Genomic DNA, 144,179 nt, shown 5'->3' on the forward strand with positions numbered 1-144,179 from the left:
GGAATAGTCATTATGAACACAAGCGACTATAAATACGAAACATATCGCCAGCTGGGCGACACATCAGTCTATGAAGCACTGACTGCTGATCCAACCAAACAGTTTAAAAGTGAAGTGGACAACATTCTTGACTCAGCACACCACACCGGGTTAATAACCAGCAAATTATGCAAAGCGCTTAAACAAGACTTCCCCGTTGTCCCCTTGTTATTTTTGGTTCCCAAAATACATAAAAGTTTGGATCATCCCCCGGGCAGACCGATAATCTCCGCGCACAAAGCACTTTTCCAGCCGATTTCCATTTTTCTGGACAGTATATTGCAGCCACTCATTCTAGCACAACCAAACTACCTCAAGGACACTACCAGTTTTTTAAATCTACTCAAAACAGTCGGTAGGGTACCCGTGGAAATCATCATCTGCACGGTAGACATTTGCAGCCTGTACACCTGCATTCCGCACGATCAAGGGCTAGCGGCAATGAGATCATTTTTAATCAAATCTAACATGAAGAACTTTGATCACAGTTTGTTCTTGCAATTACTCGAACTAATATTAACCCGCAATTATTTCCTATTCGACGGAAAATACTACCGGCAATTAAGTGGCTGCTCTATGGGAAGCAATGTATCTCCCTCGTTCGCAAACGTCTTCATGTTAGAGGAAGAGCAGTCCATGTTTTTCAATAATGACGTTTACACACAATATATTCTACACTACTGTAGATATATAGATGATGTGTTTCTGCTGTGGACCGGTGGCAAAGAAAGGTTTGAAAGGTTCATCGAAGCCATTAACACTAGATCGTCCACCATTAGAGTCACTTCGCAGTGTGACCCCAGTAAATTAAATTATTTGGACGTTAACATCATCATCAAGGATGGCATGCTCCACACTGAAGTGTACCACAAGCCAACCGACAAAAATACTGTATTACGCTACAACAGCCACCATCCAACTGCCCTCAAAAAGGGGCTTCCTAAATCCCAATACATGAGGGCAGCCAGAATTACCAGCGATCCGACACAATTGGAATCTGCTTTAAATAACGTGACCGCAAGGTTTAAAGAGAGAGGCTACAACAGCAATTTATTACTTACTAACGAACAAAAAATCCTGACCACAAATAGAGACCAACTCTTAGCACCTACCATCAAGAAAAGTAATGACATTGTACCATTTGTGGCACAATATAACACATCCAGTGCAGTGATCCCACGGGCACTCAAAGCACTGTGGCCTATAGTCTCCACCGACAAGAACTTAATTGGGCTAAGGAGGAAAAGACCCATGATGTGCTACAAAAAAGGTAGAAGCATCAAAGACTTTGTGGTACACCCAGACATCACAGGATTCGATCTAGCACCTACCACTAATTTCCTAACCAAAGCAGCAGGCTGCTATAAATGTTTAGGCTGCGAAACCTGCAAAACAATGATCACTGGCTCAAAGTTTCAATCCACCTCTACTGGGTCTTCCTACAACATTAAACACGTACTCACCTGCACTACGACACACGTAGTCTACTTAATCACGTGCCCATGCAAACAGCAATATGTAGGCAAGACCATACGCAATGCCAGGGAACGCTTCGCCTTGCACAGGTCCGCATTAAAAGCAGCACTTTCAACCAAGAAATCGGAACAACCTGTAGCCAGACACTACGTCGACAAGCGACACACATTGAAAGACCTGCAGTTCCAAATTATTGATCATATTCCAACTAATCTGAGAGGTGGAGACAGAGCAGCTACCCTACTTAGACGAGAGGCAACGTGGATGTACAGATTGGACACTGTGAGGCCGAAAGGTCTTAATGACAGAATCCAATGGAGTGTTTTCTGAGCAACAGTCATCAGTCTTCATCACCTGTTTAAAAGGACGGTTGCACCTCCGATATCCCTAGCCGTGTACCAGACCCAGTAGCCTCCACTCTGTGTGACCTATGTATGCCACACAGTATTTATCTTGAATTTCGGTATATCACTGTATAAATTGGGGGTTTACTGTACCAGCAAACTGCTTGTGATATGTTTATTATGACAAATTAAGTGCCAGATAACCAGGAGACCATCCACCCAGGCCGGTATGCATTTTTAATCACTTGCTTTATGTTATGACAGCATATTGTAATAGTTCTTTCCCGGCCCGCAATCATCACTTGCACTATCAATCATCCCCAGTTTGAAGTCGCGCCTCCTCCGCGACTCCGGCACCCTCACTTGCCACAGACGTCCATGGCAACCATGGAGCGTCAGGATGTCATGGCAACGGGGCGGCCTGAGACGCGCTGGAGGGCACGTGACCGCAACACTGACACGTCACCACATCCGGGACGGAAGCTCCAGGCTCCCCCGGACGCTGCAGTCCTTCCCACACGTGGGTCCTCCTCACCACAAAGGTAAATTGTTTCTCACTGTTTTCACACTTTGTATTGTTTTTGGCTCACCTTGAAAAAGGGGCTTGCGCGCCCCGAAACGTTGGATTCACCAGCCATGAATTAAAAGCACCAGCACTTTATTCTCGCTGTGTCAGTCTCTGAGTGCCGCTGTTTGCTATACAGCCTGCTACCTGCATTAATTTCTCCAGAGGGCACCTGAGCAATATACTCGTCTTCAGGAGAGTGCCGATCCGACATTTGCAAGTATATATATATATATATATGTACATTTAAAATGAGTATGCTGAAGTAAGATTAGCCTATCACTCAGGCACACCTCAGCCTGTTTCATTGTAATGAATGACAGTGTATGTCTGGCCGCTCCCAGTGATGCTTCTTATTAAGCTTCTTACTCTCCTTTAAGAGCAGAAGGATACGTGACTTGTTTTGCTTGTATAATGAACCGAACAACATATACAAAGGTAAGATAAAATATCTGTGTAGTAATGCTAAATCAGAATAAGGTGCTTCATAAAACAGAAACTAAGGAACATGGATTTACCTTTAGTGTTTCATATTACAATGACAATAGTCACAACATCTTAGACAGGTGTGCAATGTATTTGTATAGGAAGTTAGAAGATTTATGTATGCAAATAGAAAAGCAAGTAAAGAGAAGATCACATCAATAAAGGCATGCACTATACATTAGAAATATGCATATTCTAGATCTCTGTTAGATGTTTTATGAAAGAGCAAAATATACTTGAAATAATTATGTACACCTGTGTTAATTGCTATTATATGTAAAGAAACTTTGCTAAAGATTTTGTATACCAATAGATCACCATTTTACAGTATATACACTGTATACAGTAGTGTGACATCTGCTCCTTGCTCTGAGGTTGCCAGTGCATCAGTGCATGCCTGACAGCCCAGACAGGAGACATGCAGGGGAAATGGTACCCGGCGACACCAATCATGTTATAGATACAATCAGTATCAGTGTCCATTCAATATCTTCTTCTGCTGGTCTCCTGGCTCTCTATTAAGTACAGTCATGTAGCATCTAGCTCTGATGTCTGGCCATCAACCAATCAAAATGGTGGGATGTCCCAAACACTAATTGGTGGATGGCTGGAATTATCCATCAGTGATATTGTATGAAGCTATAAGGATAGGCAGCAAGATCCCAAACTGAGTCAACTAAGTGGGTTGCTACTAGGGAAGGACTGGGTATCTAAAACAGCCCTGGAATATTACTTTGTGCATGCATGACAAAGGGGTGAGCTCATGGCTCATAGGAGCATGCCACTAGTCACCAGGGCACAGCTATCTCTCTGTATGGTGGGCGCCCATGCTGATCACCAGGAGGCGTCTGTCTCGATATTCCAGACAGCTGAACAGAGTGGAGGATGCTGCAATACTCATCCAGTTCCGATCTCTCTGTGTGGCCGCACCGGCCCATCAGGCCATCAACTCTTCTGATTTTTTTTTTTTTAAAGGAGTATGATTTTCAATGAAAGAGGAGGGTTAGTAGATTTGAGGTATGATTTAATAAGGGTGTGTGGGTCAGTTTTGGGGGTTTGATTTTTAATAAGAAAGTGGGGGCCAGATCTTGGCTATGATTTCTAATGAGGGAGAAAGGGATCAAATCTTGGTCTCATTTTGATGAGACAACTATTTTAGATCTAGGGATCAGTTTGTAATGAGAGAAGTGGAGACAAATCAGGTTCCAGATGATAGGTCAACAGTCAAGAGGTCAACATGCATTAGGTTGACAGGTACAAAAGGTCGACATGGTCAAAAGGTTGATATGTAAAAGGTCAACAGTGCTTAAGGTCAACAGGTTCAAAAGGTCGATAGGTTCAAAAGGTCGATAGGTTCAAATGGTTGACATGACAATGGTCAACACACATATGGTTGACACAAGTTTTTGTTTTGTTTTTTAACTTTTTCAACATACAGTATACCATCCATGTGGGCAATGATCAGGATATGTAACCTGTGTCAAATGCAGCGGTAGCATTGCCAGTCACTTGCCCAAAGTGTGGCAAATGAAGTGAGCCCACGAGGGTACACGTTTCCACTAATTTGGCTTACATGTGGTCAAACATATGGGCCTTTTTTGTGTCGACCATTAACATTTCAACCTTCTGACCATGTCGTCCTTTTGTACCTGTTGACCTTTCATGGAGTCAGTAGGGTCTAACTCACACATGATTTGAAGTACTTTTTCAAAAAAGTATGTAAAAATCATCTGTTAGTAAATCTGTTATTTAGAACCTGAAACACAAAATTGATCAAAAGCCAACCAAAAATCGATCAAGATGAAGCCAAATCAACCCACATCGAGATCTTCATTGGCGGGATGGTGCGGTTAGCCATGTGACCACCTGCATCCTGACCAGCGGTATTTCATTCCGAACCCCATTGGACAAAGCAGAGATGTGAAAATATGCAAATGCACCAAACGGCATCTTGTGTCAATAGACGCCTCCTGTCTGTTTCTGTGATTCACTGCCACCTGAGTGAACCTGAGTCTATACTGTGCCCCCAGTAGCTGTGCCCCCTGTAGTTATGCCCCCAGTAGTTGTGCCCCCTGTTGCTTTGCCCCAGTAGTTGTGCCCTCTGTTGCTGTGCCCCCTGTTGCTTTGACCCCAGTAGATTTGCCCCAGTAGTTATACTCCCTTTTGCTTTGCCCCCAGTAGTTGTGTCCCCTGTCGCTGTGCCACCAATAGTTGTGCCCTCTGATGCTGTGCCCCCTATTGTGGTCTCTGCTGCTGTGCCCCCTGTCGCTGTGCCCCCAATAGTTGTGCCCTCTGCTGCTGTGATCCCAATAGTTGTGCCCCCTGCTGCTGTGCCCCCTGTTGTGCCTTCTGCTGTTGTGCCATCTGCTGCTGTGCCCCCAATAGTTGTGCCCTCTGCTGCTGTGCCCCTGTTGTGCCCTCTGCTGCTGTGCCCCCTGTCGCTGTGCCCCCAATAGTTGTGCCTTCTGCTGCTGCGCCTCCTGTTGCTGTGCCCCCAGTCAAACACACACAAAAATAATAAAAAATACTTACCACTGCCCCGCTCCTGCTTCCCGACCGCTGCTGCTGCTCCGTCTGGCCGCCGCGGTTCCTCTCTATGGGAGAGACGACGTCATGACGTCCCTCCCATAGCAGCGCCGCACAGACATTAGAGGTCAATACTGACCTCTAGTGTCTGTCGCTGGAGCTGGCTGCAGCAGACGCCCACACAGCCAACGCCGTCTGCTGCAGCCGGGGGAGTGGTGTGCGGGCAGGCGGCGGTGCCTGCGGGGTGACTGCGGCCGCGTCCCCATGCCACAGCGCCTCGGGCGCAGGCACTGCTTGCCGCACCAAGAACCGCTCCTGGGTGTAATGGTTAGCATTACTGCCTCACAGCACTCAGGTCATGGGTTAAATTCCCACCATGGCCCTAACTGCGTGGAGATTGTATATTCTCCCCGTATTTGTGTTGGTTTCCTCCCACATCCATATACTGGTAGGTTATGTTACATTACTGTAGGTAACCATTTTATAAGCCACTGATAGTTCTGAGGCCATATAGAAACACAAGCCTGAAATGCTTTTATACAGAACATTAACTTTATATTTCATAGTAAGAAAAGCATTATTCCTTATAATACATACAGTATGAAACATTTTAGTGTTTCAATTACCATTGTATCAAATTGTTTCAAATCGTTTTTGTTTACTCTTTTTTTAATCTTAATAATGTATTTGATTTTTCAATGAAAGAGGATATCTATGTGTCTGCTGTACTACAACTGTCTCTGATGAGCTGATTCTGTATATAATGTATTACCGGGGCATGGATGGATCTTGAAACAGGAATTGTTCTGTGTCTGCTTTGATGCCTGACTGAGGAGAATTTTATTCAGGGATTATGAAATGCAACGAAAAAAGAAAACATTCTGTTTGATGTGATTTAGAGGCATGTCAAACTTGACAACTGCTCTAAAATAATGAGTGATCTCCAGGACTCCTTACAAAATCGGTAAATCTCCGTCAAGTCTCTTGGATTTTGTGGACTCGGATCGGGAACTGGAGGGTGTGTATAAGATTCTGCAAACCTCCCATCATGATCCACTCCAGGAGGGACAAAATGCTCTTTACATGGACGTCCCTCTTAATATATGATTGTAGTCACCTGTGTTGAACTATTTCATTAATAAGAAAGGTGTTTCAACATAGGTGATTGTAATCATACATTAAGAAGGAAGTCCAGATAGAGAGCATTTTGTCCCTCCTGGAATGGGTCATGATGGGAGGTTTGCAGAATCTTATACACAGCCCCCCTTCCCCCCCTTTCCACCGGGTCCCCCTGCGTAAAGTGCCCAGGGCACCCCCAAGGCTTAATCCAGCCCTGACAGTGGCCATTGTCAGGGCCGGATCGGGAACTGGAGGGCCCACTTTGGTGCTCAGGTCACTGAGTGGTGGGGGTGGTGGGTGGCAGGTACTAATTATCTGGACCAGGATTGTTGGAAGGGATGGGTCTGCTGTCGCCACCCCCCCCCCCCTTTCCTCACCTGTTAGCTTATCTCCTCAGCTCAGCAGATGCTACTTGTATGCTGGGCTGTATTGAGGCCAGGTAGGCTGATGCCCCTGCAGCAGTCCTGTCTGCATGTGCGGGGGTTGGGTGTGGGTGGAAAGTATGTGCCCCTCCTACAGGTTCACACACTGCTAAAACTCTTTTCTGTTTTTCCCAAAGGGGAGTTGTCATGACTCCCGAAATTGGGTCATGCGCTCCAAAAGCATTCGGGCCCAACCCAGCCGTCTACTGTCCTGTGGGTATTTGGAGAATATAGGAAGCTTGGAGGCCTGATGAGGCTCCCCCTTATGTGGAGAGAACTGGGTGGCTTATTCAGACCTGGACAAGCCGCGCGTTCGCACGAAATGGCCACATCCAGAGGGTCTGCGCACGCGTAGCAGCTATTGTGCATGTGCGCAACCCTTCACCACATGATCACATCCCAGAAGGCTGCCATTGACAGTGGCGGCCATCAGGGGGGCGTCGTCGATATGGCATTTTCAGGGAGTGGTCCGGCAAAAGCAGGCATGTCTAGAGCATTTTTCAGGGAGGCAGCATCAGGCCCGGACTGGCCCACAAAGGGTACAGGGGAAACCACCGGTGGGCCCCACTGCTTGGGGCCCCACCTCCTGCTCTAAGGATCAGGTTCTAGACTGTGCACTTGAATCATACATTATACATATGTTACCTTATACTGGACTATGGTGTATTTTCTAAAGTGCATTGCTGTTCTTAATCTGTTATTAATCTGGTACATTATCATGCATGCAGCAGCTGAATTTACTGTATATATTTATGAAGGGGCCCAGACGTTGCACTCTCAAATGGTTAGTCAAACCAATGAGGTGGCAGGCCACAACCCCTCAGCAGACTGGCCACACCCCTAAACATGGTGCCCTACTACTGCATTACCCCGGTGGGCCCTACATGCCCCAGTCTGACACTGGGCTGCATGATGTCACACTCAGCCACTGTGAAACAAAAGATGGTGCCGAACAGCCTGCCTGCGCAGCAAGGGGTCGTCCTCTATTCAAAGCGTTCACAATTTCATTGCGCAGTGGTGGCCCCCAGCAAATGAGTACATGGATGCAGATTTTGCTGTGGAAGCAAGATCTACGTCCATCTCTGAATAGCCCCCTGAGTACAAAGGGTAGTGCTGTATATACTGTATGTTGATATAGCAAAACTGTAACTGGCTGCGATCGCATGCTGGAGGCAAAATAGCACAGGGCAAAGCTGCCCAGCATGCAAATACCCAGCAGCTATGTGATCGCAATTTAATTGCGATCACATCACTGTTTTGTGGATGCCCCCCTGCCTCTGAAGCTAGGCTGTGAAAGGCAGGCACAGAGCCGCCATTTTTCGGGTCACAGCAGCCACGTGTGACATCATGTGGCCGCCCTACACCCGTTCCCGAAAACACACCTGTCTAACATCGCGTCTCCACCCCCGCAACGCCGCCCCGGATTGCCACGCATTCACATAAGTGGTGTTCACATAAGTGAGATGCGATCGCATTTCACTGTGTGCACACTCGCAGTACAACTGTTGCATGTGCGCACTGGGCATTAATAGTTCAGTATGTGATCGCATTGCTGATGTGATGGATGCGGTATTCTAAACCCTTTTTGATACTAAGATCTTTGGGTCTTATTCAGTATGGATACTGAATAAGGCCCAAAGATCTAAGGATCAAAAAGGGTTTAGATTAACTAAAGTATTGAAAAAAGGGGCAGACTAGATGTGCCAAGTGGTTCTTATCTGTCGTCAAATTCATTTTTTCTATATTGAAGTTTGCAAAGTGGAGTGCACTATGTCGAAATAATTGTTGTGATTGTATGTAGAGTAGACTATAGTGCACTGCATGGAATGAATGCCAATGCTTGCAGGCTGAAGTGCACTGAACTCAATGAATGGAAGTGATTGCAGCCTGATGTGTACTGTGTACAGTGAATACTGATGTTTGTAGTATGGAGTGCTCAGTGTATAATGAATGGAAGTGATTGCAGCCTGATGTGTACTGTGTACAGTGAATACTGATGTTTGTAGTATGGAGTGCTCAGTGTATAATGAATGGAGGTGATTGCAGCCTGATGTGTACTGTGTACAGTGAATACTGATGTTTGTAGAATGGAGTGCTCAGTGTATAATGAATGGAGGTGATTGCAGCCTGATGTGTACTGTGTACAGTGAATACTGATGTTTGTAGTATGGAGTGCTCAGTGTATAATGAATGGAAGTGATTGCAGCCTGATGTGTACTGTGTACAGTGAATACTGATGTTTGTAGTATGGAGTGCTCAGTGTATAATGAATGGAGGTGATTGCAGCCTGATGTGTACTGTGTACAGTGAATACTGATGTTTGTAGAATGGAGTGCTCAGTGTATAATGAATGGAAGTGATTGCAGCCTGATGTGTACTGTGTACAGTGAATACTGATGATTGTAGCATGGAGTGCTCAGTGTATAATGAATGGAGGTGATTGCAGCCTGATGTGTACTGTGTACAGTGAATACTGATGTTTGTAGTATGGAGTGCTCAGTGTATAATGAATGGAAGTGATTGCAGCCTGATGTGTACTGTGTACAGTGAATACTGATGTTTGTAGTATGGAGTGCTCAGTGTATAATGAATGGAGGTGATTGCAGCCTGATGTGTACTGTGTACAGTGAATACTGATGTTTGTAGTATGGAGTGCTCAGTGTATAATGAATGGAGGTGATTGCAGCCTGATGTGTACTGTGTACAGTGAATACTGATGATTGTAGTATGGAGTGCTCAGTGTATAATGAATGGAAGTGATTGCAGCCTGATGTGTACTGTGTACAGTGAATACTGATGTTTGTAGTATGGAGTGCTCAGTGTATAATGAATGGAGGTGATTGCAGCCTGATGTGTACTGTGTACAGTGAATACTGATGATTGTAGTATGGAGTGCTCAGTGTATAATGAATGGAAGTGATTGCAGCCTGATGTGTACTGTGTACAGTGAATACTGATGTTTGTAGTATGGAGTGCTCAGTGTATAATGAATGGAGGTGATTGCAGCCTGATGTGTACTGTGTACAGTGAATACTGATGATTGTAGCATGGAGTGCTCAGTGTATAATGAATGGAGGTGATTGCAGCCTGATGTGTACTGTGTACAGTGAATACTGATGTTTGTAGCATGGAGTGCTCAGTGTATAATGAATGGAGGTGATTGCAGCCTGATGTGTACTGTGTACAGTGAATACTGATGATTGTAGCATGGAGTGCTCAGTGTATAATGAATGGAGGTGATTGCAGCCTGATGTGTACTGTGTACAGTGAATACTGATGATTGTAGCATGGAGTGCTCAGTGTATAATGAATGGAAGTGATTGCAGCCTGATGTGTACTGTGTACAGTGAATACTGATGATTGTAGCATGGAGTGCTCAGTGTATAATGAATGGAAGTGATTGCAGCCTGATGTGTACTGTGTACAGTGAATACTGATGTTTGTAGCATGGAGTGCTCAGTGTATAATGAATGGAGGTGATTGCAGCCTGATGTGTACTGTGTACAGTGAATACTGATGTTTGTAGTATGGAGTGCTCAGTGTATAATGAATGGAGGTGATTGCAGACTGATGTGTACTGTGTACAGTGAATAAATACTGATGTTTGTAGTATGGAGTGCTCAGTGTATAATGAATGGAGGTGATTGCAGCCTGATGTGTACTGTGTACAGTGAATACTGATGTTTGTAGCATGGAGTGCTCAGTGTATAATGAATGGAGGTGATTGCAGCCTGATGTGTACTGTGTACAGTGAATACTGATGTTTGTAGTATGGAGTGCTCAGTGTATAATGAATGGAGGTGATTGCAGACTGATGTGTACTGTGTACAGTGAATAAATACTGATGTTTGTAGTATGGAGTGCTCAGTGTATAATGAATGGAGGTGATTGCAGCCTGATGTGTACTGTGTACAGTGAATACTGATGTTTGTAGTATGGAGTGCTCAGTGTATAATGAATGGTGGTGATTGCAGCCTGATGTGTACTGTGTACAGTGAATACTGATGTTTGTAGAATGGAATGCTCAGTGTATAATGAATGGAAGTGATTGCAGCCTGATGTGTACTGTGTACAGTGAATACTGATGTTTGTAGAATGGAGTGCTCAGTGTATAATGAATGGAAGTGATTGCAGCCTGATGTGTACTGTGTACAGTGAATACTGATGTTTGTAGTATGGAGTGCTCAGTGTATAATGAATGGAGGTGATTGCAGCCTGATGTGTACTGTGTACAGTGAATAAATACTGATGTTTGTAGTATGGAGTGTTCAGTGTATAATGAATGCAGGTGATTGCAGACTGAAGAGCACTGCGCAGATTATGAATGCTGGTGTTTGAAGTCTGGAGTGCACAGCATATACTGCTGGATACAGATTCTCGAAGGCTGGAGTCAGGAACAGCAAATAGTTTGCACTTTGCCCTGATACGCTGCTAGTCAACTGATTCCAGAGCTGCATGTGATTGGAGAGAGCGTCAGCTGACAGGTGGTCAATATGGCGGCACCCATGCACTAATGACATGAGAGTAGAACCAAAAGACAAGGTAACCTGGCTGACTGGCAACACGCTAGACTCAGGGATGTCTTTGGCAGCCTGCTGGAGGCTCCAAGGCCAGGAAAGGCAGCACCACATAAGGCAACAGGGCTTGGAAGCCCGATATGTGACACTTCCTGATGCCGGACTGCTCATAGGGGCATTATAATGCAATTTTCCTTATTATGGTGAATGGATCACGATGATGCAGATTACATCCTGCCCACCCCAACGTCACAAATCTTCTTTACACCTCTTCCAAAGGGAAAGTCATCATGTTTGAGTTGTTTATCAATCTGGCAAGATGACCATTGTATTGAACAACTCTATCTTTGTAACACTTATGATCACTACACCTATTTCGCTGGATGTTATGGTGACTGTTCAATTGTGATTAGCCTTTTTAGTTTGATTACATTGATTGGTCAGAGAGAAAAGTGTAATCATGGCCAAGTTCTGGTTCTTAAGCTGTCATAGGTCGGGTGACTCTAGGAGTAAAAAGACAGTATAAGCACAAATAACCTCACCTATCAAAACAGGGAACCCTGGGATCTTGGGTGTGTCATCATCATAGGAGCAGGCACCTCAGACACCTTTTTATTGCCTATGAGTTCTTGTGCTTATGTGTTTCTTTTCTCATGCAGGATGGTTGGTACCTTTTCCAGCTTTACACATATATCAGGAGGGGAAAAGCAAACTGTGCCTTGATTCCTTTGTTTGGAATTAACTACCCATCATACCATACCTGCCAGAAAACACATCAGCCCTCCCAAAATGTCTACTCTGCTGTACTGTTAATATCAATTTCAAGGAATACAGGTTTAATATGGATTACACCAACAGCCTACCCTTAATGAGGACCTGACTGGTGGGTGTTAATATCTGTGAATTTTCTGGCCTCGGAGATGGAAGCACCAAGCACACCAAGTGAATGTAGAGATGATCAAAGTGGGTGCCTCACTTGCATATGGTGCCTCAAAGTGGGTGCCTCACTGGCTGTACACCAGGGAAGGGCCTGTAGTAGCATTTGCATAAAGTTACAAACATGTGACCAGCAAAAGATGCAGACACAGATGCCAGATGCCACACAGATGTGTGATTCTGAATCATCCCCTATGTATGCTTATGCGCTTCTATAGCACAGGCATATAGGGGCTGATCCTGATATGGACGCAGCTGTGCATCCGCATGCATCGGCAGCGTCCATCTGGTGTGCTCACATGCGCTGGCTTCCGTGCGTGTGCGCAACCTTACACAATATGGCTGCATCCTGGAAGGATGCAGTGCAGTGTAATTGACAGCAGTGGGTGTTCGTCGGGTGGCAATGCAGCATTAGGGGGGGCGGCTGCATGACATCACACACAGCCGCGCCGATAAAAAAAAATTGCCGGCCGACTGCTTGACAGTGTTGCCAGGCTCAACCTTAGCTGATTGGTTGCCATAGCCAATTTCTCCACTGGCTCATTTCTTCACTCTTATCACTGCTTAGTACATGTCCCCCTAAAACACAGAACTCTCCCAAACTCTGGACAGCTTCCGGGTGAGGAGAGAACATAAAGCACATACACAGACAATACACTACAGAAGAAGTTAAACCAAAACAATGAAGAGACAGAGCCACTGGCAGAGAGTATTGAGGGTATGTAGGTGGGGTAGATAGCTAAGGAAACACAAGACAGTATAGCAAGAAGATGAGGAGTACTATAAGCAGAAATAACTAAAGCAACCAAGGCAGATGATGCGGCTGACACACAGTAAGATGCTGAAGATTATGTACTGACACTGGGCTGAACACAGGAATACAGAGTTGGATGCTGGTAATTATATTACTGACACAGAGCTAGACACAGGTATAGCTGAGTAGGATGCAGATGATTAAATAACTGACACTGAACAGAACACAGGAGTAACTGAGTTGAATGCTGATAATTACACAACAGATACAGAACTGGACACAGAAGTAATGTAAAAGACAGTAGAAAATAAATCCAGACAAAGGTATCAAAGGGGGTGTAGTAGGGTATGCCGGCGGCCGGGCTCCCGACGGCCAGCATACCGGCGCCGGCATACCAACTGCTGGGCGAGCGCAAATGAGCTGCGGGCATGGTGGCGCGCTATGTACACCATGCTATCTATTCTCCCTCCAGGGGGGTCGTGGACCCCCAAGAGGGAGAAAAAGTGCCGGTATACTGTGCGTTGGGATCCCGACAGCCTGCAACCTGAAGACCACCCATCCAAGGCTAGTTACTAAAACCTAGAGACAAAAGCTCCTGCAGCAACCAGGATCTATGACTAGCATGGAATGAGGGACAGGAAACACATATATACTGTAGGAGACAATTCCCAATCAGAGAGCCAGGGAGACGAGTCCCTCTGATGAGGAGACTCAATGTACCTGTTCAGCTACACACAGACCAAACTCCTCATTATACTGCAGCTGAAGCTGAATACACAGGAACATGCAGGAATCTGAAATGAAATGGGAATGCAGGAAAACATGGCAAGCTGATCCAATAGAAAAAGATCATAACACTGATCTGTGTCCATCTCTGCACATGCTGAGGGCCGCCCAGCATGTGTGTGGCCACCTCCCGATGTGTTCGCAATCTTATTGCGAACACATCGGATCTAGGGTTGACCCTGGCTGCCAGACGGTCAGTGGGCATTTTTTTTTTCAGAGTGGATGCGTATGATGTCACTTTAACTTTAAGAGGACAATACACACCTCCCAACATGACGCTCTCCAGGAGGAACAGAATGCTCTGCTTCTGGACTTTTTTTTTTAATTTGTGATTGCGAGCACCTGTTTTGAACAGGTTAATGAATAAGAAAGGTGTTTCAGCACAGGTGATGGCAATCAGAAATTAAGAGGGAAGTCCAGGAGCAAAGCATTCTGTCCCTCCTGGAGAGGGTCATGTTGGGAGGTATGACACTATACCATAGGTCTGCAAACTCGGTCCTCATTACCCCACATAGTGCATGTATTGCATTTCTACTCACAGAATCACAAGTGAAATAATTAACCCCACCTGTGGACCTTTTAAAATGTGTCTGTGAATAATGAATACACCTGTGCACCTGCTGGGTTACCTACAAAACATGCACTGTGTGAGGTAATGAGGACCGAGTTTGCAGACCTATGCACTATACAGTATTATTTTTACTTTAAATAGGGTACATTACACTTTTATTAAATAAAAAAAACACAATAACCCAAACCGTCGGCGATGTGTGGTTTGTAAACACATCACTGGTAGTTCTTATTGTGATCACATAGTTCTGGCTTTTTCCCTAATGCTTCTGGGAATTTCACCCGGTGATATGAAAGGCAAATTTATTAATTTTTTGACTTAGAAGATTTGTGGGATATTCATTTCCCTCCATTATCTAAAATATGTTTAGTCTCAAAAAGCTCCTATATAGTTAAGGATATATTTGTGAATGCTACTATTAATATAAATAAAATATTCATAAGGTTTAGTACACTTTTGTAAAGATTAAATTCTGCCATATATTATATGTTGAGGTCTTTATTAACAAATAATTAACTTTTTTAATTATGTATTACTTTTTATTTACAGTTCTAAGTATTGAAAATCATTAATGGATTAATTGCACTAATAGTGAGAATATTTCTTCCAACAGATGGTTCCCTCCTTAAAAAGCATCATAATCCTATTCATCACTTGTTTTCTCATCCAAGTTTGTGCCTATCCAAATGGCCAAGTTACAGGTTCTTGTGGAACAATGATGCCAGAGCATGGTGCCTCCGCTCAAACCTCCACATCACCTTATATTTTAACATTAGCTAAAAGCACCTATAGCCCTGGGGAAAACATTGCAGGTAAATACATATTACAGTCACATAGATAATGAATGTTAACCAATGTTATTACGTACAGTGTCAGTAATACAATGTTTTCAAAGAATTGTTAACTCATTTATTTCCTAGCTTACAGCTTATTATAATTGTCACTGAGTCTGATTTAAATGATTGGAGATTGCCTTTTACAGTCAAACTTCCGTAACTTTTACAACTTATAGTCATTGTTGACATGACATGATACAATTAGGTAATACTGTAAGGGAAGTTCAGTAAGGTTGTACTCACTGTAGCTACCCAGATCCAGTAGTAACAAGTGCCCGTGATTGGTGTTTTGGTGCCCCTATCTTCATTTCACTGTTACTCCTGTATTTCTCTTTTTTCCTAATCTAGAGCTGTCCACAATTTCTCTTTGATAGAAAATTTTATGTTTATCTATATACATCTGTATTTTATGAGTTTGTAGTTTTTGTTGGAAATGATGTGTGTGCAGGTGTTGAAATTGCAGCGTTATATAGGCACACACCAGCAAATGACTCAAACTATGAACAGCTCAGTTATTTAACCAATGGTGTTCCTTTACTGATAGATAGCAGGCACAGCCGTACTCACTATTACATGTACACTGGTGATGGAGTGGAGCTTGAGCAGTGGGGTTTCATTTCATATAGTATAGCTCACAAGCCACTGAGTGTATTATGAAAATGAATACTGTAGCAGTGCAGGGATGCTGGAACAGGTTTTTCTGGAGCTTAGTAGGAGACTTCTGTCTCTCACTATGATGGTCATTCCGAGTTAATTGCTCGCTAGCAGTTTTTAGCAGCTGTGCAAACGCTATGCCACCTCCCACTGGGATTGTATTTAAGCTTAGCAGAAGTGCGAACGAAAGGATCGCACAGCGGCGGAAACGTTTTTTTGTGCAGTTTCAGAGTAGCTCTAAACCTACTCAGCGCTTGCGATCACTTCAGACTGTTCAGTTCCGGTTTTGATGTCACAAACAAGCCCTACGTTCGCCCAGCCACGCCTGCATTTTTTCTGGCACGCCTGCGTTTTTCCAAACACTCCCTGAAAACGGTCAGTTGACACCCAGAAACGCCTATTTCATGTCAATCACTCTGCGGCAGCCAGTGTGACTGAAAAGCATCGCTAGACCCTGTATGAAACTACATTGTTCATTGTGATAGTACGACGCGCGTGCGCATTGTGCCGCATACGCATGTGCGGTGGCACACTCTTTCAACAGATTTACACCGTGGATAATGTCCAAAACTAGAAGAATATAAGGCAGGAACCTAGATTTTGACAGTTGGTGGCATGAAAGTTGCTAGAATTTTTTATCTCTAATAAAACCATCTTGGGGTCTATGTAGGCAGTGAAAACTTACATATTGCATTGGATGATATCAATGTGCTAAAATGTCTGTATTAAAGAACATACACCTCCTCTGTGAGAAGAGTCGTACAAGAGGGCCTTGCTGTTTCCCTTCCCAAAAGAGTCACAAAAACATTTGCAATTGGATGAAAGGATTGTGTAACTGAATGACGTATGCTTGGGTAAGCATACTGAAAAGCAACCTGCATGCTTTACACATACTTGCATAATCACCAGACAATCGGTACTAGTGGGTCCCATCATTTGAAAGAGGGAACCCTTCTCTTTCTAAAATTGGTATTGCTTATTGGTAGGCAGGTTGGGGGAGATCCTCCATAACACCTGGGCTACATTGTTTTTCTGTAGGACAGGGGTTAATGTCTGGTGATCAGTGTGATCACTAGACATTCATTAGCTCTAACCATTTTGCTGATGCATTTTTTTTTCACCAAAACTGTTCAGATATTGACATTTTTTGTTATTTAAAAAAATATATACCTAGGTTGTTTGCACCTGACTCCCACACACGTGTCTATAGGCCCCCATTGTAATTTTACTTCCCACCATCCACCAGAAATAGCCTCCCCAGTGGCATAAGATCCACTGTATTTTCAACCCTCACCTGTGCATGTGCAGTATGACGGACCCATACATGCACATGCACCGTTGTGATGGTGGATGCAGAACTACATTATACTGTCAGTGATTGATAGTCTGATGTTGTTTGGGGGTAGTGACGTCCTCCATTTCTCCAAATGGAGGCATATCTGTGCCGTTGCAGGGGAGGGAAGAGGGCAGGATTTCTGTCAGAGCACAGAGATTTTCTGGCCTCTCTTGGTAGGTATTGTGCTGGCCGGCTTGGGCAACCCCATGGGTGACGGGGAAAATCTGATACTGTTCGGATCAGTAATGCAGCCAGAGGTGTGATGCCTCCTGCTACATTACCATATTAGTGCTATAGCCGCAGCAGCGATAGCTACTCCATCCACATCTGAATGATGGCTTATCCCTGTATCCCAAATGTTGGTCTTTAGGGTCTAGTCTTTAGTTCCCCGGGCCCCACAAAACCTTAATCCAGCTCTGGACATGGCCAGCTGACTGAGGGGGTGTGGCCAGTATTGTGAAGTGGGAGATACAGTATCTCCCAATTGACCTTGCAGAGAGGACAACACCCTAACTGAGCAGTACAGTAACCCAAATCTGCTACCTGTTCTTGTAGTTTTTGCTGACTGTTGCTGATTGTCTGGATCCTGGAATACTTGGGCCTTGTTTTGAAAGAGGAAAATATACATGTAATTTGAAAAAGCACAGCAATGAGTGAACCCTCTAGGACCGTATCTTCCAAACAAGCACTGATGTTAAATAAACAACACCCCGTTTAATAAATAGGCCTCTCAAACTGCAGTCAGCCTCAACATAAAATTAATAGCATTGAAAAATGTACAAACAGCTTGAACCTCTACGCAAGTCCCTACTTGCTTCCATAAGCTTCTATACTGTCTATTACTGATTTAATAAATACAGTCACAGTGTAACCCTTCCCCCCTTCCTAGTGATGAGCGGGTTTGGTTCCTCAGAAACCGAACCCCCCCGAACTTCACCCATTTTACACGGGTCCGAGGCATACTCGGATTCTCCTGTATGGCTCGGTTAATCCGAGCGCGCCCGAACGTCATCATCCCGCCGTCAGATTCTCGCGAGATTCGGATTCTATATAAGCAGCCGCGCGTCGCCGCCATTTTCACTCGTGCATTGGAAATGTTAGGGAGAGGACGTGGCTGGCGTCCTCTCCGTTTATTAATCTTGAATTCTTGATGCAAAAATATTTGTGCTTATTGCTTAATTGTGGGGACTGGGGAGCAGCTGTATTATATAGGAGGAGTACAGTGCAGAGTTTGCTGACCAGTGACCACCAGTATACGTTGTCTGCCTGAAAAACACTCCATATCTGTGCTCAGTGTGCTGCATATATCTGTGCTCATACTGCTTAATTGTGGGGACTGGGGAGCAGCTGTATTATATAGGAGGAGTACAGTGCAGAGTTTTGCTGACAGTGACCACCAGTATACGTTGTCTGCCTGAAAAACACTCCATATCTGTGCTCAGTGTGCTGCATATATCTGTGCTCACACTGCTTTATTGTGGGGACTGGGGACCACCAGTATATTATATAGGACAGGGGTGGGCAATTATTTCAGCTGAGGGGCCACTTGACATTTCCTGTCAGTATCCGAGGGCCACATACAAAATAGCAGCTCGCCCCACTTGCCAAAAATATAGAGACGTGGCTTCATGTGGAAGGGGTGTTGGCAAAAAATAATCCAGATTCATATTAGGCTGCACAATAGTCTCCATTATTCAAATTGCGCCACACAGCGCCACTTACACAAATTACACCAGGTAGAGCCCCTTTTACACACATTACGGCAGGTAGAGAGCCTTTTTACACATTAACATTTTATTTAGGATTATTATTGTGCAGCAAGCAAATTATCCAGTGTCTTATGGCCCCCGGGGAAAGGTGTGACACGGTGACAGAACACGGTGGGGGTGACACAGTGACAGAACACGGTGGGGGTGACACGGTGACAGAACACGGTGGGGGTGACACGGTGACAGAACATGGGGGGTGTGACACGGTGACAGAACACGGGGAGGGGGGGTGACAGTGACAGAACACGGGTGTGTGACACAGTGACAGAACACGGTGGGGGTGACACGGTGACAGAACACGGGGAGGGGGGGTGACAGTGACAGAACACGGGGAGGGGGGGTGACAGTGACAGAACACGGATGTGTGACACGGTGACAGAACACGGGGGGTGTGACACAGTGAAAGAACACGGGGAGGGGGGGGTGACAGTGACAGAACATGGTGGGGGTGACACGGTGACAGAACACGGGGAGGGGGGGTGACAGTGACAGAACACGGGTGTGTGACACAGTGACAGAAAACGGTGGGGGTGACACAGTGACAGAACACGGGGAGGGGGGGTGACAGTGACAGAACACGGATGTGTGACACGGTGACAGAACACGGGGGGTGTGACACAGTGAAAGAACACGGGGAGGGGGCTGACAGTGACAGAACATGGTGGGGGTGACACGGTGACAGAACACGGGGAGGGGGGTGACAGTGACAGAACACGGGGGGGGTGACACAGTGACAGAACACGGTGTGGGTGACAGTGACAGAACACGGATGTGTGACACGGTGACAGAACACGGGGTGGGGGGGTGAAATAACACGGTGGGGGTGACATTGACAGAGCACGGGGGGGTGATACAGTGACAGAACACGGGGGGGTGACATAGTGACAGAACACGGGAGGGGTTGGTACAGCGAGAGCTAAAGATCTCTCCCCCAAACCTAAAAACAGTCTGACGCCACTGCCCGCACACACAAATACACACACACACACACACACATACACACACACACACACACACACACACACACACACACACACACACACACACACACTTTCTTTCACTTTTCCCATTAGCTTACTGATCTGGCTGGCAGTGGCAGGAAGGATGGATCTGTAGCAGTCTGGCTCTTGTCCCGTGTGGCTCCGCCCCCTGAGGTCCCGTGTAGCCCCGCCCCCTCCTCGGCACGTAACCCCGCCCTCTTTTCGGCTGAACACAGCCGTTGTCACTGGGGACTCTGGAGGAGGCTGCTACAACGCAGCAGCAGGAGCAGCAGGGGAGAGAGGCGCCGCTGGCAGCTTGGAGGTACTGCAGTGGAGAGCAATGACAAGCAGCTCAGCCGGTCGGGCCGCTTGTCATTGCTCGCTGGTGGGAGGCAGTGGGCCGGGCAGGATCGGTTTGCGGGCCGCACTCGGCCCGCGGGCCGTATTTTGCCCACCCCTAATTTAGGAGGAGTACAGTGCAGAGTTTTGCTGACCAGTGACCACCAGTATACGTTGTCTGCCTGAAAAACACTCCATATCTGTGCTCAGTGTGCTGCATATATCTGTGCTCACACTGCTTTATTGTGGGGACTGGGGACCACCAGTATATTATATAGGAGGAGTACAGTGCAGAGTTTTGCTGACAGTGACCACCAGTATAGCAGTACGGTACGGAAGGCCACTGCTCTACCTACCTCTGTGTCGTCAAGTATACTATCCATCTAGATTCTATACCTGTGGTGCATTTTAGTTTTGCAGTTTGCTGACAGTGACCACCAGTATATATAGCAGTACGGTACGGAAGGCCACTGCTCTACCTACCTCTGTGTCGTCAAGTATACTATCCATCTAGATTCTATACCTGTGGTGCATTTTAGTTTTGCAGTTTGCTGACAGTGACCACCAGTATATATAGCAGTACGGTACGGAAGGCCACTGCTCTACCTACCTCTGTGTCGTCAAGTATACTATCCATCCATACCTGTGATGCATTTCAGTTGTGCGCAGTATATATAGTAGTAGGCCATTGCTATTGATACTGGCATATAGGGGGTCATTCCGAGTTGTTCGCTCTGTATTTTTTTCTCGCAACGGAGCGATTAGTCGCTAATGCGCATGCGCAATGTCCGCAGTGCGACTGCGCCAAGTAAATTTGCTATGCAGTTAGGTATTTTACTCACGACATTACAAGGTTTTTTCTTCATTCTGGTGATCGTAATGTGATTGACAGGAAGTGGGTGTTTCTGGGCGGAAACAGGCCGTTTTATGGGTGTGTGCGAAAAAACGCTACCGTTTCTGGGAAAAACGCGGGAGTGGCTGGAGAAACGGAGGAGTGTCTGGGCGAACGCTGGGTGTGTTTGTGACGTCAAACCAGGAACGACACTGACTGAACTGATCGCAGATGCCGAGTAAGTCTGGAGCTACTCAGAAACTGCTAAGAAGTGTCTATTCGCAATTCTGCTAATCTTTCGTTCGCTATTTTGATAAGCTAAGATTCACTCCCAGTAGGCGGCGGCTTAGCGTGTGCAAAGCTGCTAAAAGCAGCTTGCGAGCGAACAACTCGGAATGACCCCCATAATTCCACACATTAAAAAATGGAGAGCAAAAACGTGGATGGTAAAATAGGGAAAGATCAAGATCCACTTCCACCTCGTGCTGAAGCTGCTGCCACTAGTCATGGCCGAGATGATGAAATGCCATCAACGTCGTCTGCCAAGGCCGATGCCCAATGTCATAGTAGAGAGCATGTAAAATCCAAAAAACAAAAGTTCAGTAAAATGACCCAAAAATCAAAATTAAAAGCGTCTGAGGAGAAGCGTAAACTTGCCAATATGCCATTTACGACACGGAGTGGCAAGGAACGGCTGAGGCCCTGGCCTATATTCATGGCTTGAGGTTCAGCTTCACATGAGGATGGAAGCACTCATCTCGCTAGAAAACTGCAGTGCCACTCCTAGATGGGCCAGGTGTTTGTGTCGGCCACTTGTGTCGCTTAGCTTAGTCACACAGCGACCTTGGTGCGCCTCTTTTTTTCTTTGCATCATGTGCTGTTTGGGGACTATTTTTTTGAAGTGCCATCCTGTCTGACACTGCAGTGCCACTCCTAGATGGGCCAGGTGTTTGTGTCGGCCACTTGTGTCGCTTAGCTTAGTCACACAGCGACCTTGGTGCGCCTCTTTTTTTCTTTGCATCATGTGCTGTTTGGGGACTATTTTTTTGAACTGCCATCCTGCCTGACACTGCAGTGCCACTCCTAGATGGGCCAGGTGTTTGTGTCGGCCACTTGTGTCGCTTAGCTTAGCCATCCAGCGACCTCGGTGCAAATTTTAGGACTAAAAATAATATTGTGAGGTGTGAGGTGTGAGGTGTTCAGAATAGACTGAAAATGAGTGGAAATTATGGTTATTGAGGTTAATAATACTATGGGATCAAAATGACCCCCAAATTCTATGATTTAAGCTGTTTTTGAGGGTTTTTTGTAAAAAAATACTCGAATCCAAAACACACCCGAATCCGACAAAAAATTTTCAGGGAGGTTTTGCCAAAACGCGTCCGAATCCAAAACACGGCCGCGGAACCGAATCCAAAACCAAAACACAAAACCCGAAAAATTTCCGGTGCACATCACTACCCCTTCCTGATTCTCTCCAATCTGACATGGGATATTGCCACCCCTCCATCTGTTTCAAGTCATTATCCTTATTGCTCCATGACGTCTAGACTATTGTAATATCTCCTCCATCCCAGCCAACTGTAGTATCCTTTCTACTTCACCCCATCCCACTGTAATATGCCCACCTCTCCACATCTCCCAGTCAAATGCATCATTCCTACTATTCCCAGTCTACTGTATTATCCCCACCATCCATCCCTGCCCTACTCACTATAATATCCCCACCCCTTCAAGCTTAGTATAATGCCAGCACCCGCAAGCCCCTCACTGCACCACCATAGTCAATGTGAATAATACAAATGAATATAGTCTCCTAGTAATTTAAATGATCATTGCTTTGTTTCAGGCGGGTGTACAGTGCAGGTAGGACAAAGTGATAAAGGGCCTGATTCAGAACTGAACAAATGTGCAGGAGTGGCTGCAACAAAAACGCAGCTGCTACTGCAAATTTATGCTAATGTCGCAGCTGATGGTCTTTCTACTGAGGCGTCCGCCAACTGCAGCTCTAATCCACTGCAGTGCTAACGAGCAGATGTCAGCAGCACCATTGGACAGTAGACCAACACTATGGGTGCATGTACGTTAGTACCAGTGGATTTGCACCTTTTGAGTCCATGACTCTGGCATTCTTCCAACATGCCCACCGATGGATCTCCATGCAATTCCTATATATGCATCTACCAGTGGTAACCATCAGGATGCATGCACAGTGCGTCTCAGATGCAAGTGCAGATTTAAAACATTGGGTGCTTGCGCCAATGTCTGATCACCTCTGAATAGTGCATACTGTAATAGGGAAACAGGGAAGCGGCTACTACAGCTGTGCTACCCCTTCCCCTGTGATCATAACCCCCCTTCCCCAATCTCACTCATAATTCTGCATAACTGCATACCGTAGGCTGCCAAAGAGCATAGACCAGAAAAATATGGAAATGTGACCTTAGGAGACCTACATTTGTTTACTTAGTGCTTTTTGGTTTATTTTTGCCATTTTTAAATGAATTTGTGGTACGGGTATGTGAATAGAATTTAGGACACAGTAGTTGGTTTGAGATTGGATGTGTTTTTTCGTGTAGGTTCTGGAACAGCTAAGTTCATACATGTGTTCCAGGGATGCAGTTATCGACCGCCAGTCACTATACCGGTACTGGGATCCTGACCCGTGAATAGCCCAATGGTCGGCATGCCGACCAACAGGGACTATTCCCACTCATGGGTGTCACACCCATAGAGTGGGAATAGAACCCCCCCTGCCCATCTGAAAATCGGGATCCCACTGCCAGTATGGTGACCGGCGGTTTCCCAACTGCCGGTCACAAAGCCCAACCCGTGTTCCACTATTTCTGTGATTCATTCCTGTACAGCTGCTTTATATAATGTTTATGGTCACATTTACCATTCTTTTAAACTTACTAGCTTAATTTCTTTTCTTTATGCCACCTCCTCTATCTGACACTGACAGTCAGCATCAAAGATAGCCAATGGTTCCTCCCTCTTACAGTCATAGATGTCTGGTGGCTCCTCACTCTGACTTAATGCGCCCTACACACTGGGCGATAACACTGCAAGAGATGAACGATCTCGTTCATTAATGAACGAGATACCGTTCATATCTTTGAGTGTGGAGGCACCAGCGATGAACGATGTGCTACCCCGCGCTCATTCATCGTTGGTGCCCCATCGCCTGTGCATGCAGGCCAACATGGATGAGATCGTCCATATTTGCCTGCACTGCTATGGAGCCGGGTGATGGGGGGAGTGAAGACTTCACTCCCCCGTCACTGCCTCCCCCGCCGCCGGGTCGCCCATCTGCCGTATCAGCGGTCGGGCAGCTCGGCGGTGTATCGCCATGTCTGTAGGGCCCAATAGTCAGAGATGTCCAGGGGTTCCTCATTCTGACATTGGGCCTAATTCTGAGTTGATCGCAGCAGCAATTTTGTTAGCAATTGGCAAAACCATGTGCACTGCAGGAGGGACAGATGTAACACGTGAAGAGAGAGTTAGATTTGGGTGGGGGGTGATCAAACCGAAATCTAAATTGCAGTGTAAAAATAAAGCAGCCAGTATTTACTCTGCACAGAAACAATATGACCCACCCAAATCTAACTCTCTCTGCAAATGTTATATCTGCCCCCCTGCAGTGCACATGGTTTTGCCCAATTGCTAACAAACTTGCTGCTACGATCAACTCAGAATTACCCCCATAGTCAGAGATGTCCAGTGGCTCCTCACTCTAACAGTCATAGATATCCGGTGGCTCCTCACTCTGACATAGTCAGAGATGTCCGGTGGCTCCACACTCTGATATAGTCAGAGATGACCGGTGGCTCCTCGCTCTGACATAGTCAGAGTTGTCTGGGGGTTCCTCACTCTAACATAGTCAGAGATGTCCAGTGGCTCCTCACTCTAACATAGTAGGAGATGTCCTGCAGCTCTTCATTCTAACAGATAACATGCCAGTTTAGGATCTGGTAGGGAGAGTAGTAATCAGAGGTGGTGCCATTGGCCTTGCCCTCTGACAATTGAGGGCAAGTATCTGAATCAGTGGGGCCCAACAGGAATTACCCAAGCTCCCACGGTGGGCCGTAACTGCAGCAACCTGCATAAACCTCATACTTTGTCTTATCCATTTTATACATGGCACCATGATGCCCATATGATTTATTTATGTTGCAACTACAGTTTCATGACAACATTTTTGCTATTTTGCAGTCACTCTCACCAGCAACAGTGGTGCCACTCAGTTCAAAGGTTTTCTGATCCAGGCTCGTTCAGGCAGTGATTCCACCCCTGTGGGCTCCTTCAAGACCAGTAGCACAAATGTACAAACCCTGACTTGTTCTTCTACTGCTGTAAGTATTGGGCTTGTTACCATGGAAGGGTCTTGAATGTGTTTATTCTGCTTTACAGTATCTACTATAATGAAATCAGAAGTTAATACTGATACAAGTACTTCTAAGGCATAAGGCCAATCACTTACATCAAATATATATAACATTCTTGAGGACACCATTTTTATTAAAAAATATGCTTCCATGAGCACAGTTGGTGGCTACTGCAAACGATGCTTTGAGTATCAGGTCAAATTATCACAATAATTATTTATCTTTATAGATACATTAGGGCCAACAACCTTATCACAAGCTCGTGCAATGCATGCCCACCTTAATCCATTTTGAGCATGAGTAATAATTCTAATGACACCAGTCTAACCTGTTGAGAATCATTTTATCTGTACGATTTGTAAATACAATCTCTGATGTCACACATATTTGTATATATGTATTGTTAGTTCGGGAAGGTTTGCTGGTCAGAATACCACATTGCGATGATGCGACTACATACAGTGCGGCTAATACAGAGTTGCATGCAAGCCTAGTTTTGCAGATGGAACTTTCAAGTTTTGTCACTATATATCTGAATGGGTGTAATACTGGATCCGGGCGGTTGGGATGCCAGCGGTCACATGGCCGACACCGGCATCCAGACAATTAGAAAGCCAACAGGAGTTGGGGAAATTATTGTACCCCTCCCCTGCAACCTACCCTAACCCGCCTGGGGTGGCTGCTAGGGCTAAGATAGTGGGGTTGGTGTCTAGCAGGGATGTGCGGTGAGCTAAATAGCTCATGAGGCACTGGCTAGCACCAGAGCCAGATTTACATGCAATATATGAGCCAAAGCGTACATCTGGACATTACACACAGGTGCAGCAGTATGTACTCCTGGAAATTTGGTGAGTTTTGATCAGAGATGTGCGGAAAAGATAAGCAGGTGAGGCACTGCAAAGGGAAAATACTTATCTTAGTTGTATGTATGTGAACGCTAGAAGCCTTACTGGTAAAAAGGGCGATCTAGAAATACTAGCAGCAAGCAAACAGTATGATGTTATAGGCATTACTGAAACTTGGTGGGACGAATATCATGACTGGACAGTCAATCTAGAAGGCTATACGCTGTTTAGGAGAGACAGACTAAATAAAAAGGGAGGGGGGGGTGTTTTTATGAAAAACCATTTTTAATACCTGATATCCGGGAGGATTTGCAGGAGGGGACTGTAGATACGGTCGAGACGCTATGGGTAGAAATTGCATGTAGCGAAAAGGGAATAAAATAGTTAGTATTGGCGGTATGCCTGGTATTAATGTATCTGATGAGGAATTGTTACTGAGGCAATTTGAAAGAGCAGCAGGAGTAGGTGACATAGTGGTGATGGGAGATTTTAACTATCCAGAGATAAACTAGAAAAACGATTCATGTGATACTGCTAGGGGTAATAAGTTTTTAAACACACTTAATGATAACTACTTAGTTCAACTAATTGAGGAACCAACTAGGTACAATGCAATCTTAGACCTGGTATTAACAAACAATGGGGAATTTGTATCAGATATTGAAGTGGGGGAGCCCATAGGAAACAGCACCACAATAAGGTCACTTTCAATATAAGTTTTCATAAAGAGTCCTATACTGGCTCAACTAGGACTTTAAACTTTAGTAAAGCCAACTTTGAAATGATGAGGGAAACTCTAAGGGATATTGATTGGGAAGGTTTGTTTTTAGGAAAAAATACTACAGAGAAATGGGATGTATTAAAATAACTGCTAGCTAAAAATACTCTCAAATTTATTCCTACGAGCAGCAAGAAAAGGATTCAAAATAATAAACCGATGTGGCTTAATAAAAAAATAAAGGAACCTATGGGTAAGAAAAGGCAAGTATTTAAAAAATACAAATCTGATGGGAATGCGGAATAATTTCAGCACTATAAGGACTGTAACAAAATATGCAAAAAAGAAATAAGAGCGGCTAAAGTAGAAACAGAAAAACTAGTAGCAAAAGAAAGCAAATCAAATCCCCAAAACTTCTTTAAATACATTAATAGCAAGAGATTAAAGAAGGAGAGTATAGGTCCTGTAAAAGACAAGTCAGGAGTCTTAATCAAAAATGATAATGACATAGCGGACATACTTAATGAATTTTTTTCAACATTATTTACTAGAAAGGACCCAATTATGGGACTAACACACAACCTCAATAATGAGAATATCCCACTGATAGGTACTTATTTAAGTGAGGAGGTAGTCTGTGACCGATTAAAACATTCAAAGATTAATAAGTCACCGGGCCCGATGGAATTCACCCAAGGGTTCTAATGGAGCTTCACTCTGAACTTGCAAAACCGCTATTTTTGATCTTTAAGGATTCAGTTATATCAGGTATGGTTCCCAAAGAGTGGCATATAGCGGAAGTAGTGCCTATATTCAAAAAGGGAAGTTAAGCTGAACCGGGTAACTATAGACCAGTTAGTCTTACATCTATAGTAGGGAAAGTACTGGAATGTATTCTAAGGGACAGTATTCAGAAGTTCCTTGAAGCCAATGAAATCATTAAAAGGAATCAACATGGATTCGTGAAGGACAGATCCTGTCAAACCAACTTACTTGGTTTTTATGAAACAGTAAGTGCAAACCTCGATCAGGGTAAAGAGGTGGATGTAATCTTTTTAGATTTTGCCAAAGCTTTCGACACAGTACCACACATGCAACTTATCTACAAGCTACAAGAAATAGGGCTAGGAAGCTTTATATGCACTTGGGTCAAGAATTGGTTAGTTAATAGAGAGCAGCGCGCTTGTGGTTAATGGATCTCTTTCAAATTGGACTGAAGTGTTAAGTGGTGTGCCACAAGGCTCGGTATTAGGACCGCTATTGTTCAACATTTTCATTAATGACCTAACAGAAGGTCTAGAGAGCATGGTGTCAATTTTTGCAGATGATACCAAATTGTGTAATGTTGGAGGAGGAGGATGTTGAGTCTCTTCAGAATGACTTAGTTAAATTAGAAGCATGGGCAGCCAAATGGAGAATGCGCTTCAATACAGACAAGTGTAAGGTAATGCACAGTGGTAGCAAGAACAAAAATAACACCTGCATACTGAATGGGGATACTATACTGGGGAAAATTAGGGTATACTGTACTGGAAAAAGACTTAGGTGTTCTCATAGATAACAAACTAAGCAGCAGTTCCCACAGTGGGTTCACTACGGGTGGCCGGCGGTCGGGCTCCCGGCGACCAGCATCCCGGCGCCGGGAGCCCGACCGCCGGCTTACCGACAGCTTGGCGAGCGCAAATGAGCCCCTTGCGGGCTCGCTGCGCTCGCCACGCTACGGGCACGGTGGCGCGCTACGCGCGCCACACTATTTTATTCTCCCTCTATGGGGGTCGTGGACCCCCACGAGGAAAAATAAGTGTCGGTAAGCCGGCGGTCGGGCTCCCGGCGCCGGTATACTGAGCGCCGGGAGCCCGACCGCCGGCAAACAGAAGACCACCCCCCACAGTAGGATGGAGGCAAAGAAGGCTAATAAGATACTAGCATGCATAAAAAGGGGAATTGATGCAAGGGACGAGGGTGTTATACTCCCGTTATATAAATCACTAGTGAGGCCACACCTTGAATACTGTGTACAATTCTGGGCACCGTACTACAAAAAGGATATCCTGGAGCTAGAAAAGGTTCAGAGGAGGGCGACCAAACTAATTAAGGGCATGGAGAGGATGGAATACAATGAAAGGCTTGAAAGACTACGAATGTTTACATTGGAAAAGAGAAGACTAAGAGGGGATATGATCAACATCTACAAATATATAAGGGGACAATGCACAGAGCTTGTGCGGGACCTGTTTTTGGCCAGATCAACACAAAGGACTCGTGGACACTCGCTCAGGTTAGAAGAGAGGAGATTCCGCACAATACGTTGTAAAGGCTTTTTCACGGTAAGGACAATACGTGTTTGGAATTCCCTGCCTGAGGGAGTTGTAATGGCAGACTCTGTCAACACCTTTAAGAATGGGTTGATAAATTCCTCATAAATAAGGATATCCAGGGTTATGGTGCATAGTCACGCACTATAGTTACTATAAAAAGGGATAAAATGCAACAACTGAAATCAGCATTAGTCATAATTTTAGACAAATCATCGTGCATAGGAGACCACAAATAGGTTGAACTTGATGGACAATTGTCTTTTTTCAACCTCAGATACTATGTTACTACTGTATGTTACTGTCATAGACTTTTTACTCCAGACTTTTGGCTATAAAAATGATTCTAATAATGCAAAGAAGATATTTCAAACATATTTGTTGTATATTTCATATACTTTATACAGTCAAAACTCTGGCACAAACGTTAGTATGACAGGAAAGGCTCTGCCTCACCTGCCTCACCCCACCGCATGTCACTGGCGTCTAGGCCTAAGTCACCGGGAGTGGCGGCTAGGGCTAAGACTTGAGGGGAGAGGCGGCTAAGGCTAACCCTATCTCTAGTGCCTTACCCTAACCCCCCACCCCCACCTGGGCCCTAACTCTAACCGTCACCCCGATACTTATCTTAGAGATGTCAGCGATCGGTGTACCGGCGCTGAGATTCAGAATGGTGTCAGGATTCCGGCATTGGTCACATGACTGCCGGCATCCTGACTGATGGACGTTTCAGAGGCATACGCATCTCAATTCAATCTCCACATTTTGCTATATGGAATTAAATGGTGTTCCAAAGTAGGTTTTTTTGTGTAGATGTGTCAAGAACATAGACGGTATTGCAGGCTTTGCTGAGTTGTGCTTAGGTGGAGATCTACCTGTTTTCAGAAGCATATCTTGCACCAAGGATAGGACTGTTGCAGGTGTGTTCTGATAACGATGATGGATATAAATCAAATGTATGGACAACTGCAGTCTGGTGGCATATCACTCAGCATAGAGTTAGCAATATATTTCCGCACACGTAAGTGATGGTCATTCAGTTCCCGAAGGATCTGCGACTTCATGCACAAAGTACTGATTTTCAGTACTTTGCGCATGCGCAGGACCCGCTATGTGTGTATGCTATGCTATGTAGGAAGCAGGGCGGCAGCAGACAGTCAGTGATTGACAGTCTGCTGCCATTTGGGGATGGGGAGAGGACAGCGCTGGCCTCTGCTTCCCAAAACTGATTCATGTCTTGCTGTTTAGGGGAAGGGAAGAGGCCAGGGATCTCCGTGCTGCACGGAGTGACCCCCTTTAAACGGCTTGTTGTAATGGCAACCATGAATATAAATGTACTGCTGCAATGCTAGCAGTGAAAGCTGCTCCTTATCATGGAGAAATATGCTACCAATATATAGACACCACTTCCTGCTCCCTGTTAGGAGTATTTATTTATTCATTGGGCCATTTTTGATGTATATGGTGATTAGATCACATAGTATGCCATGAAGGATGCCATGTGGTAATGGCAGTCCCAGTTGGAGGATTGTAACTATTTCCCCATCAGTAATTATGAGCAGCCTATTGCGATGGCACACAAACACATAGATGTATTCTTACGGTACTGACAGAGAGTTCTGCTCCTTGTTAAGGATTTACCTCCATCACTTACACAATAACTGTGCACTTTGTCCTACCTATATAGATTCTAACACATGAGCATAGAAATTACATTAACATAATAAATGTAGACACGTAGGACACTCAACTAGGTCCTACATATGTTTCGCATTTTTGCTTCAAACCTTCCTGCATTGTGATGTGAATTTTCATGCATTGGTCATGGGATAGCTCACTCTCTTAATGACTTCCTGTGTGTAGTCCCTTCTGGTTCAGATATATGCAGTTATCTTTTACTTTTATTGCAAGCATTGTTTTTTCAGTTTGGAGTTCCTGTGGCTGTTGACAAAATGAACAGTCCTTTCTCTTGCTTACAGTATAATTTCTCAGTATCAAGATCGATAGTTGTGAGTCTTGCCACCTTCCTCAGGATAAGGTGGACAGTTTACACGCTGCCATAGAAGAATGCATGACTGCGCGTAATATTACAATGCATTGGGCACACAGAGATTAAGCAGTAGTTGTCTTTTTGGGACTGGGGGGTGATTCCGAGTTGATCGCTCGCTAGCAATTTTTAGCAGCCGTGCAAACGCTATGCCGCCTCCCACTGGGAGTGTATTTTAGCTTAGCAGAAGTGCGAACAAAAGGATCGCACAGCGGCTACAAAATAATGCAGTTTCTGAGTAGCTTCAGACCTACTCAGCGCTTGTGATCACTTCAGACTGTTCAGTTCCTGTTTTGACATCACAAACACACCCTGCGTTCAGCCAGCCACGCCTGCGTTTTCCCTGGCACGCCTGCGTTTTTCCGCACACACCCTGAAAACGATCAGTTGATACCCAGAAAAGCCCACTTCATGTCAATCACTCTGCGGCCAGCAGTGCGACTGAAAGCTTTGCTAGACCCTGTGTGAAACTACATAGTTTGTTGTAATAGTACATCGTGTGTGCGCATTGCGCTGCATATGCATTTTCAGAAGTGCCTTTTTTTGCCTCATCGCTGCACAGCAAACGAATGCAGCTAGCGATCAACTCGGAATGACCCCCCTAGTTTTTTGAATACCTTAATAGCATCTGGTTGTCGGTGTCACCAGTCGCTGATAATTTCCATCTGCAGTTATTTATGGATTCAGTAGGTGCTACAGGGTTGGGGTGTTACCTCTATGGTGCCTGGTGTGTGTATAAATGGCCTGAGGATTGGGGAAAAGGGTTTGATGAAGGATTTGCTTCTTCTCAAACTCTTTACCATAATGGTTGCCATGGAAATTTGAGGCGGTAGGTTGTGCAATCGCAGCATAGTGCTCAGGTGTGACAACCTCAGTGGCAGCAGGCTGCATCCCTACTGGATTTGCATTTGCTGGCACAACTGGTTCTGTCATGTTTGCACTGAAACATGTTCAAAGCGCAGCATGTGACATGGTTGGAGAATGAGATAGATGATGTGTTGTCTCGATTTCATGGGCTAAGTATTGATCTTTGGCTCCTGATGCTGACAACATTGGTATGCTTCACCCCATAGGTTTAGCAATTGATTGAGCCAGCATGGAGGGCTTAGCAGAACAGTTTATAGCCCTCACCATGATGCAAGCTTATCATCAGGCATGGAAAGAGTGGGAAGTTTATTTCCATGGCACAGACAGGCAGGTAAGAGTCAGTTGAGAATCCTTCCTGCTAAAAGTTTTCTGATTTATGAAGGTTTTAAAGGGTTGGCATGGGTCTTTTATACACTATCAAACCACAGGAGACCTGTAGACACACTTATGCTCCCATCTGTCTTAGAGGCAGTGCAAAGTGTGGTGGTTTCTCGGTTTGAGATAGTCCTGTTACAAGTAGCATTTTCTGTGGCATTTCATGATGCCTTTGGTGCTATTAGCATCTTCCAAATGGGTGTATGCTACTATGTTCTTATCGGATGTCCTTGTGGGCAAGAGGTCTGATCTCTTTAGAATGCGGTTGTCTAAGACCAACCAAGCAGGTAGATGAAAGAGGTTTTCGTTGGGTCTGTCAAGGGACTAACGGATCTGCCCTGTTGCCCTGGCTATGCATTATGTGTCATTGTGCCTGGATGTTCCTGGCTTATGCATATGGATGGGACTAAGCTTACGAAGTCCCAGTTTGGGTGTCTTTTTAAGTGATGTGTGTCAAGTATAAAACTCTTTCTTTGGATTTTTCGAGCACACTCCTTCAGGATTGGTGTGGCTACTTCAGCAACAGAGGCAGGTTTCTTGGTTTAAGAGATTAAGGGGGACATGTACTAAGCAGTGATAAAAGTGTAGAAGAGAGCCAGTGGATAAGTTTCCCACGGCAACCAATCAGCTGCTCTGTATATGTTTATAGTATGCAAATTATAAATGTTATGTCAATGCTGATTGGTTGCCATGGGCAACTTCTCCACTGGCTCACTTCTACACTTTTATCACTGCTTAGTACATGTTCCCCTAAGGCCTTGAGCCATTGGAAATTGGCCAGTTACAAACGTTACAGGCCTTTTCATTAACTTTGTTTGTTACTATAGTCTGTGTATTGTACATGTCATTTTTGCACATTTTGCCCTGGAAAATGCGTCTTAGATGGAAATTGATGCTACTAGGACGCACAAGCAGCTCCTGCTGATTTAAATTATATGCAGCATGGCTATATTCTGTGTGTAATTGTGGCACTTCTGGCATACTAAATTATGTTACAGTGTTTGGCTGGAAACCACTGTAGCATAACATTTTGTATGCAGATACAGTTGCTATTACACACAGAATATATGCATGCTACATATCATTTTAATCAGCAAAAACTGCTTTTGTGTCCTAAGATGCATTCTCCAGGGCAAAATGTGCAAAAATGACATGTACAGTATGCGGACTATTTTGAGAGAGCAAAGGTTTGTTTTTGTTTTTTAAGGTTAGCAATAATTTTAAAATGTTTATTTGTTGTAAATGTGCTGTAAATGTGTGTGTGTGTAATTGATTTTCAACATTCACAAATACAACTCGCCCCCAAAAAACAGGTCTATGGGGTATATGCAATTAGCGGCGAATCGCGGCAATTTTTCGCCCGTTTTTTAATTCGACACAATTCGACCGTCGAATTCCTGCAAGTGGGTGCCGAAATTTACCATATTCAATAAAAAACGGATTCGACAGTCCCGCTGTCGAAAAACGGACGATTTGACGGATTTTGATCCGATTGTTTAAAAACGGGAAAAAACGGGAAAAAAAACGAAAAAAAAATTGCGTGGGGTCCCCCCTCCAAAGCATAACCAGCCTCGGGCTCTTCGAGCCGGTCCTGGTTCTAAAAATCCGGGGGGAAAAATGACAGGGGATCCCCCGTATTTTTAAAACCAGCATCGGGCTCTGCACCTGGTGCAGGTGCAAAAAATACGGGGGACAAAAAGAGTAGGGGTCCCCCATATTTTTTACACCAGCAACGGGCTCCACTAGCTGGACAGATAATGCCACAGCCAGGGGTCACTTTTATACAGCGCCCTGCGGCCGTGGCATTAAATATCCAACTAGTCACCCCTGGCCGGGGTACCCTGGGGGAGTGGGGACCCCTTCAATAAAGGGGTCCCCCCCCAGCCACCCAAGGGCCAGGGGTGAAGCCCGAGGCTGTCCCCCCCATCCAAGGGCCCTACTCTTTGTCTCCCGTATTTTTTGCACCAGCACCAGGCGCAGAGCCCGGTGCTGGTTTTAGAAATACGGGAGATCCCCTGTAATTTCCCCCCCCCGGATTTTTAGAACCAGGACCGGCTCGAAGAGCCCGAGGCTGGTTATGCTTTGGAGGGGGGACCCCACGCCATTTTTTTTCTGGATTTTACCATTCCATTTAAAAAAAAATAATAATAATATTTTTAAAAATATATAAATAATACTTGTGCCTCCAAAATAGACAAACCAATTACCTAATCCCTTCTAATATAAATAGATATGCTATTACCAATAAAAAAAACACCAAAAAAAACATGTTTTAATTTTTTTTTATTAGATTCCCCCACCAAAGTGTGGCGGATTGAAAATGACGAATTTACTGTCTAAAAGCACTGTTGTCGAATTTCCAAACTTCAATTGAATATACTTTTGGCGAATTGCCGCATTTGTACCATTGCAGAAATGTCGAATTTGACAAATGTCGAATTTCAAAATGTCGAATTTTGAAAGTCCGTTTTTTTGACGGAAAGTACTGAATTGCAATGTCGATTTTTTTTTTTGGCGAAAAAGTCCAGTTTTTCGACAATTTCGGGAATTCGACCGCAATTGCATATACCCCTATATATGTCTGACTCTATAGAGCTGTTTTGTGTCCGACTATCAAACTCGGACTCCATTACATCGGCCAAACAGTATGCTTAATATGGGCAAAACATCTGGATCTGAGTTTATCCTAGCCGCTCTACTTTAGAGCTGCAAGTGCCTGAGTTGTCACGTATTTGCCCGCTAATACATTGGCCGAGTTAGCTAAATGTCCGACTTTTGCGTCTATGGGGATCATTCCGAGTTGATCGCTCGCTGGCTAGTTTTAGCAGCCATGCAAACACTATGCTGCCGCCCACTGGGGAGTGTATTTTAGCTTAGCAGAAGTGCGTACGCATGTTCAGCCGAGCTCTGCAAAAACAATTTGTGCTGTTTCTGAGTAGCTCTGAACCTACTCAGTGCTTGCGATCACTTCAGCCTATTCGTGTACGGATTTGACATCATACATCCACCCAGCGAACGCCCAGCCATGCCTGCATTTTTGTAAACACTCCCTGAAAACGGTCAGTTGACACCCAGAAACGCCATCTTCCTGTCAATCTTCTTGTGGCCGTCAGTGCGACTGAAAACTTTGCTAGAACCTGTGCACAACCACAACGGGCTTTGCACCCGTACGTCACACGTGCGCATTGCGGGGCATACGCATGCGCAGAAATGCTGATATTTAGCCTGATCGCTGTGCTGCGAACAACTGCAGCTAGCGATCAACTCGGAATGACCCCCTATGTCATAAAAGATGCTCAATTCTTCAAACAAGGCCGCCATTACATCCCAGCCATAGGACCTCATTCAGCTTGGATCACTATTGAGACAAAAATGTGCGATTTTCTCAGAACTGCGTCTGCTAAAAAACACATGCGAAGAATGGGATGTTGTTATGTGACCTGTGGTCAGGAGACGACCGGTCACAATACCTCCCCCTGCATTCCGCCCCCTCACAATCCCGACGATCGGCATGCCGGCCAACAAGGACTATTTAAGCCTGCAAGGAGCTTCCTGCGCTCACCCCCCCCCCCATCCCCCAGCCGGCACTCCTTGCCTGGGTGTCAGTATGGGGACCGGCCAACCTGCGAAGAACCACTTAAAAAGGTGAAAGACACCCACTGATGCATTTGCAAATTTGTGTATGCATTCTCATAATTGCGATGCATATGCAAAAATCGAGTACCATCGACAAATCCGGTTGACCCATGCATATGCAGGATATATGAGGCTGCAGTCGCAGCGGTGCCATGTTTTTAATCACAGCAATCGTAGGTGACGCCAGATGCACGCCCTGAAAACAGCCATGACACACCTGTGTTTTCCCAACCCCTCCCCACAAACGCCATTTAACCTCCCACAAATTATCACTTCCCAGCAATCGATATGTAATCACACTTTGCTGGGCCTGCGACCGCATTGCAAATGCATTTTGGCCTTTCTGCATGCACGATGCTTTCACAGTGCATGTGCAGTCGTCCGATAATTATCCAATTTGCAATTTTGCAACTGAAGCTGAATAAAGCCCACAGTCTTTTAAACTGCCATGTGTTTGTGTCGATGCTCTGTTGCTTTGTTTAGTTAGCCAGCTTTTGGCCTATTTTGGTGAACAATATTTCAGCTGTGCGATTGTCAAAATTTACTGGAAATTAGTGATGTGCACCGGACATTTTTCGGGTTTTGTGTTTTGGTTTAGGGTTCGGTTCCGCTGCCGTGTTTTGGATTCGGACGCGTTTTGGCAAAACCTCCCTGAAAATGTTTTGTCGGATTCGGGTGTGTTTTGGATTCGGGTGTTTCTTACAAAAAACCCTCAAAAACAGCTTAAATCATAGAATTTGGGGGTCATTTTGATCCCATAGTATTATTAACCTCAATAACCATAATTTCCACTCATTTCCAGTCTATTCTGAACACCTCACACCTCACAATATTATTTTTAGTCCTAAAATTTGCACCGAGGTCGTTGGATGACTAAGCTAAGCGACCCAAGTGGCCGACACAAAAACCTGGCCCATCTAGGAGTGGCACTGCAGTATCAGACAGGATGGTCGATTTAAAAAATAGTCCCCAAACAGCACATGATGCAAAGAAAAAAAGAGGTGCACTGTGGTCGCTGGATGGCTAAGCTAAGCGACACAAGTGGCCGACACAAACACCTGGCCCATCTGTTGTAAAAACAGGACATGCACACTTTAACAAACCCATCATTTCAGCGACAGGGTCTGCCACACAACTGTGACTGAAATGACTGGTTGGTTTGGGCCCCCACCAAAAAAGAAGCAATCAATCTCTCACAAACTTCAATGGTGAGAGAATCATATGCAGTGACAGTAGACGACATGTCAGTAATCGTTGGCAGGTCCTTCAGTCCGGACCAGATGTCAGCACTCGCTCCAGACTGCCCTGCATCACCGCCAGTGGGTGGGCTCGGAATTCTTAGCCTTTTCCTCGCACCCCCAGTTGCGGGAGAATGTGAAGGAGCAGCTGTTGACGGGTCACGTTCCGCTTGACTTGACAATTTTCTCACCAGCAGGTCTTTGAACCTCTGTAGACTTGTGTCTGCCGGAAAGAGAGATACAACGTAGGTTTTAAATCTAGGATCGAGCACGGTGGCCAAAATGTAGTGCTCTGATTTCAACAGATTGACCACCCGTAAATCCTGGTTAAGCGAATTAAGGCTCCATCCACAAGTCCCACATGCCTAGCGGAATCGCTCTGTTTTAGCTCCTCCTTCAATGTCTCCAGCTTCTTCTGCAAAAGCCTGATGAGGGGAATGACCTGACTCAGGCTGGCAGTGTCTGAACTGACTTCACGTGTGGCAAGTTCAAAGGGTTGCAGAACCTTGCACAACGTTGAAATCATTCTCCACTGCGCATGAGTCAGGTGCATTCCCCCTCTTTTGCCTATATCGTAGGCAGATGTATAGGCTTGAATGGCCTTTTGCTGCTCCTCCATCCTCTGAAGCATATAGAGGGTTGAATTCCACCTCGTTACCACCTCTTGCTTCAGATGATGACAGGGCAGGTTCAGGACTGTTTGCTGGTGCTCCAGTCTTCGGCACGCGGTGGCTGAATGCCAAAAGTGTCCCGCAATTCTTCGGGCCACCGACAGCATCTCTTGCACGCCCCTGTCGGTTTTTAAATAATTCTGCACCACCAAATTCAATGTATGTGCAAAACATGGGACTTGCTGGAATTTGCCCAGATGTAATGCACGCACAATATTGCTGGCGTTGTCCGATGTCACAATACCCCAGGAGAGTCCATTTGGGGTAAGCCATTCTGCGATGATGTTCCTCAGTTTCTGTAAGAGGTTGTCAGCTGTGTGCCTCTTCTGGAAAGCGGTGATACAAAGCGTAGCCTGCCTAGGAACGAGATGGCGTTTGCGAGATGCTGCTACTGATGCCGCCGCTGCTGTTCTTGCTGCGGGAGGCAATACATCTACCCAGTGGGCTGTCACAGTCATATAGTCCTGAGTCTGCCCTGCTCCACTTGTCCACATGTCCGTGGTTAAGTGGACATTGGGTACAACTACATTTTTTAGGACACTGGTGACTCTTTTTCTGAGGTCTGTGTACATTTTCGGTATCGCCTGCCTAGAGAAATGGAACCTAGATGGTATTTGGTACCGGGGACACAGTACCTCAATCAAGTCGGTAGTTCCCTGTGAATTAACGGTGGATAACGGAAACACGTTTCTCACCGCCCAGGCTGCCAAGGCCTGAGTTATCCGCTTTGCAGCAGGATGACTGCTGTGATATTTCATCTTACTCGCAAAGGACTGTTGAACAGTCAATTGCTTACTGGAAGTAGTACAAGTGGTCTTCCGACTTCCCCTCTGGGATGACGATCGACTCCCAGCAGCAACAACAGCAACGCCAGCAGCAGTAGGCGTTACACTCAAGGATGCATCGGAGTAATCCCAGGCAGGAGAGGACTCGTCAGACTTGCCAGTGACATGGACTGCAGGACTATTTGCTTTCCTGTGTAAGGAGGAAATTGACACTGAGGGAGTTGGTGGTGTGGTTTGCAGGACCTTGGTTACAAGAGGAAGGGATTTAGTGGTCAGTGGACTGCTTCCGCTGTCATACAAAGTTTTTGAACTTGTCACGGACTTATGATGAATGCGCTGCAGGTGACGTATAAGGGAGGATGTTCCGAGGTGGTTAACGTCCTTACCCCTACTTATTACAGCTTGACAAAGGCAACACACGGCTTGACACCTGTTGTCCGCATTTGTGTTAAAATAATTCCACACCGAAGAGGTGATTTTTTTTGTAATTTGACCAGGCATGTCAATGGCCATATTCGTCCCACGGACAACAGGTGTCTCCCCGGGTGCCTGACTTAAACAAACCACCTCACCATCAGAATCCTCCTTGTCAATTTCCTCCTCAGCGCCAGCAACACCCATATCCTCATCCTGGTGTACTTCAACAGTGACATCTTCAATTTGACTATCAGGAACTGGACTGCGGGTGCTCCTTCCAGCACTTGCAGGGGGCGTGCAAATGGTGGAAGGCGCCACCTCTTCCCGTCCAGTGTTGGAAAGGTCAGGCATCGCAGCCGACACAATTGGACTCTCCTTGGGGATTTGTGATTTAGAAGAACGCACAGTTCTTTGCTGTCCTTTTGCCACCTTAAGTCTTTTCATTTTTCTAGCGAGAGGATGAGTGCTTCCATCCTCATGTGAAGCTGAACCACTAGCCATGAACATAGGCCAGGGCCTCAGCCGTTCCTTGCCACTCCGTGTCTTAAATGGCATATTAGCAGGTTTATGCTTCTCCTCAGACGCTTTTAATTGTGATTTTTGGGTCATTTTACTGAACTTTTTTGGGGGGGATTTTACATGCTCTCTACTATGACATTGGGCATCGGCCTTGGCAGACGACGTTGATGGCATTTCATCGTCTCGGCCATGACTAGTGGCAGCAGCTTCAGCACGAGGTGGAAGTGGATCTTGATCTTTCCCTATATTACCCTCCACATTTTTGTTCTCCATTTTTTAATGTGTGGAATTATATGCCAGTATCAATAGCAATGGCCTACTACTATATATACTGCGCACAACTGAAATACACCACAGGTATGGATGGATAGTATACTTGACGACACAGAGGTAGGTAGAGCAGTGGCCTACTGTACCGTACTGCTATATATTATATACTGGTGGTCAGCAAACTGTGCAAAACTGAAATGCACCACAGGTATGGATGGATAGTATACTTGACGACACAGAGGTAGGTAGAGCAGTGGCCTACTGTACCGTACTGCTATATATTATATACTGGTGGTCAGCAAACTGTGCAAAACTGAAATGCACCACAGGTATGGATGTATAGTATACTTGACGACACAGTGTAGGTAGAGCAGTGGCCTACTGTACCGTACTGCTATATATTATATACTGGTGGTCAGCAAACTGTGCAAAACTGAAATGCACCACAGGTATGGATGTATAGTATACTTGACGACACAGAGGTAGGTAGAGCAGTGGCCTACTGTACCGTACTGCTATATATTATATACTGGTGGTCAGCAAACTGTGCAAAACTGAAATGCACCACAGGTATGGATGGATAGTATACTTGACGACACAGAGGTAGGTAGAGCAGTGGCCTACTGTACCGTACTGCTATATATTATATACTGGTGGTCAGCAAACTGTGCAAAACTGAAATGCACGACAGGTATGGATGTATAGTATACTTGACGACACAGAGGTAGGTAGAGCAGTGGCCTACTGTACCGTACTGCTATATATTATATACTGGTGGTCAGCAAACTGTGCAAAACTGAAATGCACCACAGGTATGGATGTATAATATACTTGACGACACAGAGGTAGGTAGAGCAGTGGCCTACTGTACCGTACTGCTATATATTATATACTGGTGGTCAGCAAACTGTTCAAAACTGAAATGCACCACAGGTATGGATGGATAGTATACTTGACGACACAGAGGTAGGTAGAGCAGTGGCCTACTGTACCGTACTGCTATATATTATATACTGGTGGTCAGCAAACTGTGCAAAACTGAAATGCACCACAGGTATGGATGGATAGTATACTTGACGACACAGAGGTAGGTAGAGCAGTGGCCTTCTGTACCGTACTCCTTATATTATATACTGGTGGTCAGCAAAATTATGCACTGTACTCCTACTATATACTACAATGCAGCACAGATTAGAGATGAGCGCCTGAAATTTTTCGGGTTTTGTGTTTTGGTTTTGGGTTCGGTTCCGCGGCCGTGTTTTGGGTTCGAACGCGTTTTGGCAAAACCTCACCGAATTTTTTTTGTCGGATTCGGGTGTGTTTTGGATTCGGGTGTTTTTTTCAAAAAACACTAAAAAACAGCTTAAATCATAGAATTTGGGGGTCATTTTGATCCCAAAGTATTATTAACCTCAAAAACCATAATTTACACTCATTTTCAGTCTATTCTGAATACCTCACACCTCACAATATTATTTTTAGTCCTAAAATTTGCACCGAGGTCGCTGTGTGAGTAAGATAAGCGACCCTAGTGGCCGACACAAACACCGGGCCCATCTAGGAGTGGCACTGCAGTGTCACGCAGGATGTCCCTTCCAAAAAACCCTCCCCAAACAGCACATGACGCAAAGAAAAAAAGAGGCGCAATGAGGTAGCTGTGTGAGTAAGATTAGCGACCCTAGTGGCCGACACAAACACCGGGCCCATCTAGGAGTGGCACTGCAGTGTCACGCAGGATGGCCCTTCCAAAAAACCCTCCCCAAACAGCACATGACGCAAAGAAAAAAAGAGGCGCAATGAGGTAGCTGTGTGAGTAAGATTAGCGACCCTAGTGGCCGACACAAACACCGGGCCCATCTAGGAGTGGCACTGCAGTGTCACGCAGGATGTCCCTTCCAAAAAACCCTCCCCAAACAGCACATGACGCAAAGAAAAAAAGAGGCGCAATGAGGTAGCTGTGTGAGTAAGATTAGCGACCCTAGTGGCCGACACAAACACCGGGCCCATCTAGGAGTGGCACTGCAGTGTCACGCAGGATGTCCCTTCCAAAAAACCCTCCCCAAACAGCACATGACGCAAAGAAAAAAAGAGGCGCAATGAGGTAGCTGACTGTGTGAGTAAGATTAGCGACCCTAGTGGTCGACACAAACACCGGGCCCATTTAGGAGTGGCACTGCAGTGTCACGCAGGATGTCCCTTCCAAAAAACCCTCCCCAATCAGCACATGATGCAAAGAAAAAGAAAAGAAAAAAGAGGTGCAAGATGGAATTGTCCTTGGGCCCTCCCACCCACCCTTATGTTGTATAAACAAAACAGGACATGCACACTTTAACCAACCCATCATTTCAGTGACAGGGTCTGCCACACGACTGTGACTGATATGACGGGTTGGTTTGGACCCCCCCAAAAAAGAAGCAATTAATCTCTCCTTGCACAAACTGGCTCTACAGAGGCAAGATGTCCACCTCATCATCACCCTCCGATATATCACCGTGTACATCCCCCTCCTCACAGATTATCAATTCGTCCCCACTGGAATCCACCATCTCAGCTCCCTGTGTACTTTGTGGAGGCAATTGCTGCTGGTCAATGTCTCCGCGGAGGAATTGATTATAATTCATTTTAATGAACATCATCTTCTCCACATTTTCTGGATGTAACCTCGTACGCCGATTGCTGACAAGGTGAGCGGCGGCACTAAACACTCTTTCGGAGTACACACTTGTGGGAGGGCAACTTAGGTAGAATAAAGCCAGTTTGTGCAAGGGCCTCCAAATTGCCTCTTTTTCCTGCCAGTATAAGTACGGACTGTGTGACGTGCCTACTTGGATGCGGTCACTCATATAATCCTCCACCATTCTATCAATGTTGAGAGAATCATATGCAGTGACAGTAGACGACATGTCCGTAATCGTTGTCAGGTCCTTCAGTCCGGACCAGATGTCAGCATCAGCAGTCGCTCCAGACTGCCCTGCATCACCGCCAGCGGGTGGGCTCGGAATTCTGAGCCTTTTCCTCGCACCCCCAGTTGCGGGAGAATGTGAAGGAGGAGATGTTGACAGGTCGCGTTCCGCTTGACTTGACAATTTTGTCACCAGCAGGTCTTTCAACCCCAGCAGACTTGTGTCTGCCGGAAAGAGAGATCCAAGGTAGGCTTTAAATCTAGGATCGAGCACGGTGGCCAAAATGTAGTGCTCTGATTTCAACAGATTGACCACCCGTGAATCCTTGTTAAGCGAATTAAGGGCTCCATCCACAAGTCCCACATGCCTAGCGGAATCGCTCCATGTTAGCTCCTCCTTCAATGTCTCCAGCTTCTTCTGCAAAAGCCTGATGAGGGGAATGACCTGACTCAGGCTGGCAGTGTCTGAACTGACTTCACGTGTGGCAAGTTCAAAGGGCATCAGAACCTTGCACAACGTTGAAATCATTCTCCACTGCGCTTGAGACAGGTGCATTCCACCTACTATATCGTGCTCAATTGTATAGGCTTGAATGGCCTTTTGCTGCTCCTCCAACCTCTGAAGCATATAGAGGGTTGAATTCCACCTCGTTACCACTTCTTGCTTCAGATGATGGCAGGGCAGGTTCAGTAGTTTTTGGTGGTGCTCCAGTCTTCTGTATGTGGTGCCTGTACGCCGAAAGTGTCCCGCAATTCTTCTGGCCACCGACAGCATCTCTTGCACGCCCCTGTCGTTTTTTAAAAAAATTCTGCACCACCAAATTCAAGGTATGTGCAAAACATGGGACGTGCTGGAATTTGCCCATATTTAATGCACACACAATATTGCTGGCGTTGTCCGGTGCCACAAATCCACAAGAGAGTCCAATTGGGGTAAGCCATTCCGCGATGATCTTCCTCAGTTGCCGTAAGAGGTTTTCAGCTGTGTGCGTATTCTGGAAAGCGGTGATACAAAGCGTAGCCTGCCTAGGAAAGAGTTGGCGTTTGCGAGATGCTGCTACTGGTGCCGCCGCTGCTGTTCTTGCGGCGGGAGTCCATACATCTACCCAGTGGGCTGTCACAGTCATATAGTCCTGACCCTGCCCTGCTCCACTTGTCCACATGTCCGTGGTTAAGTGGACATTGGGTACAACTGCATTTTTTAGGACACTGGTGAGTCTTTTTCTGACGTCCGTGTACATTCTCGGTATCGCCTGCCTAGAGAAGTGGAACCTAGATGGTATTTGGTAACGGGGGCACACTGCCTCAATAAATTGTCTAGTTCCCTGTGAACTAACGGCGGATACCGGACGCACGTCTAACACCAACATAGTTGTCAAGGCCTCAGTTATCCGCTTTGCAGTAGGATAACTGCTGTGATATTTCATCTTCCTCGCAAAGGACTGTTGAACAGTCAATTGCTTACTGGAAGTAGTACAAGTGGGCTTACGACTTCCCCTCTGGGATGACCATCGACTCCCAGCGGCAACAACAGCAGCGCCAGCAGCAGTAGGCGTTACACGCAAGGATGCATCGGAGGAATCCCAGGCAGGAGAGGACTCGTCAGAATTGCCAGTGACATGGCCTGCAGGACTATTGGCATTCCTGGGGAAGGAGGAAATTGACACTGAGGGAGTTGGTGGGGTGGTTTGCGTGAGCTTGGTTACAAGAGGAAGGGATTTACTGGTCAGTGGACTGCTTCCGCTGTCACCCAAAGTTTTTGAACTTGTCACTGACTTATTATGAATGCGCTGCAGGTGACGTATAAGGGAGGATGTTCCGAGGTGGTTAACGTCCTTACCCCTACTTATTACAGCTTGACAAAGGGAACACACGGCTTGACACCTGTTGTCCGCATTTCTGGTGAAATACCTCCACACCGAAGAGCTGATTTTTTTGGTATTTTCACCAGGCATGTCAACGGCCATATTCCTCCCACGGACAACAGGTGTCTCCCCGGGTGCCTGACTTAAACAAACCACCTCACCATCAGAATCCTCCTGGTCAATTTCCTCCCCAGCGCCAGCAACACCCATATCCTCCTCATCCTGGTGTACTTCAACACTGACATCTTCAATCTGACTATCAGGAACTGGACTGCGGGTGCTCCTTCCAGCACTTGCAGGGGGCGTGCAAATGGTGGAAGGCGCATGCTCTTCACGTCCAGTGTTGGGAAGGTCAGGCATCGCAACCGACACAATTGGACTCTCCTTGTGGATTTGGGATTTCGAAGAATGCACAGTTCTTTGCTGTGCTGCTTTTGCCAGCTTGAGTCTTTTCATTTTTCTAGCGAGAGGCTGAGTGCTTCCATCCTCATGTGAAGCTGAACCACTAGCCATGAACATAGGCCAGGGCCTCAGCCGTTCCTTGCCACTCCGTGTCGTAAATGGCATATTGGCAAGTTTACGCTTCTCCTCCAACAATTTTATTTTAGGTTTTGGAGTCATTTTTTTTCTGATATTTGGTGTTTTGGATTTGACATGCTCTGTACTATGACATTGGGCATCGGCCTTGGCAGACGACGTTGCTGGCATTTCATCGTCTCGGCCATGACTAGTGGCAGCAGCTTCAGCACGAGGTGGAAGTGGATCTTGATCTTTCCCTAATTTTGGAACCTCAACATTTTTGTTCTCCATATTTTAATAGGCACAACTAAAAGGCACCTCAGGTAAACAATGGAGATGGATACTAGTATACAATTATGGACTGCCTGCCGAGTGCAGACACAGAGGTAGCCACAGCCGTGAACTACCGTACTGTACTGTGTCTGCTGCTAATATAGACTGGTTGATAAAGAGATAGTATACTCGTAACTAGTATGTATGTATAAAGAAAGAAAGAAAAACCACGGTTAGGTGGTATATACAATTATGGACGGGCTGCCGAGTGCCGACACAGAGGTAGCCACAGCCGTGAACTACCGCACTGTACTGTGTCTGCTGCTAATATATAGACTGGTTGATAAAGAGATAGTATACTCGTAACTAGTATGTATGTATAAAGAAAGAAAAAAAAAACCACGGTTAGGTGGTATATACAATTATGGACGGGCTGCCGAGTGCCGACACAGAGGTAGCCACAGCCGTGAACTACCGCACTGTACTGTGTCTGCTGCTAATATAGACTGGTTGATAAAGAGATAGTATACTCGTAACTAGTATGTATGTATAAAGAAAGAAAAAAAAACCACGGTTAGGTGGTATATACAATTATGGACGGGCTGCCGAGTGCCGACACAGAGGTAGCCACAGCCGTGAACTACCGCACTGTACTGTGTCTGCTGCTAATATATAGACTGGTTGATAAAGAGATAGTATACTCGTAACTAGTATGTATGTATAAAGAAAGAAAAAAAAACCACGGTTAGGTGGTATATACAATTATGGACGGGCTGCCGAGTGCCGACACAGAGGTAGCCACAGCCGTGAACTACCGCACTGTACTGTGTCTGCTGCTAATATATAGACTGGTTGATAAAGAGATAGTATACTCGTAACTAGTATGTATGTATAAAGAAAGAAAAAAAAACCACGGTTAGGTGGTATATACAATTATGGACGGGCTGCCGAGTGCCGACACAGAGGTAGCCACAGCCGTGAACTACCGCACTGTACTGTGTCTGCTGCTAATATAGACTGGTTGATAAAGAGATAGTATACTCGTAACTAGTATGTATGTATAAAGAAAGAAAAAAAAACCACGGTTAGGTGGTATATACAATTATGGACGGGCTGCCGAGTGCCGACACAGAGGTAGCCACAGCCGTGAACTACCGCACTGTACTGTGTCTGCTGCTAATATAGACTGGTTGATAAAGAGATAGTATACTCGTAACTAGTATGACTATAAAGAAAGAAAAAAAAACCACGGTTAGGTGGTATATACAATTATGGACGGGCTGCCGAGTGCCGACACAGAGGTAGCCACAGCCGTGAACTACCGCACTGTACTGTGTCTGCTGCTAATATATAGACTGGTTGATAAAGAGATAGTATACTCGTAACTAGTATGTATGTATAAAGAAAGAAAAAAAAACCACGGTTAGGTGGTATATACAATTATGGACGGGCTGCCGAGTGCCGACACAGAGGTAGCCACAGCCGTGAACTACCGCACTGTACTGTGTCTGCTGCTAATATATAGACTGGTTGATAAAGAGATAGTATACTCGTAACTAGTATGTATGTATAAAGAAAGAAAAAAAAACCACGGTTAGGTGGTATATACAATTATGGACGGGCTGCCGAGTGCCGACACAGAGGTAGCCACAGCCGTGAACTACCGCACTGTACTGTGTCTGCTGCTAATATATAGACTGGTTGATAAAGAGATAGTATACTCGTAACTAGTATGTATGTATAAAGAAAGAAAAAAAAACCACGGTTAGGTGGTATATACAATTATGGACGGGCTGCCGAGTGCCGACACAGAGGTAGCCACAGCCATGAACTACCGCACTGTACTGTGTCTGCTGCTAATATATAGACTGGTTGATAAAGAGATAGTATACTCGTAACTAGTATGTATGTATAAAGAAAGAAAGAAAAACCACGGTTAGGTGGTATATACAATTATGGACGGGCTGCCGAGTGCCGACACAGAGGTAGCCACAGCCGTGAACTACCGCACTGTACTGTGTCTGCTGCTAATATAGACTGGTTGATAAAGAGATAGTATACTCGTAACTAGTATGTATGTATAAAGAAAGAAAAAAAAACCACGGTTAGGTGATATATACAATTATGGACGGGCTGCCGAGTGCCGACACAGAGGTAGCCACAGCCGTGAACTACCGCACTGTACTGTGTCTGCTGCTAATATAGACTGGTTGATAAAGAGATAGTATACTCGTAACTAGTATGTATGTATAAAGAAAGAAAAAAAAACCACGGTTAGGTGGTATATACAATTATGGACGGGCTGCCGAGTGCCGACACAGAGGTAGCCACAGCCGTGAACTACCGCACTGTACTGTGTCTGCTGCTAATATAGACTGGTTGATAAAGAGATAGTATACTCGTAACTAGTATGACTATAAAGAAAGAAAAAAAAACCACGGTTAGGTGGTATATACAATTATGGACGGGCTGCCGAGTGCCGACACAGAGGTAGCCACAGCCGTGAACTACCGCACTGTACTGTGTCTGCTGCTAATATAGACTGGTTGATAAAGAGATAGTATACTACTAATATTATATATACTGGTGGTCAGGTCACTGGTCACTAGTCACACTGGCAGTGGCACTCCTGCAGCAAAAGTGTGCACTGTTTAATTTTAATATAATATTATGTACTCCTGGCTCCTGCTATAACCTATAACTGGCACTGCAGTGCTCCCCAGTCTCCCCCACAATTATAAGCTGTGTGAGCTGAGCACAGTCAGATATATATATACATTGATGCAGCACACTGGGCTGAGCAGTGCACACAGATATGGTATGTGACTGAGTCACTGTGTGTATCGTTTTTTTCACGCAGAGAACGGATATATTAAATAAAACAAACAACTGCACTGTCTGGTGGTCACTGTGGTCGTCAGTCACTAAACTCTGCACTCTCTTCTACAGTATCACAGCCTCAGGTCAATCTCTCTCTCTCTCTCTCAACCCTAATCTAAATGGAGAGGACGCCAGCCACGTCCTCTCCCTATCAATCTCAATGCACGTGTGAAAATGGCGGCGACGCGCGGCTCCTTATATAGAATCCGAGTCTCGCGAGAATCCGACAGCGTCATGATGACGTTCGGGCGCGCTCGGGTTAACCGAGCAAGGCGGGAGGATCCGAGTCTGCTCGGACCCGTGAAAAAAACATGAAGTTCGTGCTGGTTCGGATTCAGAGAAACCGAACCCGCTCATCTCTAGCACAGATATGGAGCGTTTTTCAGGCAGAGAACGTATAATACTGGTGGTCACTGGTCAGCAAAACTCTGCACTGTACTCCTCCTATATAATACTTCTGGTCCCCAGTCCCCACAATAAAGCAGTGTGAGCACAGATATATGCAGCACACTGAGCACAGATATGGAGCGTTTTTCAGGCAGAGAACGTATAATACTGGTGGTCACTGGTCAGCAAAACTCTGCACTGTACTCCTCCTATATAATACTGCTGCTCCCCAGTCCCCACAATAAAGCAGTGTGAGCACAGATATATGAGGCACACTGAGCACAGATATGGAGCGTTTCTCAGGCAGAGAACGTATAATACTGGTGGTCACTGGTCAGCAAAACTCTGCACTATACTCCTCCTATATAATACTGCTGGTCCCCAGTCCCCACAATAAAGCAGTGTGAGCACAGATATATGCAGCACACTGAGCACAGATATGGAGCGTTTTTCAGGCAGAGAACGTATAATACTGGTGGTCACTGGTCAGCAAAACTCTGCACTGTACTCCTCCTATATAATACTGCTGGTCCCCAGTCCCCACAATAAAGCAGTGTGAGCACAGATATATGCAGCACACTGAGCACAGATATGGAGCGTTTTTCAGGCAGAGAACGTATAATACTGGTGGTCACTGGTCAGCAAAACTCTGCACTGTACTCCTCCTATATAATACTGCTGCTCCCCAGTCCCCACAATAAAGCAGTGTGAGCACAGATATATGAGGCACACTGAGCACAGATATGCAGCGTTTTTCAGGCAGAGAACATATAATACTGGTGGTCACTGGTCAGCAAAACTCTGCACTGTACTCCTCCTATATAATACTGCTGGTCCCCAGTCCCCACAATAAAGCAGTGTGAGCACAGATATATGCAGCACACTGAGCACAGATATGGAGCGTTTTTCAGGCAGAGAACGTATAATACTGGTGGTCACTGGTCAGCAAAACTCTGCACTGTACTCCTCCTATAATACTGCTGGTCCCCAGAATAAAGATATTTGCAGCCCCCTGAAACAAAGTGAGAGGACGCCAGCCACGTCCTCTCACTATCATTTCCAATGCACAAGTGAAAAATGGCGGCGACGCGCGGCTCCTTATATAGAATCCGAATCTCGCGAGAATCCGACAGCGGGATGATGACGTTCGGGCGCGCTCGGGTTAACCGAGCCATACGGGAGAATCCGAGTCTGCCTCGGACCCGTGTAAAATGGGTGAAGTTCGGGGGGGTTCGGATTCCGAGGAACCGAACCCGCTCATCACTACTGGAAATGACTGGAAATGAATGTTATTGAAGTTAATAATATTGTAGGAAAAAAATAGGCCCATATGACATTATTTAAACTGTTTTTATCAATTTAAAAAATAATAATACTCAAAACCAAAACTAAAACATATTCAGGCGGTTTGGCAAATCCAAAAGCAAAACATGAAGATAAATACAGATCCAAAAGCAAAACAAGGGGGATCAGCGCACATCTCTAGTTTGAACTTTATTAGTCAATGTCACTATGCTTTCAGATCAAAACAAAGCAGCTGAATCTGTGGGCCTAATTCAGACCTCGTCGCTGGTGAGTGAAATCTGTGTGCATGCGCTTTCACAGGTATGCACATGTGCATGGTCCTAAACTGCATCCTCTGCAGAACGCAGTTTAAGACCTGGAGGGGGGTGGGAACGGGGTGATGATGCCTCATTTTGTCGGCGTCAAAGCTCTGTTTAAGGGGCTCGGTTTGGACAATGGAGGCATGTTCGGACCATTGCTGGAGCAGGTCGTGGTGGCTGAGGGAATGTCACATGCAGCCGCTGAGACCAAAAACATGGTAGGTAGCCATCTGCCTTTGCAGCTAAACTGTGTAGGCAAACGTCTACTCGTAACATGCGAAAGCATCGCCACCGTGTGATGGTTTCACATATCTGCGGGGGGAGGGGGGGCGTGGCAGCATGTGAAGCGGACTTGCCATGTGCTGGGCGCCACCGCACATCAAATAATTTGATCATAGATCATTTACGATCAGGTCTGAATTACCCCGTGTAACATAATTTCTCCTCAAATTTCAACCTAGATTCTGTGTTTTATTTAAAAATAGTTGTTGTCACTCCTATGTGTAAATTAGTAGGTTAAAATAGTATGACATTTGAAACCTGCCTTTACAACAATACATATATTATTCAATCTTTTGGTGCTAATAATCTGAATCGCCTATTTAAGTATCTCCTATTTCATTCATTTGTGTGGAGCAAAGTAATATGACATCCTCTCTTTACACAGATGCTGCCATTGTACAATGAAATAAGGAAAGATTCACTTGCAGTACTGCTCCTGGCACATTATTGCTGTGTCATGCTGTACTTGTCTGGCTGCTATGCATCTAGGGTGGTTTCTATTAATAATGCTTTCTAAACACCTGACACTCTGTCAATAGAGCGTGTTTTCATGGAAGGACTCGCTACTCATAGCTTGCTATTCATACCAGTTCTTTCCCACACTTAAAATACCTGCCTTTCTATTTGTAAGGAATGAAGTATGTGCAAGGATCTCTAGGTAGACGGGCAGTCTAACAGTAAATCTATATATATATATAGTAGACAGACTTGCTATTCGTAAGGTATTATTCACAATTTTACTATCTCTGTATGAATAGAATAACTATCCAATTCCCTTAATGACACATTTATGGTTCCGGTATGAATGGTCGACAATGTTAAGGTCGACAGTCCTTAGGTCGACCACTATTGGTGGACATTGACATGGTCGACATGGACAAATGGTCAACGCATGAAAATGGTCGACACATGAAAGGTTGAGCCATGAAAAGGTCGACATGGATTTTTGAACTGTTTTTGGTGTCATTTTTTGGGTAACATGACCAGGAACCCCAATTAGTGTACCGCGTCCCCTTGCATGGCTCGCAGCTGCGGGCAAGGTGCCTGATCCGCTACCGCTGCACTCGACACAGGTTACTATTCCCAATCGTAGTCCACGTGGATGATAAAGTATAAAAAAGTAAAAAATCTATTTATTTTTGTAAAAAGCCACATCGACCTTTTGCGTGTCGACCATTTTCACGTGTCGACCATTCGTCCACGTCGACCATGTCAATGTCGACCAATAGTGGTCGGCTTAATGAGTGTCAACCTTAATATTGTCGACCATCTGAACGGATACCCACATTTATTTATCCCCCTCCCCTCATTGATTTTTAAAATAATACTGTTGTTTGGCACACATCGAAAATGCTGATGCACATTTTATTGCTGCATTTTATCACTTTGCTACTCTGCTTTTCTGTAAAGGATTGGAGAGAGTGATTAACAATGGTCAAATAAAATAAATTGTGAAGTGTACTGTAGGTTAGAAGCACTGAAATTATAATTCTTCTTTAAAGTAGGACTGTAGCTATTACAGCCTATACACATAGACATATTGCACACTGGAACTGATATGACACAATGGTGAATATACAAATTGATTGAAACACTGCCAGAAAATATAACAACCTATCACCATGCTGCAGATGTCCAGCCTTGATAAGAAATTTGAGATAATGCTGTATAAAAATACAGAACAAATGATTGGTTCTTTGAGAGTGTAGCCCAACTGATTCATAAATTACCTAATAAGTAACACATTCTATAATACAAGAACAGGAGTGACCCACAGCAATAAAAAAAATTAGGGGCATATTTTTTACGCTCTTGTATTTTACCCGTGCAACTATATTTCTTATTGATGCAAATCACTGCAATTCCTACTTCATGGGAAATTGCTAAAAATGTCTATTAGAAGCCCAATCCAGCAAAGACAAAAGAGTAAAGTGATTGCTTAACTTATCACTTTACTTCCCAGTTTGGACCCGGCATCCTTCCTGCGCTTGCACAACGCTATGATTAGTACAGTTAACATTTTAGCAGCTACCATAGAAACCTATGGGAGCTGCTTTCGGAAAGGAAAATGTCATAACTGCAGCAGATCTCATATATTTTCCTTAAACATTATGGGCCTCATACTGATTTGAAGGTAAATTGGTCATATATGCTCCAGCTTCACATACACGGAAATATATACATCTTTGCGGTCTGCCCACCCCTATCTGTATGCTTGGTTTGCTAATTGTCACCATTATCAGCCCATTGAGTAGTTTGCTACATGTCACCATCATCGGCCCATAGAAGCTGAATTGGGCTGATGATCAGGAAAGGAGTGGCTTCCTACAGGAAGTAAGCTCTTTGTTAATCGCTGCCTGGACTGGCAGTCCCGGAGGGAGGAAACACCTCCCAATGGGACTGTCTGTCCTGCGGGTTACTAGCAGATAGGACTTCCCATAGGAAGTCACTGCCAGTCACAGTGAAACCACTGAGCCAGTGCAGTCACACAGACTGCATCTGGCTCAGCTGAGCTCACTGAAGTGGCAGATTTTAGTGGGGGGGCTGCAGTCCTGCAGCCTATAGGTAAAATCGACCACTGGACTGACACATACCACAAAGCACTGTTCGGTACTTTGCACATGCGTAGGCTCCGTACTGCGCATGTGCAGTACGGGTCTGCAACAGAGAATGCAGTACGGCATTAGACTGTCAGTGATTGACAGTCTGATGCCATTTGATGGGCTGGGAGGGGGCGGGGCCAGCCTCCATTCCCCAAAATGGAGGCATGTCGCTGCCATCGTGGGGAAAGAATGTGGCCAGGATCTCCATCGGAGGATGGAGATTTCCCTGACCCTCTGTAGTAGCTGCGGCAGCCGGCTTGTGCAACCCCATGGGTCATGCAGCTGGCTGATGGTGATCTGATGCTGTGTCCAAGTCACTAATGCAAGCAGAAGACATGACATCTCCTGTTGCATTTCCTTATTAGAGCTTCCATATAAGCAGAAGCGACAGCTAATCCGTCCACATCTGAATCAGGCTCAGCGTGATTCTACACACCCATTAGCGCAGCCAACAATTCATATTCATCATACTGTACCTGGGCCTGGGGCTGTATGACAATGATGTTGGCAGATGCTCCAATACAGCCATGTCCCATCACCAGCCAGCCCCCAGGAAGTTGGGGCAGTGAAGAGCAGAATTCGAAACATGTGCAGTGCAAAAACCACACAAGATACTGTGTGCCTAGCAAACAAGGGTACATTTTTCTTTGCATCAGTTTTTATCTAATGTTAATATTTAGCTTTTTAATAAATAAAAACAATAAAAATGAAAGTAAAACTTTAGAAAAGAAAACTTGATTCTAATATTCTACAATTTCCTGGAATTTCTACAATTTTAGAAAGGTTTATGTATACCAGGAGAACAAATTGGTATGCGTTAGGCCACACCCCTTATGCGTTCCATCACATCTGCCAGAAAGCATATTATTTGCATCAAGTATAGGCTGGCACACTGATGAATATGGGTAGTAGCGAACCAAGCATATATATCTGGGAAGTAGCAAGACAACATTGCATATGGGTCCATAAATTGGCATGTATATTTCTCTGACGTCCTAGTGGATGCTGGGTACTCCGTAAGGACCATGGGGAATAGACGGGCTCCGCAGGAGACTGGGCACTCTAAAAGAAAGATTAGGTACTATCTGGTGTGCACTGGCTCCTCCCTCTATGCCCCTCCTCCAGACCTCAGTTAGAATATGTGCCCGGCTCGAGCTGGTTGCACACTAGGGGCTCTCCTGAGCTTCTAGTAAAAGAAAGTATTTATTAGGTTTTTTATTTTCAGTGAGATCTGCTGGCAACAGACTCACTGCTACGAGGGACTTAGGGGAGAGAAGTGAACCTACCTGCTTGCAGCTAGCTTGGGCTTCTAGGCTACTGGACACCATTAGCTCCAGAGGGATCGAACACAGGCCCAGCCTCGGTCGTCCGGTCCCGGAGCCGCGCTGCCGTCCCCCTTGCAGAGCCAGAAGCAAGAAGAACGTCCTGGAAATCGGCGGCTGAAGACTCCGGTCTTCATTAAGGTAGCGCACAGCACTGCAGCTGTGCGCCATTGCTCCCTATGCACACCACATACTCCGGTCACTGATGGGTGCAGGGCGCTGGGGGGGGGGGGGGCGCCCTGGGCTGCAATTAGAGTACCTTAAATTGGCAAAAAGTACATAATATAGTCTAACAAACTATATATGTGCAAAAATCCCCTACCATAATATTAATAAAAGAGCGGGAGAAGCCCGCCGTGAAGGGGGCGGGGCTATCTCCCTCAGCACACTGGCGCCATTTCCTCTTCACAGCTCCGCTGGAAGACAGCTCCCCAGGCTCTCCCCTGCAGTTTCCAGGCTCAAAGGGTAAAAAAGAGAGGGGGGGCACTAAATTTAGGCGCAAAACTGTATTTATATAGCTGCTATAGGGAAAATCACTTTGTGTAGTGTAAATCCCTGTTTATATAGCGCTGTGGTGTGTGCTGGCATACTCTCTCTCTGTCTCCCCAAAGGACTTTGTGGGGTCCTGTCCTCAGTCAGAGCATTCCCTGTGTGTGTGTGCGGTGTGTCGGTACGGCTGTGTCGACATGTTTGATGAGGACGCTTACGTGGAGGCGGAGCAGGTGCCGATAAGTGTGATGTCGCCCCCTGCGGGGCGGACACCTGAGTGGATGGATATGTGGAAGGTATTAACCGACAGTGTCAACTCCTTACATAAAAGGTTCGATGACGCAGCTTTGGGACAGCTGGCATCTTAGCCCGCGCCTGCCCAGGCATCTCAGAGGCCGTCAGGGGCTCAAAAAAGCCCGCTACCTCAGATGGCAGACACAGATGTCGACACGGAGTCTGACTCCAGTGTCGACGAGGATGAGACAAATATACAATCCACTAGGGCCATCCGATGCATGATTACGGCAATGAAAAATGTGTTGCACATTTCTGACATTAACCCGGTTACCACAAAAAAAGGGTATTATGTTTGGGGAGAAAAAGCAGCCAGTGACTTTTCCCCCATCTAATGAGTTAAACGAATTGTGTGAAGAAGCGTGGGGTTCACCAGATAAGAAACTAGTAATTTCTAAGCGGTTACTACTGGCGTACCCTTTCCCGTCAACGGATAGGTTACGCTGGGAGACATCCCCTAAGGTGGACAAGGCGCTCACACGCTTATCAAAAAAGGTGGCACTGCCGTCTCAGGATACGGCCGCCTTAAAGGAGCCTGCAGATAGAAAGCAGGAGGCTATCCTGAAGTCTGTGTATACACACTCAGGTACTATACTGAGACCTGCTATTGCTTCAGCATGGATGTGCAGTGCTGCAGCAGCGTGGTCTGATTCCCTGTCTGATAACATTGATTCCCTTGACAGGGACACTATATTGCTAACCATAGAGCATATTAAAGACGTAGTCTTATATATGAGAGATGCACAGAGGGACATTTGCCGGCTGGCATCTAGAATTAATGCAATGTCCATTTCTGCCAGGAGAGTATTATGGACTCGGCAGTGGACGGGTGATGCTGATTCTAAAAGGCACATGGAAATTTTGCCTTACAAGGGTGAGGAATTGTTTGGGGACGGTCTTTCGGACCTCGTATCCACAGCAACAGCTGGGAAGTCGACTTTTTTACCTCAGGTTCCCTCACAGCCTAAGAAAGCACCGTATTATCAAGTACAGTCCTTTCGGCCTCAGAAAGGCAAGCGGGTTAGAGGCGCCTCCTTTCTGCCCAGAGGCAAGGGTAGAGGGAAAAAGCTGCACTATACAGCCAGTTCCCAAGAACAAAAATCCTCCCCTGCTTCCACTAAGTCCACCGCATGACGCTGGGGCTCCACATGTGGAGCCAGGTGCGGTGGGGGCCCGTCTCCGGAACTTCAGCGACCAGTGGGTTCGCTCACAGGTGGATCTCTGGGTTCTACAAGTGGTATCTCAGGGATACAAGCGGGAGTTCGAGACGTCTCCCCCTCGCCGTTACCTAAAATCAGCCTTGCCAGCTACTCCCCAGGACAGGGAGGTAGTACTGGCCGGCAATTCACAAGCTGTACCTCCAGCAGGTGATAATAAAAGTTCCCCTCCTTCAACAGGGATGGGGTTACTATTCCACAATGTTTGTGGTACCGAAACCAGACGGTTCGGTAAGACCCATTCTAAATTTGAAATCCTTGAACACTTATATAAGGAAGTTCAAGTTCAAAATGGAATCGCTCAGGGCGGTTATTGCAAGCCTGGAAGAGGGGGATTACATGGTATCACTGGACATCAAGGATGCTTACCTACATGTCCCCATTTACCTACCTCACCAGGAGTACCTCAAGGTTGTGGTACAGAACTGCCATTACCAATTCCAGACGTTGCCGTTTGGTCTGTCCACGGCACCGAGGGTGTGTTCCAAGGTAATGGCCAAAATGATGATACTCCTTCGAAAGAAGGGAGTTATAATTATCCCGTACTTGAACGATCTCCTTATAAAGGCGAGGTCCAAGGAGCAGTCGTTGATCGGAGTAGCACTATCTCAGGAAGTGCTACAACAGCACGGCTGGATTCTGAATATCCCAAAGTCGCAGCTGGTTCCTACGATGCGTCTGCTGATATTGGGCATGTTTCTGGACACAGAACAGAAGAAGGTGTTTCTCCCGGAGGAGAAGGCCAAGGAGTTGTCATCTCCGGTCAGAGACCTCCTGAAACCAAAACAGGTGTCGGTGCATCATTGCACGCGAGTCCTGGAAAAGATGGTAGCTTCTTACGAAGCAATTCCCTTCGGCAGGTTCCATGCAAGGAACTTTCAGTGGGACCTGTTAGACAAGTGAGGATCGCATCATCAGATGCATCGGCTGATCACCCTGTCCCCGAGGGCCAGGGTGTCTCTGCTGTGGTGGCTGCAGAGTGCTCATCTTCTCGAGGGCCGCAGATTCGGCATTCAGGACTGGGTCCTGGTGACCACGGATGCAAGCCTCCGAGGTTGGGGAGCAGTCACTCAGGGAAGAAACTTCCAAGGACAATGGTCGAGTCAGGAGACTTCCCTACACATAAATATTCTGGACCTAAGGGCCATTTACAATGCCCTAAGGCAAGCAGAACCCCTGCTTCAAAACCAGCCAGTGCTGATTCAGTCAGACAACATCACGGCTGTCGCCCATGTAAACCGACAAGGCGGCACAAGAAGCAGGATGGCGTTGGCAGAAGCCACAAGGATTCTCCGATGGGCGGAGTATCACGTGCTAACACTGTCAGCAGTGTTCATTCCGGGTGTGGAAAACTAGGAAGCAGACTTCCTCAGCAGGCACGACCTCCACCCGGGAGAGTGGGGACTTCATCCAGAAGTCTTCACGCAGATTGTGAACCGTTGGGAACGGCCACAGGTGGACATGATGGCGTCCCGCCTCAACAAAAAGCTAAAAAAGTATTGCGCCAGGTCAAGAGACACTCAGGCGATAGCTGTGGACGCACTAGTGACACCGTGGGTGTACCAGTCGGTTTATGTGTTCCCTCCTCTTCCTCTCATACCCAAGGTACTGAGGATAGTAAGTAAGAGAGGAGTAAGAACTATACTCGTAGTTCCGGATTGGCCAAGAAGAACTTGGTACCCAGAACTACAAGAAATGATCTCGGAGGACCCATGGCCTCTGTCTCTCAGACAGGACCTGTTACTGCAGGGGCCCTGTCTGTTCCAAGACTTACCGCGGCTGCGTTTGAAGGCTTGGCGGATGAACGCCGGATCCTAACGGAAAAGGGCGTTCCAGATGAAGTGATTCCTACGCTGTTAAAGGCTAGGAAAGACGCTGCCTGAAGTTCAGACGTTGTTAAGGGAGTGCTGCATATTTAGCCCCCTTTTGTGCCTCCAGTGGCACCTTGGGATCTCAACGTAGTGTTGGATTTCCTAAAATCACATTGTTTTGAGCCACTTCAGAACGTGGAGTTGAAGTATCTCACGTGGAAAGTGGTCATATATATTTGGCCTTGGCTTCGGCTAGGCGTGTGTCAGAATTGGCGGCTTTGTCATGTAAAAGCCCTTATCTGATCTTCCATAGGGACAGGGCAGAATTAAGGATTCGTCCCCAATTTCTCCCTAAGGTGGTATCAGCGTTTCATTTGAACCAACCTATTGTGGTGCCTGCGGCTACTCGGGACTTGGAGGCCTCCAAGTTGCTGGATGTAGTCCGGGCCCTGAAAATCTATGTTTCCAGGACGGCTAGAGTCAGAAATACTGACCCGCTGTTTATCCTGCATGCACCCAACAAGCTGGGTGCTCCTGCTTCTAAGCAGACTATTGCTCGCTGGATCTGTAGCACGATTCAACTTGCACATTCTGCGGCTGGACTGCCGCATCCTAAATCAGTGAAAGCCCATTCCACGAGGAAGGGGGCTCTTCTTGGGCGGCTGCCCAAGGGGTCTCGGCATTACAACTTTGCCGAGCTGCTACCTGGTCGGGGTCAAACACGTTTGAAAAATTCTACAAGTGTGATACCCTGGCTGAGGAGGACCTTGAGTTTGCTCATGCGGTGCTGCAGAGTCATCCGCACTCTCCCGCCCGTTTGGGAGCTTTGGTATAATCCCCATGGTCTTTACGGAGTACCCAGCATCCACTAGGACGTCAGAGAAAATAAGAATTTACTCACCGGTAATTCTATTTCTCGTAGTCCGTAGTGGATGCTGGGAGCCCGTCTCAAGTGCGGATTTTCTGCAATACTTGTATATAGTTATTGCTTAACTGAAGGGTTATTGTTATGAGCCATCTGTTCAGTGAGGCTCAGTTGTTATTCATACTGTTAACTGGGTATAGTTATCACAAGTTGTACGGTGTGATTGGTGTGGCTGGTATGAGTCTTACCCGGGATTCCAAATCCTTTCCTTGTAATGTCAGCTCTTCCGGGCACAGTTTCCCTAACTGAGGTCTGGAGGAGGGGCATAGAGGGAGGAGCCAGTGCACACCAGATAGTACCTAATCTTTCTTTTAGAGTGCCCAGTCTCCTGCGGAGCCCGTCTATTCCCCATGGTCCTTACGGAGTACCCAGCATCCACTAAGGACTACGAGAAATAGAATTACCGGTGAGTAAATTCTTATTTTAAATGCACATAATGCAGGAGCAACTACAGACAGTCTGCGTTCAGCTCTGCTTCAGGCTTATAGTGTATAACATGGTTTTATTAGATGCACAGTATATAACATGATAAAAGGGATTAACATTTCTAACCAAGGTAGATATAGGCTAATTTCATAGGTAAATGCGGCGGGGGGTGGGGGGTTCTGGTTGCCCGGAATCCCCCCTACTTTTGTCAAGTGGATCAAGTCATGACAACATTAGCAATGGTATATAAGAGCAGCCACCACATCATGCAGTTTAAGGGCTGCTGCACATGCCCAGTGTTGGCAACTTCTTCTACCAAGTTTGATGTGTGTTTGTGGATCTGAACCCTCAATCAGTGCACTGGACCACAGAGTAGCTACTAGGAAGAAGAGTCAGGAGCCTTACCACGAGGTGAGAGGATGTCTGCTAAGAAAGTGCAGTACTGGTTCTATTATGTTTGTGTATTTATTTATTTATTTATTAATTATGGTATGTTTAACCTTTTCATGACCACTTATTTACGATATTATTTAAATGTTTGATACAGCTCTTACCAGATACCATCTATAGTGTGAATATAAATACTGTATTCCATCCAGTATCCAACATATATAAAAGACCAATGTTTATATTAATGTCCAGGGTCATTACTAAGTTCATCTACCGCTCCCCAAGACTCCCGCACTTGCTCTAGTGTTCCGCAGAGTGGGAGATTGTGGACTTCATTTGGAAACCACCCTCTAAAAATCCTGCATTTGCCACTGAATTTCATAGGTAAACAGTACAGCTTTTGGGTTGTTGTTGTTTTTGTTGTTGTTTTGTTCCCTATTTCTTTTAACTACTTTAGGGTTGGTACACCAGTCAGTAGCTGAGGACAGAGGAGATTAAATTTTGTATGAAATGGCAGATGTGCAGTGTGACATCTAATGCCTCCCTAAGGGGCAAATTGAATGCCTACCTCCCTAAGGACCCTCTTACATAAGCAGAAATCACAAGATGTGTTTCCCTGGATGTGTTTCTTTGTACTTACATGTAACACGCAATATTGTAACTATAATAAACAAGCATTGAAGGCACAGATACTGCTTTACCCTTCTTTTTAAAGAAATATTTAATGCACATCTTTTCTTGTACCTTATGTATGTGTATGTATTTATATATATATATATATATATATATATATAAAATAAATATGTTATGCAAGCGGAAATACACTTTAAACTGTTTCATAAATAAAATAACTCTTGGAATGTTATATACTAGTGCTATATTCCTAAATGGGATTCACAGACACAACATTGTTGATGGATACCATATCATTACTTACTAGCTAAATTAATGCATTCAAATTTAAAGTATGCTCAATTATTCAGCCAGACCTGGTTACCATACCAACCCATTCAGCCAAGGTAATTGCAGCAGGTTAAGGAATGGGAAACAGCATCAAAATATTATAATTAAACAAAATAGATCATGATGGCAGGTCAGATTTTATAGTGGACTATGGATGTAAGTAACAGCATAACACTACAAGTTTTTTAATTCCAGAAAGGAGTTGGGTTTGTGTGGCTGGTGGTCGGGAACCCGACTGTAAGGTGGCCGGCGGGGGGGGGGGGGGGGGGGGGGATGAGCACAACAAAGCCCCTTGCAGACTCGCTGCGCTCGCCACAGGTTCCATTCCCACTCTCTTGGACAACCACGAGTGGGAATAGTTCCGGCAAGATATTCAGGGTTCGGGATACCGGTGTCGGTATTATGACTGGCTCTACCCGGCGTAATGTCTGATAGGGGCTCTACCTGGAGTAATGTGTAAAATGGGGCTCTACCTGACGTAATGTGTGACAGGGGCTATGCCTGGTATAATGTGTGACAGGGCTCTGCCTGCCGTAATGTGTAATAGGGGTCTCTACCTGCCGTAATGTGTAAAAGGGTCTCTACCTGGCATAATGTGTAAATGGGGGCTCTAGCTGGCGTAATGTGTGAAAGAGGCTCTACCTGGAGTAAAGTGTAAAATGGGACTTTACCAGGTGTAATTTGTGATAGGGGCTCTACCTGGCGTAATGTGTAAAAGGGGCTCTACTTGGTATAGGGCCTAATTCAGACCTGATCACTTGCTAGGGGTTTTTTGCACTGCTGCGAACAGATAGTCACCACCCATAGGGGAGTGTATTTTTGCTTTGCAAATGTGCGAATGCATGTGTAGCAGAGCTGTACAAACAGATCTTGTGCAGTCGCTGCAAACACTTCAGTGTCCAGGACCAGAATTGACGTCAGGAACCCTCCCTGCAAACGCTTCTCTTTGTACCTGTGCGATGCACCTGCACATTGCGGTGCATGCGCATGCACAGTTCTGACCTGATCGCAGTGCTGCAAAAAACGCTAGCGAGCGATCAGGTCTGAATTACCCCCAATGTGTGTTGGTGGCACTACTGTGCAGCGTAATTTGAATAATGGCGACTACTGTGCAGCAAAATATGATTAGGCATTATTTTGTGGCCACGCCCCTTCCCCATGAAGCCATGCCCCTATATTTTTTGGCACGCGCTTACGGCGTGCACTGGCCCTGTTTTACATATGAAGGAGGGGGCGCCGATGCTGTTTATTGCACACAGCACTAAAATGTCTAGTTACGGCACTGCCTATTGCATACTTGATGTAACCTGTTTTGATGCTGCCAATATTGTAGCCTTGATAAAGATTCAATTGAGAATCAAAATGTTGGCTCGATAAATATGCTCTATGGCATACAGCATTGATGTAAAAAATAGTCATATTTGGAAACTGTGGAGAGTCTAGAGAGTGCTCTTTTTGCCATATTGCATATACTGTAGATACACTATCTCCTATATAATAGCCCAGATCTGTGACTTTGTGCTTCATTTGCTAACGCTGGGCGGAGTCAAAACACTGGGCGGAGTTAGTCAAATGAGTCACAGATCTGGGCATATCTATAGGAGACTTGGAGCAGGAGCAGATGGTATGGGCATGGCACAGGCAGGGGTGCATACCTCCCAGCTTTCTTCAGGCAGGAGGGACACGTCACACACACAGCAAAAAGGGGGCGTCGCTAATGGGTTAGGGGGCGTGGCTTCGCGGGTGGACCCGCGATCGCGAGCCACGCCCCTGTTTTCGTCAGTGAGGGGGCATGCCCAGCGCTCTGTGAGCTGCTGGCAAGCCCCCAGCGGCGGATTATGAGTCCGGGGTGCCCAGGGCACTTGAGACAGGAACCCTATCTCATTGCTGTGCCTGCTGTGGGTTTGGGGGCGTGGCCTAATTGCGCCCTCGTGGCCACGCCCCCTTATGCAAATTCCGGGATTTTTTTTTTAAAATGGGATTTTGGCCCCTCAGCTAGGGGTAAATACAGAGGGGGTGGTCGCTCCCCCCTACACACCCGCACAGGCAGAAGACAGCAGGGAGGCTGCTGCCTCCCTGCAACACCACAGACCTGCCAACATGCAGTAGCACAATGCTGCCGCTGTTACTGGCAGGACGGGGGAGCTTCAGAGCTGGGACAGAGCTACTCCAGCCGGGGGGCCCCCTAAAACTGTGAGGCCCGGGGTACGTACCCCCTGGGCCCACCCTTAATCCGTACCCCCTGATGCCCCCTCTCCCTCTGTCTCCACTAAATAGACGCTGTGTGCATGCTAAGCAGAACAGCGAGTACAGGAGCTTCCCAACTGCCCCCCCCCCCCACCGCGGGACACTGCGGCCCGCGGGTGGGATAGTGGGACAGATCCGAAAAAATGGGACTGTCCCGCTAAAATCGGGACAGTTGGGAGGTATGGGGGTGTGTGAGGGGGTACGCCCAGAGAGGCCATAGGCATAGGCAAACTAGGCAATTGCCTAGGGCATTTGATATGCCTAGGGGCATCAGCAGCTTCTGCTGATTAAAATGATATGTGGCATGCCTATATTCTGTATGTAGCATTTCATATGCAGATACAGCCACAGTCTCACACAGTGTATAGGCATGCTGCATATCATTTTAATCAGCAGAACCTGCTTGTGCATCCTAGCCACATAGCAATGCAAATAAGATGCATTTTCATTAAAAAAAGGTTCCTGACGTTAGCATTGAAGCAAGATTTATAAGGACACATCTGTATCCAAGCAGAGGCAGAGGTCACAGTGTTAGTGGCAGTGTGAGTGCTGTGTGCATGTGAGTGGGTTGGTTGTGCAGTTTTCGGAATATGTGTAAGGAGCATTATGTGTGTCATGTAAAAATGCATTAATAATGTGCAACATATGTGTAAGGGGCACTATGTGTGTTATTATGTGTATAAGGGCATTAATAATGCACGACATATGTGTAACAGGGTACTACTGTATGTGTGTCATGTGTATAGGGGCACTAATAATGTGCAGCAAATGTGTAGGGGGCACTATGTGTGTCATTATGTGTATAAAGGCATTATTAATGTGCGGCATATGTGTAAGGGACATTATGTGTAAAAGGGCATTAATAAAGGTTGTCATAATGTGTAAGGCGCATTATGTTTATAAGGACATTAATAATGTGTCTCATATGTGCAAGGGGCATTACTGTGTGGGATTATGTGTATAAATGCATTACTAATGTGCGGCATTATGTGTATAAGGTGCTCTACTATGTGGCGTTGCGTATAGAAAGGGCACTACTGTGTCATCTAATGTGAATAAAGAGCAATAGGGTGTGGTGTAATGTGAATAAGGAGCAATTCAGTGTGATGTAATGTGAATAAGGGGCTCTACTGTGAGGAGTAACGTTTAAGGTAAAGTGATACTACTGTGGGATGTAATATTAATTATGGACACTATCGCATGATCAAATGTGAATAAAGTTGCAGTACTGTGTGGCGTATTTGGAATTGGGGTTACTATTGTGTGGCCATGCCCATTGCCAGCAAAAACACACCCCTTTTTGGGCTGTGCGCCAAATGTACGAACTGTTCCTATTTAAAGTATAGGGGGTACAAACACCAAAATAAGGACTGCTATGGACGAGGGGTGATGGTGCTGGGAAAGAGGTGCAAGGTCAGAGGTGGAAGCAGCGGTTGTGCTAGGGGGCACTAGCCAAAATCTTGCCTAGGGCATCATATTGGTTAGGGCCGGCTCTTGGTACGCCATACAGACAGACGGGCACCGGCTCACTGTGTGCTTGACCCCGCACATCAGCATACTCGGCAGGGTCTCTCTGACGCGGAGGAGCGTCACTTTCTGGCACACTCCACTCTTCTTAGCTGCAGTTTTGTGGGGCACCTGCCGCTGTGCAGGTTCCGTACTGCCTCTGTTATCTCCAGCCCCGGCAACCCCAACGCTAGCTGCAGCGCTGCCGCCCGCAGTGAGGTGCGCCCAGCTCCTTCACACACTTTAGCCGGCGGGCAGCGCTGCAGAAGTCCGCGCTGCTTGCAAGCTCCGACCCCCTCCTCCCTCCAGCCGCAGCGTCTCCTGGGGGCTAACCAGTCACTCCCAGTCTCCCCTTACCACAGTGCCAGGCAGCCGCGAGGTCCGCGCCGCGTGCATGCTATGACCCCCTCCTTCCTCCAGCCTCAGCGTCTCCTGGGGGCTAACCAGTCACTCCCAGTCTCCCCTTACCACAGTGCTCGGCAGCCGCGCGAGGTCCGCGGTGTGTGACTGAGGAGTGGGGGGGAGGGATGCGGACGGGCAGAGGAAGCAGGACTCCAGCCTGAGAGCGTCAGCCATGCCAAGTCTCCACCAGCAGCAGATCCCAACAGGTTGGAGTGGAACAGCAGCAGCCAGCAGCAGTGACTCCGGTAAGACACATCTGTCTGTCACCACTGTTTTGTCCCTAATACCAATCTCTCCCGTGCCCTGTGTTCTGTCATGTCCCTGTCACCCCTGGCCTTGCCCTGTCACCCTTATCCTGGCCCTTTCACCCTTATCCTGGCCCTTTCACCCTTATCCTGGCCCTGTCACCCTTATCCTGGCCCTGTCACCCCTATCCTGGCCCTGTCAACCAAATCCTGGTCCTGCCGCCCCTACCCTGGCCCTGTCACCCCTATCCTGTCCCTGTCATTTCTGTCCTGGCCCCGTCACCCCTGTCCTTGCCCTGTCACCCCTGTCCTGGCCCCGTCACCCCTGTCCTGGCCCCGTCACCCCTGTTCTGACCCTGTCACCCCTGTCCTGGCCCTGTTACTGCATACCCTCCAACTACCTTTTTGGCAGGTACAGTACCCGCAGCGCCTCCAGACCCCTCCCCAATGCACCACACCTCCGCACCTTCCCCTCCACCACATGCGACACTCCACCCCTCCCCCACACGCTGTGCCTCCAGACCCCCTACACCACCAGTGGCTCCCACTCCCCCACCACCCACAGCACCTCCAGACCCCCTCCACCATCCACCCCCCATATATGTCTCCACCCACACCTGCCCCCCTCCACCCATAGCATCTGCAGACACCCTCCTCCATTCGCGGTCCCCCCCTCACCCACCCACGGCACCTCCGCACCTGCCCCTCCACCACCTGCAGCGCCTCCGGACCCCCTTCCCCGTCCGCCGCACCACCCGCACCTGCCTCTCCCCCACCGCGGTGCCTCCGGACCCCCTACCCCACCCCCGGCACCCCCGCCCCTTCCCAACCCACAGCACCTCCGGAACCCTTCACCCATACGCAACATCCCTGCACCTGCCCCTCCCCAGTGGCACCCTTGCCCCTCCCCCACCTGCAGTGCCTCCGGACCCCTCCCCCATCTACAGCCCCCACTCTTCTGTCTCTCCCCCACCCGCAGCACGTCCCAACCCTTCCCTATCCGGCCCCCCCCCCCCCCCGCATCTGCCCCCCCTCCACCTGCAGCATCTACAGACACCCTTCCCCATCCGCAATCCCCCCCGCACCAGCTCATTCTGTACATCGTGCCCTGCAGGTGCTGTTCACGCCATCGCAAGGGGCTGCGCCTCCTTCACCATCGCACGCCCTTTCATTGTGCAATATTTAACCACTAACAAAGGAATGCAGGTAATACTCCATATAATACAAATATTGAACCCCATATAGGCATGCAAGGGTTAAAGGGGCGTAGCCCCTTGCGACGGAGTGAAGAGCGCCCGTAGGGCGCGATGAAGCACCTAGTATATATATATATATATATATATAGTAGTCAAAGAGGCAGCACTCTAGGTGTCTTTTAAATGAAGCAACGTACTCCCAATATACAAATCAACATTTCAACGCCTTATTGTGGCATTTTCATCAGGTTTCCTGACGAAAACGCTACAATAAACTGTTGAAACAATGATCTGAATATTGGGAGTACGTTGCTTCATTTACAAGATGCCTAAAGTGCCGCCTTTTTGACTACTACAATTTGAACCCAGCTGCGAGACAGTGGGCAGCCAGGAGAGCACCGAGGTACGATTGTTGAACACTAGAAAGTGAATGCCGGCTCCATCAAGTCTCAAGTCTATATATATATATATATATATATATATATATATATAATGTGCTCTGCTATAAAAATTCCACCAGTGATTGACTCCAGGTCCAGCCTTGTACAAAAACAACAAATGCCTTTATTCAGGTTGCTCAAGTACAAGGTAACACATATACCATAGATCACTGTCTTTAGCATAAACAGCTAGGGAGCTTAGGCCCTGCCTCATTCCCCTTCACTTAATAAGGAACCCTTCAGGTCCTGGCATCCTGATACTAGTGTCCTTGTTTTCCAGATCTCACTGTCCCTAGCAGGCCTATCACCTGGGCACTAACTGCCATCAGAAGCTCTGTATTATGGGAGAAACTCTGCTTTAAACCCAGCAGCCAGGTACTGGCTGATGAAGCAGCTTCCGGGGCTGAGAGGCCCACTAGACCTGGTCTGGGCCCAATGGATGGAAACCCGGTCCATCCACACTTCCTATCCACCCCCGGGGCCCTATAAGCAGCTTTCACCAACTCTATGAGCGGCACCAGCTACTGTTATTTCCCTAGGGTTGTTTCCATGTGGCAAGATACCTCTCCTGCAACAATATACAGATGGAGCCGCGTTCATCTGAGGTGGCTCCATTGCAAATGAGCACTCCCGGCGTGACTAGGCGATCTGTTTGCCTAGTCATGCCAGGAGTGCAAAGAGACGATCCCATTCAGAGCGTCTTGGTCCGGGCGTGTGAGTGGAGATGCTCTCCATTCAAGTGAATGAGGCGTCTCTCCATCATGGGTGTGCACGCCCAGGCGGACAAGGACGCTCTCGGCAATAGGCGTGCCCAGGCATGGCGCCCTGCCCTATTTTAAAATGGCAAAATGTGCCCTGCCCATATGGCGGTGCCCCATTGAGACAGTGTGCCCTCTTTTGTTCACACCCGCGGGCTGCAGTGTACCATGGCTGGGAAAAGTTGTGGTGTAGAGCTTACAACCAATGAATACATGCTGTGGGGGCAGCCCAGCATGTCTGTAAGTGGTAGCCACGCCCCCATGAGTGATGAGTAATTTTCTCATAAATTAAGAGGGAAGGGAGATTGAGGTGGATGAAGGTTGGTGCTAGCTACACCCCATGACATGCCCCTATGCAGTCCACACCCCCACAGCACTGATCACACCCTCCACATCATTAGTCACAATGCCGTGACTCTCATTTTCAGCTCCAGGTCCATGTGGACCTTAACATTGCTTTTTGTATTAGCTTTCATTGGTTTCCTTAGTAGAACTAGTGGAAAGATTAAAAAAGGACAAATAGCAACTTGAGTTAACCCAAAATTCAATTAAAATAATTCAATTAAAATAATTGCGGTTGTACTTCTTATTCATAAGATTCAAATTTAATCTAAAACTTGCACAAACAAAGTTAAAAATCACTTTTACTTATCAGACAAATAACTACTTTTTTCCCTTAGGGCATAGAAAGTGTCCCATTAACGTCTCATTAAGCCTGCTTCAGACTGTAGTAGAGTGTCATCCAACGCATTTCGTTGTCAACGACTTCTTCAAGGTGTTTAAATTAGAGATGTGCACCGGAAATTTTTCGGGTTTTGTGTTTTGGTTTTGGGTTCGGTTCCGTGGCCGTGTTTTGGGTTCGAACGCGTTTTGGCAAAACCTCACCGAATTTTTTTTGTCGGATTCGGGTGTGTTTTGGATTCGGGTGTTTTTTTCAAAAAACCCTAAAAAACAGCTTAAATCATAGAATTTGGGGGTCATTTTGATCCCAAAGTATTATTAACCTCAATAACCATAATTTCCACTCATTTTCAGTCTATTCTGAACACCTCACACCTCACAATATTATTTTTAGTCCTAAAATTTGCACCGAGGTCGCTGGATGACTAAGCTCAGCGACCCAAGTGGCCGACACAAACACCTGGCCCATCTAGGAGTGGCACTGCAGTGTCACGCAGGATGGCCCTTCCAAAAAACACCCCCCAAACAGCACATGACGCAAAGAAAAAAAGAGGCGCAATCAGGTAGCTGTGTGAGTAAGCTAAGCGACCCTAGTGGCCGACACAAACACCTGGCCCATCTAGGAGTGGCACTGCAGTGTCAGGCCGGATGGCCCTTCCAAAAAATACTCCCCAAACAGCACATGACGCAAAGAAGAAAAAAAAGAGGCGCAATGAGGTAGCTGTGTGACTAAGATAAGTGACCCTAGTGGCCGACACAAACACCTGGCCCATCTAGGAGTGGCACTGCAGTGTCACGCAGGATGGCCCTTCCAAAAAATACTCCCCAAACAGCACATGACGCAAAGAAGAAAAAAAAGAGGCGCAATGAGGTAGCTGTGTGACTAAGATAAGCGACCCTAGTGGCCGACACAAACACCTGGCCCATCTAGGAGTGTCACTGCAGTGTCACACAGGATGGCCCTTCCAAAAAACACTCCCCAAACAGCACATGACGCAAAGAAAAATGAAAGAAAAAAGAGGTGCAAGATGGAATTGTCCTTGGGCCCTCCCACCCACCCTTATGTTGTATAAACAGGACATGCACACTTTAACCAACCCATCGTTTCAGTGACAGGGTCTGCCACACGACTGAAATGACGGGTTGGTTTGGACCCCCACCAAAAAAGAAGCAATTAATCTCTCCTTGCACAAACTGGCTCTACAGAGGCAAGATGTCCACCTCATCATCATCCTCCGATTCATCACCGTGTACATCCCCCTCCTCACAGATTATCAATTCGTCCCCACTGGAATCCACCATCACAGCTCCCTGTGTACTTTGTGGAGGCAATTGCTGCTGGTGAATGTCTCCACGGAGGAATTGATTATAATTCATTTTAATGAACATCATCTTCTCCGCATTTTCTGGAAGTAACCTCGTACGCCGATTGCTGACAAGGTGAGCGGCGGCACTAAACACTCTTTCGGAGTACACACTTGTGGGAGGGCAACTTAGGTAGAATAAAGCCAGTTTGTGCAAGGGCCTCCAAATTGCCTCTTTTTCCTGCCAGTATACGTACGGACTGTCTGACGTGCCTACTTGGATGCGGTCACTCATATAATCCTCCACCATTCTTTCAATGGTGAGAGAATCATATGCAGTGACAGTAGACGACATGTCCGTAATCGTTGGCAGGTCCTTCAGTCCGGACCAGATGTCAGCATCAGCAGTCGCTCCAGACTGCCCTGCATCACCGCCAGCGGGTGGGCTCGGAATTCTGAGCCTTTTCCTCGCACCCCCAGTTGCGGGAGAATGTGAAGGAGGAGATGTTGACAGGTCGCGTTCCGCTTGACTTGACAATTTTCTCACCAGCAGTTCTTTGAACCCCTGCAGACTTGTGTCTGCCGGAAAGAGAGATACAACGTAGGTTTTAAATCTAGGATCGAGCACGGTGGCCAAAATGTAGTGCTCTGATTTCAACAGATTGACCACCCGTGAATCCTGGTTAAGCGAATTAAGGGCTCCATCCACAAGTCCCACATGCCTAGCGGAATCGCTCTGTGTTAGCTCCTCCTTCAATGTCTCCAGCTTCTTCTGCAAAAGCCTGATGAGGGGAATGACCTGACTCAGGCTGGCAGTGTCTGAACTGACTTCACGTGTGGCAAGTTCAAAAGGTTGCAGAACCTTGAACAACGTTGAAATCATTCTCCACTGCGCTTGAGACAGGTGCATTCCACCTCCTATATCGTGGTCAGTTGTATAGGCTTGAATGGCCTTTTGCTGCTCCTCCAACCTCTGAAGCATATAGAGGGTTGAATTCCACCTTGTTACCACTTCTTGCTTCAGATGATGGCAGGGCAGGTTCAGGCGTTTTTGGTGTTGCTCCAGTCTTCTGTACGTGGTGCCTGTACGCCGAAAGTGTCCCGCAATTCTTCTGGCCACCGACAGCATCTCTTGCACGCCCCTGTCGTTTTTTAAATAATTCTGCACCACCAAATTCAAGGTATGTGCAAAACATGGGACGTGCTGGAATTTGCCCAGATTTAATGCACACACAATATTGCTGGCGTTGTCCGATGCCACAAATCCACAGGAGAGTCCAATTGGGGTAAGCCATTCTGCGATGATCTTCCTCAGTTGCCGTAAGAGGTTTTCAGCTGTGTGCGTATTCTGGAAAGCGGTGATACAAAGCGTAGCCTGCCTAGGAAAGAGTTGGCGTTTGCGAGATGCTGCTACTGGTGCCGCCGCTGCTGTTCTTGCGGCGGGAGTCAATACATCTACCCAGTGGGCTGTCACAGTCATATAGTCCTGAGTCTGCCCTGCTCCACTTGTCCACATGTCCGTGGTTAAGTGGACATTGGGTACAACTGCATTTTTTAGGACACTGGTGAGTCTTTTTCTGAGGTCTGTGTACATTTTCGGTATCACCTGCCTAGAGAAATGGAACCTAGATGGTATTTGGTACCGGGGACACAGTACCTCAAACAAGTCTATAGTTGGCTCTGCAGTAATGATGGATACCGGAACCACGTTTCTCACCGCCCAGGATGCCAAGGCCTCAGTTATCCTCTTTGCAGCAGGATGACTGCTGTGATATTTCATCTTCCTCGCAAAGGACTGTTGGACAGTCAATTGCTTGGTGGAAGTAGTAAAAGTGATCTTACGACTTCCCCTCTGGGATGACCATCGACTCCCAGCAGCAACAACAGCAGCGCCAGCAGCAGTAGGCGTTACACTCAAGGATGCATTGGAGGAATCCCAGGCAGGAGAGGACTCGTCAGAATTGCCAGTGACATGGCCTTCAGGACTATTGGCATTCCTGGGGAAGGAGGAAATTGACACTGAGCGAGTTGGTGGGGTGGTTTGCGTGAGCTTGGTTACAAGAGGAAGGGATTTACTGGTCAGTGGACTGCTTCCGCTGTCGCCCAAAGTTTTTGAACTTGTCACTGACTTATGATGAATGCGCTGCAGGTGACGTATAAGGGAGGATGTTCCGAGGTGGTTAACGTCCTTACCCCTACTTATTACAGCTTGACAAAGGCAACACACGGCTTGACACCTGTTGTCCGCATTTCTGTTGAAATACTTCCACACCGAAGAGCTGATTTTTTTGGTATTTTCACCAGGCATGTCAATGGCCATATTCCTCCCACGGACAACAGGTGTCTCCCCGGGTGCCTGACTTAAACAAACCACCTCACCATCAGAATCCTCCTTGTCAATTTCCTCCTCAGCGCCAGCAACACCCATATCCTCCTCATCCTGGTGTACTTCAACACTGACATCTTCAATCTGACTATCAGGAACTGGACTGCGGGTGCTCCTTCCAGCACTTGCAGGGGGCGTGCAAATGGTGGAAGGCGCATGCTCTTCACGTCCAGTGTTGGGAAGGTCAGGCATCGCAAACGACACAATTGGACTCTCCTTGTGGATTTGTGATTTCGAAGAACGCACAGTTCTTTGCTGTGCTTTTGCCAGCTTAAGTCTTTTCATTTTTCTAGCGAGAGGCTGAGTGCTTCCATCCTCATGTGAAGCTGAACCACTAGCCATGAACATAGGCCAGGGCCTCAGCCATTCCTTGCCACTCCGTGTGGTAAATGGCATATTGGCAAGTTTACGCTTCTCCTCCGACGATTTTATTTTAGATTTTTGAGTCCTTTTTTTACTGATATTTTGTGTTTTGGATTTTACATGCTCTGTACTATGACATTGGGCATCGGCCTTGGCAGACGACGTTGATGGAATTTCATCGTCTCGGCCATGACTAGTGGCAGCAGCTTCAGCACGAGGTGGAAGTGGATCTTGATCTTTCCCTATTTTTGGAACTTCAACATTTTTGTTCTCCATATTTTAATAGGCACAACTAAAAGGCACCTCAGGTAAACAATGGAGATGGATGGATACTAGTATATTTATGGATGACGAGTGACTGACGACACAGAGGTAGCTACAGCCGTGGACTACCGTACTGCGTCTGCTAGTATAGAGATGATAATGATATAAAAAATATATATATATCACTACTGCAGGTATATATAATATAATGACGGACCTGCTGGACACTGTCAGCAGACTCCTACTACTAGTATGAAGAAGATAGAAAAAAAAAACCCACCACAGGTAGGTATACAATTATGGACGAGCACGGACGACACAGAGGTAGCTACAGCCGTGGACTATTGTACTGCGTCTGCTAGTATAGAGATGATAATGATATAAAAAATATATATATATCACTACTGCAGGTATATATAATATAATGACTGACCTGCTGGACACTGTCAGCAGACTCCTAAACTACTAGTATGAAGAAGATAGAAAAAAAAAACCCACCACAGGTAGGTATACAATTATGGACGAGCACTGACGACACAGAGGTAGCTACAGCCGTGGACTACCGTACTGCGTCTGCTAGTATAGAGATGATAATGATATAAAAAATATATATATATCACTACTGCAGGTATATATAATATAATTACGGACCTGCTGGACACTGTCAGCAGACTCCTACTACTAGTATGAAGAAGATAGAAAAAAAAAACCCACCACAGGTAGGTATACAATTATGGACGAGCACTGACGACACAGAGGTAGCTACAGCCGTGGACTACCGTACTGCGTCTGCTAGTATAGAGATGATAATGATATAAAATATATATATATATATATCACTACTGCAGGTATATATAATATAATGACGGACCTGCTGGACACTGTCAGCAGACTCCTAAACTACTAGTATGAAGAAGATAGAAAAAAAAAACCCACCACAGTTAGGTATACAATTATGGACGAGCACTGACGACACAGAGGTAGCTACAGCCGTGGACTGCCGTACTGCGTCTGCTAGTATAGAGATGATAATGATATAAAAATATATATATATATCACTACTGCAGGTATATAATATATAATATAATGACGGACCTGCTGGACACTGTCAGCAGACTCCTAAACTACTAGTATGAAGAAGATAGAAAAAAAAACCCCACCACAGGTAGGTATACAATTATGGACGAGCACTGACGACACAGAGGTAGCCACAGCCGTGGACTACCGTACTGCGTCTGCTAATATAGAGATGATAAAGATGATAGAGATGAACAAAAAAAATACAACACTACTGCAGGTAAATATTTATATAATATAATGAATGACGGACCTGCTGGACACTGTCAGCAGAATGCGTTTATAGAATTAAAAAAAAAAAACACCACAGGAGTGTTTAACTTTTTCAGGCAGACAATATACTGGTGGTCACTGGTCAGTCACACTGGCAGCAAAAGTGTGCACTGTACTCCTGCTATAACTGCACCCCAGTCTCCCACACAATTCAGCTGTGTGAGCAGTGAGCACTCAGCACAGTCAGATATACATAGATGATATTATCATGCAGCACACTGAGGCTGAGCACAGATATGGTATGTGACTGTGTATCGTTTTTTTTCAGGCAGAGAACGGATTATATTAAATAATAAATAAAACTGGTGGTGGTCACTAGTAACTATCAGCAAAACTCTGCACTCTGAGTACTCCTAATGCTCCCCAAAATTACTAAGTTAGTAGTAAATCAACTCAAGTGTCTCTATCTATTCTAACGGAGAGGACGCCAGCCACGTCCTCTCCCTATCAATCTCAATGCACGTGTGAAAATGGCGGCGACGCGCGGCTCATTATATAGAATCCGAGTCTCGCGATAGAATCCGAGCCTCGCGAGAATCCGACAGCGGGATGATGACGTTCGGGCGCGCTCGGGTTAACCGAGCAAGGCGGGAAGATCCGAGTCTGCCTCGGACCCGTGTAAAAAGGCTGAAGTTCGGGGGGGTTCGGATTCCGAGGAACCGAACCCGCTCATCTCTAGTTTAAATCTTTATGTGGACCCGAGATATTAGTCTCAACATGTGCTTAGATGTAAATGAATAGCTTGCATTTTCATAACAGGCACTTTTTAAAAGCTTTCACTAGATTGTTCTTGAAAGATTGGGACAATCCTAAAATATAAAGATTTTACTCATAATCCTTTTGGTAAGGTGTGAAGTGTCTCCGAAATGACTGCACTGCTCTCTGTCTGGAGTAGAAATTTCTATCTGGAGTAGAAATGTTCTGTTTTGGAATATGCATATCACATCTAACTAAATTCAACTTAAGTCATCTCTTGATAGTGGACATACAATGTGTTAGTTTTATTCTTCAGCAAAAGCCTTTCATTCTCATTATCACAAACTCTCTATGTAATCAGTGGTCTTAATATTATTGTAATAACTTTTCAATATCTAAGAGAGCTGAACCTTCAGTCCCTATTCTTAAATTGGTCTACATACCGTATTTTTCGGACCATAAGACACACTTTTTCTCCCCAAAAATGTGGGGGGAAAAGTATGTGCGTCTTATGGAGCGAATAAGACGTTTGCGGGTAGCGGCGGCCGGCGGGTAGCGGCGGGTCCTGGATGCTGCTGCGGCCACATCTCAGCAGCAGAGCCGGCGTCATGTAAACTCCCCCGCTCCCCCCCACCTCCTCAGGAGACGCTGGGAACCACTGGTACTGTCGGGTAGCGGCGGCCGGCGGGTAGCGGCGGCCGGCGGGTAGCGGCGGGTCCTGGATGCTGCTGCGCCGTCATCAGCAGAGCGCAGAGCGGCCACATCTCAGCAGCAGAGCAGGTGTCATGTGACTCCCCCGCTCTCCCCCACCTCCTCCCTCCTCAGGAGACGCAGGGAACCACTGGTACTGTCAGTGTGTGTGTGTGTATGCTGGCTCTGATGTGTGTGTGTGTCTGTGTATGCTGGCTCTGACAGAAGGCTGCACTGTATTCTTGAGTCTGAGAAATCACAGAAATATCTCTTAGAGGTCAGAATATTTTTTTTCCAGTTTTCCTACTCTAAAAACTAGGTGCGTCTTATGGTCAGGCGCGTCTTATGGTCCGAAAAATACGGGTAATTTAGGGTACAGGTTAAGTATCCCTTATCCAAAATGCTTGCGACCAGAGGAATTTTGGATATGGGATTTTTCCGTATTTTGGAATAATTGCATACCATAATGATATCATGGTGATGGGGCCTAAATCTAAGCACATAATGCATTTATGTTACATATACACCTTATATACACAGCCTGAAGGTCATTTTAGCCAATATTTTTTATAACTTTGTACATTAAACAAAGTGTGTGTACATTCACACAATTTATTTATGTTTCATATACACCTTATATACACAGCCTGAAGGTCATTTAATACAATATTTTTAATAACAAAGTTTGTATATATTGAGTCATCAAAAAACAAAGGTTTCACTATCTCACTCTCACTCAAAAAAGTCCGTATTTCAGAATATTCCGTATTTCGGAATATTTGGATATGGGATACTCAATCTGTATTAGAAAAAATGAAATCCATAAACTGTTTACATAGCAAGACTAGATCCTTGGACTTGCTTGAAGTAGTAGGAAGCTACATTTCTATAAGAGTGAGACTCGTAGAGCCCTCAAGAGGCTTTTCACCATTAGCAACCCCCCGCTGTTCCCTTAGTGCTTGTTGCGCACACTTGTACTTAGTGGGCCCCCTGGACTTAATTCCTCCAGCAGTAGGAGTTCACCCAATAAACTGCAGATCCTATATAATAAGGAATAAGACTGAAGAGTGAACATACAACTGTGTCCTGGCAGCTACGACACAATTTGATTAGATTTCGGTACCAATGGGTCCTATGTGATCCTCCCATACCAGAGGTTGCAGAAAGGCAGAGTAACACGTTGATAAATGCGGACAGACCAGGTGTATCAGGAACAGCTGCGGATCAGCTGTAGTAGCTTGACCTTGCAGGACAATAGCAGGCTGTTCAGGTATGCAGGACTAGCTGGAGCTAGGCCTTGCATGTTGTCAGCGGACAGGACAGATATGCAGGATTGGCTGTGGGCTTGCAGAATATTATTAGGTAGACTAGGAGTGCAGAATTGACCTAAGCTTGGCCTGGGTGTTAACATACTGACAAGGTGTGCAGGAGTGGCAGGAGCTTGGCCTTGCAGAATGTTATCCAACAGACCTGACGTGCAGGGTAGGTTAAAGCTTGACCTTATAGATGTTAGCTGACTGACCAGGCATGCAGGATTGTCCAAAATGTAGCCTAGCAGGTTATTAACTGACATGCCAGGTGTGCAGGGTTGACCAAAGCTTGAACTAAACCAAAAACCAAATATAAGCGCTAGACTGGAGTGTGTGTCAGCTGTCACAATTTTACCTCAATTAGTACTAATCTTCCCTATTGTGGACTGCTGCCCTCAAAAAATGGGTTGTTGAGTCCCACTAATTATAACACCAAACTAAAAAACAAATTGAAAGCGCTGTCCAGAATAGAGACTATTTATTAAAATAATTTGTAATTAGACATGAAAAATAATATACCCTTTTGCTACTATTCTTCAATTATTCAATAAAACATCAAGTTTATTAAAAAACACTTAGCTTAAAATTTACTACTAGCACAGCTGTGTACAATAGTTACACTTGTTAATAAATCAACACTGGCTACACCATCTGAAACAATTGTTCCATACCACAGTGAAACACTATTCATTTCAATACAGCCTACTGAAACCTATAAGTCCAGACTTATCTAGAGGATTAAAATACCGCATACAATAGTATTTATAATTACTTATATCCTCCCGCTGGTAGAAGGTAATTATTATTCACAGTGCTGTTGAAATAAAATCCATCAAATGAGGTGAAAAGCTGTCAGTTTTACTGATCTCGTTTGTATATGATTTTAATGGGCGTCCCCATTTACTGACACTTTCAAATGGCAATTGCGTTGTGGAGACTGTCAGATGTAATTCACAGTCAATTGTAGAGCCGCTATGGCTATCTGTAATTAGTGCTCACCCATGTCTTTTCAAATCTGGCCGCCTAGAGCTGCATCTCCTGTCGAGCGTTCGTCCCCACGTTAAGCTCGGCGGTTCCACCGCTGACCTCTGCGCCGGAGGTCTCACAGTGGAAGTCTCATAGTCCGCCTCCAATATAATTAGGTGCAGGCAGTTGGAACCGGGGCAATCTTTCAGCTGATACGGGGGCGGCTTTAGCGGCTGACCAGGATCACCTCACGATCTCCGGGAGTAAAACGAAATCTCACCGGCACTTGGAGATTAATCTCGTTTCAGATGGTTGTATCCATAAGTGTAGGGGTAACACTTAACGCGTTTCTCAGCCTCGTGTTAATGGCTGTTTCATCAGAAGTATCTCTCAACAGCACTGTGAATAATAATTACCTTCTACCAGCAGGAGGATATAAGCAATTATAAATACTATTGTATGCGGTATTTTAATCCTCTAGATAAGTCTGGACTTATAGGTTTCAGTAGGCTGTATTGAAATGAATAGTGTTTCACTGTGGTATGGAACAATTGTTTCAGATGGTGTAGCCAGTGTTGATTTATTAACAAGTGTAACTATTGTACACAGCTGTGCTAGTAGTAAATTTTAAGCTAAGTGTTTTTTAATAAACTTGATGTTTTATTGAATAATTGAAGAATAGTAGCAAAAGGGTATATTATTGACCAAAGCTTGGCCTTGCTGGATGTTAGCTGAATGGCCAGAGATGCAGGATTGAGTGAAGCTCGGTCTTGCAGGCAGTTACTGACAGGCCAGGTGTGCGGAGTAGATTGGAGCTTGGCCTTGCAGGATGTTAGCTAAATGACCGGATGTGCTGTATTAACAGTAGCTAAGCCTTGCAGAACGTCAACAGACATACTAGGTTTTCAGGAATAGCTGCAGCAGACAAAGGAAGACAGGAAGATCCAAAGTAAAGAACAGAGTGACAAGGGCTCCTGCAGTAACTAAGGACTATAACCGGCAAGGTCAGACAGGAGTGTCTGGAAGATAAAGAGGAGGAGAGCCAATCCAGAGGCCAGCTGTGACAATCCCCCTTTAATTACAAATGCTGTGCAGCTGGAGCACTGTACATCCCTATGGAGACCCAAAATCCCCCACGGCCACCCAGCGTCTCTGTTGCCTAGGCGACTGTCAGGCAACTGTGAGGGAATGCTGCTATGATGTCCCTATCGCCAATCAATGACTGGGATTAGCGATGAGCCGCCACAGCGGCTCGTAACTTAAACAAGCCTCATTTTTAGTTTTAGTTAGAGGTTTTTGTTTCATTAAACTTTTATAACTTAGGGATATTTCCTATTTTAATAGTCATTAGAGTGGTCTTATATAGTTAGATACTGATTCATGTTTGTTAGTAAAGTAAAAAAGCAAGCAACTGGGCAAAACCATTACACTGCAGGTGGGGCATATGCAGTGCTGAAAGTATGGTGGTACGGGGTGGTACGGAGTACCATTAAGAAATATGTTGGTGGTATCAGTATCACCAGCCCACCACTGGGGCATAATTTATAAGGGGCATTTCTCTGACGTCCTAAGTGGATGCTGGGACTCCGTAAGGACCATGGGGAATAGGGGCTCCGCAGGAGACTGGGCACAACTAAAGAAAGCTTTAGGACTACCTGGTGTGCACTGGTTCCTCCCCCTATGACCCTCCTCCAGACCTCAGTTAGAATCTTGTGCCCGGCTGAGCTGGATGCACACTAGGGGCTCTCCTGAGCTCCTAGAAAAAGAAAGTTTATTTTAGGTTTTTTATTTTCAGTGAGATCTGCTGGCAACAGACTCACTGCTACGAGGGACTAAGGGGAGAGAAGCGAACCTACCTGCTTGCAGCTAGCTTGGGCTTCTAGGCTACTGGACACCATTAGCTCCAGAGGGATCGAACACAGGGCCCGACCTCGATCGTCCGGTCCCGGAGCCGCGCCGCCGTCCCCCTTGCAGAGCCAGAAGCAAGAAGACAGTCCTGGAAATCGGCGGCAGAAGACTTCGGTCTTCATCAAGGTAGCGCACAGCACTGCAGCTGTGCGCCATTGCTTCCCATGCACACCTCACACTCCGGTCACTGATGGGTGCAGGGCGCTGGGGGGGGGGGGCGCCCTGGGCTGCAATATTAAGTACCTTGGCTGGCAAAACTACACATAATATAGTCATAGAGACTATATATGTGTAAAATCCCCTGCCAGATATACCTACAAAAAAGCGGGAGAAGTCCGCCGGAAAAGGGGCGGGGCTATCTCCCTCAGCACACTGGCGCCATTTTCCCTCACAGCTCCGCTGGAAGGATCGCTCCCAGGCTCTCCCCTGCAGTTTCCAGACTACATAGGGTAAAAAAGAGAGGGGGGGGGGCACTAAATTTAGGCGCAATATTGTGTATACAAGCAGCTATTGGGAAAATCACTCAGTTACAGTGTTAATCCCTGTGTTATATAGCGCTCTGGTGTGTGCTGGCATACTCTCTCTCTGTCTCCCCAAAGGGCTTTGTGGGGTCCTGTCCTCAGTCAGAGCATTCCCTGTGTGTGTGCGGTGTGTCGGTATGGCTGTGTCGACATGTTTGATGAGGAGGCTTATGTGGAGGCGGAGCAGTTGCCGATAAATGTGATGTCACCCCCTGCGGGGCCGACACTTGAGTGGATGGACTTGTGGAAGGACTTACGTGAAAGTGTCAACTCCTTACATAAAAGGTTTGACAACATAGCAGATGTGGGACAGCCGGCTTCTCAGCTCGTGCCTGCCCAACTGTCTCAAAAGCCATCAGGGGCTCTAAAACGCCCGCTACCTCAGATGGCAGACACAGATGTCGACACGGATACTGAATCCAGTGTCGACGACGATGAGACTAATGTAACTTCCAATAGGGCCACACGTTACATGATTGAGGCAATGAAAAATGTGTTGCACATTTCTGATGTTACCCCAGGTACCACAAAAAAGGGTATTATGTTTGGGGAGAAAAAACTACCAGTAGTTTTTCCCCCATCTGAGGAATTAAATGAAGTGTGTGAAGAAGCGTGGGCTTCCCCCGATAAGAAACTGGTAATTTCTAAAAGGTTACTAATGGCGTACCCTTTCCCGCCAGAGGATAGGTCACGTTGGGAAACATCCCCTAGGGTGGATAAAGCGCTCACACGCCTGTCAAAGAAGGTGGCACTACCGTCTCCGGATACGGCCGCCCTAAAGGAGCCTGCTGATAGGAAGCAGGAGGCTATCCTGAAGTCTGTGTATACACACTCAGGTATTATATTGAGACCGGCTATTGCTTCAGCATGGATGTGCAGTGCTGCAGCAGCGTGGTCAGATTCCCTGTCAGAAAATATTGATACCCTAGACAGGGACACTATATTGCTAACCGTAGAGCATATAAAAGACGCAGTCTTATACATGAGAGATGCACAGAGGGATATTTGCCGGCTGGCATCTAAAATAAGTGCAATGTCCATTTCTGCCAGGAGAGGATTATGGACTCGGCAGTGGACAGGTGATGCAGATTCTAAAAGGCACATGGAAGTTTTGCCTTATAAAGGTGAGGAGTTGTTTTGGGATGGTCTCTCGGACCTCGTTTCCACAGCCACAGCTGGGAAGTCAGCATTTTTACCCCATGTTCCCTCACAGCCAAAGAAAGCACCGTATTATCAGGTACAGTCCTTTCGGCCCCAGAAAGGCAAGCGGGTTAAAGGCGCGTCCTTTCTGCCCAGAGGTAGAGGGAAAAAGCTGCAGCATACAGCCAGTTCCCAGGAGCAAAAGTCCTCCCCCGCTTCCTCCAAGTCCACCGCATGACGCTGGGGCTCCACAGGCGGAGCCAGGTACGGTGGGGGCCCGTCTCAAAAACTTCAGCAATCAGTGGGCTTGCTCACGGGTGGATCCCTGGATCCTTCAAGTGGTATCTCAGGGGTACAAGCTGGAATTCGAGACGTCTCCCCCCCCGCCGTTTCCTCAAATCTTCCTTGCCAACAACTCCCTCAGCCAGGGAGGCAGTGCTAGAGGCAATTCACAAGCTGTATTCACAGCAGGTGATAGTCAAGGTGCCCCTCCTTCAACAAGGACGGGGTTACTATTCCACAATGTTTGTGGTACCGAAACCGGACGGTTCGGTGAGACCCATTCTAAATTTGAAATCCTTGAACACATATAAAAAAATTCAAGTTCAAGATGGAATCGCTCAGGGCGGTTATTTCAAGCCTGGACGAGGGGGATTACATGGTATCACTGGACATCAAGGATGCTTACCTGCATGTCCCCATTTACCATCCTCACCAGGAGTACCTCAGATTTGTGGTACAGGATTGTCATTACCAATTCCAGACGTTGCCGTTTGGTCTGTCCACGGCACCGAGGGTATTTACCAAGGTAATGGCCGAAATGATGATACTCCTTCGAAAAAAGGGAGTTTTAATTATCCCGTACTTGGACGATCTCCTGATAAAGGCGAGGTCCAGGGAGCAGTTGTTGGTCGGGGTAGCACTATCTCGGGAGGTGCTACAACAGCACGGTTGGATTCTAAATATTCCAAAGTCACAGCTGGTCCCTACGACACGTCTACTGTTCCTGGGGATGGTTCTGGACACAGAACAGAAAAAAGTGTTTCTCCCGGAGGAGAAAGCCAAGGAGCTGTCATCTCTAGTCAGAGGCCTCCTGAAACCAAAACAGGTGTCGGTGCATCACTGCACGCGAGTCCTGGGAAAAATGGTAGCTTCCTACGAAGCAATTCCATTCGGCAGGTTCCATGCAAGGACTTTTCAGTGGGACCTGTTGGACAAGTGGTCCGGATCGCATCTTCAGATGCATCGGCTGATAACCCTGTCTCCAAGGACCAGGGTGTCTCTGCTGTGGTGGCTGCAAAGTGCTCATCTTCAAGAGGGCCGCAGATTCGGCATACAGGACTGGGTCCTGGTGACCACGGATGCCAGCCTTCGAGGCTGGGGGGCAGTCACACAGGGAAGAAACTTCCAAGGACTATGGTCGAGTCAGGAGACTTCCCTACACATAAATATTCTGGAACTGAGGGCCATTTACAATGCCCTAAGTCAGGCAAAACCCCTGCTTCAAAACCAGCCGGTACTGATCCAGTCAGACAACATCACGGCAGTCGCCCATGTAAACCGACAGGGCGGCACAAGAAGCAGGACGGCGATGGCAGAAGCCACAAGGATTCTCCGATGGGCGGAAAATCACGTGTTAGCACTGTCAGCAGTGTTCATTCCGGGAGTGGACAACTGGGAAGCAGACTTCCTTAGCAGGCACGACCTCCACCCGGGAGAGTGGGGACTTCATCCAGAAGTCTTCCAACTGATTGTAAACCGTTGGGAAAGGCCACAGGTGGACATGATGGCGTCCCGCCTCAACAAAAAGCTAGAAAGATATTGCGCCAGGTCAAGAGACCCTCAGGCGATAGCTGTGGACGCTCTAGTGACACCGTGGGTTTACCAGTCGGTTTATGTGTTCCCTTCTCTTCCTCTCATACCCAAGGTACTGAGGATAATAAGGAGAAGAGGAGTAAGAACTATACTCATTGTTCTGGATTGGCCAAGAAGAGCTTGGTACCCGGAACTTCAAGAAATGATCTCAGAGGACCCATGGCCTCTGCCGCTCAGACAGGACCTGCTGCAGCAGGGGCCCTGTCTGTTCCAAGACTTACCGCGGCTGCATTTTGACGGCATGGCGGTTGAACACCGGATCCTGAAGGAAAAGGGCATTCCGGAGGAAGTCATTCCTACGCTGATTAAAGCTAGGAAAGAAGTGACCGCAAACCATTATCACCGCATTTGGCGAAAATATGTTGCGTGGTGTGAGGCCAGGAAGGCCCCAACGGAGGAATTTCAGCTGGGCCGTTTTCTGCACTTCCTACAGTCAGGGGTGACTATGGGCCTAAAATTGGGTTCCATTAAGGTCCAGATTTCGGCTCTATCGATTTTCTTCCAGAGAGAACTGGCTTCACTACCTGAAGTTCAGACTTTTGTTAAGGGAGTGCTGCATATTCAGCCCCCTTTTGTGCCTCCAGTGGCACCTTGGGATCTCAACGTGGTGTTGGATTTCCTATAGTCACATTGGTTTGAGCCTCTTAAAACCGTGGAATTAAAATATCTCACGTGGAAAGTGGTCATGCTGTTGGCCTTGGCTTCGGCCAGGCATGTGTCAGAATTGGCGGCTTTGTCATGTAAAAGCCCTTATCTGATTTTCCATATGGATAGGGCAGAATTGAGGACTCGTCCCCAGTTTCTCCCTAAGGTGGTATCAGCCTTTCATTTGAACCAACCTATCGTGGTGCCTGCGACTACTAAAGACTTGGAGGCTTCCAAGTTGTTGGACGTAGTCAGGGCCCTGAAAATTTATGTTTCCAGGACGGCTAGTGTCAGGAAAACTGACTCGCTATTTATCCTGTATGCACCCAACAAGCTGGGTGCTCCTGCTTCAAAGCAGACTATTGCTCGCTGGATCTGTAGTACGATTCAGCTTGCACATTCTGCGGCTGGACTGCCGCATCCTAAATCAGTGAAAGCCCATTCCACGAGGAAGGTGGGCTCTTCTTGGGCAGCTGCCCGAGGGGTCTCGGCTTTACAACTTTGCCGAGCAGCTACTTGGTCGGGGTCAAACACATTTGCTAAATTCTACAAGTTTGACACCCTGGCTGAGGAGGACCTAGAGTTTGCCCGTTCGGTGCTGCAGAGTCATCCGCACTCTCCCGCCCGTTTGGGAGCTTTGGTATAATCCCCATGGTCCTTACGGAGTCCCAGCATCCACTTAGGACGTCAGAGAAAATAAGATTTTACTCACCGGTAAATCTATTTTTCGTAGTCCGTAGTGGATGCTGGGCGCCCATCCCAAGTGCGGATTGTCTGCAATACTTGTATATAGTTATTGTTTAACTAAAGGGTTATTGTTGAGCCATCTGTTGAGAGGCTCAGTTATTATTCATACTGTTAACTGGGTAGAGTATCACGAGTTATACGGTGTGATTGGTGTGGCTGGTATGAGTCTTACCTGGGATTCAAAATCCTTCCTTATTGTGTCAGCTCTTTCGGGCACAGTATCCTAACTGAGGTCTGGAGGAGGGTCATAGGGGGAGGAGCCAGTGCACACCAGGTTGTCCTAAAGCTTTCTTTAGTTGTGCCCAGTCTCCTGCGGAGCCGCTATTCCCCATGGTCCTTACGGAGTCCCAGCATCCACTACGGACTACGAGAAATAGATTTACCGGTGAGTAAAATCTTATTTTTTGTGTGTGGGACATAAAATGGTGTCAGTGGCATAACTTTGTGTGACATAATATGTAATGGGCATTACGGTGTGTGACACAATGTGTAATGGGTGTTAAGATGTCTGGCATAATGTGTAATGGGCATTATGGTGTGTGGCATAAAGCGTAATAAGCATTAATGTGTGGCATAATGTGTAATGGGCATTACAGTGTTTGGCATAATGTGTAAGGGGCATTACGGTGTGTGGCATAATGCAACCATCCCCCTATTCTCATGTAGCCACTCCCTTAATTCTGTGTGATCATGCCCCCTCATGACACATGACCACGCCCATTTTTACTATCAGTACCACTAAGAAAAAATTTCTATTTGCACCACTGGGCAGATATAACATGTGCATAGAGATTGAGATTTGAGTGGGGTGTGTTCAAATTGAAATCTAAATTGCAGGTTAAAAATAAACCTGTCTAACATTTGTGGGTTACATGCACAGGAAAAATATAAATGTATTTGCTGCCATTGCATAGCAACATGGTTTGTTCCAAACACAAAGTTACTTGCTTTATTTTGTTTACCTACAAACATGAATCAGGACCTTAACGTTAATAAAGTCAAGTTGTCAGGTAACCAGGAATAAGGACATCTGTAAAAGAAAAGATTATCACGGCAAGAGAGAAAGTGAACATACACAGTTATGGTGTTTCATCAGTCTTTATTAGGCTTAGAGAGTTTATACACGTTTTTGAAAATGCATCATATCATATTTAGAGCATGGGATACGCTTTGCCAGAAATGATATCAGAATCACATACACACTACAAGCTCAATTTTGTATTAGTAGGGGGCAGTATTATTGCCTCAATTATTAATAAGCAAATAATTACAGATTTCTAGACCGTTCTACTATCTGTGAGAAAGAATAAGTAGCTGCATTCTAATAGATACATTTGCAACATTTGTATTTATTTGCACCTACTAAGCTTATGGGAATCTTTGCTGAGAAAATAAATGAAAATGCGTGAGAAAATGAAACTTAAGGACAAATTCCTGTTTCTACATGTCTGCATAAATTTGAAGAAACATTTTAACTACATCAGTGTCTACATTTTCTAGTTAGAATTTAAGATCAAGGGGGTTATTCAGTGATGGATGCAGTATAGTAGCAGCTGCTACTGCTACATTATGATTATTCTACAGGAGGCGGCTGGAAAAAGATAATGCCTCCTGGCGGTTTTGCCTGTCAGTCATGCTGTGGATTGAGGGCATTGCATGGGATCTCGCACAGATTTCTGCACATGCGCAGTGCGGTTTTTGCGCATATGCAGATCTAGCAACATCGGAGTTGTATGCAAACAATTGGGTCTACTCAGGTCCCAAGAGTAGAACTGCTGTTGTCATACAGCCACACAACAAACAGTTTATGGCTTCTATTATTTAATAACACTACTCAACAACCATTTTGCAAATGGCATGATATATATGTTTCCATGCAACTTTGTGCATAAAACAGTGCTAAATGAGCACTAGATTTTTCTGGGGTTAACCTTTTAACAAAATCAAAAAAGTTGAGAAAAGCCCTTTCTCTAGTGAAATCACAGGAAAAGTGTTTTTCCAGCTTAATAGATAGACCGCTAAGGGGTCTATTTATGTAGAAAACGAAAACAGAATTGCTACTAATCACACTATACATCGCATCGCTTCGATGCGATGTATAGCTGTAATAAGTAGCAATTCATGTATACTCACCCTTCCGACGATGCGCTGCGGTGTCTGGGGCTCCTGCGGTGAGGTCATCTCCAGCAGTCCCTCCCTGCGATGCGCGGAGTCCAGCGGCGAGTCCCTTTGCGCATGTGCAGGTTGTTGACCTCCCGGCCGGCCGCAGTGGTTGCTGAGAGGTCAGGGGGCAGAGCCAGCGCCAGGTGCCGAGCAGATAGCAGGGAAGCATTGAGCTTCCCTGCCGTCTCCGCACCACAGTTCAGGTTACGCCGTCCTGAGATGGCGAACCTGAACTCCATGGAGAAGCGGAAAGCAGAGCTTTCCGCACCTTCATGAATCGCACTCGCCATACAAAGGTATGGTGATGCGATTCAGGCACAGAGCGGGGGTGCCGCTGGAGAAGTCAGAGACTTCTCCACGGTAACCCGCTCTGTGAATTGCAGTAGGCAGAGAAAAGCCCTGTTTAACGCAAAACAGGTCTTTTCACTGCTGCATGAATAGACCCCTAAATGTGTTATATGGTGAATGACTGCTCTCACACTAATGCCACATGTATATTTTAATTGTAGAGCTCAGTAAGTCACACATCAAGTACTGCAAAGACCAGCATACAGGTGACATGGGTGGCACCAAACTCCAACCTTACAGATATCCAGATCAGGTAATGTATTGTCATCATCATCATCATCATCCTTTTGGGAATTCCAAACTTTTTGTGACCTAGGGGTCTATTTACTAAGCCTTGGATGGAGATGAAGTGGATGGAGATAAAGTACCAGCCAACCAGATCCTAATTGTCATGTCACAGGCTGGGTTTGAAAAATGACAGTTAGGAGCTGGTTGGCTGGTGCTTTATATCCTTCCACTTTATCTCCATCCAAGACTTAGTAAATAGACCGCCTAGTCTGCAATTACCTTTTTCAGAAAAACTCCAAACCGTTTGGCTATTTGTTTTCCTTGTAGCCCTGTGAAATACAAATCTGCATTGGACCTCACTTGTTTCTCCTTCTGTTTTCTTTACCACACAACAACTTAATTCTGTTTGCAACAAGTGCATGCTTCCTTGTGGTGCAACCACAGAATAATATGACTTACATAAAACAAATACTGCAGCAAAATGTGTGTGACCTGTACACAGCATACAGTGTATATCCACAAACATTGCCATATTTCTGGTCAAAAAGAAACACTCTGAAACGTAATTATGTTTAATACGGTGGCCAAAATATATACACTTTGACTAAATGTAATAGCCTCTGAGTTGCGGCAGCTGTGGGACTTTCTGCGAGTCTGCCGGATTTTTTGAAGCAGCAATCATTTACAAGTCAAAAACAACCTGATTTTACCTTGTAAATGATTGCTGCTTTTAAAAGGCAACTCGAAGGCTATTACATTTATCCCCTTGTCAGCGAAGGATTTAGACAGAAGAGGTAGATAACAATGGTAAACATAAATGGGAAATAAAAGGAAGGCATAAGCGTCTCTATAATGGGTCCAGGGGGGCCCACACCACACACACTGCACCCATATATTATACAGAGTCCTGCGACGATGGCCCTGCACTGCGGACAGAAATCACTCTGAAAATGGCCACCACGGCCATTTCCGCAAGTCCCCTCCTCTCTTAAAACTCCACTGGGCAGGAATAATCAGATCCAAAACACATGCAGTTAGGAGGTTGTGAACTTATGTAACCAACTTAATTTGGAAGATGCACAGTATAAAGAAACTTAAGTTGCAGGACAAGAGACATGTTGCACTGGGTTTTGGTGACCGGCACTTGGTCACTATACCAATGCCGGGGTACCAATCATTAGACTTGCAGCAGGGGGGGGGGTTGGGGCAAGCGAAACGCAGCCCCTTGCTTGCTCGGTGACTCGCTGCACAGGTTCTATTCCCACTCTATGGGTGTCGTGGACTGGGAATAGTTCCTGTTAGTTGGCATGCCGACTGTCGGGCTGTCAATCATTCAGGATCCTGGCGTCAGTATAGTAACCACCAGCCACATAACTACATCTCGTTGTACTGTATTATTCACTTTCAATTTTGAATTTCTTAATAATGGAAATAGCAATGCTTTGTCATTTATTATTTTATATAAACAGTGATTAAGCTTGAAATGATATGAAATCATTTAGGTAACTACCAATTTTAACCTAATATTTATCCTTATCAATAATCTGTTATTTACTTTTTAGAGCCACTGTTGTACAAGTGGGGACTATTTTCTGGACTAATCTGCTCAGTCCAAAGATTGCATATGTTGCTCTCTCCAGTACTGACACATCTATTACCACAGTGGGAAATATCACATCATTTACAAAAGGAACAACCACTACAGCCAAACTCATTGCCACTCCCACCAGTATCACATCTAGTACCAAAGTGGGTGTTCTACCCGGTAACAGTGGATCACAACTCGCTGTAAGTTTTATTATTCATCTTCATGAACTTTAAATTCCTATTTATTGTTTTAGTATCATTGTCCTACTAAGTACTAAGTTACAACAAACAAGGTAGCAGCGCTTCGCAATAAATGATAATATATGTATAAATTGGAATATAGGGGGTAATTCCAAGTTGATCGCAGCAGGAACTTTGTTAGCAGTTGGGCAAAACCATGTGCACTGCAGGGGAGGCAGATATAACATGTGCAGAGAGAGTTAGATTTGGGTGGGGTGAGTTCAATCTGCAATCTAAATTGCAGTGTAAAAATAAAGCAGCCAGTATTTACCCTGCACAGAAACAAAATATCCCACCCAAATCTAACTCTCTCTGCAATTGTTATATCTGCCCCCCTGCAGTGCGCATGATTTTGCCCAACTGCTAAAAAAATTTCTGCTGCGATCAACTTGGAATTACCCCCATAGTGCAGTAGAGCAGATTGAGGTGCCTCAATCTGATCTACTGCAATATATTCCAAGTTATACATATATTATCATTTATTGCAAAGCGCTGCTACCTTGTTTGTTGTATATTGTTTTTAGTTTACACAGGTTTGACTAAACCTGTTTTATAGCAGTTGCTATAATTAGAACACCAGCCCACCTTGCGCCTGATTTTTAACCTTGGTTAAAACTCCTCTTGCTAAGTACTAAGTTACATTAACATACTGTAGAGCTTTCATGAGTTCTCAATTTTATCTGTAGTGTCCCAATTGTATTTTTACATTTTAGATTGCTTTATTAGAATCATTCTAGAAATGTCAGTTCATAAGTATTGTAACTCCTAGTGCACATGGATTATCTTGAATAGCGCTGTAGAAACATACTGTATCACTGTGAAACAATATAGTGTTGAAAGGGGCAAGTTGGAGATTTTTTAGCAACTATTTAAGTTAGTATTAAAATGCCAAAACAATAATTTCCTGATGAATGCGCAATGCATCCTATCTACAAAAGTCCTCTGCAGGTATCCATTCCCTCTATGGTAGATGATGTCTGTCTCCCAATAAGGGAAATAGGGCAAAATGTACTAAAGTAAAAAATGCATCCAAAACCTAGAAATCCAGTTTTCTGAGTTTTGGCCACATTTCTTTATGTACTAAGCTATACATTCCGGATCTTGGACCTGGTGGGTAACACCATCTTCATGTGATGTTACCCTATAGAAGCCTATGGATTTCTTTTCACATTTTCACCTGAGAGGGTTCCAATCAGATCACTCCCAGCACCTCCCTGCGGTGGGCGAGTCACTCTGTGCATGAACAGAAGGACTCCTGGGTCCTAAACACCCCTAAGTCCTTCTATCGCAAGGACAACGCTTACCCTGACAACTGTCCTTTATGATTTTAATCACATTTACATACTGGCATTATTAATGCTGGTATGTACCCGATGAGTGGAGGGATGTATAGCATCGAGGATGCAATGCTTAGTTCCTCCCTCCCATATTGTTTCTACATGTATAAAAAAAAATCTACAATAAAGAAAAATGATAGGGGTGTAACTAAAAGACAAAGAAAAGTGAGCTTCAAAAAGTGAGCACATGCCAAATGGATAGAACAAAATTAAGCTGATCTGGTACAATAACGATGTTGGTTACTGTATTCTGGATCTCTCAGGAGAAAGTGTTTAAGTCACAGTCTCCAAATTAAATGTAAGTTTATATATAAGGACACAGAAATTATTCTTTGTATCTCTCAAACATGTCAGCCCCTTTCTGATTCCTTCAAATTAGTGAACCTGGTGCTCATGAGTGCAAACAAAAAGTGGTAGCTGCTTAATCATAAACTTTCTATGGGCAGATGTTGGATTGAATGACATCATCAGACAATAACCTTATCTATTAAATAATAACTAACTTAATTTATCTGGAAATAATGACACAGACCACTGAAATGCCATTCATATCAGTCAACCGTTATTTATTTATAATACTTAAACTAAGTATGGTGGCAAATAAGAAAGAACGGCCAGATCACCAGTGACATTACAACTTATTGCAGCAACACATGTCCACAACATGACTTTATATCACTCATTGGCTACGCCAATAAATGCTGAGGCTCCAACTCTCTTCCCAATACACCATAATAGGGCCGGCCAGACAGCCAAGCCCAATGACCCCCGGTAAGGAAGGCCAGAGTTTACAAGTATTGGGCAAAGAGCACCCTCCGAACAGCAGCGCAATAGCCACTGTAACTGCCGTTCTTTCCCACCACCCACAGGTTGACAAACCCCAACCGGTAAAAAGAAAAAACAGATGGGGCAAAAAGGTGACTTGGGGAGGGAGGGTGGGAAATCCAAAAGAGAAAGAGGAAGAGGAATACGCCTTCCTCCACAAAATGTCTTCTAGCTCCTCCCTAAACACTCCCACTATTCTAATAGCTTCCTGCTCCCAACCTGTTAACTGTTTGCTTACCTAACTAAATTGTGCAAGGATTATACAATCCTACTACCTTGAAGTTTACGGTCACTTGTGCTATTTAGCACTCGCTCTTCATAAACTTTCTATCGTCAAAAGTTGGATTGAATGACATCATCACACAATAACCTTATCTATTAAATAATAACTAACTTAATTTATCTAGAAATAATGACACAGACCACTGAAATGCCATTCAAATCGGTCAACAGATATTTATTTATAATACTTAAACTAAGGGGCCCTACACACTCGGCGATGCGCCGCCGAGGTGCCCGACGGCCGATACGGCCGACGAGCGACCCGGCGGCGGGGGGGCAGTGACGGGGGGAGTGAAGTTTCTTCACTCCCCCCGTCACCCGGCTGCATTGAAGTGCAGGCAAAAATGGACGAGATCGTCCATATTGGCCTGCATGCACAGCCGACGGGAGACCAGCGATGAACGAGCGCGGGGCCGCGCATCGTTCATCGCTGGAGTCTCCACACTGAAAGATATGAACGAGTTCTCGTTCATTTATGAACGAGATCGTTCATATTTTTCAGAATATCGGCCAGTGTGTAGGGCCTATAAGTATGGTGGCAAATAAGAAAGAACGGCCAGATCACCAGTGACTTTACGACTTATTGCTGCAACACATGTCCACGACATGACTTTTTATATCACTCATTGGCTACGCCAATAAATACTGAGGCTCCAACTCTCTTCCCTATACACCATAATAGGGCCGGCCAGACAGCCAAGCCCAATGACCCCCGGTAAGGAAGGCCAGAGTATACAATGTATTGGGCAAAGAGCACCCTCCGAACAGCATCGCAATAGCCACTGTAACTGCCGTTCTTTCCTCCCGCCGCACACCAGCCCAGCAGGAGCCAGTGCCGCCACCATACTCTAACTCACTACCACTACACAACCTGAACTAAGCACTAACAAACTCAAACCAAGCTATTGAGCACAAGAAAAATGTTTTCCAAAAACAAACAAACAACCTTATCAGTCAAATGGACGCCGTCTGGTCTATATAAATGGGCATCCCGAAAATGAATAAGTGGGTGGGAGACTACTGCACCACCAAGACCTAAAACTCTCCTGCCAACAAGAACATTAATCTTGCGCTGTGACTTGTCCAACACAATGCCAGGCAGCGGACTACGCCAAACCTGATGCGGTATGACCGCGGACCAAACAATCTGACACCAAGGTCACCAAGGATGACCTACTCCAAATCACGCACCATCCAGTGGCATAACTCAAGAGAGGGCAAAGCCCCAATGTCATTACCCCCTAGGTGAATGACCAACACTCCTGGAGGGCCATGGGATTTAACGTGTAACATCAAGGCAGGCAAGAGTTCCTCCCATCTCATCCTCCTATGTCCTAACCATTTAACCTATTGCAAAACAGGAAGAGAAGCCGAGTCAGTGGCAAACGCAGGATTTGCAAGGGGGGGTTTCCAGAACTGGGCGGAGCCAAGCACGGGGGTGGGGACTGAGGTGACCCAGTATATGCTGGGTCTGTAAAACTAGTGTGTCTGTGTGTGTATATATATATATATATATATATATATATACACATATATATACACACACATATACATATCTACACATATATATATATACACACCTAGTTACCAGCCATGAATTAAAAGCACCAGCACTTTATTCACGCTGTGTCAGTCTCTGAGTGCCGCTGTTTGTTACACAGTTTGCTACCTGCATTAATTCCTCCAGATGGCACCTGAGCAACATATCCATCGCTAGGAGAGTGCCGATCCGACAATTGCAAGTATACACACCTATATATATATATATATATGTGTAGCCCCTGCGAGTCCCTGAACAAAGGTGACCTAGCCGCCCAATAAACAAATGAGTGGCCCAATATCCATATAGGGCGCATGCGGGGCCGGTGCTAGGGTGTTCGGCGCCTCCCTGCAAACTATAAATTTGCGCCCTCCCATATTTTACAAAGGGACAGTGTACGGCAAAAAGGGATGTGGTTTCACAAGGAAGGAGCATGGCCACACAATAGTACCCCCATTTCAAATTACACCACATAGAAGCACAATCTTATTCACATTACTCCGGGCATAGTAGTGCTGTTTATACACATAATGGCCCTCATTCCAAGTTGATCGCACGAAGCTGCTTTTTGCAGCCCGTGCGATCAACTATACTTCGCCTATTGGGGGGTGGGGTTTCCCATAGCAAGGCTGCATTCGCTTGTGCGGCCCTGCTATGGAGAATAAATTTGTGCAGTTTGTAAGTAAGGCTAGACTTACCAGTTGCGACGTTTTCAGCCTGTTTGGTCCTGGCTCTGATGTCAAACACCCGCCCTGGACACGCCTGCATTTCTTCAAACACAACTGCGATTTTCTTACCACTCCCTGAAAACGGCTCCAGGCGCTGTGTTGCCAACCAGGAATGCCCACCGCCAGTCAATCTTCAAGCGATCGCCGCTTCGATCACTTTCTTCTTTCCCTTCGTCGTTACCTGGCGACGGACAACAACGCATGTGCGCATTACGGTTCCCGTGTGTGCGCAGTAGTGAGCCGGCCACAGCTGTGTGAACGAAAGCACACTGCGATCGAGTCAGAATGACCCCCAATGTCCGCAGTAGTGGCGCCGGTTATATACATAATTGCCCCTGTAGTAGCACTGCTTATATTATTATTATTATTACCAATTATTTATATAGCGCACAGATATTCCGCTGCGCTTTACAGAGAATATTTGCTCATTCACATCAGTCCCTGCCCCAGTGGAGCTTACAATCCATATTCCCTATCACATGTACACACAGACATATTCACACTATGTTTAATTTTGTTGGAAGCCAATTAACCTACCAGTATATTTTTGGATTGTGGGAGGAAACCGGAGCACCCGGAGGAAACACACGCAAGTACGGGGAGAATATACAAACTCCACACAGTTAGGGCCATGGTGGGAATCGAACCCATGACCTCAGTGCTGTGAGACAGTAATGCTAATCATTATACCATCCGTACTGTATACACATAATAGCCCCTGTAGCTGTACTGCTTATACACATAATAGCCCCTGTAGTAGCGCTGGTTATATACATAATAGCTCCTGTAGTAGCGCCGGTTACATATAATGCCCCAGTGGTCGAAGTGGACATTTTTAAGTGGGAGTATGGAAAAATGAAGGTTGCAATTCTGCGCGCTCCGGAAAAGGGGGCATCGTCACTTAGAAGGGGTTGTGTCCATAAGTGTAAAGTACCACTCCATATACCCCTTATACACATTATGTACCACAATAGTAGGACCCCTAATACTATATAGTACTCGTGCCCCTTTCACATTATAGCACACAGAATGAGCCGAAATTCACATTATAGCACACAGAATGAGCCAAAATTCACATTACAGCACACTGAATGGGCCGAAGCTCACATTATACCACACGGTATGAGTCGAAATTCACATTATAGCACCCAGAATGAGCCAAAATTCACATTATAGCACTCATTATAGCACACAGAATGAGCTGAAATTCACATTATAGCACATGGAATGAGCCGAAATTCACATTATAGCACACGGTATAGGTATAGCATTATAGCACAGGATGGGAGCAGTAGTTCGGGGCAGTATGGGAGCAGTGGTGCAGAGCAGGGGGGGGCAGTATGGGAGCAGTGGTGCGGAGCAGGGGGGGCAGTATGGGAACAGTGGTGCGGAGCAGGGGGGCAGTATGGGAGCAGTGGTGCAGAGCAGGGGGGGCAGTATGGGAGCAGTGGTGCGGAGCAGGGGGGCAGTATGGGAGCAGTGGTGCAGAGCAGGGGGGCCGTATGGGAGCAGTGGTGCAGAGCAGGGGGGCAGTATGGGAGCAGGCCGGGGGCAGTATGGCAGTAGTGGTGCGGAGCATGGGGGCAGTATGGGCGCAGTGGTGCGGAGCAGGGAGGGCAGTATGGTAGCAGTGGTGCGGAGCAGGGGGGGAACAGTATGGCAGCAGTGGTGCTGAGCAGGGGGGGCAGTATGGTAGTGAAAGGTGCTCGCTAAGTTAAACAAGAATGTCACCTGCTCCCCGTAGATCCTGGGTCCCGGCAGCCATCATTCCCTCCGTGGTCACTGCTCTCCATAGTTCCCATCCGCCGTCGCTCCCTCCGTGGACGGTGGCAGCAGCCTCACACAGGAGCCGCGGCACCGTGTCCCTTTCCTCCATCTCCACACTGCACGGCGCCTCAAGGGGGGGCACATTAATCGGCAGCAGGGGGGGACATTAATCGGTGGCAATCGTGTGAGTGAGGGGTGCACACACCTATGGTCTGCACTGCATACTGCTATTAGTTAAAAAAAAAAACCTTCCGGGTCAGTGGCGAAGTGCCGGTATGCCATACCGTTGCATACTGGCGCAGGCCCTCTTCAACCACTGTAATGCCCTCAGAAGTGCCATTTATATAAATTATGCCCCCCACCCACATACACATAGACAGATACACACACATACATACATACATACATACATACACAAAGACACACAGACACACACACACAAACACTTTTCCTCCACATACCATCTGGCTGGCCACAGTTTCTGTCCTCCTCAGGCTCTGCAGCCTGGTCCCGTGTAGCTCCGCCCCTCGGTGCCGTGTAGCCCTGCCCCCTTTTCGGCCAGGATACGGAGGACACTGTAGGAAGGTAAGGGGAGGCTTCAAGCTGCCGGCGCTGCTGCCTGTCAAATGGTGTGACAGGCACAGCAGCCAGTAGTAGCAGCAGAGGGCCCAGGCGCTGCACAGGGATGCAGTGCAGGGACAGCACCTCTCCCAGCCTGGCGCCTACCTGCACTGCATCCCTTTGCTTTGCTGAGCGGGTAGCGCCGGCCCTGGGCGCATGTCGAGGGACACTCCTGCAAAATAAATGAATACAGTAAGTTAATAATGTAACTAAAGTGTACCCAAACTGACCTACAACATCCGAGAAGGGCGGGCCAGGGAAGGGGAGGGGAGGGGAACGACCTGTCCTGAAGTGAAAACCTGCAAAAGCTGCCACGAGGAGTGCAAGCTAATAGCACCCCCCCCGGTTCTCAGGAGAAAGGCAGGGCAAAACCAACGGGACCCTCACCATCCAAACGGTGACGAGTGGCCAAAAAAGGCTACAGGTTGAGTCCAGTCGAGGAAAACAGAAAAGATGGGGAAACAAGACGGAGCCGAGGCAACTCTTACAGAGCACTGCCAAAAATACTCAGCGGCTAAAGCGAAGGCACCTCAACACCGACTCGTCTGTCCGCCCTCCCGTTGCTCCCCGAGTGAACTGAAAATAAAACAAAATGCATAAAAATTAGCCAAACCAGAAAAAAAGCCAATCTGAAACAGGAAAATTTTATTACCTGACATAGCGTTTGTAGGCATTGGATTTCCAGTGACCAAGCGATTTAATCTCAGTCTCTGAATAACAGTGATGGCAACAATCCCAACGCAAGGAGGCACCTCTTAAATACCCACCGGAATTGGTAAACCGTCAACGGAGAACCATCGAGGTGGATGAGCCATGCTCCGCCAGCACGCGGCCTAGAGTCACCATACACGTGTGCTAAGGTTACAGGACAGACGCTGGTGTTAGAGTAGTCAGGCAAGGTTGCCCCAACTGATCCGTCTTAGACCGGCTTAGTTTACACATTACCGCATCTGCCAGTAACACCTGTTACTTAAGCAAAGGTGGAACTGCTGACCTAGAGGGTGCCACCAACTCGCTGATCCGAAAGGTTCCGTGAAAAGACATTGCAAAGATGAGCCGGAAAAGCAACACCTCATACTGCGAACCGCAAACGGACAGTATTACATCCATCAAGCTACCCAGCAACGCAACCGATAAAGGATGCCTGCTATCCACAGACACAGGAGCGCCACACGCCCAGCCATGCAAAAAGCGTCTCACCAAAAAGCTTTTTAGTGAAATTGTGTCTACACTGTAAATGCAGAAAAAAGGAGATTCCTGCAAACAACTGCCCGACAACAGTGCGTGACCTCCGAGCTATGTACATACGCCAGATAAAGTCTAACATTAAACGAAAGGTAGGCTTACCTTCATTCTGCCTGTGCGCAATAAATGCCTCCCACCGATTGTACGCTGCACGATACTTCTCCAAAATGGCAGGAGACACACACTGGCTCGCCAAAGCAGTTATCCCTGCCATATAACCTGCCAACAATAAGAGGGGCAAACGTCACCCTTAAGAGCCGCAGCAGGAGCCAATGCATGAAACCTATCCCACTGTCACCTAGAAAGTGCATCGGCAATGCAGTTGTCTACCCCTGGAACATGCCTCGCCACGAAGCGCACATTAAGACGCAAGCAGCCCAAAACCAGATGACCTAACAAGCGAAGAACTGGGAGTGAGGATGACCTCTGACTGTTGATCACTTGGACCACGCCCAGATTGTCACACCAGAACACCACATGCTGGTCTCTGACCCGCTCGCCCCACAGCTCCAAAGCCACTACAATGGGAAAAAGTTCCAGCAACAAAAGGTTTCGGGTCAAGCCCAATAGAAACCATGAGTCAGGCCAAGGGGCAGCTGACCAGGCACCATCAAGGTATACACCGTACCCCCAGGAACCCAACGCATCTGTGAACAACTGTATCCCCAGACTGTGGACAGAATCTGACAGCCAAATGGAAACTCCATTAAATTCACGTATAAATTCACGTAGGAAGGCATCCCAAACTCGCATATCCCTGCAAATCTTGGATGACAACCTAATGAAGTGATGTGGCCGACGCACGCCAGCCATCGCCCTCTCCAATTTATGGCAAAAAACCCTACCCATGGGAATTACCCTGCAAGCACAATTGAAAAGACCGAAAAGGGATTGGGACTGGTGCAAGGTAACCTTGCCACCTGCCAATGCCCGCTCAATCCCCTCACGCAGTTTGGCAACTTCGTCTACTGGCAAATGGCAGCACCTTGCCACAATATCTATTTCTATGCCTAGATACGAGAGGCAAGTGCAGGGACCCTCACATTTTTCCGGGGCGAACGGAACCCCAATCTCTGAAAAGAGTTCTTTCAAGGAGAACAGCAATCGCGCACACCTGTCCGAATGAGCAAGTTCCACGCTCAGGAAATCGTCCAGCTAGTGGGCGACTCCCATTTCGCCCATCCCAGTGCAAACGCACCAATGAAGAAATTAACTAAAGGCCTCAAAAAAAGCGCAGGAGACCGAGCAACCCATGGGCAGGCATTTGTCAATGTCAAATCCGTCGTCCAGTCGAAAGCCCATGAAACTAAACGAATAAGGGTGCAATGGCAACAGACGAAATGCAGACTTAACATCAACTTTGCCCAATGACGCATGGGAGCCCGCAGCCAGGCCCGGCACTACCCACTCAGCAAAAGGATGCTTTGCAGGGAGATGCTGTGCTGGATAGGCACTCTCCCTGCTCTGCATCCCTGTGCTGAGGTCCCTGCTGCTGCTGTCAGCTGTCGCTGCACTTGTCACACTACAGACACAGGCAGTGGCGTCGGCAGCTTGAACAGTCCGCAACCTCTCTCCCTTCAGCAGTGTTGAGGATGGAAAAAGAGGGTGGAGCTACATGTCTGGATGGGGTGGAGCTACACGGGTCAGAGGGGTGGAGCTACAGGGGACCAGGCTGTGAAGAGAGAGAGGATGCTGCTCCTGATTCAGCCATTCAGACTTAGGTGAGTGGAGAGAAAGAAAGAGTGAGTGAAAGTGTGTGTGTGTGTGTGTGTGTGTGTGTGTGTGTGTGTGTGTGTGTGTGTGTGTGTGTGTGTGTGTGTGTGTGTGTGTGTGTGTGGTGGGAGGATTATGGCACTAATATTGGGGGTATTATGTATAACTACTACTAGGGGCACTATATTTCTAAGTGGTGCAACTACTGGGGACACTGTGTATAAGCAGCACAACTACTGGGGGCACTGTGTATAAGCAGCACAACTACTGGGGGCACTGTGTATAAGCAGCACAACTACTGGGGGCACTGTGTATAAGTTTCACTACTCCTGGGGGCACTTTGTGTGTAAGCGACGCTACTACTGGAGGCACTACTACTGGGAGCGCTACTACTGGGGGCACTATGCGTGTCAGCGGCGCTACTACTGGACGCACTACTACTGGGAGCACTACTACTGGGTGCACTATGCATGTCAGCGGCGCTACTACTGAGGGCACTGTGCATGTCAGCGGCATTACTACTAGGGACACTATGCATGTCAGCAGTGCTCCTATTGGGGGTACTATGCGTGTCAGCGGCGCTACTACTGGGGGCACTATGCGTGTCAGCGGCGCTACTACTGGGGGCACTATGCGTGTCAGCGGCGCTACTACTGGGGGCACTATGCGTGTCAGCGGCGCTCCTACTGGCGGCACTATGCGTGTCAGTGGTGCTTCTACTACTGGCGGCACTATGCATGTCAGCGGCGCTACTACTGGCGGCACTATGCATGTAATCTGCGCTACTACTGGGAGCACTATGAGTATAAGCGGCGCTACTACTGTGGGCACTATGCGCGTGATCGGCGTTACTACTGGGGGCACTATGCGTATAAGCATCGCTACTACTGGGGGCACTATCCATGTAATCGGCGCTACTACTAGGGGCACTATGCATATAAGTGGCACTGCTACAGGAGGCACTATGCATGTAATCAGTGCTTCTACTGGGGGCACTATGTGTTTAAGTGGCGCTACTGCATGCGGTGTAATGTGAATAGGATTGTGCTACTATGTGAAGTATTTTGAAATGGGGGTACTATTGTGTGGCCACGCCCCTTTCTTGTGAGACCACATACCTTTTTTTCGCTGCATGCTGTAAAGAAGAAAGTATGGGAGGGCGCAAATTTATAATTTGCAGGGGGGCGCCGAACACCCTAGCACCGATCCTGCCCGCAGACCTGACCAATTTCAAAGCATCGTCAAACAACTGATATGTAACAGAGGACAGCGCCTCTGGGATAGCGTCATTAACTGGATTAGCCTATATTTTCCAGGGGTTTTCTTAGAGGCCACCTCAACAGAGGACAATACTAAATTAGGCAAAGGGGGTTCAGCAAAGAGGACGGCCATGCGACCCAGCTGCACCCCCTTGGCTACCTACTCTTTCAGGATGTGGGGAAGATCCCTGGTCGAGCGCAAATTCTGAGGAGCAGATAAAGGGACCTCACCGCTAATGGAAAGGCGAAAACCAATGCTAAAACCCTCCAGCAAGAATGCAGCCTGAGAGTGAAGCGGGTATCAACTGAGCCATTTGCACATAGTATCAACCCGGATGGGAGAAGGGGCTTTACTTAGAGACGTTAACACCGGAGGATCTGCCGCTTGATCCCGCACCAGCAGGCTTGGGGCATTCCTTTGCTGGATGTGCCGCTCCACAACGCAGGCAGCGGTGTAGAAAACGACATTTCGAACTGGATCCACAATTGCCGTTGTTAAAGGCAAAATTACCTTTGGTCCTTTTGCATGGGTTGTTGGAACGAATGGAACCCTTATTGTTTGCTTTCACAGGCTTGGCAGGGGAGTCCACCACAGGCTCGAAGAAGCTCTGCGTAACCACCAAACCTCGACATCCTTCACTCCGAATGCCATGACGTGCAGCCCGTGCTGCTTCTGCCTAAACTCCTCATCATCCTGGAGCCATGCAAAAGGCCGGTCGGAATGGAACAGACCATGAATCATGTGCAGGTATCTCATGATGTTCATGACCTCCTCTGGATGCGTCTCAAGATAACAGGCTGAGAAGGTATAGAACACTCTGAGCCAATTAACATAGGACCGATAGGCATCCTCACCTATCCCACTCTTTTTCTTAGCTGCCACTAAAGCCTTGTTGGTCTTAGATGTCAAAGCAAAGACATCTACGTACTTCCCACTATTGATACAATCCCGTATCCGTGGGTGGAGACCGCGCACTACCTTGGTGTAAGGGCAATTAACTACATTGCTGGGGCTGCCCTCTTCTGGACTACTGTGCATATGGCGGCGCGGACGCTTACCACGTTTGCGGGAACACCCGTGCCTACGGTGCTTACCCTTTGAGAGAGCCACATGCGGAATGCCATTCGCGTCCTCAGCTGCGCCAACCTCCTGACCCTGTTCCCAATCAACATCAGTCTCACCTGATGAAGAGGCTTGTGAATCCTGTCTCGACCGAGGAGGAGGCCAGCTTGCCGTCACCAGAATCGCTCTCCACCATGTCTACCAAATCTGCAACACAAGAGAAAACAAAAGGCGCCTTCGAAGAGCCAGGCAGTTGGCTATTGGGAGATGCCAGCGTGCCTAATCCACTGGCAACCACTGGATGCAGTCCGGCAGAAGAACCTACAGCTGCGCACAACGCCGTCAGTTGTGTGACTAGGGGAGGGGTCAAGGCAGAGCGCAAATCGCCACCCTGACTCACTGATCCATTCCCGGACACATGCCCAGTTAACAGGGGAAGTCCCAATTACTGAAAGAAGAAGCACTGTAACTGCCCCTGAGTCCCCAGCCAGAGGCGTGGGGGTGGTCTGGCCAGCCGTAGGAGCAGCCAAGAGTGCAGGGCCCCTAACAGGAGATTCCCCACTGGCAAGGGGCCGTGCACTGCCATCCTGAAATTGAAGCCCCCGAGCTGGGCGCCTATCCCTATGCCTAGGAGCCGTCTGAAGCAGGTGTGCATCAGCTGGATTGTGCCCAGCTTGACCGGGAGTACCCCATAGGACCTGCCACAGGAGACTAATGCATGTGGCGCCGAGAGCACCCACTGACCAGGAACTACTGCCCAGCGCCTCCTACCACGCTGGGCCCAAGCCTGGGTACCGCGAGACAGGGAGGATAAACTAGCTGCCATCATACCTTTAGCCCCAATATCCCCTGTGGACCTCCCATGGGTTAAATCCCCAACATTATTGTGGACTAAGCCCCTGGAGGCAGACACAACGGGACCTCCAGGAGCTTAGACGAGCTGGGCACGTGTGCGCACCCCCATCACAGCCCCGACTCGCACACCATGTGTAGCAGCGGGAGCTGAATCGGAGGCAGAAGGGGCTCTAGATGGGAAAGCCGGAGCCCTGCGGCGGTTTCCAGAGCACGTCATGGGTCCCTGGTGGCAGCTGCTGCGAGACTGCCGGATATCACCCCTGCACGCACACCCGCTGCCGCAGCCCCGCGTGACCCCACAGAGGAAGGGGCCGGAGGCGGGACTGTCACCGGGCGGGAAGACGGATGGCGGCACTGAGCGGGAGGCTCCGGTGAGGCAGCTGCATCACCAAGGTAGCGGGCAGGCGGGGACGCCTGTCTGCGTGGGCGAGCAGCCATCGCACAGTCAAACAAAGAGGGGATAGTACAATAAAAGAGATTAGAAATAATAAGAAAAAAGGAGTAGAGAAAGGGGGAGATAAAGGAAGAAATACAGTAGTAGAGCAACACTGCAAAAATAGGTAAAAGATAGGTACTCACAGGCAGTAGTATGACCTCCTCAGAGGAAATCCAAAAGAGAAAAAGGAAGAGGAATACTCCTTCCTCCACAAAATGTCCTCTAGCTCCTCCCTAAACACTCCCACTATTCTAATAGCCTCCTGCTCCCAACCTGTTAACTGTTTGCTTACCTAACTAAATTGTGCAAGGATCATACAATCCTACTACATGAAGTTTACGATCACCTGCGCTATTTAGCACTCGCTCTTCATTCCTGGAGATAATTATATATAAGGTGCTAGAAAAGGGGAGGGGTCACAAACAAACAGCAAACATGGGAGGGGGTGCTTTTCACCCCCCTGGTATCCCCCCAGCACACTGAAAATTACCTGTAACAATACCTGAACCTATCTGGTAATAGAATTTCAGAGAAATTGGTCACATGTGTTTGCAAAGACATGTTTAGCTGCTGATCCGCATCAAGGCTTCTCTGATATCAGCAGTCCTAACACTGCATAATAGCAGTGCCCACATAGGGCCATGTGATTTGTCTACAGTAAGGCCTCATGATAAAGGTTCATACAAAAACACATCCAGACAGAGGGCTAGCTTACCTGGGAGCCACCCCTAGGATCTCCCATTAGCACTACACGGATCAGCATGCCTTCCAAATTCTGGGGGGATACCATGGGGGGGGAGCAGCACCCTCCCTCTCTGGGAGGGAAGCATCCTCCCTCTCTATCTGCTGGTGCTCATGAGGTAAGTATAACATTATTTGGACATGCATAACATGCAGAAGGAAAATGAGCTAATAGTACAGTAAAATCTCAAACTTTTTAATTAGAATTATAAGCTACACACTTACAAAATCTACATGTAAGATAAAAGCTCATCTGTAACTACAGTACATTGGTTGTTATTCCTTCATAGCTTATAAAGATAAATCACCTCCTGCCACTGAACATACTATTAATATACAATGAAGGAGTCAGTCAGTTTTCCCTGTTTTGAAGTACTGTAGGTCCTCCTTACTCCATCTCTTATATACATTAGCATAGACATGCACACTATGGCCATTATATTTACACTAGAGAAGAAAACTCATACATTTTAGGAACCACAAATTTACGTCTATTGGGGATGAATGAAATCATTGCAAATCCACTTTATGATGTTTTTAATTAATTCTCTCACAGTAGCTATGTACTCAGGAGGTATAATATAGAGCTGTTTAGCACTGTTCTTGTTCATTGATTTAGAGTGGGGAACTTATGCACTTGCTTTCAACCATGATGTTATGGCTGCTAGGCAGTGGCAGATTTTACCTATGGGCTGCAAGACTGCAGCCCCCCACCCCCCCTACTCCCCCGTAAAGTCCACCACTGCAGTGAGACAGTTGCAGTCCGTGACTGTGCTGGCTACACTTTGACTGGCAGTGACTTCCTATTGTAAGTCTTACCTGTCAGTCACCTGCAGGCAGTCCCATTGGGAGGTGTTTCCTCCCTCTGGGACTGCCACTCTGGGCTGTGATTAGCAGAGACCCAGTAGGAAGCCACTTCCTGCCTGATCGTTAATCCTAGCCGGCTTCTATGGGCTTCAGCCAATGCAGTCTATGGAAGCCGGGGGTTTACACAAGCGCAGTCAAACCACCACTTGTGCACATGTGCCAGTTGCAGCGCCTGTAAGTTCCATTGTGCAGGTGCCAGGACTAGGCTGGCAACAGGGGCTTTCTCTTTTTTCCTTCTCCTCCGGACAAGGCAGAGCATTCAGTGGCAGACCCCTCCTCCACAAAGGCAGGAACTGCTGCTACTGCTAGGTTATCATAAACAGTTCTCCAGAAGCAGAGGAAATATATCATCTTCAAAACCTTCTTCAGGAGCAAATATTATCTTATTTGTATATGCATTACTTATGATACCTAATTAGTTTTGGATTTTACTGCACTAATGGCAGTATGTGTACAGGTTGAGTCTCCTATATCCAAAAATCAGAAATCCAAAATATTCCAAAATCCAAAATGATTAGAGCACAACTGAGATAGTGACATACTGTATTTGCTTTTTGATTGATCAATATACACAAACTTTGTTACATGCACACAAAAATTGTTAAAAAAATATTTTATATGATTACTTTCAGGCTGTGTATAAAAACATAAATTTATTTCATCTTTAGACTTGGATCCCACCCCCAAGTTATCTCATTATGGTTTAAGATATGCCAAAATACAGAAACAAATAAATTCAAAATACAGTGATGCGCTTGCATGTTAGCAGGGGGGGGGCAGGACCCGGCATGCGGGACAGCCTTGGCCTGTGCTAGGTGGCCCACCACATGTTAAAGAAAAGAGTAGTATTTTTGCGATTTTTTGCAAAACTACAACTCAAGCTAAATTAGGCCCGAAATACAGTATCACCTCAGACCAGCAGTGGTCACACGGAACCCTTTCATTTTCTATACTGTTCACTATGCAGTAGTTGGTAGCAGGTAGATGTTTCTAGTGTGTGACATATGTACAGCATACCATGAATCTTCTGAATGTGATCATTTTATGTCTCCTGCAGCTGAGCTATTGAACTAATTTGGTCTTGTTTAATAACCAGTGATATGTTCATAAAAGGGTTATGAGGCTGATTCTGAGTTGAATGTATCTGTTTCCCCAGATGCAATTAGTCAGTTTATCATACAGCACAAACGCAAAAGCTTATTTACACATGTTTGCATATCTCCGGATGATTCTTAGGGTGTGTACACACGATGAGATATTTTTTTTCAATTTTGACTATATAGTCAAAATCGCAAGAAAAGTTAGTGCAGATCGCAAGGTGAAAGTCACCTTGCGATCCCGATTCGATCCCGATGCGCGGTCCCGCCAGGTCGGCATCACAAGAAAAGATAGACTGTGCAGGCAAGTCAATCCTTGCTAGATCGGTGTACTATCTAGTTAATCTCACATGTCAATGACATCTCACATAAGCCAAAATCTCAAATAAGCCAAAATCATAAGTACACATAGTCCATATCTCAAGAAAAGTTAGTCAAAAAACGGTGGTGCTGGGCTCCGGGGAGTTCAAGGGAAATCGCAAGTGAAAATCAGGCATAGCAAGGATCTCACAGTGTGTACACACCCTTAGTAGGACAGATCTTTGGCTATTCTAATCATGATGATTGTGGCTGTGGACGGAAAAACAATGAGTTGTGCGACCTCATGCTTGAAGCTGTATTGAATCATGCATTAGCCCTATGGAGACTTGATTAGCAGATGCTAGTAAATCAGGCTTCTGCAAAAACAACCACTTTTTCATCTCAGAATCAGTCCCTATAACTCACAAGACCAAATCAAATATTTGATTTCATTTCCTAAACTGCACTAGTATAAAATTTCATTTTATTTAGTAGACCCTGTTGCATTACTTGAAAACTGATGCATATGGCATGCTCAGTCTATGAAACATATAAAGTTAATACTGTAGTTTGTCCTGTAACTGTGAATTATTCACGTAGACTTTCCTGTTAATAAATAAAACCCAAACTTAATTTGCAGACTTTGACCTTTGAAAAACTCTTCTCATTTTGTGCTATTGCCGTCACTTTTGCACTGGAATGATGTTCTTCTAAATCAACGGAATAATCTTGAAGACTGAAGAACTGGGATCTTAAGTAATGATGGTGGTGGCCTGTTTCTAGACCTCAATGTAACATCTGACCTACTGTATTTTGCTCCAATGTTGCCATTATAAACTAGTTATGTTATTGTGTAGACCTATTGTTAAATGCATACTGCATTTTTAAAAATCTTGAACAAAAATATCTGAAAAAAAAAAAAAAGAATTCTGGAAAATCACTTTACTCTGTATGTTTACTGTATAATGATATTTACAATTCTTCATTATAGGTAAATGTTATTTAAACTATAACTATCCCTATGTGTTATATTGTATGTGGTATTGTAATACTTGCCTAACATTTAATTAAACTACAGCAACTATTTAGCAATACACTCGCTATGTTGTATACCTTCAATACATGATGCTGCAATATACTCACCTTTGTTAAAAATCAGAATATTACATTTTTTTTCTTTTCTTGGATTACAATATCAATAACAGGGGAACCAATATGTTAAATAAACGAATTAGAATCCCCACAGAAATTTAAATCCCCAAAGGGCAAACTACTCTCCCATCCTGAAAGATTAAAAAACATAAAAACGGCTGGGTCACATCACATTTGAGTCACACAGGACCTACCATACTTTAAATGTATTTCTGTGGCCACAGATATATTAATAAAATAAGGCCAAACGCATTCAAAAGAGAATAGTAAGCAAAGGAAGTAAATGTATGTTGCTGATATCTATGCTATAAAGTTAGTTGTTTGAGAGTGATTGGTTGCTGTTCGTTAATAACAGGAGAGGGTTAGTATAGCAAGCACAAAGTCATATATTCATCTCATCCTTATTATAGGAATTAGACCGTCCTCCACCGTGGTATACTGCATAATTATATCGCAGGATATTTTACACCTATTGGAAGGAGCAATCATTAATACTGGAATGTGCAATTTTCCTGGTCAATGCTGCACCTATTTTCCCAATCTCCGATTCCCAGGGCTGAGACCACTTGCAGTGGGGCAAAAAAGTATTTGGACAGCCACCGATTGTGCAAGTTGACCCACTTAAAAAGATGAGAGAGGTCTGTAATTTCCATCATAGGTACACTTCAACTGTGAGAGACAGAATCTGAAAAAAAACCTAGGAGATCACATTGTATGATTTTTAAACAATTTATTTGTATATTCTTGCGGAAAATAAATATTTGGACAATCAAACAGTTGAACTCAATACTTTGTAATATAGCCTCGGTTGGCAATTACAGAGGTCAAATGTTTCCTGTAGTTCTTGAGCAGGTTTGCACACACTGTAGCAGATATTTTGGCCCACTCTTCCATGCAGATCTTCTGTAGATCTGTCATGTTTTGGGGCTGTCGCCGGGCAACATGGACTTCCAACTTTCTCTGCAGATTTTCTATTGGGTTGAGGTCTGGAGACTGGCTAGGCCACTCCAGGACCTTGAAATGCTTCTTACGGAGCCACTCCTTAGTTGCCCGGGGCGGTGTGTTTGTGGTCATTGTCATGCTGGAAGACCCAGCCACGTTCCATCTTCAATGCTCTTACTGAGGGAAGGCAAAATCTCACGATACATGGCCCCATTCATCTTCTCTTTAATACGGATCAGTCGTCCTGTCCCCTTTGCAGAAAAGCAGCCCCAAAGCATGATGTTTCCACACCCATGCTTCACAGTGGGTATGGTGTTTTGGCATGCCATTCATCATTCTTCTCCCTCCAAACACGTCGAGTGGAGTTTATACCAAAAAGTTTGATTTTGCTCTCATCTGACCACATTACATTCTCCCAATCCTCCTCTGGATCATCCAGATGGTCACTGGCAAACTATAGACGGGCCTGGACATGTACTGGCTTAAGCAGGGGGACCTTTCGGGTGCTGCAGGATTTCAATCCATGATGACGTAGTGTGTTACTAATGGTAACCTTTGTGACTGTGGTCCCAGCTCTCTTGAGGTCATTGACCAGGTCCCCCTGTGTAGTTCTGGGCTGATTCCTCACCGTTCTCAAGATCATTGATACCCCATATGGTGAGATCTTGCATGGAGCGCCAGGCCGAGGGAGATTGTCAGTGATCTTGTATTTCTTCCATTTTTTTATAATTATGCCAACAGTTGATCTCTTCTCACCAAGCTGCTTGCCTATTGTCGAGTAGCTCATCCCAGCTTTGTGCAGCTCTACAATTTTGTCCCTGGTATCCTTAGACAGCTCTCTAGTCTTGGCCATGGTGGAGAGGTAGCAGTCTGACTGTTTGAGGGTGTGGATAGGTGTCTTTTATACAGATAACCAGTTCAAACAGGTGCCATTAATACAGGTAACGAGTGGAAGATAGAAGAGCTTCTTAGAGAAGAAGTAACAGGTCTGTGAGAGACAGAAAGTTTGATACTTGGTAGGTGTCCAAATATTTATTTTCCACAAGAATATACAAGTAAATTGTTTAAAAATCATACAATATGATTTCCTGTTTTTTTCAGATTCTGTCTCTCACAGTTAGGCTGTACCTATGATGGAAATTACAGACCTCTCTCATCTATTTAAGTGGGTCAACTTGCACAATCGGTGGCTGTCCAAGTACTTTTTTGCCCCACTGTATGCATGTGACAGTGCTGTGAAGAAGCCTGGTGTTGAGTCCCTCGCATATGAGTCACCATTCTCCTGAGGACTCAATGACAGGTGATATATGAGGTCTCCTCTAATAGTGTGTCCCTGGATAAGGGGGGACACTGGCCATTGACCTTTGCAATTAGAAGCATGGCTCTGTGCTGCTGAATAGCATCATCCAGCATCTTCCAGTTCTGTGTTCTAAGGACATGTCAGTGAGTGGGACGTCAACTGACACAGTTCTCCACCCTATGATATGGCAGTTTCCTTGAGAATTGACAACTCCCACAAACCACTCTCTTTATATACTGTACATCAGCAATTAACAGGGCTGGATTATAGGAGGAGCGACAGGGGCAGTCATACTGGGGCCCCCCACATATTAGGGCCCCCCACACACTGCTATTAAAACTGGAACATAGCATTTAGCTGCATCTCCATTTCCCCTCCTCTTCAGCGGCTCAGCAGAGTCTTACTGCACACAGTATCACAATATGATGAAGTCAAATACCACAGGACACTGTCCCAGAGACCACCACTGCCACTGCAAATGTTGAAGGACTCGAAGCAGAGTCTACACTGATTGCACTCTCCCAGCTGCCTGCTCTCTGCTGCTCCATGACTGGTCAAAATGGTTCCAAGCAGGTAACGCATGTCATGTGTATGTATGTTTGTGTGTGTGTGTTGTGTGTGTCCCACTGGGTATGCATAGTAGTTGTAGATGTGTGCACACTGGGGGAAGAGAGAGGGGGGCACAATTTATTGCCACTGGGTCCCCACTGTCACAATCCTGATTAAAATCATAACATTTGGTGACTTACCTCAGCCATCTTTCCTATATCCTGCATGTTATCTGATCACTGGTAATACAGCTCTCCAGTACCATGAATTGCCTGAGTGTTGAGTTCTCTGCTTGGGAACTAAGGCTTGCCAATGATTTGCACCTGTGCTGATTAACCTTCTGTGTGAATACTCAATTCAGCAAGTTTCTCCAGGCTGTGCCTTCACAGCATTGTCTATGTTATCATTATACTACATGCTTTCCTGACTCCAGTGGTCACCAGATACAGTCTCCACTGACTCTGCGGCCATTACTACTTCCATGTGGTAACACAATGCTGGAGCTCCCTCCAAAACCAGCTATGGTGGTCGCCATGACAGTCTCCAGTCAGCTGATCTTCCAGGAGCCAATCCGGATTCGCTTCTGCATCATGTGAGCCGTTCATCCACTCAGCTGTGAGCGCTGGGTATAAGTTCCAGGTCTGTCAGTGCTTTGGTGTCTCTCAGCCTGGAGTGAGCTCCAGAATCTCCTGCTGGTAATAGACTCAGTGCAGTTACCATCTATCACACTTCCTGACTCCCTGGATGATTTAAAGAGCCATCGCTTCCCAGGGCCGGATTAACAATGGGGTGGGTGGAGCTGCAGCTCCAGGCCCCACATTGAAAATAGGCCCACAGCAAGAGACTGACAGCGTTGACAGGATAGAACTTTATCTTGTCACACAGACTTCCAGCAGCCGTCCTCCCAGGCCCAGCCTCCTCAAGCCCCGACATGCTCACCTATCAGTATGATCAGTAGCCACAGAGCTGTGCAGGCAGTGACCTGTCCACCCCTCCCCTCTCCTCCAGAGTCGACTCTCTCCTGCACTCAGGTCCCGATTGAGCCAAGCTTCGCCCCCAAGACTATACCACACAAAGAAGGAGCTGCTGCTGATGTTGCTGCAGCATGGTGTCTGGTAACTTCTATAATGGCTCCATGATGAGCACAATCGATTTATGATGTGTGTGTATATGTGTGAGAGAGGTGTGTGTGTGTGTGTGTGTGTGTGTGTGTGTGTGTCTGTATGAGGGTGAATGGGAATTGGGATGTAAAAATAGTTGGGTTACTGAGTGCTAGGTGGGGGGATGTTAATGGGTGCTGTGTGAGTGTAGTATGGATGCTGTATGAGCACAGTATGGGTGCTGTGTAGTATGGGTGCCACTGTGTCAGCGTAGTATCATGGGTGCCACTGTGTGAGAGTAGTATGGGTGCTGTGTGAGTGTAGTATGGGTGCTGTGTGAGCGTAGTATGGGTGCCGCTGTGTGAGCGTAGTATGGGTGCTGTGTGAGTATAGTATGGGTGCTGTGTGAGTATAGTATGGGTGCCGCTGTGTGAGAGTAGTATGGGTACTGTGTGAGTGTAGTATGGGTGCTGTGCAAGTGTAGTATGGGTGCTGTGTGAGAGTAGTATGGGTGCCGCTGTGTGAGAGTAGTATGGGTGCTGTGTGAGTGTAGTATGGGTGCTGTGTGTAGTATGGGTGCTGCTGTGTGAGTGTAGTATGGGTGCTGTGTGAGAGTAGTATGGGTGCCGCTGTGTGAGCATAGTATGGGTGCTGTGTGAGAGTAGTATGGGTGCTGTACGAGTGTAGTATGGATGCTGTGCGAGTGTAGTATGGGTGCTGTGTGAGAGTAGTATGGGTGCCCCTGTCTGAGAGTAGTATGGGTGCTGTGTGAGTGTAATATGGGTGCTGTGTGTAGTATGGGTGCTGCTGTGTGAGCGCAGTATGGGTGCTGTGTGAGAGTAGTATGGGTGCTGCTGTGTGAGTGTAGTATGGGTGCCACTGTTTGAGCGTAGTATGGGTGCGGCTGTTTGAGCGTAGTATGGGTGCTGCTATGTGAGCAGTGGTGCTGTGTGAGGGGAGCTTTATGGGAGCTGATAGGGTGGGTGGATGAATGTGCTAATGGGTGTTGGGAGGAGGGATTGATAATGAATTCAGGAAAGATGGGCTAATGAATGCACCGGCGGGTGCTTTAGTAGTATGGGTGCCGCTGTGTGAGCGTAGCATGGGTGCTGTGTGAGCGTAGTATGGGTGCTGTGTGAGAGAAGTATGGGTGCTGTGTGAGTGTAGTATGGGTGCCGCTGTCTGAGCATAGTATGGGTGCTGTGTGAGTGTAGTATGGGTGCTTTGTGATTGTAGTATGGGTGTCGCTGTGTGAGAGTAGTATGGGTGCTGCTGTGTGAGTGTAGTATGGGTGCTGTGTGAGTGTAGTATGGGTGCTGTGAGAGAGTAGTATGGGTGCTGTGTGAGTGTAGTATGGGTGCCGCTGTGTGAGCGTACTATGGGTGCCGCTGTGTGAGAGTAGTATAGGTGCTGTGTGAGCATATTATGGGTGCTGTGTGAGTGTAGTATGGGTGCTGTGAGAGAGTAGTATGGGTGCTGTGTGAGTGTAGTATGGGTGCCGCTGTGTGAGCGTACTATGGGTGCCGCTGTGTGAGAGTAGTATAGGTGCTGTGTGAGCATATTATGGGTGCTGTGTGAGTGTAGTATGGGTGCCGCTGTGTGAGAGTAGTATGGGTGCCGCTGTGTGAGTGTAGTATGGGTGCTGTGTGAGTGTAGTATGGGTGCCGCTGTGTGAGCGTAGTATGGGTGCCGCTGTGTGAGTGTAGTATGGGTGCTGTTTGAGAGTAGTATGGGTGCCGCTGTGTGAGAGTAGTATGGGTGCCGTTGTGTGACATGGTATGGGTGCTGTGTGACATAGTGTGGGTGCTGTGTGAGAGTAGTATGGGTGCTGCTGTGTAAGCGTAGTATGGGTGCTGTGTGAGAGTAGTATGGGTGCTGTTTGAGAATAATATGGGTGCTGTGTGAGTGTAGTATGGGTGCAGCTGTGTGAGCGTAGTATGGGTGCTGTGTGAGAGTAGTATGGGTGCTGCTGTGTGTGCATAGTATGGGTGCTGTGTGTAGTATGGGTGCCGCTGTGTGAGCGTAGTATGGGTGCTGTGTGAGAGTAGTATGGGTGCTGCTGTGTGAGCGTAGTATGGGTGCTGCTGTTTGAGCGTAGTATGGGTGCCGCTGTTTGAGCGTAGTATGGGTGCTGCTATGTGAGCATTGGTGCTGTGTGAGGGGAGCTTTATGGGAGCTGAAGGGTGGGTGCATGAATGTGCTAATGGTTGTTGGGAGGAGGGATTGATAATGAATTCGGGAAAGATGGGCTAATGAATGCACTGGGGGGTGCTTGAGTAATGGGTTTTTTGACAGGGATATGTTGGTGAATGCTGTGTAGGAGAAATTGGTTAATCGGTGCCACGACCAAGTAAATCTGATGTCACCGCCAAGACACCACATGATACCCCATGTCACCTCTAAGACACCATGATACCCCATGTCACCACCAAGACACCACATGATACCCCATGTCACCTCTAAGACACCATGATACCCTATGTCACCACCAAGACACCACAATACCCCACATGACCCCACCAAGATACCACATGATTTCCCATGTCACCACCAAGACACCACATTTCCCTACATGACACCACCAAGATATCACATGACTTGGAGGTAACATGTAGTTTTTGTACATAGGGACTTTAAAAAAAAAAAAATTCTCACAATCGGGTCTAGCTCTAGTATTTTCTTTTTACACTGTTGATACAGATGTAGCCATGCTCATCCATACTGCAGCTCGGCTGCACGGGCACACAGACTGCGCTGAGCTGCACATGTATTCCTATGGGTGCTTGTACTAGGCGCACACGTGCGCCCTAGTTGTGGGCATACTTTATATGCCAAGCTGCAGGATGGATGACCGTGGCTACATCTTTATAAGTAAAGTGTGTAGGTGGTGGGACAATTGAAGGAAGGCTCTTGCTACAACCCATGATGCAGGCCACACCCCCACACCACTGGGCATTCCCCCCACATCACTAGCCACATCCCCTGTGGCAGCACACAATAGGCCTTTTATGAATTTCAGCTCCAGGCCCATGTGAACCTTAATTTAGCACTGTCGCTGTCACTATATCCTGGCAGCTGCATAGTCACTGGACGTCCTCCAGTGATCCAGAGGGACTATCCCATATCCCTAGCGGCATTTGCAATTGTCAACTCATGCACTCCCTGACTCCCTGGATGATTTAATGGGCCATCGTTGCCACTACATCCAGGCATCTCCAGACTCACTGGAAGTCCTCTAGTGATCCAGAGGGACTATCCAATATCCCTAGCAGTATTAGAGATTCTGCTGGTTCTTGCCAGCTTCCAGTTCACCACTGCACAAGGTAGCAAACCACAGTATCCGGAAAACCTGCCACTGCTGTCCACAACATTGCAGTATCCATTGTGCAGAACCACCGCATCACAGCTACTGGGAAACCAGCAGTGCCGACACTGCACTGCACAGCATATGGAATCCCCATTGCGCTTCCTCAGCTGCCCAGCATCTGGAAATCCATGTTGCTGACATCCTCAGCTTTATCTACAAGCATTGCCGACATCTCCGGCTTCGTGTACAAGTATTACTGACATCCTCAGCTTCGTCTACAAGCATTGCCGACGTCCTTGGCTTCATGTACAAGTATTGCTGATATCCTCAGCTTCGTCTTCAAGCATTGCCAACGTCCTCAGCTTCGCATACAAGTATTTCTGACGTCCTCAGCTTTGGTTACAAGTATTGCTGACATCCTCAGCTTCTGCTACAAGCATTGTCGATGTCCTCGGCTTCGTGTACAAGTACTGCTGACATCCCCAGCTTCATCTACAAGCATTGCCGACGTCCTCGGCTTCATGTACAAGTGTTGCTGATGTCCTCAGCTTCATTTACAAGTATTGCTGACAGCCTCAGCTTTGTGTACAAGTATTGCTGACCTCCTCAGCTTAATCTACAAGCATTGCCGATGTCCTCGGCTTCATTTACAAGTATTGCTGATGTCCTCAGCTTCCTCTATAGTCAATGCTGATGGCCTCAGCTTCATCTACAGTCATTGCTGATATCCTCAGCTATGTCTACAGTTACTGCTGATGCTCTCAGCTTCATCTACAGTCATTGCTGTTGTCCTCAGCCTCGTCAACAGCTATCACACTGGTTCCAGCCAGTGATCTGTGACTTTTCTGCATTGCTGATCCTCCCATCATTCCGTCAACTCATCAGTTCTCATGTGACTCTACATTAGGTGACATCCCAGCTACCCATTGCACTGGTGGCTTCCACCACCAGTGTTCGAGTACCCATAGTTGGTCACCTTTCCTCATAGAGCATACTGCCTGACTGCCACATTTGAATGAGCCGATCATTCATCAAGCCAGCCCGATTCTGTCCACTGCGCTCAAGACCGAACCCAGTGTCCAGTACTAGTCCGGGTTCACAAACAGACTCAGCCATGACACCCACAAGCCTTAATACAGCCCTGGCAATTATCAAGTGTCCTCTCCTACATAGATGTTTTCAATCAACAGAGCTTTAATACTTTAAAGAAGAGAACTTTTATAACATAACCTATACAAAATAAAATGAAAATAGACATATAAAAAACATCTTACATTTTTAACATATACCTCACTGAGGTGCCTAAATAATGGGATACTATATAAATATTATCAGTGATCAATGGATGAGGAGGCACTGGCTAGTGTCAGAGCCAGCTTGACTCCATGTACCACCCTATATATAGTCAATCCTATCTGCAAGAAGCACAACAATTGGCAGCAATCATAGTCCTGAGATTACAATACATGACTCCTCACAGATCATACTGCCTCCACACAGCCTCCCCTCCTCACAGATCATACTGCCCCACACAGCCTCCCTCCTCACAGATCACACTGCCTCCACACAGCCTCCCCTCCTCAGATCATACTGCCTCCACATAGCCCCACTCCTCACAGATCACACTGCCTCCACACAGCCCCACTCCTCACATATCATACTGCCCCACACAGCCTCTCTCCTCACAGATCATACTGCATCCACACAGCCTCCCTCCTCACAGATCACACTGCCCCACACAGCCTCCCTCCTCACAGATCATACTGCATCCACACAGCCTCCCTCCTCACAGATCACACTGCCCCACAAAGCCTCCCTCCTCACAGATCATACTGCATCCACACAGCCTCCCTCCTCACAGATCATACTGCCCCACACAGCCTCCCTCCTCACAGATCATACTGCATCCACACAGTCTCCCTCCTCACAGATCACACTGCCCCATACAGCCTCCCTCCTCACAGATCATACTGCATCCACACAGCCTCCCTCCTCACAGATCATACTGCATCACACAGCCTCCCTCCTCACAGATCATACTGCATCACACAGCCTCCCTCCTCACAGATCATACTGCATCCACTCAGCCTCCCTCCTCACAGATCATACTGCCCCACACAGCCTTACTCCTCACAGATCATACTGCATCCACACAGCCTCCCTCCTCACAGATCACACTGACCCACACAGCCTCCCTCCTCACAGATCATACTGCATCCACACAGCCTCCCTCCTCACAGATCATACTGCATCCACACAGCCTCCCTCCTCATAGATCACACTGCCCCACACAGCCTCCCTCCTCACAGATCATACTGCATCTGTAATACCCTGCTATATGAGGTATTACATGTGGCACGCTACAGAGTATCTACATTTGATTATACAGGCAGATAATTTCCCAGCAGCCTTGGCAGCAGCTCTGGAGGTCAGGGGCAGGTCACATGACCAGTGACAGTTGGAGGGAGGACAGTTGGTGAAGACACAGTCTGAGGTAGCTGTGAGAGAGGAGGGCATCTCTGGCAGTGGAAAATTCCTGTCAGAAAATGGTGGTGCCACTGAGAGCAGCTGACAGGCAGTGGCTGTGAGAGCCACTCAGTAAAAGTCTATAAACATCTACTTCTAATTTGCGACTGCTGCAGCGCTGGAAGCAGAGTGAGTGTCTACAGTGAGTACAGTAGAAAGCCTGCTCCCTGTGTCACCTAGCAATCCCTATTTCTCCAGCAGAGTATTACCTTTCAGTTTGCACTTACATAGAACAGCGTAAAATCAAAGCAGGGATTAGCAGGATATCCAGCTGAGGGTGAGAACTGTCATAATACATTGCACCCTGAATATGCCTTCTAAATAGAGACTAGTGACTTCTTACCTACTGTACATTGAGAACTAGTGAGAGCAAGGAGAGACTGCTTATACTGTACTTTAAGCCAGATAAGGAAATACAAGGACTTTGCCAGGGATAATTACAAGGGAAACCTACTAGCACATCGGTAGTTTCCTATTACACATACTACCACAATGGATATTTGGAGAAATTGTCCTAAAATGAAAGAAACAACATGATAGCTTTTTACCTCTGATATTAAACCAGGCATTTATCTAAATGGAGCTATGTAATACATTTACTGCTAACCTATCCAAAAATGTAAATATATATCACAAGGATTCCTTGCTTGTAACAAGAGCTAAAGTGCAGCTGCATTCCTCAGGAAAATGAAACAAAAGTATAGTTGCGATATAGTTTGGAGCTCCTATTCCCAGATATCTGTTGCAATATTTTGTTGTGATATTTAAAGCGCTATTCAAAATATATTTAAGTAAGGGTAAAAGAGGAATTACTAAATGTCCAGAGTTCCTGTTAAATAAAGACATTTTGATTTATATTGTTTCAATTAACGTGTTTGGGGAGAACCTCTTGCCTCTCTGCCGGAAAGAAGACTAGATTGTCACATTTGGCGTCAACGAACAGGATCGAACATGGAAGTGCAAGAAGGCAACCCCACCTCAGATGACAACAGGATCAGTATCCTTAATGACAAGATTGCAGAACTTACCCAAACTCTCACTGAGATAAAAAGAGAGTTAAGAGACCTGAGACATAAATGGTCTGTAACCAGATACAAGAAGTGGCGTCCAGACCGTGGATTGCGAAACCAACCCCGATGGGATGTTCCCCGAAAGACTGGAAAATGGGTGACTAAGCAATTCAACGCTCGGGGGAGGCCTATTTGTCGGCGATGCAGACAAAGTGGGCATATCAAAAGAAATTGTCAACAACCCTCAGGAAGAGTGGAGAGAGTAGGACCACCCTGTGAAGGACAATCCAGAGATGCAGGTCAAAATACAGTAGTACAGAACCAGGTTATCGTGTCTGGCACACCATCTGATGAGGATATTCAGCAAGACAGCGCAGGAAGAATTCCAGGCCAAGTTGTGTGGTTTAGTGTACCACGTGGTTATGGATTTATAAAGCGAACCGACACGAAAAAAAGAGTATACGTGCATTATACTGCCATTCAGAAGGCCACCCTGGAACAGTGTTTCCGAAGTCTGGGAAGTGGAGAAATGGTTGAGTTTGAATTGGCAAATGGAAAGAAGGGCATCAAAGCCATTAATGTAACTGGTCCTGGTGGTGTCCAAGTGCAAGGCAACAAACATGCCACAGGTCACAAACAGTACTGGTGCTGTTCGTATTGTAGAGATCCTCCACACAACTGTCAGCAGGATTACCAACACAACAGAAGTGGAGAAGAACAAGGAGAAGCAAAAAGTGCTGAGGAAAGACAACAAGAACCTGTCATCCCAGAGCAAAGTCAATCACTGGAACGAACAGATGAACAAGTTGTGGAAGAACAGAGTGAGAAAATGCAGCAGAGCGTACCGGATGCAGTCAGGCTGCAACTTCCTACACAGCCACTACATGAGATCAAACCAAGAGTGGAAGATACCGATTCCAGCATGGCCTACCCCAATCAAGTAGATTTAACCGACACTGACCAGGAAAAACATACAGAGGGAGTGACTTGCATGTCCATGGCCGAGGGATTGGTAACCCTTAGACCCAATTGCCCAGATTCTGTTATGCAAAATTCTGAATCTAATGTTCCAGCAGAATCACCTAGTGTAGCTAAAAAGAGTGAGAGGTATCTTCCAGAGTGGTATTACTCAGGCGAGTACACCACGATAACCTCTGAGGAGGTTAATTTGATGTTCCAGCAGGCTTTGAGGAGGTCAGGGAAGAGGATCAAAGGTGCTTCACGTATTCAGAATAGATATTAGCCTGTGGTATAGAGAGTCATTTGTTATGTAATGTATGTACTTACCATTTATTAAAATGTTTAACTGTAACACAAAAATTTTAATTTAGACTATGCTATATTGAACTTGGAATATTGCCTGTTGCGTGAGGACACGCAAAATTCTAGTGGAGGGATATGTAATACCCTGCTATATGAGGTATTATGTGTGGCACGCTACAGAGTATCTACATTTGATTATACAGGCAGATAATTTCCCAGCAGCCTTGGCAGCAGCTCTGGAGGTCAGGGGCAGGTCACATGACCAGTGACAGTTGGAGGGAGGACAGTTGGTGAAGACACAGTCTGAGGTAGCTGTGAGAGAGGAGGGCATCTCTGGCAGTGGAAAATTCCTGTCAGAAAATGGTGGTGCCACTGAGAGCAGCTGACAGGCAGTGGCTGTGAGAGCCACTCAGTAAAAGTCTATAAACATCTACTTCTAATTTGCGACTGCTGCAGCGCTGGAAGCAGAGTGAGTGTCTACAGTGAGTACAGTAGAAAGCCTGCTCCCTGTGTCACCTAGCAATCCCTATTTCTCCAGCAGAGTATTACCTTTCAGTTTGCACTTACATAGAACAGCATAACAGCAAAGCAGGGATTAGCAGGATATCCAGCTGAGGGTGAGAACTGTCATAATACATTGCACCCTGAATATGCCCTCTAAATAGAGACTAGTGACTTCTTACCTACTGTACATTGAGAACTAGTGAGAGCAAGGAGAGACTGCTTATACTGTACTTTAAGCCAGATAAGGAAATACAAGGACTTTGCCAGGGATAATTACAAGGGAAACCTACTAGCACATCGGTAGTTTCCTATTACACATACTACCACAATGGATATTTGGAGAAATTGTCCTAAAATGAAAGAAACAACATGATAGCTTTTTACCTCTGATATTAAACCAGGCATTTATCTAAATGGAGCTATGTAATACATTTACTGCTAACCTATCCAAAAATGTAAATATATATCACAAGGATTCCTTGCTTGTAACAAGAGCTAAAGTGCAGCTGCATTCCTCAGGAAAATGAAACAAAAGTATAGTTGCAATATAGTTTGGAGCTCCTATTCCCAGATATCTGTTGCAATATTTTGTTGTGATATTTAAAGCGCTATTCAAAATATATTTAGGTAAGGGTAAAAGAGGAATTACCAAATGTCCAGAGTTCCTGTTAAATAAAGACATTTTGATTTATATTGTTTCAATTAACGTGTTTGGGGAGAACCTCTTGCCTCTCTGCCGGAAAGAAGACTAGATTGTCACACATCCACACAGCCTCCCTCCTCACAGATCACACTGCCTCCACACAGCCTCCCCTCCTCACAGATCATACTGCCTCCACACAGCCCCACTCCTCACAGATTATACTGCCTCCACACAGCCCCACTCCTCACAGATCACACTGCCTCCACACAGCCTCCCCTCGTCACGGATCACACTGCCTCCACACAGCCTCCCCTCCTCACAGATCATACTGCCTCCACACAGCCGCACTCCTCACAGATCATACTGCCCCACACAGCCCCACTCCTCACAGATCACACTGACTCCACACAGCCCCACTCCTCACAGATCACACTGCCTCCACACAGCCCCACTCCTCACAGATCATACTGCATCCACACAGCCCCACTCCTCACAGATCATACTGCCTCCACACAGCCCCACTCCTCACAGATCACACTGCCTCCACACAGCCGCACTCCTCACAGATCACACTGACTCCACACAGCCCCACTCCTCACAGATCACACTGACTCCACACAGCCCCACTCCTCACAGATCATACTGCCTCCACACAGCCCCACTCCTCACAGATCATACTGCATCCACACAGCCCCACTCCTCACAGATCATACTGCCTCCACACAGCCCCACTCCTCACAGATCACACTGCCTCCACACAGCCGCACTCCTCACAGATCACACTGACTCCACACAGCCCCACTCCTCACAGATCACACTGACTCCACACAGCCCCACTCCTCACAGATCATACTGCCTCCACACAGCCCCACTCCTCACAGATCATACTGCATCCACACAGCCCCATTCCTCACAGATCATACTGCCTCCACACAGCCCTACTCCTCACAGATCACACTGCCTCCACACAGCCCCACTCCTCACAGATCATACTGCCTCCACACAGCCCCACTCCTCACAGATCATACTGCATCCACACAGCCCCACTCCTCACAGATCATACTGCATCCACACAGCCCCACTCCTCACAGATCATACTGCCTCCACACAGCCCCCCTCCCCACAGATCACACTGCCTCCACACAGCCTCCCCTCCTCACAGATCATACTGCAGCCACACAGCCTCCCCTCCTCACAGATCGTACTGCAGCCACACAGCCTCCCCTCCTCACAGATCATACTGCCTCCACACAGCCCCACTCCTCACAGATCATACTGCAGCCACACAGCCTCCCTCCTCACAGATCACACTGCCTCCACACAGCCCCACTCCTCACAGATCATACTGCATCCACACAGCCCCACTCCTCACAGATCATACTGCCTCCACACAGCCCCACTCCTCACAGATCACACTGCCTCCACACAGCCGCACTCCTCACAGATCACACTGACTCCACACAGCCCCACTCCTCACAGATCACACTGACTCCACACAGCCCCACTCCTCACAGATCATACTGCCTCCACACAGCCTCCCCTCCTCACAGATCATACTGCCTCCACACAGCCCCACTCCTCACAGATCATATGGCCTCCACACAGACCCACTCCTCACATATCACATTGCCTCCACACAACCCCACTCCTCATAGATCACACTACCTCCAGTATACCACAGGGTAACACATAGCACACAAGGGGCACAAGTTAACACATGGCACAGTGGGGCCACACTTTGAACAGGGCAATACAAAGCACAAGGTAATACATAGCATGGGGGCACAGGGTATTACATGGCACAGTAGAGCAACACATGGCACATGGGCTGGGGGCACAGTGTTACAGATGGAACAAGGGGTCACAGGGTAATACATAGCGTGGGGGGCACAGGGTAACACATAGCACAGGGTGGCACAGGGTAATGCATATCACAGGGTCATGCATAGCACAGGGGGCACAAAGTAACAGATGGCCAAGGGGGAAACAGGCTAATAGGTAGTACAGGCTACACATGGTAATGCAGGGACAGTGGAGCACAGGCTAATACATAGCACAAGGGGGCACAAGGTAACACACGACACAGGGTAACACATGATATAGGTGGCACAGGGTAATGCATGCTACATGGGGGCTAGAGTTAATACATTGCACCAGGGACACAGGTTAACATATGGCAGAGGGTGGGTGGGGGGTGTCATAGGATAACACATAGTACAGGGAGGGGGGGGGGCACTGCTGGGGGACTTTGGAGTGAAAGAAGGAGGGGAAGGATTGATGCAGTACCTAATGGTAGTCAACTGCTGTGTGACACCATGGTCTGCAGGGGTACTGGGAGCACATACTGCTGCCTCCTGTCACATGGTCCCAGCGGATACTCAGCTACTGCTCCTGGGTCCTCAGCTGCTACAGCTGGCTCCTCCCCCACTGACAACAATGCTGGGTTTTCCACAGGGCTAGCTCTTCCATTAGCAGCATGGGAAAGGGAAAAGGGAGTATGGGGGACAGAGGCCTGCAGCCAGGCAGGGAAGTCTGAGCACAACCCCTGCAGTAGTACCCCTTATATACGTTACGCCACATTAGGGCCCTTTATAAACATTATGACAGGTAGCCCGGGCCCCTATACCTCTAACTCATTCCTCCTTCTCATCACAGGGGTGAAGGGAGGGGGGTTGTGTGTGTGTATGTCTCTGCCCAGAAACAGTTCACTTACATGACTCTAGCAGCCGGCAATGAGCCCCAGAACTCACGATTCACAACACCAGAAGGGGGCACAGGAGCACAGAGAATACATTCTACCTGCCCAGCGCTGCCTGCTACAATGGCTGCTGCACTGTCAGACCAGAAGAAGGGGGACAAGCTCATGGGGAATACACACTCCCTGCCTGTAATATCAACAGCGCTGCCAGAACAGGAGAGGGGGACGAACACAGAAGACAGCGCTGCAGCCCTCAGCACAAATAAAGACTACCAAATAGGTTTGCATTTGTTATATATTACAGTGTAGTAGGGAATAATAAGTAATAAATTACTTATTATTTTAAAGAGGCATATTGAGTTTAGTGGTCATTCAAGAGGTCGCAGAGTAAGTGCTGTGAATATCTCCCTTTTTAAACGTTGCTCTTTTACAGTCCCAGGGAAGTTGGACCCCTGTCCTCCTTGGGGGTCATTCCGACCCGTTCGCACGCTGCTTTTTTTCACAGCTGTGCGAACGGCCCGGAATGCGCATGTGCAGCGGGCGCAATGTGCAGGCACGTTGCTGCCCAATGATGGGGAACGCCGGGAAACGACTAAATAAAAGAAGAAAATGATTGCTGCTGCGATTGCAACGTGATTGACAGGAGGAAGGCGTTCCGGGGGGAAACTGACCGTTTTCGGGGAGTGGAGATCCGAACGCAGGCGTGTCCAGTCGTTTGCAGGGTGGGTGTCTTATGTAAATTCCGGGACCTGAGGTCATTGCAGTGGGTAAGTCCAGACCTACTCCTCTAGGGTGGTCGCTAGAAATCAATGTCCGAATTTCTTTGATGGAAACCCCTAAAAAGTTTCCAATCGGTGTAAAAATGAGATTGTCAAAGTTTCAGCTTGATCAGATAAGGTTAAGACCTGCCTCAACAGCCCTAAAGTATTAAAAAAACAGCAATTTTTCTCAAAAAATCAGGGGGGGGGGGGTATCCGCTGTAAAATTAGAACAGTTTATCCTAGAATTGTTTTTGATATATGGGTTTTTCGTGGACCAGACCCGGAAAATTGACTTTTTCAAGAAAATGTGAAAATTCGCCTAAGTTGATGATTTTCTCAAAAAATGTTTTTCTACTACTTTTGAGTTGTTTAGCATCAAATAGTTCAAGTAAGATGCTTTTTAATAAATAGATTTTCAACCAGGTAGATGAAAAGAAGGAGTGGGATAGATGGGGGTGGGGGAGAAAATATTGACATACAAATCAATTCTTTATTATAATCAAACCATAATAAATTTAAAACATTGATCTTAACTATTACAAAAACAATCTTCAGAAATATTTTATTGAATATCTATTAAATATTATTTTATGTCTAAATTTTCACAACAATGAAATAGGTAGGTAGGTAGGTTGAATTGGTAGGTAGATTTGTCAGATTGAGCCACCAGAATGAAATACAGTAGGTGGTACAGGTTTGAGAGGGTAGATTTCATTGTGTCTGGGAATAATTTTCAACATTCAGCAACTACTTGCAAAACATACTGCTTCTGCTCTTCATCTTTTGTTATGCTCGTATTGTAGTATTGAATTAATTTGACACCCCTTTTGGCTGTGTCGTTTACAACCCTGAAACATTTGACAATTCCCTGTCCCTTCAAAAAATCCAGATCTTCATTATTATTATTATTATTACATTTTATTTATAAGGCGCCACATGTGTTTCGCAGCGCCGTACAAAGGACAGTACAGGGGACAAAACATTGCATTACAGTAAATAAATAACAGAAATAGAGTACAGGTAACAGAGCACCACACATTCTCAAGACATAATACAGCTAAGATGTAAGTATTGAGGGAGTGATCATCGTACTACTAGAGGCTGGTGGCCATAGATGGAGATGAGCCTTTACTAGCAGGATAAAGATGGTCGTTGAGTAGGGGAGAGCTGTGAGTGAAATGTGTTGAGACGAGGGCTTAGATAACAAGAGGAAAGAGGGCCCTGCTCTGAAGAGCTAACAATCTATTGGGGAGGGGCGACAGACAGATGACAAGAGGTGCAGGTAAGTGGGAGGTAGCCTGATGGCAGTATGCAAGCAAAGCTGAGATGTTCACGGCATGAGGCAGGGAGGTGGAGGCGCGGCTTAAACACTGGGTTATGCATTCCAAAGATCCGGATCGGAATGTAAGAAATTAGTTGAAATGTTGAACCGTTTGAAGAAGTTGAATGTTAGTGGTGTAATAAAGTAATCAACTTCTTTGTCCAAAAAATAATGCGCTTCTTTCAAAGTGATTTTGTCTTTAACTATCCTATCGTCTTGTATGTTTTCTTCCTCAAGCTCAATGAGCTTGCTTAGCTCATTATCATCACTGTTTTTCTGAAAAGACAAAAGCTTTGCACCCATGTTTATTTTGATTTGTTTGTCTAAAGTCTTATAAAAAAAAAAGCGAAAGCAACTTGTTTTGGGTTCAAATACCAGAAATGATTTATAAGTTTAAACAATGCCACCTTTGAAATGTCTCCATCAATTTTTTCATAATTAATTAAGGTTTTAAACAACTGTAAATCTTGCTTGGGGGCCAATGTGGCTTTAGGAGCATTAAACCAAAGTTTGACATAAACATTAATTATGAATAAACAAATACTTCTGATGACATCTAAAAGAAAATTGATCCCTGAAAACGTAAATTTTTAGGAAGTAAATGGCTTTTGCCATCCACCTGGCATAATGCATGGCACCTGGCACTCTGAAAGAAATGTTTTCTGAAGCAACACGACCGAAAAATATCAAACACAACTGTAAAAGTTCTTTATAATCTTCTCTGGGCTGATGCCATTGTTTTTGTAATTGCTCTGAAAGAAAACTAGAAATTTGTTCGAGATCATTTATATTTATTTTAAATTTGACCTGTTCATCATCAAGACCAATTTTATACAGGTTTTATACGGGTGGTATTCAGTATACCGGTTGTTGGGATCCCGGTGCACAGTATACCGGCGCTGGAATCCCAACAACCAGCATACCAACACCTTTTCTCCCTCTTTGGGGTCCACAACCCCCCCTGGAGGGAGAATAGATAGCATGGTGCGCGTAGCACACCACCGTGCCGGCAAGAGGCTCATTTGCACTTGCCCCACTGTCGGTAAGCCGGCGGTCGGGATCCCGGCACCTGTATGCTGGCCGCCGGGGACCCCGGCCACCGGCAACTCATACCACACCCCTATACACACATATATACATTTAAAGATGGGTTTGAATGCAAATAATTAAAAGAACAACAAAAGTATTGTTAAATAGTAATTTTATCAAGTTTATAGCTAATTTGAATTTATTTATTTTTTAATGTTGATTTTCCGGGTCCGGTCCACGAAAAACCCATATATCTTCCGATCTGTACGTTTGTCAAACAAGTTGTCTGATTGAAAATTAAAGCTAGGAACATTCTCTACAAAACTGAAGAAAAATAACAAGTTTCTAGGATAAAATTTTATAGCGGAAAAACCCTGATGTTTTAAGAAAAATAGCTGATTTTTTTTATACTTTAGGGCTGATGAGGCAGGTCTTAACGTTATCCGATCAAGCTGAAACTTTGACAATCTTATTTTCACACCAATTGGCAACTTGTTAATGGTTCCCGTTGAAGATACAACAAAAAAATATTTCCCCCTATGTCTTGCAACCACCCTAATGTGCACACTCCTGGAATAGTATGTGTGGACCCACAAGGGGCATGGCCTCAAAGGGAATGTTGTTTCCGTATAACAGGGAGAGGGTGTTGCCTTGGAGAGGAAGAGGGTGACAGGAGAGAAGGGGTGATAGAGTGATAGTGATGCAGGGGTGAGGCAGCTGGTGAGACAGTGGGTGACGTGGCGAGATAGTGGGAAAAGGAGAGGCAGTGGGGGACAAGAGAGGGTGACAGTGAGAGGCAGTGGGTGGTGCCAGGGAACAGGTTAAAGGGGTGAGGCAGTGGCTGATGTAGAGGATGTAGAGGATGACAAGGAGAGGCATTGGTTGACAGAGTTGGGCAGTGGTGCAAGTAGAAAAATGTGTTATAGGTACTGTGTGCGTGTGCTCCAAAAATGGGTGTGGCCAAATGCCACAGGGGGCGTGGTCAATGAAAATGGGGGCCTGATACCCATATGGGGGAGGAGCAGATACATATATGACCCCAATAGTGCCAGATACACGTTGCCCCACAGTGCCAGATATACATTGCTCCAAAGTGCCAGATATTGCCCCACAGTGCCAGATACACATTGCCTCACTGTGCCAGATACACAAAGGCCCCCAGAGTGCCAGATATACATTGCCTCACAGTGCCAGATACACATTGCCCCACAGTGCCAGATACACAAATGCACCCAGAGTGCCAGATATACATTGCCTCACAGTGCCAGATACACAAATGCCCCCACTGTGTCAGATATACATTGCCTCCCAGTGCCAGATATGCCCCTAGTGCCAGATACAGAAATGCCCCCACAGTGCCAAATCTGCTCCCAGTGGCAGATATGCCCTCAGTGCCAGATACAGAGATGCCCCCACTGCCAGATATGTCCCCAGTGCCAGATATGTCCCCAGTGTCAGATACAGAGATGCCCCCAGTGCCAGAGATGCCCCCAGTGCCAGATATGCCCCCAGTGCCAAATACAGAAATGCCCCCAGTGCCAGATACACATGTCCCCCCGGTGCCAGATATGCCCCCAGTGCCAGATATGCCCCCAGTGCCAGATACACATGTCCCCCCAGTGCCAGATATGCCTCACAGTGCCAGATTTGCCCCCAGTGCCAGATATGCCCCCAGTGCCAGATACAGGAATGCCCCCACAGAGCCAGATATACTCCCAGTGCCAGATATGCCCCCAGTGCCAGATACAGAGATGCCCCCAGTGCCAGAGATGCCCCTAGTGCCAGATATGCCCCCAATGCCAGATACAGAAATGCCCCGAGTGCCAGATACACATGTCCACCAAGTGCCAGATATGCCCCCAGTGCCAGATACAGAAATGCCCCCACAGTGCCAGATATGCCCCCTGTGCCAGGTACACATGCTCTCCCTGCTGCTTACCATGCTGCTGCTGTCCTGTGTGTGAGGGGAGGAGAGCGCAGCGTACACATCTCCTGCCCCTCAGTCTCTGGTGGCTATCGGGCGGTGCGAGTGTCTACCTACAATTAGGCGCCGACCTATGAGCCAATCAAAGCTTGCGGTCCGGCAGCCAATCAGGAGCCTTGGCTGCCGGACCGCAAGCTCTGATTGGCTCACGGGCCGGCACTGAATTGAAGGTAGACACTGAGGGGCAGGAGAGGCGCATGCTGAGCTCTCCTCCCCTCGCATCAGCGTGGTGAGCAGCAGTGGAGGGAGTGGTGGCGGTGGGTACGACGCACCCACAGCTAAATTTTTAAGAATACGCCGTACCCACCCGTACCTGCCCACTTGCACCCCTGGGGTTGGTGGACAGGAGATAAAGGCTATGGGGAGAGATAGTGGGAGACGGAGAGGTAGAGGGTTGTTTTTTTTATATGTATATATATATATATATATATATATATATATATAAATACACACATACACAAACAAATATAAAACCACAGTACTCGCAACCCCAGAAGCAGGGTGCAATGTCTGCACTCACCACTCATAGGGTGGGGTACATGTAGCCCATGGCCACCTACTTAAATATATACAAACAGAAAATTCAGCACTCACCATAGCAAGCTCACTTATCCTCACAACATCAATAAATAAATTATGGGGGTTTAGTTAGTGAATTGGCCAATGCACGGAAGCCTGCAAACTGCTCGCCAAGGTACCCCACCTTCTTGCAGGTCCTACACTATCACAGAGTCTTAAAAATTATTTATTTAAGTAGGTGGCCATGGGCTACATGCACCCACCCTATGACTGGTGAGTGCAGACATTGCATCCCCCTTCTGGGGTGGCGAGTGCTGTGGTTTTATATTTGTTTGTATACTGCAGGGTTAATCTTGTGGCCACAAGCTTTTTCATGCACCCTTATGTAAACTCAATTGTTCTAAACCTGTGTCAGCTGTTACTTAGTAATTTATCAGCCAGTGTCAGGTGACTAGTGTACCTTAAAAAGCCATAAAGTATGTGGCAGGTGCACATTAAACCAAGTGGCATATTTGCAGCTATATTATGTGTGATACAGTTGCCAGGTTTTAATTATCAAGACTCTGTGATAGTGTAGGACAGGGGTGGCCAAACAGTCGATCGTGATCGACTGGTCGATCGCGGACATGCAACCAGTCGATTGCGATCCAGCGCCCATCCACCTGAGGCGAGAAGTGCGCAGCGCGCACCTCTCCTGCCTGCCGCCCTGCCCCTCAGTCTGATCTCCGGCAGTGACGGCGGAGTGCATAGCTCAAATCAGGTGCCGGTTCATTAGCCAATCAGAGCTCGCGGACCGGCGCCTGATTTGAGATATACACGCTGCCGTCACCACCGGAGACCAGACTGAGAGGCAGGGCGGCAGGCAGGAGAAGCGTGCAATGCGCTCTCCACACACAGCAATGGTGAGCAGTACTATGGGGGCATATCTGGCACTGTGGGCACATGGCACAGTGGGGGCATATCTGTATCTGGCAATGTGGGGTCATATTTGGCACTGTGGGGGCATATCTGGCACTGTGGGCACATGGCACTGTGGGGTCATATCTGTATCTGGCACTGTGGGGGCATATCTGGCACCGTGGGCACATGGCACTGTGGGGTCATATGTGGCACTGTGGGGGCATATCTGGCACTGTGGGGGCATGGCACTGTGGGGGCATATCTGTATCTGGCACTGTGGGGGCAAATCTAGCACTGTGGGCACATAGCACTGTGGTGGCATATCTGTATCTGGCACTGTGGGTGCAAATCTAGCACTGTGGGCACATAGCACTGTGGGGGCATATCTGTATCTGGCACTGTGGGGGCATATCTAGCACTGTGGGCACATGGCACTGTCGGGGCATATATGTATCTGGCACTGTGGGGTCATATCTGGCACTGTGGGCACATGGCACTGTGGGGACATATCTGTATCTGGCACTGTGGGTACATATCTGGCACTGTGGAGGCATATCTGGCACTGTGGTCACATGGCACTGTGGGGGCATATCTGTATCTGACACTGTGGGGGCATATCTGGCACTGTGGGGTCATATCTGTATCTGGCACTGTGGGGACATATCTGGCACTGTGGGGGCATATCTGGCACTGTGAGCACATGGCACTGTGGGGTCATATCTGTATCTAGCATTGTGGGGACATATCTGGCACTGTGGGGACATATCTGGCACTGTGGGCACATGGCACTGTGGGGTCATATGTAGCACTGTGGGGTCATATGTGGCACTGTGGGGGCATATCTGGCACTGTAGGGGCATATCTGTATCTGGCACTTTGGGGGCAAATCTAGCACTGTGGGCACATGGCACTGTGGGGCATATCTGTATCTGGCACTGTGGGGTCATATCTGGCACTGTGAGCACATGGCACTGTGGGGTCATATCTGTATCTGGCACTGTGGGGTCATATCTGGCACTGTGAGCACATGGCACTGTGGGGTCATATCTGTATCTGGCACTGTAGGGGCATATCTGGCACTGTGGGGACATATCTGTATCTGGCACTGTGGGGTCATATCTGGCACTGTGGGGGCATATCTGCCACTGTAGGGGCATTTCTGCCACTGTGGGCACATGGCACTGTGGGGGCATATGTGTATCTGGCACTGTGGGGGCATATGTGTTTGAAGTTTTTACCTGTGGGGGCCAATGTGTTATTTCATGCGAGACAGTCATTACACTCTGTGCAGCAAGGCTACATCCTTTTTTTTGTTATACCACACCCGCTTTTTGTTATACCACGCCCACTTTTTTGTTATGCCATGCCCCTTTTTTTGGGCGCGCGCTATTATCCCACCTAGGTAGATCACAAAAGCTTTTCAGCTTTCAAAGTAGATCGCCGCTTCCAAAAGTCTGGCCACCCCTGGTGTAGGACCTGCAGGTACCTTGGCGAGCAGTTTGCAGGCTTCCGTGCATTGGCCAATTCACTAACTAAACCCCATCATTTATTTACTGATGTTGTGAGGATAAGTGAGCTTTCTATGGTGAGTGCTCAATTTTCTGTTTATATATATATATATATATATATATATATTCTGTTTGTATATATATATATATATATATATATATATATATATATATATATTGTGACAAGAACACTGGAATAGTGTTTGAGGGCAGGTATGTTTGTCCCAGGTTCTTGTCTTACATGTTTTAGAAAAACGAGCGCATGAATGGATGTATAATTAGTCATGGTAGCGGGCAGCAGCAGAAAACAATAAACAGTTGCCTAAAATCAATAAAAAATGTTGTCTGCGCTTATGTAAAAGCAGCTCAGATAAGAATGATGATTATAGGTTAAAAAACGAGCGCTAAATTATGCGTGTGGAAAGTTAGTGTGGCACCTGTAAAAAAGAGTAATACTTAATAACTTCTGTTTACAGCTCTTTTGGGAAATGTTAGGTTGGTGGTATCCAGATATAGATGTAAAAGTCTGGAATCTAACTGTCCCTAACTTACCCACGGGGATTCCTCAGCCGTTGGTATCGCTATGAGGGCTGTCCGTGGCCGGCTTTGTGAGTCGCGGCTCTCACCGCTGCGTCCAGGGGGAGAGAGATGTTGTAGAAAAGCCGGAAATTGCGACGTCAGTTCGGGTCCACCAAGCGGCGTAGATGTTCTTCTCTGTAATACCACTTGTCCACCAACGCGTTCCGTGCTGTTCAGAGCACTTTTTCAAGGTGGTTATTTAGTTTAAAAGTAATTTATTTATACTAAAACTTTATTGTTCACATTTGGAAATAAACGGAACTCCCGGGACTTCCTGTCCGGAAGTGACATCAAAAATTGCGGGAAGCACATGGTAAAACAAGAAATAGAAGTGCTCCATTTTTAATTAATTAAAATTTGAAGATTTGAAAGTTAAATATGTTTGAAACAGGTGCCACTTAGTGTAAGGGATGTGTGTTTATAAAAAAACGTTGAGGTCGATATCAATATTGTGGCCAGATGGTTGTAAGGTTTTTAATTCGAATATCCATTTACTTTCTTGTTTTCTTACATCAATGGTTATGTCTCCTCTCCAATTTGTTCTTATCTTTTGAATTGGTAAAAACGTGAGTCCAGTCGGATCTTTATGATGTTTCTCTAGGAAATGGTTTGATAAACTGTGTGTTTTAAGTCCCTTTTTCACATTGTAGATATGTTCAGCAAATCTTATCTTTGCTTTCCTTTTAGTTTGGCCGACATATTGGTACCCACAGGAGCAGGTGGCTAAATATATAACCCCTTCTGTGTCACACGTAAGGGAGTCATAGATAGTATATTCTTTTCCTGTCGCAAATGATTTGAAGGCAGTGGTGGGTCTGGTGTATTTCTCCTTATCATTCTTGCATGCTTAGCAGTTTAAGCACTTAAAATAACCTTTACCCGTTTTAGAACTGCTTCGTGTTTTGTTCTTCAGATGGCTTGAAACTAGGAATTGTTTAACATTTTTAGCTTTGCGGTAAATGACTTTTTGTTTTTCTGGCAACATGGGTCGTAATATTTCATCTAGATGCAGGATATGCCAGTGTTTGTTCAGCATTTCTTCAATCACCTTTGAGTTGCTGTTAAATTGAGTGATGAAAGGAAGACGTAGAGGAACATTCTTGTTTTTATCTTTATATCTTAATAGATCTTTTCTGTCCATCTGTTCAGTTTTTGCAATGTCCGCTTCCAATTTTTCTTTCTTATACCCTTTCTCCAGAAAATTATTCATCATGTCTTCACTTTGTGCCTTAAAAATAGCTGGATCTGTGCAATTTCTTTTTATTCTTCGGAACTGACCGCATGGTATGTTTGCGATCCAGTTCTGATGGTGGTTACTGGTTGTTGCTAACATGTTATTTCCATTGACGGGTTTGATATGTGTCTTTGATTGTAGAGTGTTATTCTGAATATAGATTTCCAAATCTAGGAAGATGATCTGGTCTTTACTTGTTATTGTTGTAAACTCCAGGTTCAAGGTATTATTGTTTATGTAGAATTTGAATTCTTCAAGAATTTCCTCTGTACCACTCCATATAAAGAAGATGTCGTCAATATAACGGTACCAACACTTGATGTGTGGTAGGTATTCATTATTCGACCAGATGTTATCATCTTCCCATTTAGCGAGGAAGAGGTTGGCATAACTGGGTGCCAATGATGTGCCCATGGCAGTTCCACACTTTTGCAAGTAGAATTTATCGTCCCAGAAGTAGTTGTGTGTTAGCACAAATTCAATATTTGCCATTATGAAATTGACCTGTTGGTTGGGGAGGTTTGTCATTGTAGAAAGAAAATGTCTATTGTGAGCACATCCTAAATCGTGTGCTATACATGTATATAGAGACTTGACATCAGTGGTGCAAAGAAAGAAGCTCTGTTCCCATTGAATAACTTCTAATTTTTGGAGTATACTTGTAGCATCTTGAAGATGGCTCTTCTGTTGAGTAACTAATATTTGGAGAAAAAAATCTGTGTATTTTGACAGATTGGATGTGACTGATTTAATTCCTGATACTATTGGTCGTCCAGGTGGATTTATGAGGCTCTTGTGAGTTTTCAGTAAGAAATAGAAGGTAGGTATCTTTGGGTGTTTTTCCAAGATGAAGTCAAATTCTTTTTTGTTCAGGATTCCAATAGTGAGACCTTCTTCGATATGTTGTTCAAGCTCCTGTCGATATTGTTGAGTAGGATCATGTTCTAGGACTTCATATGTTGTGACATCAGAGAGCAATCTTTCTACTTCTTTTTCGTATGCTTCTCGTTCCATAATAACCACGCCTCCTCCTTTGTCCGCTAGTTTTATGACAATTTGGTTGTCTACTTTTAGTCCTTTTAGAGCGTCTCTTTCTGTTTTTGATAAGTTCTGTTTTATTGTTTGACGTTCGGGAATTTTTTCAATATCCTTTTCTACCAGTTTCCTAAATGTTTCAATGTGGGAGCCTTTGCAATGGATCAGGTTGAATGTTGATGTGGGTTTCAAGGTAGAGTGTAAGAATTGGTCATCTATGATGTTCATGCAGGCAGTAGTTTCTTCTTTTGAAAAGAACTTCTTTATGCATAATTTTCGAATATATTTTTGAAGGTCAATGTAGAGGTCAAATTTGTTGATCTTCGACTGGGGAGCGAACTTCAAGCCTTTTTGCAGAATGTCTAGTTGTGTTTTGTAAGATTTTTCTTGCTCAAATTAAACACTGATGGCTTCTTCACTTGTAAGTTTTTCTTCTTGCTCCTTGCTCCTCCTCTCTTTCCCCTCCTTCTATATTCCTTCCTTCTTTCATTTTCTTGATTCTGGGTGTTGTTGTGTCTGGTGGTTTCCTGATTCCCCGTTTGATGTCTAAAAAACAGTCTTCCTCATACTCGATTCATCATCCGTTTCTTCACAGTAGTTTCTCTTTGTAGAATTTTTTCTTGGCTGCAAATTTTTCTGTAAATTTTTATTCTGTATGGTCTGTAAAAGTTGTTTGTATTGGTCATCTTCTTCTTGTACTGCTTGTCTCTGTCCTGCTTTGTATGAATCCTTTATCAGTCTGTATGTGTTGTTATATGTGAAATTTCTTTTATTGTAGGCTGGGTAGTTTCTAGTATTAGATCTTGCTGGAGTGTTTTTAATGAGTGGTTCCTTCCATCTTCCAGTGTTTTGGTGATACGTCTGTGTAATTTGAGCAGTAGGTCTATAGTTGGTTGTTTCTGGATTCTTCCATAATTTTCTTTCTTTATATTCAGTATTGTATTCTTGATTGGTCCTAGTATTCTTCCATCTTTGTGTGTTTTGGTTTACAGATCGGGTGTTGTTTGTGGTTCTTTTTGTGTTGGCATTTTGTTTGAACAATTCTTGTTCGTCTTTATCTCTCAAACTTTCTCTGTTTTTGTTGCATAATGTTATCCTCCAATTTTCCTATCTTCTCATTGGTCATTTTCATTAAGTTATTGAAATCGTCCATCACAGTGGTTCGAAGCGTTTTTCATAGATGTGAATATTTTCACTGATATGTTTTATTGATGTTTGCCTGTCCTCAATAATGAAATTAATTAGATCAAGGGAGCATCTATCCAGGATTTTGTTCCATTTTTCATAAAAGTTGGATTGATTGGGTAAAAAAGTAGATGTTTTATTAATTCTTAATCTCCTGGGGATCATCCCATGTTCGACACATTTACTCAGAGTGTGATCTCCCACCACTGTTTGGTTTCTTGGGTGTATCATTTTTCTAACTTTAAAAATTGTCTACAGAACCCCTCGTCTTCTGCCGGAGTTTCTAATATGGGTGCAGTTGTGGAGAATAAATCATTGATGTTACTCCTTGTATTTGTATGTGACACATGAATGGATGTATAATTAGTCATGGTAACGGGCAGCAGCAGAAAACAATAAACAGTTGCCTAAAATCAATAAAAAATGTTGTCTGTGCTTATGTAAAAGCAGCTCAGATAAGAATGATGATTATAGGTTAAAAAACGAGTGCTAAATTATGCGTGTGGAAAGTGAGTTGGCACCTGTAAAAAATGAGTAATACTTAAAAACTTCTGTTTACAGCTCTTTTGGGAAATGGGTAGGTTGGTGGTATCCAGATATAGATGAAAAAGTCCGGAATCTAACTGTCCCTAACTTACCAACGGGGATTCCTCAGCCATTGGTATCGCTATGAGGGCTGTCCGTGGCCGGCTTTGTGAGTCACGGCTCTCACCTCTGCGTCCAGCGGGAGAGAGATGTTGTAGAAAAGCCGGAAATTGCAACGTCAGTTCGGGTCCGCCAAGCGGCGTAGATGTTCTTCTCTGTAATACCACTTGTCCACCAACGCGTTTCGTGCAGTTCAGAGCACATTTTCAAGGTGATTATTTAGTTTAAAAGTCATTTATTTGGGTAAGTTAGGGACAGTTAGATTCCGGACTTTTACATCTATATCTGGAAACCACCAACCTAACCATTTCCCAAAAGAGCTGTAAACAGAAGTTTTTAAGTATTACTCTTTTTTTACAGGTGCCACACTCACTTTCCACACGCATAATTTAGCGCTCGTTTTTTAACCTATAATCATCATTCTTATCTGAGCTGCTTTTACATAAGCGCAGACAACATTTTTTATTGATTTTAGGCAACTGTTTATTGTTTTCTGCTGCTTCCCGTTACCATGACTAATTATACATCCATTCATGTGTCACATACAAATACAAGGAGTAACATCAATGATTTATTCTCCACAACTACACCCATATTAGAAACTCCGGCAGAAGACGAGGGGTTCTGTAGACAATTTTTAAAGTTAGAAAAATTATACACCCAAGAAACCAAACAGTGGTGGGAGATCACACTCTGAGTAAATATGTCGAACATGGGATGATCCCCAAGGGAATAAGAATTAATAAAACATCTACTTTTTTACCCAATCAATACAACTTTTATGAAAAATGGAACAAAATCCTGGATAGATGCTCCCTTGATCTAATTAATCTCATTATTGAGGACAGGCAAACATCAATAAAACATATCAGTGAAAATATTCACATCTATGAAAAACGCTTCGAACCACTGTCAAAGATGGACGATTTCAATAACTTAATGAAAATGACCAATGAGAAGATAGGAAAATTGGAGGATAACATTATGCAACAAAAACAGAGAAAGTTTAAGAGAGATAAAGATGAACAAGAATTGTTCAAACAAAATGCCAACACAAAAAGAACCACACACAACACCTGATCTGTAAACCAAAACACACAAAGATGGAAGAATACTAGGACCAATCAAGAATACAATACTGAATATAAAGAAAGAAAATTATGGAAGAATCCAGAAACAACCAACTATAGACCTACTGCTCAAATTACACAGACGTATCACCAAAACACTAGAAGGTGGAAGGAACCACTCATTAAAAAAACTCCAGCAAGATCTAATACTAGAAACTACCCAGGCTACAATAAAAGAAATTTCACATATAACAACACATACAGACTGATAAAGGATTCATACAAAGCAGGACAGAGACAAGCAATACAAGAAGAAGATGACCAATACAAACAACTTTTACAGACCATACAGAATAAAAATTTACAGAAAACTTTGCAGCCAAGAAAAAATTCTACAAAGAGAAACTACTGTGAAGAAACGGATGATGAATCTGAGTATGAGGAAGACTGTTTTTTAGACATCAATCGGGGAATCAGGAAACCACCAGACACAACAACACCCAGAAACAAGAAAATGAAAGAAGGAAGGAATATAGAAGGAGGGGAAAGAGAGGAGGAGCAAGGAGCAAGAAGAAAAACTTACAAGTGAAGAAGCCATCAGTGTTTAATTTGAGCAAGAAAAATCTTACAAAACACAACTAGACATTCTGCAAAAAGGCTTGAAGTTCGCTCCCCAGTCGAAGATCAACAAATTTGACCTCTACATTGACCTTCAAAAATATATTCGAAAATTATGCATAAAGAAGTTCTTTTCAAAAGAAGAAACTACTGCCTGCATGAACATCATAGATGACCAATTCTTACACTCTACATTGAAACCCACATCAACATTCAACCTGATCCATTGCAAAGGCTCCCACATTGAAACATTTAGGAAACTGGTAGAAAAGGATATTGAAAAAATTCCCGAACGTCAAACAATAAAACAGAACTTATCAAAAACAGAAAGAGACGCTCTAAAAGAACTAAAAGAAGACAACCAAATTGTCATAAAACCAGCGGACAAAGGAGGAGGCGTGGTTATTATGGAACGAGAAGCATACGAAAAAGAAGTAGAAAGATTGCTCTCTGATGCCACAACATATGAAGTCCTAGAACGTGATCCTACTCAACAATATCGACAGGAGCTTGAACAACATCTTGAAGAAGGTCTCACTATTGGAATCCTGAACAAAAAAGAATTTGACTTCATCTTGGAAAAACACCCAAAGATACCTACCTTCTATTTCTTACCGAAAACTCACAAGTCTCTATATACATGTATAGCACACAATCTAGGATGTGCTCACAATAGACATTTTCTTTCTACAATGACAAACCTCCCCAACCAACAGGTCAATTTCATAATGGCAAATATTGAATTTGTGCTAACACACAACTACTTCTGGGACAACGATAAATTCTACTTGCAAAAGTGTGGAACTGCCATGGGCACATCATTGGCACCCAGTTATGCCAAACTCTTCTTTGCTAAATGGGAAGATGATAACATCTGGTCAAATAATGAATACCTACCACACATCAAGTGTTGGTACCGTTATATCGACGACATCTTCTTCATATGGAGTGGTACAGAGGAAATTCTTGAAGAATTCAAATTCTACATAAACAATAATACCTTGAACCTGGTGTTTACAACAATAACTAGTAAAGAGCAGATCGTCTTCCTAGATTTGGAAATCTATATTCAGAATAACACTCTACAATCAAAGACACATATCAAACCCGTCAATGGAAATAACATGTTAGCAACAACCAGTAACCACCATCAGAACTGGATCGCAAATATACCACGCGGTCAGTTCCAAAGAATAAAAAGAAATTGCACAGATCCAGCTATTTTTAAGGCACAAAGTGAAGAAATGATGAATAATTTTCTGGAGAAAGGGTATAAGAAAGAAAAATTGGAAGCGGACATTGCAAAAACTGAACAGATGGACAGAAAAGATCTATTAAGATATAAAGATAAAAACAAGAATGTTCGTCTACGTCTCCCTTTCATCACTCAATTTAACAGCAACTCAAAGGTGATTGAAGAAATGCTGAACAAACACTGGCATATCCTGCATCTAGATGAAATATTACGACCCATGTTGCCAGAAAAACCAAAAGTAATTTACCGCAAAGCTAAAAATGTTAAACAATTCCTAGTTTCAAGCCATCTGAAGAACGAAACACGAAGCAGTTCTAAAACGGGTAAAGGTTATTTTAAGTTCTTAAACTGCAAAGCATGCAAGAATGATAAGGAGAAATCCACCAGACCCACCACTGCCTTCAAATCATTTGCGACAGGAAAATAATATACTATCTATGACTCCCTTACGTGTGACACAGAAGGGGTTATATATTTAGCCACCTGCTCCTGTGGGTACCAATATGTCGGCCAAATTGGATAAAGCTAACTATTTATCTTATAACATTCACTATATAATGGGTAAGAGACTCAGTACGCAATTGGCGTATGGGGCACCGTAAGGGTACGCACTTAGCGTAGCAGACGCTTATCCGTGGTCGAGACGCACATGCGACACGCTCGCTCACAGCTTAACGCTTGGTGACGAGCACGCTATAGGCGGCTGACTACCGTAATGCTACGCTACTAGCGTAGCGTACGCTCGTGACCACGAGGGGAACACGAGCGGCGCAGACGCTCATGGGATGACACACAGTAAACCTTGTATGCAACACAGTGAAAGATTGAGTTTGTACTGTAAACCTTACTACTGAAATACTGTAGCGATATAACGCTGCTTAACCTTGTAAATACTAAAGCTGCTTGAGCGATTGAGACGCTCCGATTACCCTCTGCAATGTAATAAACACACAATACCTTGCTAAGGTTCCAACACCTTTACTAACAATATCTAGCTATGTAAAAGTTAAAAACAGTGAACAGTTCATACACTACAGGCTAACATCAATATCTAAGCAGAATAACTACACATAAATATACAATAGCGGCACAATCGCAAACAATAACATACAATGAGAGAGAGAGATCGTGGCAGAATACAGTCAGAGATTTAGAATGGTCACAGAGAATAACTTACACACACTGGGGAATGATCGCTGCGCAGTCCTGGTACCAGCTCCGAGTTAGTCAAGATGAAAACCGTTTGTGGAGAGAAGACTGAGCTGGCCAGGCTGGCTGTCCTTATATACACTGCGTACAGTATACTACAAAGGGACCTACAATCTCATTGTTCATTGGACACAGGAATGTCTCCTCGCATCATAACAAAAGGTCATAGGTTAGTTTGAACAGGTGGGCTGTGACTATATCAAACTGCTCAGGTGGGAGGGAATCTCAGAATTCCCGCCGCATGGATAATGAACCGCAAATATAGTAAATGTCCTGAAACTACTAATAGACATAACTATACGCAGGAGCGATTAATCTTTACCTAACCAGCACCGGATTGTTTCTAATAAAATGTTCTTTAGTTAGGTACCAGACACCACTGTTCAAACCCTGTCTGACCCTTCGTACCATGCAAAGAGGAATTCCTCTGTCCAGCAACCAGTTACATTAAACAAACTTACTGTTATTATTAAGGGGAACATTACCTATAAAACATACTATTTGAATTTATTATTTAACGATTGAGTCGCCCGCTAGACGCACACAAACTCTACCGTAAATGCACATACCACGCGCTCGAGCGCATGGCCGAGGAGGCGTCATCACGCAGCTGCGAGTATCCGCACGCACGGGAGAGAATGTGCATGTGCAGCGGGCAAGCGCATGAGGTGAATATATGGCAACGTGTAGCATGATATTTTTCTGACTTTGACAGTCCACCCTTTGGCAGTCATCAATAACTGCCACTTCCTAAAACAGTTCAAAAAGAAAAATATATGTCATAATGTAAATACAATTTTATGATTGGGTAAAGGGAGGAGAGGAGCAGGTGGGAAAAAGGTATGACCTAGTGAGATAGTAGAAGCATGTGTGTATGAATCCATGTTTGAGGGGTCATGTATTGTCGTGCCGTACGTGTTTTAAATCAAGCTTCGAGGTATTGCGAAGTATACATTTGAATTCCTTCTTATCCCGTATCAAGGGTCTGTGGATGGGCTGTCAAACTTTACCGAGCTCTTTTCGGCTTTTGGTTGCAACAAATGGGGGAGCACATTTAGTTGATGATACATGAATGGGGGGATATGTGAGTGCTGATATCTGTATCTATATTCCCTATCGACTATGTGTGTCATTACCTGAAGGTTGTAGAGGTGAAGATAAGAAGCAATTATTATAAATGCAGTCGATAACTATGTGAGTTTAATATGCATTTGATGATTGAGGTCTTGTCTGAAGTCTTGTCTTGATGTACATGTTGTCTGATGTCTCTCGGTGCTTTTGCTATAAATAACGAGCAAAAGTTGTTCCATTGTCCATAAAGTTACAGTCTCTAAAGTGTTGGGCTATCGTAAAAGTTAAAGTCACTAGGGAAATTGGGGGCTTGTAGCATAGTTCATCAATGGTCTGTATAAAAGAGGTTGTCAAATTCTTCTTCCAAGCGGATGTCTTTGTACCTTGGAGGAAAACAAAGGAGAAACGGGTGAAAGAAAAGGACCGTGCAATCACATTTTCATCACAACATTGTCTCTATCGTTGGGTCATAAATCAAATTAGTTGTTGTTAGTACAGTGTCCTCGCTCCTTAGACTCATCACCCTGGTATTACTTTTACACTTCGTTAAAGCCCGAATGCATCTAAATATCAGGCCAACCAATATGACAACTCCTAGAATACACAAAAGAAATTTCCCTACATCCATAATAATACTTTGGGCCCATTCTCCTAAACCAGAGAACCAATTTCGTGGGTTCAACCATGACACCCAACTGGTCAGCTCATTACCCACAGCAGCGAGTGTGAGATTGTGTTTCCTTCGAAACTCCCACTTTAATTGTAGAATGTCATCCATCTTTTGGTCTATGACCTCGGCTGGGTCCTCCGTGCTGTTTGTAATGTACGTGCAGCACTTTATTCCATATTGAGTTGCTAGGGTAACACAATACCCGCCTGTCACAGCTGTGAGGTAATTAAGAATCATCCTATGCTGAACAAGTTCTGTTTTGTAGGCTTGTAACTCTTTCCCAGTGTACCTGAATGTGTCGTCATACATTTCGGTGATATTGTCTAACAAATTTGCAAGGGCAGATATATATTTATAATTTATCACTCCTCTGGCGGTACTAGTAATATCTAACGCGAGTAGGAATTGAATCCCGGTGGATTCATGGATCAGATCAGAGGCTGAATGCTCTGTCCTCTCTATCAGGTGCCGTTTAACAACGTGCTCGTAATGAGTGTGAGTATAAGGAGCTTGCGCACTGCGGTGAATATCTTTCATTTTGTTATGGGATACAGTCATTACTTCAGGCAGTACTTTTCCAATATAGCACAATCCCTCTGAGTTTGGGGCAAGCCACTTATACGCCTTCCTCCCGCATATGAAATATGCATCATCGGGGAGAACATATGGGACGGAGTATGACATTATCATGTTACAAATTTTCCATGTGAAATCTCCTAACCCTAACTCTCCCATCTGTTTAGTACACGTATCAGGTTGTACGATATGTGCACAGTATCCTGGTGATACTTCTCCAACTCGCATGGTCCTACTTCCTAGAGTGTACCTATACCGGAAATATTTTCCATGGTCGGCTATCTGGCATATAAGTTCTGTGTCTATGGGCATTCTGTCGGGTCTGTATCAAAAGGTCATGGTTTGATTACTCCATGACACTTCCCAATTTCCCAGCTTTCGGGGATTGGAAATGTTAAAGCACACTAAGGACCTATCCACATGATATTGGTGGAGCTTCAAACTAGGAGGACTAGAGATATTAAACCTCTTGTCCACCGGCCTCCCACCACTTAGCTCAAGTACCTCTCCTACAGTTAAAGGGAATGGTACTAGTCCTGATTTGCTATGACCTTGAGGTACTTGAGAGCATACCCAACAGTCTGTCTGATTTAACACTTTACCCACTAAGGAGTGATAGTCACTCAATGGATGCCGGTCCATGTGAACATTAAAACTGGACTGACATTTCTTTATGCACCCATCCTCAACTATATTGTCACAATGCCTACAGATGCAGTTCTCTTCAGCTAACAATCCTTCACAATTTCTTCTATTGTCAATGCTACTAGATCGTTTTCTGATACTCGCCTTTACTCGGAGATTATGTTGCTCTTGGAAATTTACACCTGCATCCTGGTCATCAGAACCCATTCCCGATCCTTTCTCGACCTCCATGGTACTCTCACCGAAACAGACTGCTCTGGTCAACATCGTGGTCAACAGGAAAATCCGGATCACAGTCTCTTGGGGCAAGTCCATCTTAGAGGAGTAAAAGGAGAAAAATAAGAAGGGGGACAGGAAATAGGAGGGAGGTGGGAACTGGAGAAAATAACAAATGGGAAAAATAAATCTGGCTCGACAAGCTTCCGGTCTTATTATTCTCAGCGCTCAGGTGTCGTCTCAATCCTCCCTGAACAGACACTCTAGTGATACAACCTCTACCGTCTGTTCTTTATCACGGGACCTCTCTGGGTCAGTGACCTTTTTACAATGAGACGAATGGACCCAAGTCTCTCTCTCGGCAACCTTCAATGCTGTTGTGCTGGTCAATAAGACTTGATATGGTCCTTCCCATCTGTCAATAAGGCAACCTGAGCGTAGAAAATTCCGTATCATTACATAATCCCCAGGTTCAATGTCATGAAAATTACTGTCTGGCAGATCAGGAATCACCAACTTTAGATTATCATTCTGATTCCTCAATTGCTTACTCATCTTAACCAAATACTTTACGGTTACTTCATTGTTACATTTCAAATCATCCTGGGGGTTAATCATAACACGGGGTTGTCGACCAAACAGAATTTCAAAAGGAGACAGATTAAGAGGGGACCTGGGAGTGGTTCTGATGCTGTATAATACAATTGGCAAAGCTTCGGGCCATAACAGTCCTGTTTCAGTCA

At 45.9% G+C, this 144,179-nt stretch overlaps 1 protein-coding gene across 1 annotated transcript; it reads left to right on the forward strand.

Annotated features, from left to right (window-relative positions):
• Positions 1–15,158: 15,158 nt before the first annotated feature.
• On the forward strand, positions 15,159–107,352 carry LOC134956871 (putative ferric-chelate reductase 1). The gene is made up of 5 exons (XM_063938758.1): positions 15,159–15,353; positions 25,503–25,642; positions 87,843–87,934; positions 89,472–89,697; positions 107,053–107,352. The coding sequence occupies exons 1-5, from the start codon at positions 15,257–15,259 to the stop codon at positions 107,113–107,115; spliced, it is 618 nt and encodes a 205-aa protein (XP_063794828.1). The 5' UTR covers positions 15,159–15,256; the 3' UTR covers positions 107,116–107,352.
• The last annotated feature ends 36,827 nt before the right edge of the window (positions 107,353–144,179 follow it).

This window comes from Pseudophryne corroboree, chromosome 9, assembly GCF_028390025.1.
Source record: "Pseudophryne corroboree isolate aPseCor3 chromosome 9, aPseCor3.hap2, whole genome shotgun sequence".
NCBI classification, from domain to species: domain Eukaryota; kingdom Metazoa; phylum Chordata; class Amphibia; order Anura; family Myobatrachidae; genus Pseudophryne; species Pseudophryne corroboree.

What these genes read in the sequence shown, in the direction of transcription:
- LOC134956871 (XM_063938758.1), top strand. Translation starts at nt 15,257, where the DNA reads ATGATGCCAGAGCATGGTGCCTCCGCTCAAACCTCCACATCACCTTAT. An exon ending in CCCTGGGGAAAACATTGCAG is followed by an intron (nt 15,354 to 25,502) that starts GTAAATACATAT and finishes GCTATTTTGCAG; the next exon opens with TCACTCTCACCAGCAACAGT. An exon ending in ACAGTGGATCACAACTCGCT is followed by an intron (nt 89,698 to 107,052) that starts GTAAGTTTTATT and finishes CTTAATTTGCAG; the next exon opens with ACTTTGACCTTTGAAAAACT.